Here is a 144,179-nt window from a genome sequence, read left to right as displayed (position 1 = left end):
CCAGTGTATTACGCTCTGTATATTACACGCTGACCGGTATATTATACACTGACCAGTATATTACGCTCTGTATATTACACATTGACCGGTATATTATACACTGACCAGTATATTACGCTCTGTATATCGCCCGCTGACCGGTATATTGCGCTCTGTATATCGCGCGCTGACTGGTATATTGCGCTCTGTATATCGCGCGCTGACTGGTATATTGTGCTCTGTATATTGAGCGCTGACCGGTATATTGCGCTCTGTATATTGAGCGCTGACCGGTATATTGCGCTCTGTATATTGAGCGCTGACCGGTATATTGCGCTCTGTGTATCGCACGCTGACTGGTATATTGCGCTCTGTATATCGCACGCTGACCGGTATATTGCGCTCTGTATATCGCACGCTGACCGGTATATTGCGCTCTGTATATCGCACGCTGACCGGTATATTGCGCTCTGTATATCGCACGCTGACCGGTATATTGCGCTCTGTATATCGCACGCTGACCGGTATATTGCGCTCTGTTTTTTTGCACGCTGACCGGTATATTGCGCTCTGTATATCGCACGCTGACCGGTATATTGCGCTCTGTATATCGCACGCTGACCGGTATATTGCGCTCTGTATATCGCACGCTGACCGGTATATTGCGCTCTGTATATCGCACGCTGACCGGTATATTGCGCTCTGTATATCGCACGCTGACCGGTATATTGCGCTCTGTATATCGCACGCTGACCGGTATATTGCGCTCTGTATATCGCACGCTGACCGGTATATTGCGCTCTGTATATCGCACGCTGACCGGTATATTGCGCTCTGTATATCGCACGCTGACCGGTATATTGCGCTCTGTGTATCGCACGCTGACCGGTATATTGCGCTCTGTGTATCGCACGCTGACCGGTATATTGCGCTCTGTATATCGCACGCTGACCGGTATATTGCGCTCTGTTTTTTTGCACGCTGACCGGTATATTGCGCTCTGTATATCGCACGCTGACCGGTATATTGCGCTCTGTATATCGCACGCTGACCGGTATATTGCGCTCTGTATATCGCACGCTGACCGGTATAATGCGCTCTGTTTTTTTGCACGCTGACCGGTATATTGCGCTCTGTATATCGCACGCTGACCGGTATATTGCGCTCTGTATATCGCACGCTGACCGGTATATTGCGCTCTGTATATCGCACGCTGACCGGTATATTGCGCTCTGTATATCGCACGCTGACCGGTATATTGCGCTCTGTATATCGCACGCTGACCGGTATATTGCGCTCTGTATATCGCACGCTGACCGGTATATTGCGCTCTGTATCTCGCACGCTGACCGGTATATTGCGCTCTGTATCTCGCACGCTGACCGGTATATTGCGCTCTGTATCTCGCACGCTGACCGGTATATTGCGCTCTGTATCTCGCACGCTGACCGGTATATTGCGCTCTGTATCTCGCACGCTGACCGGTATATTGCGCTCTGTATCTCGCACGCTGACTGGTTGCTCCCCGCCTACTTTCTTTCTATTTCCGGTTGGAGGACGGTGAGGTCATCGGTATTAACACTCTTAAAGTAACGGCCGGCATTTCCTTTGCTATTCCATCAGACCGAGTGAGAAGTTTTCTCCAGGAAGAGGAAAAGCGGAGTCAGGGTATGTGGGTGGGGCTAAGACAAGGGGGCGGGGCATGGGATATTTTGGATGAGAACTCAGCCTGTGTCTTCTGCAGAATCCTGGTTTGGTCGCTCTGAGGTGAAACAGAAGTACATTGGAATTACCATACTGACGCTGACACCGAGGTATGGGGGAGGGGCATGCGTGTCTGTGGCGTTGGGGGAGGGGCATGTGTGCCTGTGGCGTTGGGGGAAGGGCAAGTGGGGGATAAGCTGCCAACATGCAGCCACTCCTTCCAGCTATACTGGCCCATCACTTCCGTACCTCAAACCCTGGAAAGACTAGAAGTGGCGTTCCTTCACCCCCCCCCTCCCCCCCGTGTGCATCCAGCAGTCCCTGACACGTAAGACGGACATGACCCCAGAATCCCTCTGTGTCCCCCCATAACTCGTACCTCCGCCGGTGGACGTCCCCCCACCTTCAGGCCGCCCGCCGCCATCTCGCTGGTTCTTGCCGGTTAACATGATGAAGAACTACTGTAGATGTAAAAATACAAACCATTCCGCTGAAAACACGGAAGCGAGAAGGACACAGCGTTACCCTGGGGCTCCGTGGGGGCGGGGCTCCTTTGGGGTCTTCCTGGAGATGGACACAGCGTTACCCTGCGGCTCCGTGGAGGCGGGGCTCCTTTGGGGGTCTTCCTGGAGATGGACACAGCGTTACCCTGCGGCTCCGTGGGGGCGGGGCGCCTTCTTCGGGGGTCGTCCTGGAGATGGACACAGCGTTACCCTGCGGCTCCGTGGAGGCGGGGCTCCTTTGGGGGTCTTCCTGGAGATGGACACAGCGTTACCCTGCGGCTCCGTGGGGGCGGGGCGCCTTCTTCGGGGGTCGTCCTGGAGATGGACACAGCGTTACTCTGCGGCTCTGTGGGGGCGGGGCTCCTTCGGGGGTCTTCCTGGAGATGGACACAGCGTTACTCTGTGGCTTCGTGGGGGCGGGGCTCCTTCTTCGGGGTCGTCCTGGAGATGGACACAGCGTTACTCTGCGGCTCTGTGGGGGCGGGGCTCCTTCGCGGGTCTTCCTGGAGATGGACACAGCGTTACCCTGCTGCTCCGTGGGGGCGGGGCGCCTTCTTCGGGGGTCGTCCTGGAGATGGACACAGTGTTACTCTGCGGCTCTGTGGGGGCGGGGAGCCTTCTTCGGGGGTCGTCCTGGAGATGGACACAGCGTTACTCTGTGGCTCCGTGGGGGCGGGGCTCCTTCTTCGGGGGTCGTCCTGGAGATGGACACAGCGTTATTCTGCGGCTCTGTGGAGGCGGGGCTCCTTCGGGGGTCGTCCTGGAGATGGACACAGCGTTACTCTGCGGCTCCGTGGGGGCGGGGCTCCTTTGCGGGTTGTCGTGGAGATGGGCACAGCATTACCCTGCGGCTCTGTGGGGGCGGGGCTCCTTCTGTAGTTTCTATTGGTCCCATTTTGGAGTAAAGATGAGTTTTTGATCACTTTTATATAATAAATATAATATATACGGAGGGGCTGAATAAGGGTTAAAAAATGTAATTTCTGCATGTCAGACAGTGAGAGGGTGTGAAGACCTCGGCACACTTGTAGGCGGCTCACTTGGCTTCTTGTTTATTGCCTTCTGTTACAATGTGTCATGTCCTCTCCATTACCGCACCCAGGGAGTCGTTAAGATGACCGCTGTATCACCGTCTTCTGTCCTCCTGACCCTTGCACCCTAGAGGTCCCTCGCCCCCAGCATTGCCCTGCTGCACTCATCTGCGGATATCGCCCAAATACAAAGCACAACCTGAACCCGCGTGTGATCTGGAAGACCCTCTCAACCTTCATCTGCCCCTGGAGGTTGCAGGCGGTAGTGCAGGGCTCTGTAGCGGGTAGAGGGAACATTAGGTGTTAGGTCAGAAATAAAAACTACAAGTTCCGAAGGGTAAAGCTGGGGAGCGCAAGAATAATTGTCAAGATGGAACACAAACCAGTAACAGGACCTGCAAGGGAAGCGGGTGTAGAGCCGACAACGGGGTCTGGTGGTGGGATGTCACCAGGTGTAGAGCTGACAACGGGGTCTGGTGGGGGATGTCACCAGGTGTAGAGCCGACAATGGAGTCTGGTGGGGGGATGTCACCAGGTGCAGAGCCGACAACGGGGTCTGGTGGGGGGATGTCACCAGGTGTAGAGCCGACAACGGGGTCTGGTGGGGGATGTCACCATGTGTAGAGCCGACAACGGGGTCTGGTGGGGGATGTCACCAGGTGTAGAGCCGACAATGGAGTCTGGTGGGGGATGTCACCAGGTGTAGAGCTGACAACGGGGTCTGGTGGGGGATGTCACCAGGTGTAGAGCCGACAATGGAGTCTGGTGGGGGGATGTCACCAGGTGTAGAGCCGACAATGGGGTCTGGTGGTGGGATGTCACCAGGTGTAGAGCTGACAACGGGGTCTGGTGGGGAATGTCACCAGGTGTAGAGCCGACAATGGAGTCTGGTGGTGGGATGTCACCAGGTGTAGAGCCGACAATGGGGTCTGGTCGTGGGATGTCTCCAGGTGTAGAGCTGACAACGGGGTCTGGTGGGGGGATGTCACCAGGTGTAGAGCCGACAACAGGGTCTGGTGGGGGGATGTCACCAGGTATAGAGTTGACAATGGGGTCTGGCGGGGGGATGTCACCAGGTGTAGAGCTGACAACGGGGTCTGGTGGTGGGATGTCACCAGGTGTAGAGCTGGCAATGGGGTCTGGTGGGGGATGTCACCAGGTGTAGAGCTGACAAGGTGGGGGGATGTCACCAGGTGTAGAGCTGGCAATGGGGTCTGGTGGGGGGATGTCACCAGGTGTAGAGCTGGCAATGGGGTCTGGTGGGGGATGTCACCAGGTGTAGAGCCGACAATAGAGTCTGGTGGGGGGGATGTCACGAGGTGTAGAGCCGACAATGGGGTCTGGTGGTGGGATGTCACCAGGTGTAGAGCTGACAACGGGGTCTGGTGGGGGATGTCACCAGGTGTAGAGCCGACAATGGAGTCTGGTGGTGGGATGTCACCAGGTGTAGAGCCGACAATGGGGTCTGGTGGGGGGATGTCACCAGGTGTAGAGCCGACAACAGGGTCTGGTGGGGGGATGTCACCAGGTATAGAGTTGACAATGGGGTCTGGCGGGGGGATGTCACCAGCTGTAGAGTTGACAACGGGGTCTGGTGGTGGGATGTCACCAGGTGTAGAGCTGGCAATGGGGTCTGGTGGGGGATGTCACCAGGTGTAGAGCTGACAAGGTGGGGGGATGTCACCAGGTGTAGAGCTGGCAATGGGGTCTGGTGGGGGGATGTCACCAGGTGTAGAGCTGGCAATGGGGTCTGGTGGGGGGATGTCACCAGGTGTAGAGCTGGCAATGGGGTCTGGTGGGGGGATGTCACCAGGTGTAGAGCTGGCAATGGGGTCTGGTGGGGGGATGTCACCAGGTGTAGAGCTGACAAGGGGGTCTGGTGGGGGGATGTCACCAGGTGTAGAGCTGACAAGTGGGTCTGGTGGGGGGATGTCACCAGGTGTAGAGCTGACAACGGTGTCTGGTGGGGGGATGTCACCAGGTGTAGAGCTGACAAGGGGGTCTGGTGGGGGGATGTCACCAGGTGTAGAGCTGACAAGGGGGTCTGGTGGGGGGAGGTCACCAGGTGTAGAGCTGACAAGGGGGTCTGGTGGGGGGATATCACCAGGTGTAGAGCTGACAACGGGGTCTGGTGGTGGGAGGTCACCAGGTGTAGAGCTCACAACGGGGTCTGGTGGGGGATGTCACTAGGTGTAGAGCCGACAGTGGGGTCTGGTGGGGGATGTCACCAGGTGTAGAGCTGACAACGGGCTCTGGTGGGGGATGTCACCAGGTGTAGAGCCGACAATGGGGTCTGGTGGTGGGATGTTACCAGGTGTAGAGCCGGCAATGGGGTCTGGTGGGGGGATGTCACCAGGTGTAGAGCCGACAATGGGGTCTGGTGGGGGGATGTCACCAGGTGTAGAGCTGACAACGGGGTCTGGTGGGGGGATGTCACCAGGTGTAGAGCCGACAACAGGGTCTGGTGGGGGGATGTCACCAGGTGTAGAGTTGACAACGGGGTCTGGTGGGGGGATGTCACCAGGTGTAGAGTTGACAATGGGGTCTGGCGGGGGGATGTCACTAGGTGTAGAGCTGGCAATGGGGTCTGGTGGGGGGATGTCACCAGGTGTAAAGCCGACAACGGGGTCTGGTGGTGTGAGGTCACCAGGTGTAGAGCCGACAATGGGGTCTGGTGGGGGGATGTCACCAGGTGTAGAGCTAGCAATGGGGTCTGGTGGGGGAATGTCACCAGGTGTAGAGCTGACAACAGGGTCTGGTGGGGGGATGTCACCAGGTGTAGAGCTGACAACAGGGTCTGGTGGGGGGATGTCACCAGGTGTAGAGCTGACAACAGGGTCTGGTGGGGGGATGTCACCAGGTGTAGAGCCGACAACGGGGTCTGGTGGGGGGATGTCACCAGGTATAGAGTTGACAATGGGGTCTGGTGGGGGGATGTCACCAGGTGTAGAGCTGACAATGGTGTCTGATGGGTGGATGTCACCAGGTGTAGAGCTGACAACGGGGTCTGGTGGTGGGATGTCACCAGGTGTAGAGCTGGCAATGGGGTCTGGTGGGGGATGTCACCAGGTGTAGAGCTAACAATGGTGTCTGGTGGGGGGATGTCACCAGGTGTGGGGATGTCGCCAGGTGCAGAGCTGACAACGGGGTCTGGTGGTGGGATGTCACCAGGTGCAGAGCTGACAACGGGGTCTGGTGGTGGGATGTCACCAGGTGCAGAGCTGACAACGGGGTCTGGTGGTGGGATGTCACCAGGTGCAGAGCTGACAACGGGGTCTGGTGGTGGGATGTCACCAGGTGCAGAGCTGACAACGGGGTCTGGTGGTGGGATGTCACCAGGTGCAGAGCTGACAACGGGGTCTGGTGGTGGGATGTCACCAGGTGTAGAGCTGACAATGGTGTCTGGTGGGGGGATGTCACCAGGTGTAGAGCTGACAAGGGGTCTGGTGGGGGGATGTCACCAGGTGTAGAGCTGACAAGGGGGTCTGGTGGTGGGATGTCACCAGGTGTAGAGCTGGCAATGGGGTCTGGTGGGGGATGTCACCAGGTGTAGAGCTGGCAATGGGGTCTGGTGGGGGATGTCACCAGGTGTAGAGCTAACAATGGTGTCTGGTGGGGGGATGTCACCAGGTGTGGGGATGTCACCAGGTGCAGAGCTGACAACGGGGTCTGGTGGTGGGATGTCCCCAGGTGCAGAGCTGACAACGGGGTCTGGTGGTGGGATGTCACCAGGTGCAGAGCTGACAACGGGGTCTGGTGGTGGGATGTCACCAGGTGTAGAGCTGACAAGGGGGTCTGGTGGGGGGATGTCACCAGGTGTAGAGCTGACAAGGGGGTCTGGTGGGGGGATGTCACCAGGTGTAGAGCTGACAAGGGGGTCTGGTAGGGGGGGATGTCACCAGGTGTAGAGCTGACAATGGGGTCTGGTGGGGGGATGTCACCAGGTGTAGAGCTGACAACGGGGTCTGGTGGGGGAATGTCACCAGGTGCAGAGCTGACAACGGGGTCTGGTGGGGGGATGTCACCAGGTGCAGAGCTGACAACGGGGTCTGGTGGTGGGAGGTCACCAGGTGTAGAGCTGACAATGGTGTCTGGTGGTGGGATGTCACCAGGTGTAGAGCTGACAATGGGGTCTGGTGGTGGGATGTCACCAGGTGCAGAGCTGACAACGGGGTCTGGTGGTGGGATGTCACCAGGTGCAGAGCTGACAACGGGGTCTGGTGGTGGGATGTCACCAGGTGTAGAGCTGACAATGGTGTCTGGTGGGGGGATGTCACCAGGTGTAGAGCTGACAAGGGGTCTGGTGGGGGGATGTCACCAGGTGTAGAGCTGACAAGGGGGTCTGGTGGTGGGATGTCACCAGGTGTAGAGCTGGCAATGGGGTCTGGTGGGGGATGTCACCAGGTGTAGAGCTGGCAATGGGGTCTGGTGGGGGATGTCACCAGGTGTAGAGCTAACAATGGTGTCTGGTGGGGGGATGTCACCAGGTGTGGGGATGTCACCAGGTGCAGAGCTGACAACGGGGTCTGGTGGTGGGATGTCCCCAGGTGCAGAGCTGACAACGGGGTCTGGTGGTGGGATGTCACCAGGTGCAGAGCTGACAACGGGGTCTGGTGGTGGGATGTCACCAGGTGTAGAGCTGACAAGGGGGTCTGGTGGGGGGATGTCACCAGGTGTAGAGCTGACAAGGGGGTCTGGTGGGGGGATGTCACCAGGTGTAGAGCTGACAAGGGGGTCTGGTAGGGGGGGATGTCACCAGGTGTAGAGCTGACAATGGGGTCTGGTGGGGGGATGTCACCAGGTGTAGAGCTGACAACGGGGTCTGGTGGGGGAATGTCACCAGGTGCAGAGCTGACAACGGGGTCTGGTGGGGGGATGTCACCAGGTGCAGAGCTGACAACGGGGTCTGGTGGTGGGAGGTCACCAGGTGTAGAGCTGACAATGGTGTCTGGTGGTGGGATGTCACCAGGTGTAGAGCTGACAATGGGGTCTGGTGGGGGGATGTCACCAGGTGTAGAGCTGACAACGGGGTCTGGTGGGGGATGTCACCAGGTGTAGAGCCGACGACGGGGTCTGGTGGAGGATGTCACCAGGTGTAGAGCTGACGACGGGCTCTGGTGGGGGGATGTCACCAGGTGTAGAGCTGACGACGGGCTCTGGTGGGGGGATGTCACCAGGTGTAGAGCTGACAAGGGGGTCTGGTGGGGGGATGTCACCAGGTGTAGAGCTGACCAGGGGGTCTGGTGGGGGGATGTCACCAGGTGTAGAGCTGACAAGGGGGTCTGGTAGGGGGGGATGTCACCAGGTGTAGAGCTGACAAGGGGGTCTGGTAGGGGGGGATGTCACCACGTGTAGAGCTGACAAGGGGGTCTGGTGGGGGGATGTCACCAGGTGTAGAGCTGGCAATGGGGTCTGGTGGGGGGATGTCACCAGGTGTAGAACTGGCAATGGGGTCTGGTGGGGGGATGTCACCAGGTGCAGAGCTGACAACGGGGTCTGGTGGGGGGATGTCACCAGGTGCAGAGCTGACAACGGGGTCTGGTGGTGTTAGGTCACCAGGTGTAGAGCTGACAATGGTGTCTGGTGGTGGGATGTCACCAGGTGTAGAGCTGACAATGGGGTCTGGTGGGGGGATGTCACCAGGTGTAGAGCTGACAATGGGGTCTGGTGGGGGGATGTCACCAGGTGTAGAGCTGACAATGGGGTCTGGTGGGGGGATGTCACCAGGTGTAGAGCTGGCAATGGGGTCTGGTGGGGGGATGTCACCAGGTGTAGAACTGGCAATGGGGTCTGGTGGGGGGATGTCACCAGGTGCAGAGCTGACAACGGGGTCTGGTGGTGGGAGGTCACCAGGTGTAGAGCTGACAACGGGGTCTGGTGGGGGATGTCACCAGGTGTAGAGCCGACAATGGAGTCTGGTGGTGGGATGTCACCAGGTGTAGAGCCGACAATGGGGTCTGGTCGTGGGATGTCACCAGGTGTAGAGCTGACAACGGGGTCTGGTGGGATGTCACCAGGTGTAGAGCCGACAACAGGGTCTGGTGGGGGGATGTCACCAGGTATAGAGTTGACAATGGGGTCTGGCGGGTGGATGTCACCAGGTGTAGAGCTGACAACGGGGTCTGGTGGTGGGATGTCACCAGGTGTAGAGCTGGCAATGGGGTCTGGTGGGGGATGTCACCAGGTGTAGAGCTGACAAGGTGGGGGGATGTCACCAGGTGTAGAGCTGGCAATGGGGTCTGGTGGGGGGATGTCACCAGGTGTAGAGCTGACAAGGGGGTCTGGTGGGGGGATGTCACCAGGTGTAGAGCTGACAAGGGGGTCTGGTGGGGGGATGTCACCAGGTGTAGAGCTGACAAGGGGGTCTGGTGGGGGGATGTCACCAGGTGTAGAGCTGACAACGGTGTCTGGTGGGGGGATGTCACCAGGTGTAGAGCTGACAACGGTGTCTGGTGGGGGGATGTCACCAGGTGTAGAGCTGACAACGGTGTCTGGTGGGGGGATGTCACCAGGTGTAGAGCTGACAACGGGGTCTGGTGGGGGGATGTCACCAGGTGTAGAGCTGACAAGGGGGTCTGGTGGGGGGAGGTCACCAGGTGTAGAGCTGACAAGGGGGTCTGGTGGGGGGATGTCACCAGGTGTAGAGCTGACAACGGGGTCTGGTGGTGGGAGGTCACCAGGTGTAGAGCTGACAACGGGGTCTGGTGGGGGATGTCACTAGGTGTAGAGCCGACAGTGGGGTCTGGTGGGGGATGTCACCAGGTGTAGAGCTGACAACGGGCTCTGGTGGGGTATGTCACCAGGTGTAGAGCCGACAATGGGGTCTGGTGGTGGGATGTTACCTGGTGTAGAGCCGGCAATGGGGTCTGGTGGGGGGATGTCACCAGGTGTAGAGCCGACAACGGGGTCTGGTGGGGGGATGTCACCAGGTGTAGAGCCGACAACAGGGTCTGGTGGGGGGATGTCACCAGGTGTAGAGCCGACAACAGGGTCTGGTGGTGGGATGTCACCAGGTATAGAGTTGACAATGGGGTCTGGCGGGGGGATGTCACCAGGTGTAGAGCTGGCAATGGGGTCTGGTGGGGGGATGTCACCAGGTGTAAAGCCGACAACGGGGTCTGGTGGTGTGAGGTCACCAGGTGTAGAGCCGACAATGGGGTCTGGTGGGGGGATGTCACCAGGTGTAGAGCTAGCAATGGGGTCTGGTGGGGGATGTCACCAGGTGTAGAGCTGACAACAGGGTCTGGTGTGGGGATGTCACCAGGTGTAGAGCTGACAACAGGGTCTGGTGGGGGGATGTCACCAGGTGTAGAGCTGACAACAGGGTGTGGTGGGGGGATGTCACCAGGTGTAGAGCCGACAACAGGGTCTGGTGGGGGGATGTCACCAGGTGTAGAGCCGACAACGGGGTCTGGTGGGGGGATGTCACCAGGTGTAGAGCTGGCAATGGGGTCTGGTGGTGGGATGTCACCAGGTGTAGAGCTGACAACGGGGTCTGGTGGTGGGATGTCACCAGGTGTAGAGCTGGCAATGGGGTCTGGTGGGGGATGTCACCAGGTGTAGAGCTAACAATGGTGTCTGGTGGGGGGATGTCACCAGGTGTGGGGATGTCACCAGGTGCAGAGCTGACAACGGGGTCTGGTGGTGGGATGTCACCAGGTGCAGAGCTGACAACGGGGTCTGGTGGTGGGATGTCACCAGGTGCAGAGCTGACAAGGGGGTCTGGTGGGGGGATGTCACCAGGTTTAGAGCTGACAAGGGGGTCTGGTGGTGGGATGTCACCAGGTGTAGAGCTGGCAATGGGGTCTGGTGGGGGATGTCACCAGGTGTAGAGCTAACAATGGTGTCTGGTGGGGGGATGTCACCAGGTGTGGGGATGTCACCAGGTGCAGAGCTGACAACGGGGTCTGGTGGTGGGATGTCACCAGGTGCAGAGCTGACAACGGGGTCTGGTGGTGGGATGTCACCAGGTGCAGAGCTGACAACGGGGTCTGGTGGTGGGATGTCACCAGGTGCAGAGCTGACAACAGGGTCTGGTGGTGGGATGTCACCAGGTGTAGAGCTGACAATGGTGTCTGGTGGGGGGATGTCACCAGGTGTAGAGCTGACAAGGGGGTCTGGTGGGGGGATGTCACCAGGTTTAGAGCTGACAAGGGGGTCTGGTGGTGGGATGTCACCAGGTGTAGAGCTGGCAATGGGGTCTGGTGGGGGATGTCACCAGGTGTAGAGCTAACAATGGTGTCTGGTGGGGGGATGTCACCAGGTGTGGGGATGTCACCAGGTGCAGAGCTGACAACGGGGTCTGGTGGTGGGATGTCACCAGGTGCAGAGCTGACAACGGGGTCTGGTGGTGGGATGTCACCAGGTGCAGAGCTGACAACGGGGTCTGGTGGTGGGATGTCACCAGGTGCAGAGCTGACTACGGGGTCTGGTGGTGGGATGTCACCAGGTGCAGAGCTGACAACGGGGTCTGGTGGTGGGATGTCACCAGGTGTAGAGCTGACAATGGTGTCTGGTGGGGGGATGTCACCAGGTGTAGAGCTGACAAGGGGGTCTGGTGGAGGGATGTCACCAGGTGTAGAGCTGACCAGGGGGTCTGGTGGGGGGATGTCACCAGGTGTAGAGCTGACAAGGGGGTCTGGTAGGGGGGGATGTCACCAGGTGTAGAGCTGACAACGGGGTCTGGTGGGGGGATGTCACCAGGTGCAGAGCTGACAACGGGGTCTGGTGGGGGGATGTCACCAGGTGCAGAGCTGACAACGGGGGGGTCTGGTGGGGGGGATGTCACCAGGTGTAGAGCTGACAACGGGGTCTGGTGGGGCGGGATGTCACCAGGCGTAGAGCTGACAACGAGGTCTGGTGGGGGGGATGTCACTGGGCGTAGAGCTGACAACGGGGTCTGGTGGGGGGGATGTCACCGGGCGTAGAGCTGACAACGGGGTCTGGTGGGGGGGATGTCGCCGGGCGTAGAGCTGACAACGGGGTCTGGTGGGGGGGATGTCGCCGGGCGTAGAGCTGACAACGGGGTCTGGTGGGGGGGATGTCGCCGGGCGTAGAGCTGACAACGGGGTCTGGTGGGGGGGATGTCGCCGGGCGTAGAGCTGACAACGGGGTCTGGTGGGGGGGATGTCGCCGGGCGTAGAGCTGACAACGGGGTCTGGTGGGGGGGATGTCGCCGGGCGTAGAGCTGACAACGGGGTCTGGTGGGGGGGATGTCGCCGGGCGTAGAGCTGACAACGGGGTCTGGTGGGGGGGATGTCGCCGGGAGTAGAGCTGACAACGGGGTCTGGTGGGGGGGATGTCGCCGGGCGTAGAGCTGACAACGGGGTCTGGTGGGGGGGATGTCGCCGGGCGTAGAGCTGACAACGGGGTCTGGTGGGGGGGATGTCGCCGGGCGTAGAGCTGACAACGGGGTCTGGTGGGGGGGATGTCGCCGGGCGTAGAGCTGACAACGGGGTCTGGTGGGGGGGATGTCGCCGGGCGTAGAGCTGACAACGGGGTCTGGTGGGGGGGATGTCGCCGGGCGTAGAGCTGACAACGGGGTCTGGTGGGGGGGATGTCGCCGGGCGTAGAGCTGACAACGGGGTCTGGTGGGGGGGATGTCGCCGGGCGTAGAGCTGACAACGGGGTCTGGTGGGGGGGATGTCGCCGGGCGTGGAGCTGACAACGGGGTCTGGTGGGGGGGATGTCGCCGGGCGTGGAGCTGACAACGGGGTCTGGTGGGGGGGATGTCGCCGGGCGTGGAGCTGACAACGGGGTCTGGTGGGGGGGATGTCAACGGGCGTAGGGCTGACAACGGGGTCTGGTGGGGGGGATGTCTGCGGGCGTAGGGCTGACAACGGGGTCTGGAGGTGGGATGTCAGCGGGCGTAGAGTCGACAACGGGTTTGGCAGGGGGGGGGGGTGTCAGCGGGCGTAGGCCGACCGCGGGGTCTGGCGGCGGGGAGATGTCAGCGGGCGTAGGGCCGACCGCGGGGTCTGGCGGGAGGGGGATGTCAGCGGGCCTAGGGCCGACCGCGGGGTCTGGCGGGGGGGGATGTCGCCAACCAATCAGTATGGACATCGCAGCTTCTGGACCTTCTAGAGTCCCCTGTTGGCCATGTTACTGGTAGATGGAAGCCATCCGGTGTGCACGGTGCCGCCACGTTCAGGGAGACCTCGTAAACTGACAAAACGTGGACAATGAATCCTTGTAGGAGCTGTGAAGACATCACACACATCGTCTGCCCTCGATCAGGGGGTCTCACAGGACATTGGGACATCCATTAGTACCAGAACCAGGGAGCGGCATGTGAAGGGTTACACGGATGAGCGGCGGCACACAACATCCCAGCAGTGACTGCACAGCGGCGCCTGTCATGGCACTGGAATGCATGGACTACCGCCGGTTCGCTCACACTTGTGGTTAGGAATTGAAGGTTTTGCCACTAAGTCTCAGCGTTCCCTGTTTTACCGCGGAGTCTGTGTGTATGAGCGCCACTGATCTCCATGGATGCGTGTGATCCGCGGTGTACGCAATAACATTGGACATGGACTGTGGATCCAAATGCAGGAGCGGGGTGCAAGGAGAGAGGCGGGCGCACTTTCGGATGCCACTCCCTGCTTGTGATCTTCCTTCTGCACGGATGATAACGCTGTCCTTATGCGCACATCAGTGCCGGAAACCCGCATCCATTCATGACCATCTGCTGCTCGTACCACACTCACTCGCACCGTCGTGAATATCCACAATCAAAGTCCAACCCGTTTGTGTGAGTGGAAGCAAGAGCTGTGGACGGCTAAATCCCAGGACACCATCCTCCCATCCGACGGTGGCACTTGGGCGTGGCTGTTGTCTGCAGACGGATCATCCCAACAGAGAGGTTTGGAGGAGGATCTGTTATGGTGTGTGTGTGGGAAAGGGGATTCTGCTGGGAAAGACCAAGGCCATTGGTTATAGTGAAGTCCACCCTCACCACCAGTGGGTACAAAGACATCCCGGACAATGTGGCATCACCTCCCCTGTGGTAATACTCTGGTACCGCTCCGTGTCTCCACCAACATGACAGAGCGCCATGTCATACGGCACACAGTGCGAAGGAGCAGAATGTCTGCAGACACCATTGGCCCAAAGCCCAGATCTCAATCCCATCGAGCGGGCCGAACTAGAACGCCGTATCCGTGCGCCCAACACACCCATCATTTCCCCCATCACTATCTGAAGGTCCTCCTGGAATGGTGGCAAATCCCTCCACACATCTATGGGGGCCTGGTGGAGTCTGAGAGCGACCCAACACCAGATGGAACAATGTGAATAAAATTGTATTTCATCCCCGTCTATGTGCGTCTCAATGCTGCTGTCTATATAGTGGATACAGCCAGGCCAACGCAGAACACAGAGTTAAAGGGGGTCTCCAGAACTTTACAGTTGCTGATAACATGCTTTGCTGAGTTGAGGCTACTTGGGGTCAAGGAGGCCGATCCAGAAGAGCCGTCGTGTTGTGTATTCAGAGGCCGTGGAAGGATCTGATTGGTATTTTACATCTGTGCCCGTCCATCTTGGCTCTTAGGGTTCAGCTGGTTCACCCCCCCCCCCCCCCCCCGTTGCCGGCCACCATCTACCACGTGCGTGCGCTACAGGAAGCAGTCTTGGCATGATGGCTTCTTTGGTCTGGTGGACATCATCTCTTTCTTGAGTGATTGTGAATCCTCAGTCGTTCTTATTCAGGCTTTTAACTGATTTCACAGCATTTTTCCTTCCACCATGACGGCTCATGAACAGATCCTTGACTGTAGCGTTAGTAATATCTGATCTCATGGATAAACTGACCTCGATGAATTGGTGTTACTTCGGCAGCTCAGGGCTCCATGGCCATATTGATGTTGGCACACACCTTTAGTCAGGATGCCCTCTTGCTCTGCCGATACTTTCTGCCAGTTTCTGGGTTTTGAGTTGCTGCCGGATGGGACGTGATCTATGTTGGAGGACCTCTTGAGTCTAAGGCGCTGGTCTACCTCCCGGGGCACGAATGAGGGACGGTCTTAGTCAAGTCTTTCAGATCTGACCGTCTCACAGTGATTATGTAATTGGAGAGCTGGCAGGTCAATGAGGCAATACTGGGGGTAATTAGGTGCCTGGGGGAAGGGGAGATTCATCCTCGTGGACCTTTTGCTGGACTCCATCGGTTGTGGCAGGTATTTTATAACCTCTTGATCTTTCTCTTATATCGGCAGTATCCTGGCAGACATGAAGTTCCGGGATCCTGGATTTCCTGACGTATCTCATGGAATCCTCATCCATAAAATGATCATCGGATCGCCAGCTCACCAGTAAGTGCCCTCATGTATTGAGAAGTAAGTGCGCCCTGCTGGCTACAACCTCTGAGCTGCTTTGTGTCTTCAGGGCTGGTCTGAAGGCTGGAGACATCATCTTAGAGATCAACTCCCGCGTGCCGAAAACTGCGGACGACGTCTTTGAGGCTATAAACTCCCAGGCGAAGCTCAGCATGATGATCCGCCGCGGTTGCGAGACTCTGATGGTGAACGTCATCCCCGAGCCCGTGGAGTGATCGTTATAGGAGACCTCTGTGGTCAGGATGGGGAGGCCACCTCCACACCCACAAGTTGTTCCTCATCAACCGGCCTCCTTGGGGACGTCTTCTCCCAGGCAGTGGCTCTCCAGGAATGGGATCACTAAAGGGACCTCGAGGCACTTGTCCTTCTATTTGGGTTGGAGGACGGAGAAGCTGGAGGGTTGTGATATCCAGGCTCACTAAAATCATTGCTGGATCTTCTCATTGGAGTGTGGTTGGCCTTTACTCTATTGGCAGGATAATGAGGCGCAGGTCCTGATATCGGTGACCACTCCATCATTCCAGGTCAGGAACCTCCGACACCTCAGTTACATGGAGGGGAATGACCTTGTTAATTACTATGGTAATGGCCCATTTACACGGGACAGTTTTCAAACGACTGCAGGAGGGCTGATGTCACTGCTGATGTCACCGCTACGGTCGTTGGCGTTCGGGCAGAGCGTTTAGACAGAGACTTACCGCCTGCTCGCGGGCTTCTCGCTCAGCGGGAGGGTTTACACGGGATGAGAAGCCAGCTAGCTAACAAGGCCACGGACACATTTTGACCGATAATTGTCACGTGTAAATGGGCCTTTAGGCTGAGATCTGCTGTGTGTGACCCGTTATTACTGGGTTACACTCTGCTGCATGAGGTCATATCCTACTGGCTACCCAATTCCTAAATCCTGCCTCCACACTGTGACGGCTGTGATCGGTTCTTGCATGAGCTGCGGTCCAATAGCCAATCACAGCCATCGCTTCCTGGAGGCAGGATTTACGAATCCCGTAACCAGGAAATGATGTATGAGCAGCCGAGGACTGCTGGACTTTGGAGATCAGCGGGAGGGACCCAGACCGCACCTGCTAGGTAATGTACTAGTAATGACTGGGAAATTATAGTACTACGCCCACAGGTGGCCGACGTGCACGCCCCACGCCCACAGTTCGCCGACGTGCACGCCCCACGCCCACAGCTCAACGACGTGCACGCCCCACGCCCACAGGTGGCCGACGTGCACGGCCCACACCCACGGCTCGCCGACGTGCACACCCCACGCCCACAGGTGGCCGACGTGCACGCCCACAGCTCTGCTACGTTGCTTTGGCATATACGCTGCATGTGTTTTACAAACTCCAGCTGGTGCTGAGATGACATCATGGCTTGTCGCTGTCATGTAAGCTCATTAGCTTCATGGCGGCGTTGACCCCTCTATGGTGACATGTTTGCACGACAGCGACGGTTTGTTTCACCACTGGACACCGGTTGACGATTATATGAAGACTGGACTGGTGTTGGCGACATTAGCCCTCAAGATGACATGATATCACGTTCAGGAGATGTGAAGATAGCTGTGAAGGACGATGCCCATTGTTGTTGGTCAGTAGGCACCGCCAGCTATGTATGTGGACATCTATGAGGTGTCATTTATTGGAGTCTCCACACAGGGGTGCAGCTGTCTCACAACCAGCTACAAACTGCCAGCTGAGTACTGCTGTATCCATAGCAACTGAGACCTCAGGGGATTGTGGGGGATGTAGTCTGACCATTATCCCTCAATCAGTGCATAGGAAGGATAAAGGACCTGTGAAGATGTCATTGTCATGTGATCAGGGGGCGGAGCCCAGAGCCGGTAACTGATTATATGATGGTGACAAAGCACCTGGACTGATGGACAAGTGGTCGTTAGCACTTTGATTCCATTTTTTTCTCTGTGTAGCGTAACTAGGGCTTCATTGTGGGGTAGGGCTTCTATTTCAAGCCTCCCCGAAAAACCAGGCTAGGGTTTATTATCGGGGAAGCGCAGTACTAACCATATATGTATAGAAAAGGATTGCTCCGCCCTCCACCATTCTCTGGTGCTCTACAGTTGGACCTTCTTCGGACGCTGCAGGGGGAGATACAGCATAACTCCTGTCCATGTGTATACACTACCTATACAGAATCTTGGTGAGAGATTAGACAGCGGTGTAATAAGAGGAGATATGACGGCCCGTTATTAACCCCTTAGTGACGGAGCTTTTTTCCATTTTCGTTTCTTCCTCTTCCCTTTTATAAAACCGTACTCCTTTATTTCCCCGCCGCCGTCGTCGCCGTCTGCGGGTTGTTTTTTGCAGGACGATTCTAAGTGAAATAAAATGAAAAAAAAAACCTGACATTCCGCCATCTTTGGGTGCGTCCTGTTTCTGCGGCGCACAAACTGAACAACAATGACCTGATACCTTTCTTCTGCGGGTCGGTCCGATTACTGCGATCCTGAACTTGTAGTTTGGTTTTTTTTGCTGTAGTACTTGTATTGTTTTTTTTTTAGATATTTAATTTTTTAATTTATTTCCTGCCGCCATCTTCTGCGCACAATAACTTTTATTTTTCCGCCATCATAGTTGTGTGGGGCTCATTTTGCGCGGTGCGTCCGGTCGTTTCCGTTGGTACCATTTTCGCATACGATTGACTTTTGATCGCTTTTTATTACATTTGTTCTCGGAGACAGGGTGACCAAAAAGTGCATTTCAGGCGTTGTTTAGTTTTTTTTTTGGACCACGTTCACCGTGCGATAAATAATGCAATACTTTGATAGATCGGACTTTTACGGTCGCAGCGATACCAAATATGTATTTTTGGTTTATTTTGATTTTTTTTTTATTGCATATATGGCAAAAGGGGGGGGGGGGGGTGAACTTTTATTACTTTTTTTTTTCTAATAATTACTAAAACTTTATAGTTCTTATTTTTACACTTTCTTTTAGTCCCCCTGGGGGACCACAACCAGCGATGCTTTGATCGCTCCTGCAGTATGACGTAATGCTACGTCATACTGTTGTTTGACAGGCAGTCTATCAAGCCACCCCACGGGCAGAAGGCCCCCGGCTGCCATGACACCTGCACGACTCCCCCAATCTCACCGCAGGGAGGCTGTACCGGACCCCCGAACATCGATTGGGGGATTTAAATGCCGCTGTCAGAACTGACAGCGGCATTTAAAGGGTTGATAGCTGCAATCGGCTGAACATAATAAACAGCTGACGCCCACGCTGTATGGAGGGAAATAGCAGGACGTAAAAACACTATGGGGCCGTCACTAAGGGGTTAAACAGAGTTCACAAATGGTGCAAGGTTTCTCTGATCACCAGCCCCCCTATATTATGTGACGGAGTCGCTGATTTAGCATTAGGCACTAGTGCCCTCTAGTGGCCCAATACTAGTCTGCACATCTCTGTTTCTGGTTATGAGAGGCACTGACGTTACTGTATGGCAGTGATGGCGAACCTTTTAGAGACCGAGTGCCCAAACTGCAACCCAAAACCAACTTATGTATCGCAAAGTGCCAACATGTCAGGGGGCGGGGCTTATCACAACATGATTTTACCCCCATCATTCTAAAATGGGCAGGGCTGCTTCAAAATAGACAGGGTGCAGATTCTGACTGCTTTTTGGATGTGGAAAATTCTGCAGCATTTCCGCATCCTAGAAGTTGTCAAAATCTGCACCCTGCCTATTTTGAAACAGCCCTGCCAGTTTCTGCCGCATGTAAACATACCCCAGTGGTAATAGTGGCCCTCCTAGCGATAATAGTGACCCCCCCCCCCCCCCCCAGTGGTAATAGTGACATACCCCAGCGGTCCCCCAGCAGTAATAATGCTCGCTTCCCCCCCAGCGGTTCTCACAGCAGTCATATTACCCCCCCCCCCCCCCAGTGGTCCCCCAGCAGTCCTAATGCCTCCCCGCCCCCAGCGATTCTCCCAGCAGTCATGCCTCCCCCGCTAGCGATTCTCCCAGCAGTCATAATGCCTCCCCTCCCCCCCCAGCGATTCTCCCAGCAGTCATGCCTCCCCTCCCCCCCAGCAATTCTCCCAGCAGTCATAATGCCTCCCCTCCCCCCCCCCCAGCGATTCTCCCAGCAGTCATAATGCCTCCCCCCCAGCGATTCTCCCAGCAGTCATAATGCTTCCCCTCCCCCCCAGCGATTCTCCCAGCAGTCATGCCTCCCCTCCCTTGCTAGCGATTCTCCCAGCAGTCATAATGCTTCCCCTCCCCCCAGCGATTCTTCCAACAGTCATAATGCTTCCCCTCCCCCCCCCAGCGATTCTCCCAGCAGTCATGCCTCCCCCCCCCCAGCGATTCTCCCAGCAGTCATAATGCCTCCCCTCCCCCCCAGCGATTCTCCCAGCAGTCATAATGCTTCCCCTCCCCCCCCAGCGATTCTCCCAGCAGTCATAATGCTTCCCCTCCCCCCCCCCAGCGATTCTCCCAGCAGTCATAATGCTTCCCCTCCCCCCAGTGATTCTCCCAGCAGTCATAATGCTTCCCCTCCCCCCAGTGATTCTCCCAGCAGTCATAATGCTTCCCCTCCCCCCAGTGATTCTCCCAGCAGTCATGCCTCCCCTCCCTTGCTAGCGATTCTCCCAGCAGTCATAATGCCTCCCCCTCCCCCCCAGCGATTCTCCCAACAGTTATAATGCTTCCCCTCCCCCCAGCGATTCTCCCAACAGTCATAATGCTTCCCCTCCCCCCCAGCGATTCTCCCAACAGTCATAATGCTTCCCCTCCCCCCCAGCGATTCTCCCAACAGTCATAATGCTTCCCCTCCCCCCCCAGCGATTTTCCCAGCAGTCAGAATGCCCACCCTCCACCCCCCCCCAGCGATTTTCCCAGCAGTCAGAATGCCCACCCCTCCACCCCCCCCCCAGCGATTTTCCCAGCAGTCAGAATGCCCACTCCTCCACCCCCCCCCCCCAGCGATTTTCCCAGCAGTCAGAATGCCCCACCCTCCCCCCCTCAGCGATTTTCCCAACAGTTAGGCCTCCTTCCCACGAACGGATTTCCGCCGCGTAATTCGCGGCGAAAATCCGCTGCGTTGCCCCCTGCTATTAGGTTCTATTGAACCTAATAGCACAATGCTCACGATGCGGAATTACGCACCGCGATTTCTCCCGTCCTCAGCCGCAGCATGCTCTATTTTCTGCGGGTGAGGACGGGCTGTACGCACTGACGGCTTCCATTGCAGTCAATGGAAGCCGTCCGTTCACCGCTATCTCTCCGCTGTAACCAGCGGGAGATAGCGTGAAAAAACGCTTTCCCGCCCACCGCCGCGCGTCATATGACGTCATATGACAACGGCCGGCGCCGTTGCACGTGACACGGCTGGTGACAGGGCGGGTGACGCGGCGGCGCTGTGGGCGGGGAAGCGATTTCACGCTATCTCCCGCAGGTAAGTATAGGGGCTCTGGGGGGCGCCGTGACAGGCTTCGCAGCGGAATATTACGCGGCGGAGCCCCGTCACGCTCGTGGGAAGGAGGCCTTATAATGCTTCCCCTCCCCCCCAGCGATTCTCCCAACAGTCATAATGCTTTCCCCTCCACCCCCCCCCTAGCGATTTTCCCAGCAGTCAGAATGCCCCACCCTCCCCCCCCCCCAGCGATTTTCCCAGCAGTCAGAATGCCCACCCCTCCCCCCCCCAGCGATTTTCCCAGCAGTCAGAATCGCCCACCCTCCCCCCCCAGCTGATTTTCCCAGCAGTCAGAATGCCCACCACCTCCCCCCCCCAGCCGATTTTCCCCAGCAGTCAGAATGCCCACCCTCCCCCCCCCAGCGATTCTCCCAACAGTTATAATGCTTCCCCTCCCCCCCCAGCGATTCTCCCAACAGTCATAATGCTTCCCCTCCACCCCCCCCCCTAGCGATTTTCCCAGCAGTCAGAATGCCCACCCTCCCCCCCCAGCGATTTTCCCAGCAGTCAGAATGCCCACCCTCCCCCCCCAGCGATTTTCCCAGCAGTCATAATGCTTCCCCCCCCCCCCCCAGCGATTCTCCCAACAGTTATAATGCTTCCCCTCCCCCCCCAGCGATTCTCCCAACAGTCATAATGCTTCCCCTCCCCCCCCCCAGCGATTTTCCCAGCAGTCAGAATGCCCACCCTCCACCCCCCCCCAGCGATTTTCCCAGCAGTCAGAATGCCTCCCCTCCCCCCCCCAGCGATTTTCCCAGCAGTCAGAATGCCCACCCTCCCCCCCCAGCGATTTTCCCAGCAGTCAGAATGCCTCCCCTCCCCCCCCCAGCGATTTTCCCAGCAGTCATAATGCCTCCCCTCCCCCCCAGCGATTCTCCCAACAGTTATAATGCTTCCCCTCCCCCCCCCCAGCGATTCTCCCAACAGTCATAATGCTTCCCCTCCCCCCCCAGCGATTCTCCCAACAGTCATAATGCTTCCCCTCCCCCCCAGCGATTCTCCCAACAGTCATAATGCTTCCCCTCCCCCCCAGCGATTCTCCCAACAGTCATAATGCTTCCCCTCCCCCCCCAGCGATTCTCCCAACAGTCATAATGCTTCCCCTCCCCCCCAGCGATTCTCCCAACAGTCATAATGCTTCCCCTCCCCCCCCAGCGATTTTCCCAGCAGTCAGAATGCCCACCCTCCACCCCCCCCCACAGCGATTTTCCCAGCAGTCAGAATGCCCGCCCCCTGCCCCACATACTTACCCCTCCTCCTCGCGGGAGCGCCGCTCCTCTCCTGCCTGATCCCAGGTGCATACTGAAGGCAGTGTGCTGCTGTTGGATGCCTTCTCCCCCTGCTCTTGCGGAACCAAAGTAGGAGACGTCGGGGGACGGGGGAGGAGGATCCTAGCTGCACACTGACTCAGTGTGCGCCGGGATCAGCACAGATAGCAGCGCTGAGGGAATGTCAGCAGAGGAGCCGCGGCCCCTGCAGGCATTCACTAAGGTGGTGAGCGGCCGATGGCGACGCGTGCCAGCAGGGAGGGCTCTGCGTGCCGCCTCTGGCACGCGTGCCATAGGTTCGCCACCACTGCTGTATGGTGTAACATATGGCCGGTGATTAGAGAAACCTTTCCACTCTTGGTGGATATATGTAGGACCCGGCCGGTGAGCTCCCATCTCCTCCTATAACCTCCTGTATATGCCCATGAGTTATGTTCTTGTGTCTCCTCGGCCCGCATTGTCTGAAGAAAGTCCTATTCATTGGAGTGGCCAAACAGTAAATGTCCAAGCATGGGGGGATAGTGGAGGCGAAGTAATCCCCCATATGGCCGAGGCCAGGTCTGATCTATAGAGCGGCATTCTCTATGTAGGTGACGGACGTGTAGATCGGCGTCCTTTATAGGTGTGACATATAGAGATAAGGCCATGTCCTCTATGGACGGGCCAAAAGGAGGCGGACACAGACTTTGGTTTTCACACAGTTTGCTCTTCAGTGGTTTTTGTTATTTTTGGATGTTTCTATGGTTACTGAAGTACAATTAGAAGTATTTCATAAGTTTTTACACTTTTATGGACAAATACATGAAGTTTAGGCGAAGACTCGGTATTTACAGTGTTGGCCCTTATTTTCCATGACTTCTGCGCTTCGCCCCGACATGCTGTAGATCAGCTTCCTGGCCAGACCCTGACTGATGACCATTCTTCCTAATCAGTGCTTGGGGTTTATCACAATTTGTGTTTTTGTTTGTCCGGCCACTTTTTGAGGATTGATCACAGGTTCTCAATGGGATGAGATCTGGGGAGTTTCCAGTCATGGACTCAAAAACTCAATGTTTTGTTGAGCAAGCCACTTTGTGACCACTTTTGCCTTGTGACACGGTGCTCCATCATGCTGGAGAAAGCACTGTTCATTACCACAATTGTTCCTAAATGGTCGGGAGAAGTAGCTCCTGGTTGGTTGGGAGGAGTTGCTCCTTGAGGAGGTTTACATGCTGTTCTTCATTCATGGCCGTGTTCTTGGGGTGTGAGTGAATAAAAAATGGGGTCCCACACATGAATGGTCTCGGAATGTGTTACTGTTGGCATGACACCGGACTCATGGTGGCGCGCACATTCCCTTCTTTAGATAATCATTCTTTAAGATGTCCCAAAAAGTCTGAAGGAGCTTCATCCTCGGTCCTCTGCAGGTCAACCACTGTACTCCCTACAGAATCTCAGCCAGTCATTGATGGTTTTCTTGGAGAGAAGCGTTTTCTTTGTTGTCCTTCTTGACTCCAGGCCGCCTCCAGAAGCCTTCGGCTCATGGTGTGTGCAGATGTACCAACACCCGCCCGCTGCCATTCCTGATTCTGTAGCTGAATCCTCTTTAGGAGACGGCTCTGGCACTTGCTGCACTTTCTTGGGTGCCCTGAAGCTTCTTCATAGCAACTGAACCTTTGTCCTTGAAGTTCCAATAAACGGTTAATTGAGGGAGGATCTCACGTGCAGCAATGTTCTTGCCTGTAAAGCTCTTTCAATGTAAAGCAATGAGGAGCGCTCGGCTCCTTGGAGGTAACCCTGGTCATCAGAAGAAGACAAGGATGTCCATCCCCTTCTAAAGCAACCAGTCTGCTCTTATAACTCAGCCAGACAGCGATGTCAGCCGCCTCGTCCTCCGTAACACTTTCTCCTGATGCTAGCAGATCATTTAGTGGCAGAACAGAAATTCAGTGGAAATAGGTTTTTGTGATTAAAGTTACTGTTTATGCAAGGAACGATTTTACGGTTTATTACAATCATCTGGTCGCTCTTCACAACGATCTGGAGTTACTGCAAACTGCCACAATAACAACAGAACAGGCAAACTGTGTGAAGACCTTCTGGCCGTGTCTGTAGGTGTGATGTAGGGAACGGCATCCTGCTGCCACGTGGCGGTATCAGTAATGCACCGTGCCTGTAGGTGTGATGTATGGCACGGCGTCCTGCTGCCACGTGGCGGTGTCAGTAATGCGCTGTGTCTGTAGGTGTGATGTATGGCACGGCGTCCTGTTGCCACGTGGCGGTGTCAGTAATGCGCCGTGCCTGTAGGTGTGATGTATGGCACGGCGTCCTGCTGCCACGTGGCGGTGTTAGTAATGCGCCGTGCCTGTAGGTGTGTGATGTATGGCACGGCGTCCTGCTGCCACGTGGCGGTGTCAGTAATGCGCCGTGCCTGTAGGTGTGATGTAGGGAACGGCATCCTGCTGCCACGTGGCGGTATCAGTAATGCACCGTGTCTGTAGGTGTGATGTATGGCACGGCGTCCTGTTGCCACGTGGCGGTGTCAGTAATGCGCCGTGCCTGTAGGTGTGATGTATGGCACGGCGTCCTGCTGCCACGTGGCGGTGTCAGTAATGCACCGTGCCTGTAGGTGTGTGATGTATGGCACGGCGTCCTGCTGCCACGTGGCGGTGTTAGTAATGCGCCGTGCCTGTAGGTGTGTGATGTATGGCACGGCGTCCTGCTGCCACGTGGCGGTGTCAGTAATGCGCCGTGCCTGTAGGTGTGATGTATGGCACGGCATCCTGCTGCCACGTGGCGGTGTCAGTAATGCACTGTGTCTGTAGGTGTTTGATGTATGGCACGGTGTCCTGCTGCCACGTGGCGGTGTCAGTAATGCGCCGTGCCTGTAGGTGTGATGTATGGCACGGCGTCCTGCTGCCACGTGGCGGTGTCAGTAATGCACCGTGCCTGTAGGTGTGATGTATGGCACGGCGTCCTGCTGCCACGTGATGGTGTCAGTAATGCGCCGTGCCTGTAGGTGTGATGTATGGCACGGCGTCCTGCTGCCACGTGGCGGTGTCAGTAATGCGCCGTGCCTGTAGGTGTGATGTATGGCACGGCGTCCTGCTGCCACGTGATGGTGTCAGTAATGCGCCGTGCCTGTAGGTGTGATGTATGGCACGGCGTCCTGCTGCCACGTGGCGGTGTCAGTAATGCACCGTGCCTGTAGGTGTGATGTATGGCACGGCGTCCTGCTGCCACGTGATGGTGTCAGTAATGCGCCGTGCCTGTAGGTGTGATGTATGGCACGGCGTGCTGCTGCCACGTGGCGGTGTCAGTAATGCGCCGTGCCTGTAGGTGTGATGTATGGCACGGCGTCCTGCTGCCACGTGGCCGTGTCAGTAATGCGCCGTGCCTGTAGGTGTGATGTATGGCACGGCGTCCTGCTGCCACGTGGCGGTGTCAGTAATGCGCCGTGCCTGTAGGTGTGATGTATGGCACGGCGTCCTGTGCCACGTGGCGGTGTCAGTAATGCGCCGTGCCTGTAGGTGTGATGTATGGCACGGCATCCTGCTGCCACGTGGCGGTATCAGTAATGCACCGTGTCTGTAGGTGTGATGTATGGCACGGCATCCTGCTGCCACGTGGCGGTATCAGTAATGCACCGTGTCTGTAGGTGTGATGTATGGCACGGCGTCCTGTGCCACGTGGCGGTGTCAGTAATGCACCGTGTCTGTAGGTGTGATGTATGGCACGGCATCCTGCTGCCACGTGGCGGTATCAGTAATGCGCCGTGTCTGTAGGTGTGATGTATGGCACGGCGTCCTGTTGCCACGTGGCGGTGTCAGTAATGCGCCGTGCCTGTAGGTGTGATGTATGGCACGGCGTCCTGCTGCCACGTGGCGGTGTCAGTAATGCACCGTGCCTGTAGGTGTGTGATGTATGGCACGGCGTCCTGCTGCCACGTGGCGGTGTTAGTAATGCGCCGTGCCTGTAGGTGTGTGATGTATGGCACGGCGTCCTGCTGCCACGTGGCGGTGTCAGTAATGCGCCGTGCCTGTAGGTGTGATGTATGGCACGGCATCCTGCTGCCACGTGGCGGTGTCAGTAATGCGCCGTGTCTGTAGGTGTTTGATGTATGGCACGGTGTCCTGCTGCCACGTGGCGGTGTCAGTAATGCGCCGTGCCTGTAGGTGTGATGTATGGCACGGCGTCCTGCTGCCACGTGGCGGTGTCAGTAATGCACCGTGCCTGTAGGTGTGATGTATGGCACGGCGTCCTGCTGCCACGTGATGGTGTCAGTAATGCGCCGTGCCTGTAGGTGTGATGTATGGCACGGCGTCCTGCTGCCACGTGGCGGTGTCAGTAATGCGCCGTGCCTGTAGGTGTGATGTATGGCACGGCGTCCTGCTGCCACGTGATGGTGTCAGTAATGCGCCGTGCCTGTAGGTGTGATGTATGGCACGGCGTCCTGCTGCCACGTGGCGGTGTCAGTAATGCACCGTGCCTGTAGGTGTGATGTATGGCACGGTGTCCTGCTGCAACGTGATGGTGTCAGTAATGCGCCGTGCCTGTAGGTGTGATGTATGGCACGGCGTCCTGCTGCCACGTGGCGGTGTCAGTAATGCGCCGTGCCTGTAGGTGTGATGTATGGCACGGCGTCCTGCTGCCACGTGGCCGTGTCAGTAATGCGCCGTGCCTGTAGGTGTGATGTATGGCACGGCGTCCTGCTGCCACGTGGCGGTGTCAGTAATGCGCCGTGCCTGTAGGTGTGATGTATGGCACGGCGTCCTGTGCCACGTGGCGGTGTCAGTAATGCGCCGTGCCTGTAGGTGTGATGTATGGCACGGCGTCCTGCTGCCACGTGGCGGTGTCAGTAATGCGCCGTGCCTGTAGGTGTGATGTATGGCACGGCGTCCTGCTGCCACGTGGCGGTGTCAGTAATGCGCCGTGCCTGTAGGTGTGATGTATGGCACGGCGTCCTGCTGCCACGTGGCGGTGTCAGTAATGCGCCGTGCCTGTAGGTGTGATGTATGGCACGGCGTCCTGCTGCCACGTGGCGGTGTCAGTAATGCGCCAGGCTCCAGTTTAATATGGAAGAATTTATAAAAGAAAAACCCACAACTTTTAGTATTAAAAACCCCCTGTATTTGTGAGAGCGCCGCGAGGAGCCGGTCATGTGACACGGTGTAAACAATGTTGTGTTAGCGCCTACTGGAGGCCGCGAGTGCCTGCTGCAGTCTGTGTAGATCTTCAGCTCTAGGGACGGGTTGTAGAGACGCTGAGGTCCCGGTCAGTCCTTGGGCTCCTCACGGGCGTCTCAGGTCAGCGGTGAGAAGAAGCCCCTTCTATACGGGCTGCCGGCTTCACTTTCCATCTTTGCAGCTATGTGAACAGCAGGAGATGAGTCCAGGCGGAGGACCCCCACATCACCCGCAGTGGCCGTATGGTATCCGATCCTCCCGTGAAGTACCGCGTGGGGGATTCTCGGCTGGGATACTTGGAGGATGCTTGCGGGAGGGGAAGGAGCGCTCCGGGTTAAAGGATCTGGTTGTTGAGCTGTCCCCTGTACTGTTCAAACCGCTTGTTGGCCTCCTCACTGAGCGCGTCACCTGAAACGGCACAAGATGCAACATGGCGTCACACGGGTGTTTATGGTATGGGGGCCCGTGGTCCGTGTAACCTCCAGCTCACACAGTCATGTATCGCTGGCGGCCCGGTGATGCAGGAAGTTGTACGGGAAGGTGGAACATCAACAGCTTTGGCTCCAGGGGGCAACATGTTTAACCCCTTCCCACCCCAAGATGTAAATATATTTCTTGGGTGGGAAGTGGTTCCCAAAAATGGCCATACAGTTACACCCTATGGATGGCAGGGAGTCAGAAGCGTACTCCGTGCCATCTGCAGCAGGCGTTGGCTGTGATTGACCGCAGCGATCGGTGAGAACATCACTCCCCGCGGCTGATCGCAGCATGTGACGTCATCAGCTCTCCGCCATTTTTTAATCGTAGAGGGCTGATGGGTTGCCATGGTAGCCAGACAATGGTGTCCGGGTCTGCCGTGGCCTGTGATTGCTGTGAGGAGTACTGCAGTGTATTATGAGTGCGATCATGAGATTACAGGTTCACGTGGCCCACAGAAGCATAAAAAATGGAAAATAAAAATGGTTATTGCGCAGTTTCCTGTCTTTGTTTACATTTTTAAAAATTTGGTATGGAGCGATCAGTCATGAGCTTCAAATAAACTGCACACACTTTTATCCTGTGCGCCAAATGCTATAACAACAGACAGCCAAAATGGGGGTTTTTGGTTTGTTTTTCCTCCCACAAAAATGCAATAAAAGTAATTTTTAAAAAATCCATGTGTACCCAAAATAGTGCCAATAAAACCACCATTCACCATGTGAAATCCCTGGAGCCCCCACCGAGCGCCCGCCACGGGAAATAAAAGAGGGCGGGACTTGGAACGCAGCAATGAAAAAGTAATCCAAAAAAGGTTTTTATTGTGCAAAAGCCTAAAAAATATATAGTTTTGGTATTCTCTAATAGTACAGACCCCCGAAAACATGTATCCCGTCATTTATTGTCATTGTGACAGAGGAAGACCCTGAAGATGGGAATGAGTATCACCGAGGGAATCACTAAAATATAACTTGTATTAAATAAAAGTAAAAATCTCAAGCGTGATCCTTTATGACTTCGCCTCCAATTAAAGGGATGGGCGTTACAGACGGGTGAGTCCTCACGCATACTATTCATGAATGTACAGAGATCGGCTGTATGGCAATACACAAATGAGATGTGCCATCGTCACCATAGGTGGTGCACCATACTTACATCGGGGCAGCTGATCTGTACATTCATAAATAGTATGATCTATATTATGGCAGGCTTCCTCTCCGGAAGTATCAGTACAGCCTCCTGGCTTATGGAGGCGAAAACGGTGTTTTCAGACAAGGAGCTAGATCCACATTTACACATTACATCTCTCAATCAGGCCTTTAAAAATATAACAAAAGCATATAAAGACTTCGTGAAAACGTGGTGGGAAGTCCAGGCACTTACCAACTACCTGCAAAACCAAATTGTACCTCGGGGGCTCCGAATCCATCTTTTACCACCCCCTAAACTCAGAAGTGTTGAGTTCATGAGTAAATGGGAAAGAGAATCCACAGAGAGCTCCCTAAGACTCCTGAATCTGTTACTAGAAGAAGAAAAGAGCGATCTGGAGAAATCTAGTAGGAACTTGGAGGATTTAATAAAAGAAGGGAGGAAATTTTCAGCGGAAGCTGATTGTGAAAAGAGAGAAAATTCCCTAAAATTGACCATGGAAAGGTACACAGGCTTTCTCAAAGAACGCAAACATCACCAGTACCAACGAGATCTACGAGATTTCACAGAAAACCGTGTATATGAAATTGGACCATTAACAGAAACAGAAATGAGTTCGTCGGAAAGCGAACACTCTAAAAGAGGTGGCTACAGTGATAGAAGAAGAGGTAGAGGGGGTCACAGAATGAGGGGCAGAGGTAGAGCTAGGGGTAACACAGGTGATAGCCATTTTTTAGGACAGTCTATAACCCACTACATGACGAGGAATCGGGGGATGACCGAAACCGCACAATTCCAACCAGCCCAAGGACACCCCCGATAATAGAAGCTGGTATGTCCAATGTCGCAGAAACATCTAATAAAGAGGATGAATTACAAATTATCAATCTGTCATCCAGAACTTTGACAGCACAGGAAGAATCCGTTATCAAAAAGGGACTGTCGTTTACCCCCACCAAAAATGTAACTCATTCGAATGGACGAAAGACATCGCTTTATTTCTGCGTAAATTGCGCTGGAAGAAATACTACGCCATACAGGACAGAAAAAAGTGTGTTGAGTTAGGGGTTGATCTGAAAGATCGTGATACAATAGCAGTATTGGAATCACTGGAAAAGGAGGCTATGAGAGACCCTGGTAAGGGCCCGTTCACCAATCTGAGACCCCAAAACACGAGCCTGCCTTCTTCCGGAGATTCTCCATATATTGATATATTCGAATCCATGGTTACCGATGAACTAGAAAAACTGTCAAGAGTTAAGAAATATAAACATCAGAATCTTACTCCGGTGGAAAAGGTAGCCATGGCTGCTCTGGAGAGAGATGAAGATACCATCATTAAGCCCTCTGATAAGGGGGGCAACATCGTCCTGATGAATCGAGACACTTCTAGAGAAATGTGTCTTCGCATCCTCTCTGATAGAAAAAACTATGAAATACTTGCTACAGACCCAACTCATGTCTTCCTTAGTGAATTGAAAAACATCCTCGTACAAGCGAAAGAGGATGAATTAATTGATAATAAAGAATGCCAATTCCTCTATTCTTCACCGCCTCAAGTAGCGACATTTTACGGACTACCAAAGGTCCACAAAGGACTAAGTCCACTAAAAGGCCGACCCATTGTCGCAGGGAATGACAGTCTCACACGGGATTAGTACGTACCTTGATATCTTATTAAGACCGTTTGTGGAGGCCCTCCCAGCGTACATTAAGGACACGACTGACGTCCTTAAACGGCTTGAGGGGATCTCTGTCTCTCCCAATACCATGCTAGCCTGTTTGGACGTAGAGGCTCTGTATAGTTCCATCCCACACGGAGGGGGACTTAAAGCAGTCGAGTTCTATCTTAAACAGAGAGGTACGCACCTTAAGAAACATAACAACATGCTTCTTCAATTTATGTCCTTTGTTCTCACTAAAAACTACTTCCTCTTTGAGGGGAAGCACTTCCACCAACTCAGGGGTACAGCTATGGGGAGCCCGTGTGCCCCCAGTTATGTTAACCTGTACCTGGGCTGGTGGGAGGGGACCATCGTTTTTAGTGAGACTAATGAGAACTGGACCACCCATGTGGATATGTGGGTGCGTTTTATTGATGATATTCTCATATTATGGACAGGAGAGGTTGAGGATTTCCGTAAATTCGTTGACCATCTAAATAAAAACAACCTCGGTCTGTTCTTTACGGCTGACATTGATACTCATAAAATCACATTTTTGGATCTACTTATCACCAAGACAGAAAATGGATCCTTGGAAACATCTATTTTTCGCAAAGAGACAGCTACGAATACTCTACTACATTGGGAGAGTCACCATCCCCTACCGCTCAAGCGTGGGATCCCCAAGGGACAATTCATTTGTGCCCGTCGGAATTGTTGTGATGAAAGTGACTTCTCTGCTAAATCACAAGAGATGAGTCACAGATTTATCAATAGGGGTTACCCGACGGAAGTGGTGGAGAGAGCCAATACGTATGCGAAGAGCTGTGATAGAGACCAAATCTTACAAACCTGTAACAGAACTAGTACGGATGGTAAGATGCGAATAATCGGTACATTTGATGATCAGTCAAGTGAAGTGAGACACATGATCAGTAAATACTGGCACATCCCCCTGAGAGATACTGACCTGGCGACACATCTCCCTGAGAGATACTGACCTGGCGACACATCCCCCTGAGAGATACTGACCTGGCGACACATCTCCCTGAGAGATACTGACCTGGCGACACATCCCCCTGAGAGATACTGACCTGGCGACACATCTCCCTGAGAGATACTGACCTGGCGACACATCTCCCTGAGAGATACTGACCTGGCGACACATCTCCCTGAGAGATACTGACCTGGCGACACATCCCCCTGAGAGATACTGACCTGGCGACACATCTCCCTGAGAGATACTGACCTGGCGACACATCTCCCTGAGAGATACTGACCTGGCGACACATCTCCCTGAGAGATACTGACCTGGCGACACATCCCCCTGAGAGATACTGACCTGGCGACACATCCCCCTGAGAGATACTGACCTGGCGACACATCCCCCTGAGAGATACTGACCTGGCGACACATCTCCCTGAGAGATACTGACCTGGCGACACATCTCCCTGAGAGATACTGACCTGGCGACACATCTCCCTGAGAGATACTGACCTGGCGACACATCTCCCTGAGAGATACTGACCTGGCCACACATCTCCCTGAGAGATACTGACCTGGCGACACATCCCCCTGAGAGATACTGACCTGGCGACACATCCCCCTGAGAGATACTGACCTGGCGACACATCCCCCTGAGAGATACTGACCTGGCGACACATCCCCCTGAGAGATACTGACCTGGCGACACATCCCCCTGAGAGATACTGACCTGGCGACACATCCCCCTGGTAAACCCTTAATCACATGTAAACGCGGACGTAACTTGAGAGATCGACTGGGCCATAGCTTATTCCCACCTAAGTTGTCAGCTAGAACATGGTTGGGTTCTGATCTACCTAAGGGTGGGCTGTAAGGCCTGTAGATTCATTGGGCGTGGAGATACCTTTACTAGTTCCACCACAGGAAAGGTATTCCAAATAAGGGACTTTATAAACTGTCGATCTAGCGGCGTTATCTACAAAGCCACATGCCCGTGTCCATTAGACGATGTCGGGAAAACCATCCGTGAGCTGAGGAGACGAGTCTTGGAACAGGTTGGCAATGTAAATCGTGGTGATAATACCAGCTTGGCCGTTCATATACGTGAAATGCATAACAATGACCCTACGGGTATCAGATTTCAGGGCATCGAGGTCATCAGGGAGAATGGGAGAAGAGGGAACCGAGACCGATTATTGTTGCAGGAGACACGTTGGATCCATCGTCTGGAATGTAGTAGTCCCAAGGGACTACACGATTGTCTCTCCTTTGCGGCATTTATCTAGATACTACAGGTGTATATATATATATTGAGTGTTACATGCGCCTTTTATTGTTCTACAATAGACTATTTTCTATGCAGGTGACTGGCAGCGCTTAAATATCTGGCTTTATGATTCATATATAGCCAGAAGACCTAATATATCCAATATTGCATATCATACAGCTGTATATACTTGCTGAGCTATACCTCCATATTGTGAATGCACTGTGATATATAACAAATAGTCACTATAATGCATTCTATATGGCTTTATGAGTCATATATCGCCATAAGACCTAATATATGTAATATTGCATATCATACAGCTGTATATACCTCCATATTGTGGATGCACTGTGATATATAACAAATAGTCACTATAATGCATTCTATATGGCTTTATGAGTCATATATCGCCATAAGACCTAATATATGTAATATTGCATATCATACAGCTGTATATACCTCCATATTGTGGATGCACTGTGATATAAATATAGTCACTATAATGCATTCTATATGGCTTTATGAGTCATATATCGCCATAAGACCTAATATATGTAATATTGCATATCATACAGCTGTATATACCTCCATATTGTGGATGCACTGTGATATATAACAAATAGTCACTATAATGCATTCTATATGGCTTTATGAGTCATATATCGCCATAAGACCTAATATATGTAATATTGCATATCATACAGCTGTATATACCTCCATATTGTGGATGCACCGTGATATAAATATAGTCACTGTAATGCATTTCATATAGTTTATGCGCATATTGATTACACTCATTAATCCAAAATAGCATTTAGGCTCTTCCTGCGTTGTATCCACCTTAGTCTGACCCGTAGTATCTCCTCTGGTTGCTCTATATCGCCTACCAGCTATTATAGTACGAAGACATATGTGTTGCTCCGTTTGTCCCATGCTTTATTTACACCAGATCTATGCATATCGCCCTCACAATTCACCCAGGGGCCGCGCGCAGCGTTGCCATGGTGCTGGACGCTGTCTTTGCTTTCCAGTTTCCTGGTTGGCAGTGGTTGGCGTCCCGGACCCGCTGGCGGCACGGCGCATGCGCGGGAATCCCGTTTTATCGCGGGATCTCGGCAAGGCTATGTGTTGAACTGAGCTTTGCTGATTGGAGCAGGAGGGACGAGCCCCTAACAGGGAGGCGGGGTCAGCGCTTTATAAGCCTCCTTCTCAAGCTTCATACCATGGCTGCTCATGGTCGGGCTGTTCAGTCCTATACCTCACGTGTACCATCCTGATGAGGCGGTTATACCACCAGTGACCGCTGAAACGCGTCGATGGGGTGATGTTACACTCATGATAGCCTTACTGATCTGATGGACATGTAACATGTGTCCACTCCACCTTATATCAGGCTTCTCATGGATTGATGGTGGTGCTGACTATAACAGTCCCTGATAGTCGGACCTCAGATCACACGGAATTCCCTTCTGTTCAACTGTTTATAGCCGCTTTTGGTTGCACCTATTTGTATGATAGCAGTCAGATTCAGCCTTCATCTGTCGGCTGCATATAGGACTGAGGAGGCCTTTGGGAGGGTCATTGTTCTGACGGACCTTGTCTTTAGATCTACCGCTTCACTAAACAAAGGACCATACTAGCAATGCTCTAATTTTGGTCTCGGGGTGTAATGATATGGGGCTTTAGTGTCCGTCATACTACACATGACATTACCTCTTTACGGATATGGGGCTTTAGTGCCCATCATACCACACATGACATTACCTTTTGCTCCCCAAAATTGCTAAGTGGTATTATCTCTTTACCAGCTCCAACCAATAACAACAATAGGGACTGCTTTATGTGGAGCTGTATACAACTATAGGGCTGACTCATGGCAATACACCAATGAGATGTGCCACTGTCACCATAGGGGGTGCACCATACTTATATGGCTGCCGCTGATCTCTGTACATTCATAAATAGTATCCGTACGGACTCCCTCGTCTGTAACGCCCATCCCTTTAATTGGAGGCGAACAGTAATAAAGGATCACGCTTGAGATATTTAATTTAATAAGTTATGTTTTAGTGATTCCCTCGGTGATATTCATCCCGTCATTTATGCTGCAGATTAACTCGAAGAGGAATAAAACACAAACAGCGCTGGGGGACTGATGTTTTCTCTTCCTCCAAAAATGAGTAAAAGTTCTACAAGGCATTATACGCACCTAAAGAATGGTACCGATCGGAACTACAACTCGTCACGCACAAAACCCTAATCTGGCCGTGGGGACGGAGGAATAAAAAAGTTAAGGGTTTTGAAAAGTAGAGTTGAAAATTCCCCAATATCGTTGTGTCCTTAGGACCAAAATAGCTGCGTCACTAAGGGGTTAATGCTTAGCAGATTTCCTGATATCGGCCGTGTAGCGGCGCCTCATCCAGGGAGGGTTCTGCCTACACCATCATTACAACCAATCACCTCTCTGCGCCCACTTTCCAGGTCGCCCTCGCTCCGCGGGGGTGGGGCATCGGCTCCTCACCTATATGACAGTTGTGGATCCAGATCCGGTGCCCATCGTACTTGCAGTTGCATTTCATGGCGTTGTTGGTGAAGTCGCTCTCCGCCACCTCAAAATTTGGATTAATCGCAACCTTATGGATAAAGAGAGACGTGGATGAGCCTTGTACCATGTGCGGGACACAGACAACCCAGCTCAGGGCCCTCGAGCCCAGGGGCCACTACAGGGAGCTCTCACCTGCAGAATGTAATTCCCCGGTTTTACATCTGTTATGTCGATCCACTGACAGTCAATGTCATGACGGTACAAATCCCAACATCCCACGGTGATGCCCTGCTCTCCGAAGTTGGCACATTCATACCTCTTACTGACCACTGCAATGAGAGAGCATGGTGAGCGCAGGGGGCGGAGCCTAAGACAATCGGGTTATTTTATGTAGACCTACTCTGATGGAGCGCCGTGGTTCTAATGATTGACGTGAAGGGATATACGCCCGGCCGTTCCTGAGAGGTATACAGAGTCCGGGCTCACTACAGTGAGATGTATGGTGGGATAATGCCTCCACGGCGCCACCTACCCTTATTCCATTACTTCTTCCCAGGGAGCATTGCATGGTGTATAAGTCTCTCCACACCCTCGAGGTGCTCTCCATCCGCTCCCCTAGCCTCACTTCTCCTCTGATAGAAGCCTACAAACATTCCAAACTGCAAAAGTCTTGGATTCCGCAGGAACTTCAGTCCTATGTAGTGGCTGACCCGTGGCATCCCTAGCTAAGGGTCTCGTGGCAGCAGGAGTTGGCCGTCAATGTCCAGCCTTAACCTGTTGACGCTTTTGGTCATCCATGTACACCATCCTGTGTCGGGGTTTGTAGGGAGCAGCATTATGAGCTGATCCCACTCCATGCACAGCGGCTACTGGCTGCATTTGACAGCTGACACCGGGCTGCCACAGTTGCAATCAGTGACGGCCGCTGCTGTTGACCCTTTAAATGCCACTCAATTCTGACAGCTGCATCTAAATGCCCTGATCCAACTTCAGGGGTCCCAGACATCCCCCCTGCGATGAGACTGCAAGGTGCCCTATGGTTGTCATGAGAGACTGCCATGTATTTCTGCCTATTAAGATGGGCCTGTGGCCGGCACAAACAACGTATATTGTGATACTGAAGTATTGCAGTGTATGATAGAAGCAATCGATGATTGCAAGTTCGAATCTAGGGGGACTAAAAATAAAGTAAATGGAAAATAAAGATTTATATTATAAAAAAAATTAAGGATACTGAAAGTTAAAAAACAAAAAAAGAAATGTGGGACCCATGTCCACAGGGGTGCGCTCTATGAAAATAACCCAGAATTATAAATCTGGTATCATCGCAATCTGACCAAAAGAATTAAGTTGTCATTTTTGTCGCAGTGCGTCCGCCGCTAAATCACATAGATGGCAGAATTGCGTGTTTTTTCTTCAGTACATTACTTGGTACATGGAGTAGCACCACTGAAAGATACAACCCGTCCCACATAAAACAACGCGCTCAAAGACAGCGGCGCGAACGGAAAAGTAAATGAATTACGATTGAGGAAAATGAGGAGGAAAAAACAAAAAGATAAAGGGTCACATCATTAAGGGGTTAAACTGGCCGTACAAGGGATAAATGTCAGCTGTACCCAATGCTTCCGGTGGGAGCGGCTGACCATCTAATGTGTAAGGGGGGCTCCAATGCATCAATAGACCGTGCGTTACAAAGAAGGCGGCGTTCTACGATGGTCCTCCGGTAGGCATCCATGCAGACTGGATAGAAGGCATCAGTGTCTCAGCTCTGCTGGCCACCGGGCTGAGGTCCTGTGGGCACGGCTTATGATGGCATAGAGCACGGAGCTCTCGGGCAGCTCTAGGACTGGTTGGCACTTACACTCTTGGCACTCAGTGTCCTCCAGGCAGAAGCTTGCTTTGTGCCCATCAGCCACTTTGGTTCCGTTGGGTGTCAGCAGGTCGTAGTGAGTGAAGATGTCCATACTGTGGTAATGCCTGTAGAGACAGAGTCCATGAGAAGAGACCCACAAGGCTTCTGCCATATACTGGAATTTACCAGATTCCCTCTTTTGTAATATCCTACAAGATGGCCACTGCTCACCGAGGTAATGGGGACTCTTCCCAGGGGCCGAATACTTACAGAAGAGCTCAGCAAGACTTACCCGTGGCACTCATGCCACACCCAGGAGTGTCTGCCAGCTTTGGGCCTAAAGTCCGCTCGCCCGTTATTATGTATCTGGGAGGAGAAGCGCAGCAGGCGCCGGTGTCCGTACGGCCAGTTGGCATGGCGGGCCGAGCTGGAGAGGCAGTTCTCTTCAGCTGCACAGTATAACATGTGTAGCGGACGGTCTTCAATATACGCCGTCTCCTGGACAAGAGGTGCGTGTAGGACCAGGTCCGAGGCGGCTGCAGATGACAGAAGGGGCAGTAGGACAACACTGGAAAACTGCGCACAAAACATAAAAGCTGGAAGAGGCGATGCTTACTCTCCGAGCAGATGACTCCCGCTGCATGCCTGTTGCCAGTGTTTTTGCAGCTGATGGCCTTGTGGCGGGAACACTGCTGGAGAGACATTTCTGTGCCACTGCAGCGGACGCCACTCATGGTCATCTCCGTCACGTTGCTGGCTTCCCAATACCAGGTTTCCTGAGTGGAAAAGTGACAGATAACAGCAAGAGAGGAAGAAACACCCAATACAGACCGTATGAATTACCCAACATGTCTGAGGACAACCACTACGTGGGGGACACATGTTATTGAGCAGTGCTGCAAGGAGTTCTACTACGTGGTGAGGACGTGTGTGAGGCAAATGTATGGCTCTGACGTGAAGACGTGTGAGGAGGACATATGGACCGTATACGAGGATGTGTGTGCGGAGGACTTATGTCCCCAACCTGTAGACATGGGGTCCTAATAAGAGGACGTATGGCCTTCACCCGAGGTTGTCTCAGTGGAGGATGTACAGCTCCAACCCAAGAATACGGGCAGGACATACACCCCCAACCCATAGTCGTGTGAGGCGGACATCTGGCTCAGACCTGAGGACATATGTGAGGTGGATACAACAGCTCCGATCTGAGGACATGCCTAAGAAGAATATACAGACTCTACCCAAAGATGTGTGTGGGGAAAGACTTACATCCCTGACCCGTAGACAAATATGAGAAGGACATATTATCCTAACCCGAGCATATGTGAGGAATCAGGATGTATGGCCTTGACCTGAGGTCAAGTGTGAGGAGGAAGTGTGACCTTCATTCGAGGCAATGTCTGAGGAGGACATATGGCCCCAACCCAAGTACCTGCGTGCAGAGGACTTATGTCCCCGACCCATAGACATGTATGAGGAGGACGTATGGTCCCAACCCAAGTACCTGTGTGGGGAGGACGTATGTCCCCGACCCATAGACATGTATGAGGAGGACGTATGGTCCCAACCCAAGTACCTGTGTGGGGAGGACATACCGTCCTGGCATATCATTACAATCTCTATTATTTGTACTGCTCTGAGTTGCTGGAGACTAACATTGTGTAATGTGGACTGCAGTGCTGAGCCTTCAGCATCAGGGGCATTTAGTATTACAGCGTATGCCACCACCTGTCGTTCTTACACTACACCCTGTTTATGAACATTCCTACAGTGTCATCTAGTTGAGACTCTGCTGTACATACCGTCACCGCATGCAGAGAGTACCCCAAGCCAAGCTGCCGACATGCCACCATTGATTCCTTAGTAGTCCAGCCATCACTGCACAGGTAGCCCCAAGTGTTTCCAGCCTTCACCTCCACACGGCCCTCAAACTTTGTTCGCCCCCCGATAATGCGTATCTGATAGGGTCAGCCCAGGAGCAGCAGGCAGTGGCACACAATGACAAGGAGAAGACATGAGACAAAGGTAGAGAACTGGATGCAAGAACGAATCAGTCTGCTCCACGGTGCGGCAATCGTGTAGCGGTGGCAGCAATTTACATAGGTGAGAGCGGACATGAAGATCTCTCGCCTCTAATACAAGACCGGTTTATGGGTTTAAGTCATGCAGTAACATATCGGAAGCCATAAATTATCACCAGGACAAGCGCATGACAGAGTGGAGCACATATAGGGCCGAAGCCAAACCCAGCACACACAGACTCCATGTGACCGAAGCAAGCACAATGTGGCCAATGACAAAGTGGCCTGGCACCAGTGAGAATGGCTTCCATGAGAGGCGTGGAGAATGTGAACATGCACATCTGCTGGGATTATCCTGCCACGAGAGGTGCTCGGTGGATCGGCCAAGTTCCTGGCAGTGGACACCCTACAACTGATAGGGGCGCCCCATCGAAATCATCTCCTTCTGAACCCAATGAATATCTAAGGACAGAGAATAGGGGATGCCATCATAGAGGTGTTGTGCGTACGATAGCAGTCATAGCTGAGGTTAGTAATGGCACAATGGTGGAAACTCAGGTAACGCAAAGCGGTGGAGGCCTCATTTACAATGACACTGCTGGGTATGATCTGTATACCTTCCTCTATATGTCCCCATCACACCATATGGCCCAGGACATAATACATACCTGCAAGGCGCTGCTGACAAATCCTAGACCCAGCTGTTGGCAGACAACTGCGGCCTCTTTGGTTCCCCAACCTTCTCCACAAATAAAGCCCCAGCGCTCTTCTCCATGAGGTTCCCACAAAACCTCCACCCGCCCCTCATGCTGGCTTCGACCCCCTGCCAGGCGGATCTGATATCCAACATAAAACAAACATCAGTTTAGGGAATTTCTGAGGACAATTCATTCCTACTTGGGGGGCGCTATTCTGCATGTAATACCTGATGTGTAGAGGGGACCAGATTGCTGGATTCATCCATAGAATATGGGGGTATAATGCAGACGATAAATCCCCATGTGTCCTAATGGGGGGTCACATATCGAGAAGCCTGACTCTACTGGCGGCTTCACTCAGAACGTGTTATGTCTAGATGGGTGGTAATTATATATGAGCGAGTATACTCTCGCTAAAGGCAATTGCTCGAGGGAGCATTGCCTTTAGCGAGTATCTCCCCCACTTGAGACTGCAGGATCGGGTGCCGGGAGCGGGCAGGGAGCTGCGGGGGAGAGTGGGGCGGAACGGAGGGGAGATCTCCCTCTCTCTCCCCCCCCCCCCCCCCCCCCCCGCTCCCTCCTGCTGACAGCCGCTACTCACCGCTCCCCCGCGCCGGCACCCGAACCTGCAGTCTTGAGCGGGGGAGATACTCGCTAAAGGCAATGCTCGCTCATCTCTAGTGGTAATACATATAAAGTGGCCATACAGGATATGTTGGCTGGACATGGCAAATGTGTAGGCTGGAGGAGGACAGTGAGGTCTGAAAAGCTTAAAGGAAGTCAGAAATATCCGGAGGAGGGACTGAGGAGGACAGAAGGGTCTGAAGAATAAGAGAGGTCTGAAGCATGGTCCAAGGAGTCTGGAGGAGGTCATAAGGGTCTAGAAGATGACACAGAGGTCTGAAGGAGGAACCAGGAGGACAGAAGGGTCTGGAAGGGGACAGAGGATGTTAATGGGGACAGAGGCGTCCAGCAGTGGCCTATCTCCCGTTACCTCTTGGATCCACCTGGATGCTTGGCCATGTGTATGGGGAGTTCATTAGAAGTATATGGCCAGCTATATATTGGTATCCTTACCTCCTCTATATCTACATATGTATGGATGAGGTGCAAGATGCATAGTGACCACACATCTTTAGACTAGAGGCATCCATGTACATTAGACTAAAGTTGATTAAAATGGAGACCTCCAGGCTTCTCCTCTCCGGCTCTACAGTGGAATGCTAAATCTGCCCATGTGAAGCCACTTGAGATGTGAGCGCCCCGCGACGTCCCCAGGGGGCTCGCCCGTCACCAGCCATAGATGTGACATACTGGCAGGGTGGCAGAGGGACTTCCTGACTGCTGGTCCTTTAGTCCTGTAGGCCAAGAGCGGGTCGATCATTTAGGACTGATCTGCGGCAGTGGACTGACATTTCTACCTGCTGACCTCCCAGTAGGGACTTGTTTCTATAATAGACAACCCCATCAACCCCGTTCTGCCCCAGAACATAAACATATGTCCCAACTGAGAAAGGGTTCTCTTAAATGGACATATGCTTACGGCCGGCCTGCCACCACAACAGCTGGGATCGATGAGAGTACTGATCCCCGCTGCTATACCCTTAAATGCCATAACCACAGGGAGGGCGCTGCCTCTTTGATACCATGTAATTGTGGAGGACCAGAAGGTTGCTACAGCAACCAGTCACCAGACTATGGTCCAGGTCTGCCATGGCCTGTCATTGCTATGAGTACTGCAGTGTATTATCAGAGTGATCATAGGATGACAGGTTCAAGTCCCCTACAGGGGCCTAAACAATGTATATATAAATAAAGAATAAACCTTTTTGCACACTTCCTCCACTTTGTTAAAAAAAACACATTCGAAAAAAAATAGTAAAAAGAAAAAATGGCTGAAAAGATAAAAAAGCTCTGGCTTCTGAAAAGTGGAGATGAAAATCCCCAATAATCATCTTATCCTTATGGCCAAGGTAGCCGCGCCAGCAAGGGGTTAAACATGGTGTGAAGCTTCTCTATTCTTCCACATTTAAAGATCTGTTCTCGCAGTTGCTGAATGAAAACATTCTTGCTTGCAGCTGAGGGGCAGGACTCGTTACAGTGTGCCAGCGGGCGCCGATCATCACCTTCCAGTCTCTGGATGGAGACAAGAATACTTCCAGTCACTGACATCAAGCAGAGATCTTGAGTGAAGATGAAGATGTGCTGCCTCCTCCGCTCGTACGTCACCGTAGCTGGATGTTGGCGTCCATCGCCGGCCTCCAGATGACCATGTTGGGGCTCCTCCGCGCCGTCGCTGCTATGTGCCGCCTGAGGTCTCCATCCAGGACAGTCGGCGATGAGGGCGCCCGCTCTGCAAAGGACTTCCAGCCTCTCCCATACAAAGTGAACAGAAGAAGAAACCACCACTGCAGGAATATGATGCGACCCGTGTACCGGGGATGGATGCCAAATACTGCGCCACTTGTGTGGAGGGACAGCGTCAGACCCCAGGGGCAGCCAGAGAGTGACATCACAGCCCTCCTCATCAGTAGCACCATAATGGGGTCTGTCATGCCCTCCAGGCCTCATGTCTCCACTGGTTTGGGGTGCAGACTGGCATCAATGTGTTGTGCCCAGAAGGTGCCAAGGTATATATCATCTACAATAACGAGGTCACCGCGGACCCCAGAGCCCAGAATGGCTGCACATCCTGCACGGACAGTCGCCAATATCGGATCACGGATTGATACAACATGGGGTACAGGGCACCCCAGCAGCGGGACTGTACGGGGCTCAGACAAGGGAGGGACTGTAAAGGACTGAAGTCCCTGGGGGCAATCCTCTACACTGACCACATCGTGCGTCTCATTCGTACAGCGGCCACCATCACCCGTCTCATCCACCCCCCATGCACTCAGAGGGCAGACGCGGCGTACTGACCGTTCTTTCGTAGCCCATGTAAGGACTGTTGCACTTGACGGCGGCGTCCTCGCTGTGCTTGCAGTCCTCTTCTGTGATGTTCTTGTACCGGCAGTCAAGGAGGGACTTCTCGTTCCCAGTGCAGCGGACCTCGTTCATGTGAATGGCCCCCATACCTGTCCGAGAGGAACGAACACCATTAGGAGGAAGCGAAATGTATGAAGTGCCTATATGTGACAGACTGCATGCGGCGCCCACGTGTGGCCTCATGGCTACATAGCCTCTCCGTGAAGACGGCGTGTCCTGTGGAGCTTCTACACATCCTGGTTTCAGTCTGGACATAATTCTACACATGTTCCGTGTTTTCAGTCCTCATCGTGATCCATCGGCGGCGCCCTGTGAGACGTACCTGCGCTCCCTACATATGGAGACTGATGAGGCACTGGAGACCCCAGGGGTGCAGCGTACAGGTGTAGCAATAAGGCCGATCGCTCAGGCATCCCAGTACTGCGGTCCCATAGGGAGATACTTGCATAGCACGGCGTGGATGTGCGACACGATGGTACGGCAGACCCGTGGGACCGCGGCTAGGACTGAAGGAAAGCGTGCTGGAAGCCGCTCCTTCCACTATGATGGGGCGGATCATCCAGGAAGTCATCCGCAGGAGGTTCAGGTACCGATCCTCGCGGAGACTCCCTGGAATGACCACAAGTTTAACGAGGCAATCACGCCAAATTCCAACCCACACATTTACGCTGAGATCTGCATTGCCTTCTGATGGGGCCGCGCTCCAAATAGTTGCATCTGCACTGGAGCGCCACATTGCGGTTCGCTAACATGGTCCTGCAGTGACCGCACCGTGTGTGTCGTAGCAGAAGGAGCTGTTACCCTGTGGCAGTTGGTGGCCCTCCGGGGGCAGCGGTGTGCGGGGTCCTACGGTCGGGGCGTGTCCCCCCAGCTTGTTGTCTGGCTGCCGGGAGCGCAGGTGCCCGGCCAGTGTGGGCAGTGTGGTGCTGGTGGCGCGCGCACCTGTGAGTGCAGCTGCCGTGCACAAGCCCCCTTTTGTTGTCTTCTGTTGGAGTTGGCTGTCTCCCTCTCTCCGCCCCTGGCCGGAGGCTTTTGTTTAAAGGTCGGGCAGAGACGTGCAATCACTGCCAGTTATTGGTTTCCCTCAGTGTGCTAGCTAGTCTGCCTCTGTTGGTCTCCTGCCTCTGTCATCTTGTCTGCTATACTTTGCTATTGTCCGCCAGGTTTTTCCATCTGCCTCAGTTCCGCTTAGTATTGTTCATGTTGGTTATTTACATCTGCCTTTTCTGTCAGTATTCTACCCTTTCCATCCAGGTACGCCAGCGTCCCTTTTTCGGTCCCTAGTGAGAGTAGGGATCGCCGCCCAGTTGCCCGCCTGCGGTTAGCCAGGAGTGGAGGCAAGTAGGCAGGGACAGCGGTTGTGGGTGAGATCTAGGGCACCCGGGCTGCTATATCAAGGGTAGTATACCGTAACAGGAGCCACTTCCAGCGCACGTTCCTTACGTCATCGCAGCGGTCCCACAGGACAGAGACGCGTTTCTCTGGCCGTCCTCCATCTGTGTGTATTACTCTCTGACTCTTACAGGGGCCACAGCACAAATCTAAAGTTCACGTCCCGGGGGCCAGTGCGCCATACAATTGTGTACCGCATCCACACTTCCTGTCTGCTTCTATCTCTCTGTTGCCCAGTAGGGGTCACTCCACAGTTCTGCTAGTGGGACCGCTTTGTCGCCCTTGTGAAGGTACCCTTATCTGCACGTGGTTTCTTGGCAACTGGAGGTACAAGTCTGAGGCAGATTCAGCCGCAGTTCTTGCACGGATTACGATGCGGATTGGCGCTGGACGCAGAGTCTTCTGTCTGACACACCGACTGTTTCCTGTCAGCAGAATCCATGCGTTTAGGCGCAGATTCGCATTCGGTGCTTCCACAAACTGCGCACAGATTAGCCCCAGGCCGGTCTCACATGACTGGATTTGTATTGTGAAATCTGCGCTTGTCGCTGGCACGGATGATCCGCGATATTCCACACACATTAAAATAATGGCCCGTTCACACGTCCGCTCAGGTGAGCATGCTCTGTCTCTGTGCGGACTCCGCACGGATAGTTCTCATTGAAGTCAATGTAAGCCGTCCGACCCGCCGCCCGTCCGACCCGCCGCCCGTCCGACCCGCGGCCTGTCCGACCCGCCGCCGTCCGCAACTGACAAATATTTTCAATAAAAATCTCTACTGTGCCTGACCACCAGCGAGCGTCCGCAGTCATCTGCCGTAAACAGCAGGTTTGTGGGGTCGCCGGCCGGGGTCAGATTCTGCTGCAGGCTCCCGCATGCAGAATCCAACCCGTCCGTGTGCTACCGGCCTAAATCCAATGAGCTACTCCATGTGCGGTAAACGCATCGCGGGGGCCGCATCAACCGCCCGTGTTGCTCCTTTCCTTCCAGCGCAGATTCTGAATCAGCATGTATAGTGGCCCAGCGTTAGTACGGCATTACACCGCCCCTGCTGAGAAGCCTCAAGGAAGGACATTTGGGCTCCCAAAGGCTTCGTCAGGACCAAAGTGGCGCTCCCTGGCTCTCCGGCGCATCGCAGTTCCAGCGAGGAGGATCCATGTCCCATGAACGTGTCGGCACCGCAGCGGCAGTCAGTTGTTTAAGCCATGCACCGTTGGGGAGGACAGCGCATCCGAGGACAGTGGAGCGAGTACTTTCTTGCGAGCTCGTCCCTCACTGCTCGTCTATCAGGATCCATTCCTGGGGGAGCAATGCTACAACTACAGGCTACACCACGGACTCCGAAGTAGAAGAGCCAGCCCTTTCAGGGACTTGGTGTTAGCGAGACTTTATGTATCCCTCGTTTCCAGGACGGTTTTTGAGACTTTAGTTTTTCTTTCCCTTTTATTGCCCAAAAGAACTTCAGTTATTTTATCCCCTGCCCATAAAGGTAATGTAAATGACTGAACTGCCTTATTTATCATGTTTACGGTATTGTGCAGGAGGGCGTTTGCAAAGTAAAGGTTATGGTATTCAAGCAAGTGTGTGTGCATGACATGATTGAGTGAGACAGGAGGTCTAGACACTACTCCCTGCTATCCACTAAATGCACCAGTGTCTGTCTGCCGTCTTATCTGTCGCAGGAGCCGCAGCCTTATTATCATTTTTCTCTAGTCAGCTCCGTTGGGCGTATTAACTGAATGCTACCACCCTTCACAAGATTCAGAGGAGTGATGTTCTTACCACTTTCCTCATATTTTTCAAGGCTACCAGTCACCCTTTTTTATTCGCATGTTTAGTTACAGTGTTGTATCTTTCTTTAGTCTTTGGGGAGAATAATTATGTAAAGGCCCCATAGCAAGATGTTAGTGCAACCTGGATTCTGTCCAGCCTAGCAATACTTTTTCTCAAATGGGTTTGGCCATACCACTTCTTTACACGCTGTCGTGTATTACGGCTTTGCTTCGAAAATGAGATACCAGATAGTCTGAGTACACTGGGATGGGTTAACTCTGAGTAGTAGCCAAAGAGGGAGTTTGTGCAACGGTTCTGCTTACACTATCCTAGACTGTTAGTTCTCAAAGTGATAATGGGTAGAACACTGAGGAATTCCACTCTGGGAATTATTCTGTTTTTAAGAGTCGCTGGGGTCGGCTTTTCTTAAGTAGGGGGGAACTGTGGTGGCCCATACTTAGGGGGGCCCCTCCAGAATGTTCCATGTCTGCCTTGTGTCACTGTCTTGTCAGTGTCTTGTCTGTAGATGCATCAAGATATGTGTATTGGATGTTTGCAGGCATGAAAGAGATAATGGCTTGGTCATGTCTGAAAAATGTAACGTTATGTGTATCGTTTGTGGTCACGTGATAGTGTTATGTATATGTGTTTGCAAAGAATGCAAGGAGGGAGTTGAGTGGAGAAGTTTGGTAGATAGTGAGTAAGCCACACGGACAATGGACAGATCGGTGTGCGGAGCATGGAGGAGGTCAAGCGACTTCCTTGTGCTCAACCTAGGCCCGTTCAAACCCGGAATCCTCGGTGCTTCTGCAGAGTGCTGAGAGAGAGACCACGTTATAGCAAAAAGAAGAGAGAATGTGAGTGGTTGCCAGTGGAGAGAGAGTGAGTACCGGGAGTAATGGAACCTACAGATAACTTGGGCTGTGGATTGTACAAACACCCCATGAGTCCCACCGAGATGTCCTAATTGTGAACTGTGATTTCTACATCTGTTCAGCAACTGTTGTAGAACGCTGAAACCGCCTTTAGTGCCGCCCTCCTCGCAGTGATTGTCCTCTGCATGATGCGGTGGCTCTACAGGCTGTGAAGAGTTGTCCTGTCTCTTCAGTTTGCTGGTTTATGGGACGATATTACAGGTTCTGCCTCTCTCTGGCCTCGTCTGGTCCCCAGCCGGCTGGAGTTTATGACCATGCTGCAGGAGGCTCGTTATCCTGGACTCGGCGTTGACTTCACTTTCACATGTGTAGCTAATTACAGACCGGGATCAGACTCACAGGCGACGGGCCAACGCTGATGACTTCCAGATGTTGCTCGTTGGTCATGTCACATTAATATCCATCCTGTCAGGGAGACAAAACCCCAAGATCCTCTGTGAGCCGCATCTGATGGGGCTCCACAGCTGCTCCTTCTCTATGTGGCACCATTGTCCTCTCCGGAGGCTTGAGGGGACCTCACAGAGTAATCTACAGAACAGCATCAGATCCTTTAGTGGGTCAGTATGGAGGGCCACGGCCCAGACACATCGGGTTTACCAATAGATGGGCAGTTGTACGAGTCCCCTTTAAGGACTTGATGTCAGTTGGGTTTGGTATCCTTCCAGGCGCCATTGTTCTATCACGTCATGCTCTATTACACGGGTCTTTACTCTTAGGCTCTTCAGCTTTTTGGAAACTAAAACCCCCAGCATGCTCTAGCAGCCTCAGGCTGGGAGTTGTAGTTTCCCAATAGTTTGGTGAGAGCTGACCTATCCCATGTTGTGCCATGCGTGTTTTTGGTTGTAGGCAATGCTGCAGTTCCCCATCCACTTTTCTGGTTGGCACTCACCTTGACCCATGCGGGCACCAGTTAAGGCCTCTTTGGCACTTCCAAATCCCAGCTCTCTACAGACCACACTGGCTGCTTGCAGATCCCAGCGGTCATCACACACAGTGCCCCACTGCCCATTCTTCAACACTTCAACACGACCCTCCCCGGGGCGAGAACCTCCTTTCAATCGGACGATCTCCTGCCAGACAAAGCAGAAGACAGCAGTGAGACCCTGAGCTGACACAGTATGGCTCCCGGTGACCCTTCACTTACTGACCTCTCGCTGCTGTTGTTGCACCACTTTCTTCTTCTTTATTGCCGTCTGTGCTGCGTTTTGTGCTGCAAATACTGATCCGAGGGTGCAGCTTACAACCACCGGGCTGCCGTCCTGGCAGGCGGCTGAGCTGTTCAGCTTGTAGAATTCAAAGGGACACAGAGACAAGTGAACCTCGGTGCCCGAGCACTTCACTGAGTGCAGGCGGAACGATGGCTTCTGTCTGTCCAGGTAGAGCCTGTGTGTGAGATCAACCAGGGAGAGGAGTGACCACAAGGACGATAATGCCCTGAGCAGCGCCCAGTAGAACGGAGGCCTCAGCGCCGCACTCACACTGGCATATCACTATTATGCACCAGTAATTGTAAGCACCGATCTTCTGCATTTTGAACCCAACTCCTGACTTTCATTACATATATCAATGCAAGTACCGACCAAAATATGCCACACTGAATGAGGCCTAAGGATGGCCATACTCATTAGATGCAATCCTGCCCAGCATCCCCATTTACACGCACGTTCAGTCAAGTGGAGAAGGAAGAGAAAGCTTCGGCCGGATCCCTCTGCTCCCTCCTCCAGATCTGCCTGGCAGTGGCTTATCACCCCAAGACCATAGTGATTGGGCAGCTTAAGGCCATCTGCTCCATCCTCCATACACGTTAGATGATGGTCCAGCTGCTATAGATCAAATGTATATGACCAGGCTAACTGAGATGTAGGGTCACATAGAGCTGTGAGTAAAGACAAGCAAATCAGTTATCCCATTCAACCGGAGCAAGTTCAGAGAAGAGTTACCAAGATGGTGAGCGGTCTGCAAATCATGTCCTATGAGGAACGGCTAAAGGATCTGGGAATGTTTAGCAGAAGAGAAGGCTGAGAGGAGACTTAAAGGGGTTGTCCCGCGGCAGCAAGTGGGGTTATACACTTCTGTATGGCCATATTAAAGGGGTTGTCCCGCGGCAGCAAGTGGGGTTATACACTTCTGTATGGCCATATTAATGCACTTTGTAATATACATCGTGCATTAAATATGAGCCACACAGAAGTTATTCACTTACCCCCTCCGGTGCTGGCGTCCTCGTCTCCATGGCTCTGTCTAATTTCAGCGTCTAATCGCCCGATTAGACGCACTTGCGCAGAAGGGTCTTCTCCCTTCTGGTCGGTCTGGGCACGAGCGGCATTCTGGCTCCGCCCCCTTCTATGCATCATCGTGTAGCTCCGCCCCGTCACGTGTGCCGATTCCAGCCAATCAGGAGGCTGGAATCGGCAATGGAACGCACAGAGCCCATGGTGCACCATGGGAGAAGACCCGCGGTGCATCATGGGAGAAAACCGCGGTGCATCATTGGGAAAGGACCGGTGGCCATCTTTAAAAGAAGAAAGAGGAGATGCTGCGCGAACTGGGAAGGAGGTAAGCGATCTTTTTTTTTTAAAATTACAAACGGTATTGATTTTAACGGGGCAGAATGCAGGGGTAGGTTGAAAAAAAAATTGCATTTCGCCGTGGGACAACCCCTTTAATAGCTGTCTACAAATATCTGAAGGGCTGTCACAGTGCAGAGGGATCAGCCCTATTCTCATCTGCACGAGGAAAGACTAGAAGCAATGGGATGAAACTGAAAGGGGGGAGACACAGATTAGATATTAGACAGTGAGGGGGATCAATGAGTGGAACAGGTTGCCACAGGAGGTGGGGAGTTCTCCTTCAATGGAAGTGTTCAAACAAAGGCCGGACAGACATCTGTCTGGGATGATCTAGTGATCCGGCACTGAGCAGGGGGTTGGACCTGATGACCCTGGAGGACCCAATGACCCTGGAGGTCCCATCCAACTCTAACATTCTAGGTTTGCAAAATCCTCAAAGTCCATCCAAATATACCACACAATGTGCATTTTGCTTCTGTACTGGAAGAGCTGAGAAGGGCTATCTTGGGAGAGCAGAGAAGGGCTATCCTTGAACATCAGAGAAGGGCTGTACTGAATGAGTGGAGATGGGCTATCCTGGAGGAGCCGAGAAGGGTTATCCCCAAAAACCAGAGAAGAGCTATCCTGAAAGATCAGACAAGGGCTGTACTGGAAAAGTGGAGAAGAGCTATCCTGGCAGCATGGGGAAGTATTAGGACAGAGGAATCAGAAGGGTGAGGATTCTTTTTCCCCTCGAGATAAAAGATGCCCAAAGTGTGGCCAGTGGTGAGAATCAATCTACTGTATACACTCGAAATAGTCGGATTTATAAAATCCCAGCTAACAAATGACATAAAATTGACTAAGTATATAAAGTGCTCCGTTGTTATGGCTGGTTAGACGAGCAGGTAGGTGGACAGCACCATCCATAAGAAGGAAAGGAGACAGACAGGACAGACTAAGGCGGCCTGCACACGGGCAGATTTGCATTGCAAAATCCGGAGCAGGCGTCTGCCGCAGCAAATACCATCCATAGCACGCTATAAGAAAGGGATTCTTCATGCACACCAGAGAAAACCAATTGCAGTTCCCACTCGTGTATGAAAAATCGCAGCATGGTCCATTCTTGGGGGGATTCTGAGCGGATGACTTCCATTGAAGTCCATGGAAGCTGTCCGATCCACGGCCCTTCTGCAATTGAAAAGCAGGAATTTAAAAGAAAAACCTGCACTGCGCATGTACGCCAGCGAGCCGTGGGGGCGCCGCTGCTACCAGGGCCGGAGTCCGCAATCAGCCTTATAGGGAGTTCTGCTTGTGTGTTATACAGTAGAGCGGTCATTAATGATTACTGACCCCTGCACATTATTACAGCCCTCATTACTCTTATAACCAGAACTCCACCGGGACCACCAAAGCCACAACTGATGCTAGCAGATGTGCAGCCTGACCCCACCACACGGCCCGCCGGCCCGTCATCATATATCACATTGAAATGATCTATATCACCTGTGTGAGAAAGTACGTAAATACCCCTCATGACGTTTAGTCAATAGGTGGCGCTTTGGAGACCTAAGTACATCACTCGTTTGCATTGCAAATTGTGAATAGACTTGGCCTCGGTGTCGGGTGGGTTTGCCCCTCTTTAGCCACCCATGATGGAGTCTTTGTGCGCCTGGTACCTGTTGTTGGGCTTCAGGTTCTTCATTTTGGGATCCTTGTTAGGAGAGGATCTGTCAGATAGAGGGTAGGAAATCACATAAAACATGAGGGGACTTCTGCATGGAGTCACTATCACTAGTCTCAAAGCTCAGTAGTCGTGGTTCCCCATAAACCCCTCCAGCCACCACATAGCCCATTGGGTTACTATAGGGACTCTTGGTAGAGAAGGGTCAGGGCAACGACTGAACGGCTGCAGACAGGGAACGGGCTACAAGAACACGGAAGGGTGGCACGATTAGTTTGGGTAGGACCTTAGAAGACTTCTTCCCTGGAGCATTGCTAGGTCTGGACAGATGTTGGGGTGGCAGCAGCATGGTGGCTCAGTGGTTAGCACTCCTGTCTTGCAGCCCTGGCTTCTCAGGTCTCAATTTACATGGAGTCTGCATGTTTTGTGGGTTTCCTCTCACATCGCAGGTTATCCGGCTTCCTATGAGATGGGCCCCAGTGCATAATGTGTGATTGGAGGATTAGATTGTGAGCCCCCGTGGCAGGAGAGATGGATGTGAGTGATGACAGTGTTTGTACAGGGCCGTGGGCTACGCAGGTGCTATGTGAACGGACATCATCTGACGACATCTACAAATCGCAAATGGTACATGAAACCGTAAGCTGATATGAGGATCCACTGATCACCATAGATGGACGGGGGTCCTTGGTGATGGGCATTACTCCTCTGCTTCACTACCGGTGGACACTAAAGCTGGCCATACACAATACCTCTTTTAGCTGACCGGTATACATATATATTCACACACAGATCAGCCAAGTATGTATGTGTTCTCAATAAGGGGGTGTAAGCTGCAACCACATTCATCTGTCCCCCTCTAGACCCCTCTGTCTTCCTCCAGACTCCTCTGTACCCCCTCCTCTTCCCCCCTCCTCTGTCTCCCTCCAAACCCCTCTGTCCCCTTCTATACTCTTCTGCCCCCCTCTAGACCCTTCTGCCCCCCTCCAAACCCCTCTGTCCCCCTCCAAACCCCTCTGTCCCCCTCCAAGCCCCTCTGTCCCCCTCCAGACCCCTCTGTCCCCCCGTCCTCCTCTGTCTTACCCCCCAACCCCTCTGTCCCCCTCTAGACCCCTCTGTCCCCCTCTAAACCCTTCTGCCCCCTCCAAACCCCTCTGTCCCCCTCCAAACCCCTCTGTCCCTCTCCAAACCCCTCTGTCCCCCTCCTCTTCTGTCCTCCTCCTGACCCCTCTGCCCCTCCTCCTCTGTCTCCCTCCAGACCCCTCTGCCCCCTCCTCCATGTTTGTCTTATTCCTTCCTCCCATCCTCTCCTCCAGATCCCTCATGGCGGGTGGCAGGTAAAACAAGGTTCCGGATACAAGGTGGCCCCCGAATGTACAAAATATAGAGGCTTATTTCTTACAACCAATGACGGCTTATACTTAACCCCTTAGTGACCAAGCCTGTTTGCGCCTTAATAACCAGGCCAAATTTTGGAAATCAGACATGTTTCACTTTAACATAGAATAGCTCCGTAAAGGCCTTACATATCCAAGTGATTCTGATATTGTTTTTTCGCCACATGTTGTCCTTCATTTAGGTGGTGAAAATAGTCCAATATAATTTGTGTATATTTATTAAAGGCGCCAAAATTGGGAAAATTTTGAAAAAAATATCGTTTTTTTCACATTTTCAAATGTAATATATTAAATATGTGCAAACATACTGTACAAACTTTTGCTAAGGTATATATTTCCATCTGTTTACTTTATTCTGGACGCACACTTGAAAAACTTTATGTTTTTTTAACCATTTCGGAGACGTACAAATTTAACATTACTTTTCAGCATTTTGAGGAACACTTTGTTTTCCTGCACCAAGCCAAGATTGGAAAGGCTCATAGGTGTCAGAATGATAGATACCCCCCCAAATGACCCTATTTTGAAAACTACACCCCTTAATGTATTCACTGAGGGGGGTCAGGAGGATTTTGACCCCACCAGTTTTTTTTTTCAGGAATTAATTCAATTTAGAGAAGAAAAATTAAAATTTCATTTTTTTGCATATATGTAATTTTAAAGACATATTTTTTTCCTATCGTGCACATGAAAATGAGGATTTACACCCCAAAATGGATACCCCTGTTTCTCCCGTGTTCAAAAATATACCCATTGTGGCCCTAATCTTATATCTGAGTCCACAACGGGGCCCAAAATGAAAGGAGTAATCAGTGGCTTTCAGAACATAGATTTTGCTTGAAGTCCTTTTAGGCCTCATTGCCCACTTGTAGAGTTCTTGAGCGCCCAAAACAATAGAAAACCCCCACAAATGACCCCATTTTGAAAACTAGACCCCTTAACGAATTTATCTAGGAGTGTACTGTGTATTTTGACCCCACAGTTTTTGAATGAATTCAAGCAAAGCAATAGGAAAAAATTAGGATTTTCGTTTTTTTGGCAATTCTGTCATTTTAAAAACAGCTTTTTTTGTACAGCACACATATAAATGAAGACTTGCACCCCAAAATGGATACCCCTGTTTGTGCTGTTTTCAGAGACATACCCATTATGGCCCTAATCTTATGTGTGGATGCACAACGGGGCCCAAAATGAAAGGAGCGACTGGTGGCTTTTAGAACATAAATTTTGCTTGAAGTCCTTTTAGGCCCCATTGCCCACTTGTAGAGTTCTTGAGCGCCCAAAACCACAGAGAACCCCCACAAGTGACCCCATTTTGAAAACTAGACCCCTTAACGAATTTATCTAAGGGTGTACTGTGTATTTTAACCCTACAATTTTTGAATAGATCTAAGCAAAGCAGTAGGAATAAATAACGATTTTCATTTTTTGGGCTGTTGTATTAATTTAAAAACAGTTTTTTTGTACAGCACACATATAAATGAAGGCTTTCACCCCAAAATGGATACCCCTGTTTGTCCCGTATTCAGAAACATACCCCTTGTGGCCCTAATCTACTTACAGGACCCATGGCAAGGCCTATAATGGAGGGAACACCCGATGGATTGCAGGACACAACTGAATACATTCCAGGCCCCATTGCTCACTTGTACGGAATAAAAATTGACTCCCTAAAAATATCCCCCCCCCTCCACCATTTTTGGTATTCCCCAAATCTTAGATAAAAGTAATAATGTGAACTGTGTGGTATTTCCGAAGACGAAGGGGTAATTACGGAGGCTGGTTGGAATGGGCCCATGGGGCCATAAAACCGGTATCCCCCCTCCTCTCATGCTTTTTGGGGGTATTTCGTGACCTCAGTGGCGGGTATGGGGTGTAAAAAGTGTCGCTCTGAGTCTTCGTAAGCTTGAGGAGGTGCAGCGGTCTCACACAGAAGGCGCTCAACAAGCTGCTCCTGGACCTGCAGGAAGGCGAACGTTCCCGGGGCTTCTTGTAAATTACGTATTACAGGTAGCGGTCTGAATAACGCCGGGCTCACACGGCCGGATGTGGAATCTGCTTGTGGAGGCCCGCAGCGGATCCCAGTTGTGAGCCCGGCAGTGACCCTGCGTACGGCCGCGTAATGTACTGCGCATAACTGCGTACTTACACGGGCGGTCATGCGCAGTACTTTTTGTTTGTTTGCATTTCCCGCACCGTCGCTTAGCGATGACCCAGGTACCAGCAGCCCTGTTACGGCACTCTGCCCCCCGAGCGCCAGTTGGGGTGCCCTGATCTCCTGCACCCCACTGTCCCTGCCTACTTGCCTCGGCCCTGGCTAACCCCAGGCGGACAACTGGGCGGCAGTCCCTGCACTGGCTAGGGACCTGGCGACTGCCTAGCTGGAACTACTAACAGGGGACAGAGTGCCGACAGAAGAGGCAGGTGTAACAAACCAACAAAACTTACAAGTACAAGCAGGGCTGGAGATGGAGCTCACAGGCAGATAGACAGGACCCGAATAGCAACTAGTGCTGACTGGGACAGACCAGACTAGGGGCTAACAGGACCAACAGAAACAGGCTGAGAAAGGATAGCAGGGCTGACAGACAACTAGTGACTGGCTGAGGTAAACTGCAGACAGACTGACTAGCTGAAAGCAGAACCAATAACTGGCAGTGAGCTCACATCACTGCCAGTCTCTTAACCACAAGGTTCCGCCCCCGGGCGGAGAGTGGGAGGAGGCAACTCCACCCACTGCTGTATAAGACGAACGGAGGAGTGCGGGCGGCACCCTACGGGTGGACACGCCCATGCCGCCGCCCACCGGCCGTCCCAAGCTGCTGGGATAACCTCGACACAGGGCTCCAGGCTGCTGGAGCCGACGCCGGAGCGACGCGCGCCGACTGCGGGATCCCGTGCCGCGCTGTATGGTAACATTACCCCCCCTCTGACGGGGGACCTCCGGGCCCCCGGAAACTCGACCAGGCTTATCCAGGAGGCGGCTGCGAAAACGCTGTACCAACCCGAGAATGTGACCCACCTGGGCGGTCACCATGGGCTGATCCTCAGGTCCATGACTTCGGTAGTCTGTGGCTGCCCCATTTCCTTCAGGGCCAACCGTTGACATATCGTCATGTTTCAGGTCGTCTTCCGAGTCAATGTCCAACCATTCACCACTGTCTTTTGACCCATCCTCGCTACCAATGACGCTGCCTTCAAAATCTGAGGCATCTCCAACTTTAAAATCACTGTCATCTGAGCTATCATACTCCAAAAAACTCTTCCGGGCCCCCAAATATTGTAAGGTTCCTGTAGCCCGGCGAGAATCCAGGATCTCCTGGGCCTCGTATTCAACTTCATCACGGACCGGGGTGGGCGGCGGGGGACCGGAGGTGGGCATCACCGAAGGGACAACAGGTTTCGACACAGACTTATGGAACCCCCTGCGACCCCTCCTTTTGCGATTTCCAGAGGACCGGTACCCCTTCTGTCCCGCCCTGTACGGCTCAACCACCGACAGACTCTCCTCACAACGCAACTGCATACGAGACCCCACCCCTTTCTTCCGTCCCCCCTGCAGGGCATCGGTGGCGACATCAGCAGCAGGGCAGGCGGACGGGGTGTGAAGGTAAGTGGGACCTCGGGGACTGAGTGCGGTCTCGACTGAGCAGGGAGGATGGGAAGCGCGATGGCTATGGCAGAACGGGCCCCACTGGGTTAGCTCCCCAGTGGCCCAATCGAATTGGGGGTTATGCAACGCCAGCCACGGCATCCCTAGTACCATGTCTACCGACATTTTCTCCATTACCAGGAATGATAGACCTTCCGAATGGCGACCCCCCACAGTGAGTTGTAACACTGGGGTCCTCCATCGTACCAAGCCCGAAGCCAGAGGAGTAGCATCAATGCTAGCAAAACGAATTGGCGTCTTCAGCGCCAAAAATTCCGCCCTCAGGGGCTCAACAAGACGCATGCTTACCAGGTTAGCGGCTGCTCCGGAATCAATAAATGCCTGCCCTAGGCGGGAGAAGTTCCGGAATCTAACCTGGCAGGGTATTAGAAGTCTAGGACGTACCTGTGGTCCTAGGCGACCCTCCCTGCAATCGCCTAGGACTGGGAGTCTTTCTGCCGATTCGGACTGTGGGCGCTGAGGCCTCAGGGGGCAGGTTATCACCCGATGTCCAGCTTTCCCGCAGTAGAGGCAGAGATGATGCAATAACCGAACTCGGCGTCGCTCCTTGGGGTCCAGCGGGTCCAGTTCCATAGGTTCGGGAACAGAGACTGGTACGGAAGAGGAAGGAACCGGACAAACGACCTCCCTGACTCTACTGGTCTGCCTGTCCTGCTTCCCAGCCCTGAGCCTCCTATCTGCCTTCACCGCTAGCTCCATGGCCTCCTTTAAGGACCTGGGAATGGGATGGGAGATCAACAGCTCTTTGACCGCGTCCGAGAGACCCTGCAGAAAAACGTCCTTCAGGGCACTCTCGTTCCATGCAGTGTCGCCCGCATAGCGTCTGAAACTGGAGCAATAATCCTCCACACAAAGCGACCCCTGATGCAGCGCCAGCAACCGTGAAACCGCCAACCCCACTCGGTCCGGCTCATCAAAGATGCCCCCGAGTTCCTGAAAAAAGGAGTCCACCGACTGCAGGGAGGGGGAACCCTCGGGAATAGAAAAGGCCCAAGTCTGGGCAGAGCCCCGCAGCAGGGACATTATAAGCCCGACCCTCTGGGCCTCTGAGCCCGAAGAACGGGGACGCATCCGAAAAAACAGGCGACACGCCTGTTGAAAAACGAAAAACTTGTTCCTCTCCCCAGAGAACACCTCGGGGAGAGGGCACTTGGGTTCGGGACTGGTAAAGGCGTTCTGCCCCTGCGACAACGCCCACTGCTCCTGGGCCACCATGCGAGCTGACAAATCCCGGATCACCGGCACCAGGTCTTGCAGCTGGTTTGCAAGGGCGCTGATCGCCGCCATGAAAAAAAAGGTATTTTAAAGGCCAGTTATTATGTTACGGCACTCTGCCCCCCGAGCGCCAGTTGGGGTGCCCTGATCTCCTGCACCCCACTGTCCCTGCCTACTTGCCTCGGCCCTGGCTAACCCCAGGCGGACAACTGGGCGGCAGTCCCTGCACTGGCTAGGGACCTGGCGACTGCCTAGCTGGAACTACTAACAGGGGACAGAGTGCCGACAGAAGAGGCAGGTGTAACAAACCAACAAAACTTACAAGTACAAGCAGGGCTGGAGATGGAGCTCACAGGCAGATAGACAGGACCCGAATAGCAACTAGTGCTGACTGGGACAGACCAGACTAGGGGCTAACAGGACCAACAGAAACAGGCTGAGAAAGGATAGCAGGGCTGACAGACAACTAGTGACTGGCTGAGGTAAACTGCAGACAGACTGACTAGCTGAAAGCAGAACCAATAACTGGCAGTGAGCTCACATCACTGCCAGTCTCTTAACCACAAGGTTCCGCCCCCGGGCGGAGAGTGGGAGGAGGCAACTCCACCCACTGCTGTATAAGACGAACGGAGGAGTGCGGGCGGCACCCTACGGGTGGACACGCCCATGCCGCCGCCCACCGGCCGTCCCAAGCTGCTGGGATAACCTCGACACAGGGCTCCAGGCTGCTGGAGCCGACGCCGGAGCGACGCGCGCCGACTGCGGGATCCCGTGCCGCGCTGTATGGTAACAAGCCCGTATACAATGTAGTTGGGTATGGGCAGTGGGTATATCCACGACCATGGAACACAATAGGCTCTATGCTGCGGATAGCCGCGGTAAAATAGAACCTGCTGCGTTCTCTTTTCTGCGAGTGGATTATGTAATTCCGACCCGCTAATGTGAGCGGAATTGTGTAATCCAATGCGATTGATCTGCATATTACTGCGGATCAGACGCATGCGGAATCCGTAATTCCTATCTGGTCATGTGAGACCGACCAAAAGTAGATCGCCACCTTTTTATCACGTGACCGGGGACCGCTCAACGAGGCCACCCGTCACTGCTCCAGGCTCTCGGCGACCATTGGTTGCCGAGAGCAAGGAGATTTTAAGTTTCCTGGGCTCCCCGCCTCCTGCGCATGTGTCTGGTGTTTTGCCGGCGGTCGCATGTGCAGAATCCGGGTAAGTTCACGGATGAGGATCGCGTTGGTGTGCAAATACGGAGGCCTCCGGTAAGAAGTTTCATCTCCTCTCACCGATCGCATCGGTGAGGGGAGATGAAACTAACTTTTTTTTTTTAACTTTTACGTGATCGCCATTATCCATTGGATAACGGCGAACACGTGATCAGGAACCGCTCACCGCGGCCCCCCGTGAAATCTCCAGGCTCTCGGCTAAGTTTTGTAGCCAGGAGCAGGGAGATTTTAAGTTATCCTGGCAATCCACGGCTTTTGCGCATGCGTCTGCCGCCTTGGCGACGGGTGCGTGCGCAGAAGCTGGGGTAAGGTCCGCGGATAAATCCGGGGGCCTTAGGTACATAATTTAATCCTCCCTCACGGATATGATCTGTGCGGGGAGATGAAATGTAAGCGTTTTAAACTTTTTTTTTTACTTTTTAAACTTTTTAAAAACTTTTTGACACTTTTTTAAATTACTTTTTTTACACTCTTTTTACTTTAAATGATCACTGCTATCCATTGGCTAACAGTGATCATCTCTGCAGGGACATCCCTCTGCTCCTGGCTACACATGGCAGCCAGGAGCAGAGGGATTTTAAATTTCTCTGGTCCTGAGCCCCTCTGTGCACTCGCCCGATGTCAATCATCGGGCGCGCATGCGCAGAAGGGGACTCAGGTCCCGGAAGACCTGGACACCGCTGAGGACCGGGGGTGAGTATTTTCACCTCCCCTCATGGATCCGATCCATGAGGGGAGGTGAAATTAACTTTATTTTTACTTTTTAAAAAAGTTTTTCGCGATCGCCGCTATCCACTGGAACATCTGGTTCCCGGCTACCGCTCGCCGCAGTCCCCGGGAACATCTCCTGGTTCCCGGCTACCTTCAGGAGCCGGGAACCAGGAGATTTTAAACTCCCCGGGGTTCCCAGTCTTCTGCGCATGCGCGTGACGTCATTTGTGTGGCGCGCTTGCGCAGAAGAGCCGTGCTGGGTCCCGGAGGACCCTTTCGCCACGGCAGACATCGTGGAATCCGGGTGAGTAATTTCAGCTGCCCTGATGGATCGGATCCATCAGGGCAGCTGAATCTTTAGCTTTTTAAACTTTATTGTGATCGGCGCTATCCATTGGATAGTGCCGATCGCAATGCCAGGGGGGACTGCCCGCAGCCCGGGATGACAGCTCCATGCTGTCGGCTACCTGTGGGCACTGACAGCATGGAGCTGTCACGTCCAGAGCCCACGGGGCTTTATTCTCTGTAGGACGCATGTTTTTACGTCCTCAGAGAATAAAGCCCACTTGGGCAGAACGTAAAAAGGCTATGGGCTGGTCGTTAAGGGGTTAAACAAGATTAATGAATAATAGGTAAAAGTTATGTAACCGTTACCATTATATTGCCAGCCTGACTGTCGCTGACAATCACAACACTTAGTCTACAAGTTAAGCAATTTACAATTGGGACATGCAATTACAGTAAAGTATTCCATGCAGTGCACTAATGATGATTCTACAGAAAGTACTAACTCAAAGATGGTGGTGTGTAGTTAACAAGGGATTCGTCTGAGGAGCTTGCACTCAACAGGCAAGCGGGTTTTCAACACAAAGTTTCAACTTGTTTCTAGTCTTGTAACTGTACTTTCACTACATGCAATAGCCAACAGATATGCTAGTGTTTGACTCTACAGCAGGGTATGTCTCTGTCTCTTTCTAGCAGGCCTGCTTACTGTCTGACACTAGTTACTTCTCTGCACACTTGGTTTTAATTATGAACGCACTTATGACCTGTGGCATCCCATGTACTGTGATGGGGTGAAGAGACTTCCACAGCTTGTTGGAGGTCTTTCATCTGAAAAGCTGTGGAATGGTGTGTCACTCTCTGTAGCCTTCCCTCTGGCTGTAGCCGCTGATTTTGCAGTATCATGTGACTGATGCAAAGCATCATGGGCACACGCACGTGCTCACTAGACAGGTGGGGACGCGCCGTTGGAGGAGCCGCTGATTGCGGCAATCCCAGACCAGGTAAAGCTAATTATAGGAGTTGATTGCCATTCTGGACCTGCGTCTCTGATTTGTTGATGTGTATGGGTAATTTGTATATAAATGTGTATGTCTTGCTTTTATGCTTGAAAAAGACTCCTTTGGAGTCAAAACGCATGTAAACTATGGAGGACTAAAGAAATGTTTTAGTTGCACCTTCTATGCTGTCACTGCTACCTATTTTCTGTGGATGAAGTGGACCCTGGGATCAGATCCTTTGGTGACTGGGCATCATAAACCTGTCCTACCATATTATGGTGAGGAAGCTGTGCTGCTGGCAAACTTCTGTTTATTCATCTGATTTTGCAGTATGACCTGCGGCAGCCTTGAACCTTCAGTCCTTCAATCCTTCCTGGGCCCAACGCTAGCTCAGGCAGCCATAAACAGCACGCTCAGTCTCTACCCCTTCACTCAGGCCGCTGCACAATCTGCTCAGCTGCTCCCTACACTGAGTGCCTCTGATGCAGCTCTATTTCTCCCGCTAGAACACAGCAACTCACATAGTTTAGTTCGAGCATCAACAACATTGAAAAATATTTGCACTCCTCTGTCCAGACCCCTCTGTCTTGCTCCTTCACGCTCCTCTGTGCTTCTGCTCTAGACCCCTCGGTTCTCCTGCTCTAGACCCCTCAGTTCTCCTGCTCTAGACCCCTCAATTCTCCATCTCTAGACCCCTCTGTCCTCCTTCTCCAGACCCCTCTGTCCTCCTCCTCCAGACCCATCTGTCCTCCTCCTCCAGACTCCTCTGTCCGCCTCCTCCAGACCCCTCTGCCCTCCTCCTCTAGACCCCCTCTGCCCTCCTCCTCCTCCAGACCCCCTCTGCCCTCCTTCTCCAGACCCCCTCTGCCCTTCTCCTCCTCCAGACCCCCTCTGCCCTCCTCCTCCTCCAGACCCCCTTTGCCCTCCTCCAGACCCCCTCTGCCCTCCTCCTCCTCTAGACCCCCTCTGCCCTCCTCCTCCTCCAGACCCCCTCTGCCCTCCTCCTCCTCTAGACCCCCTCTGCCCTCCTCCTCCTCTAGACCCCCTCTGTCCTCCTCCTCCTCTAGACCCCCTCTGCCCTCCTCCTCTAGACCCCCTCTGCCCCCTCCTCCTCTAGACCCCCTCTGCCCCCCTCCTCCTCTAGACCCCCTCTGCCCTCCTCCTCCTCTAGACCCCCTCTGCCCTCCTCCTCCTCTAGACACCCTCTGCCCTCCTCCTCCTCTAGACCCCCTCTGCCCTCCTCCTCCTCTAGACACCCTCCGTCCTCCTCCTCCTCTAGACCCCCTCTGTCCTCCTCCTTCTCTAGACCATTCTGTCCTCCTCCTCTAGACCCCTCTGTCCTCCTCCTCTAGACCCTTCTGTCCTCCTCCTCTAGACCCCCTCTGTCCTCCTGCTCTTGAGCCCCTCTGTCCTCCTGCTCTTAAGCTCCTCTGTCCTCCTGCTCTTGAGCCCCTCTGTCCTCCTGCTCTTGAGCCCCTCTGTCCTCCTCCTACAGACCCCCTCTGTCCTCCTCCTCCTACAGACCCCCTCTGTCCTCCTCCTACAGACTATTCTGCCCTTCTTCTCTAGACCCCACTGCCCTCCTCCTCCTCTAGACCCCCTCTGTCCTCCTCCACTAGACCCCCTCTGTCCTCCTCCTCCTCCTCTAGATCCCCTCTGTCCTCCTCCTCCTCCACTAGACCCCCTCTGTCCTCCTCCTCTAGACCCACTCTGTCCTCCTCCTCCTCCAGACCCCCTCTGTCCTCCTCCTCCAGACCCCCTCTGTCCTCCTCCAGACCCCTTCTGTCCTCCTCCTGCTCTAGACCCCCTCTGTCCTCCTGCTCTTGAGCCCCTCTGTTCTCTCTTCCATTCTCCTCTCGCGGTTTATCTCTAGTGAGAAGAATCATGTTGGGTATCCTTCTTGATCCTTCCCTCCTCCAGCCTCTGCCATTGGTGGAGATTTTGGGAGGTCCCATACACATCATGGGGTGGGTTCAGTCATCATTAATCTGATGTATATGGCCAACTTAAGTGAACCAGCACTATGCTGGGTGGTGACATGGCATTGGGCAGCACAAACTACCAGGAAATGGTGAGCACTACTGAGTGATCAGGCACTAAGGAAAGGCTGCTCATTCACTAGGGGTTGGGCACTACTCCACTGGCAACAAAGGCCTGAACAATGCACAACAGCACATAAGGCAGTGCCATGTGTGGGCATTAAGAAGCTGATGTAATATACAGGACCTGGCAGTGCCACGGGTTAGTTGTGACCTGTATCAGCCGTAGAATCTCACAGGCCGATGACTGGTATGAGAAAGTTGCCAATCCATGCAGAGAACTGGTGCAGCTACCAGAAGGCTCTTTATTGTGACCATGTGGTTAGGTCTCTATGGGGGCCCTACTGTGGTGACACAAGGGTGGGGTAACTATGAGCAAAGAGTGGTTCAGAATATTCTAAAACCACAGAAGTTTATTCTCCGGGTCCTTACAGTGAAGGAACTGCAGGAAATAAACTCTCAGGATACCTGGGGCCTGGAGCTCCCATCTTGGAGACCCGTTTAGAGGCGGCTTGTTTCTTCACACGTCTGGGGGGAAATAATATTGAGAAGAGTATTATACTATTAGGTGGGGTTAGTAAGGGATGAGTACAGGATTATCAGGAGGGAATCGTGGATGCAGCATGGCGGTCAATGACGACACAGCCATATCCGTGGTCCATGGACAGGATCCTCCAGCTGTCACCCTGCGTCTGTTCAAGGCATATTCCTCTGACGTTAGTGAGGTCTAGATGTTAGGATGAATTGTCAGGGTGGCCCCGGGGGACCTATAGCGCTGCTGCGGATGTGGTTAATGCAGCACATGGGAGCTTATTTTCATGAAATAAACTGCCCGGAGTTACCTTCTGGGGTGTCGCTTCGTCTTGGTGAAACGCTTTTTGTTTGAAGACATTTTAACTTGTCTGAAAAATGTGACATTGAAAGAAGTCAGAGAAAGAAAAGGCTGAGTTGAGACAAGACACCCGATATCCCTGCACCCGACTATAGAGAACCCCCCCAGTGATAGGGCAGACACTTGGCCAGTGGCACATCTCTCTATGTAGAAGTAGACCAGTGCCGGTCCATGCTCATGGTGTGGACCGGTGAAAAGGATGTGAGGACATGACAGGAGAAGCCCCCACCTGAAGCCATGTGAATCCCACTGATCAGTGGCCAAGTGGCTCACTTCATGGGACATCACTACATAGTAACATAGTAACATAGTTCGTAAGGCTGAATGAAGACAATGTCCATCTAGTCCAGCCTGTTTAGCCTCCTGTTTTGTTGATCCAGAGGAAGGCAAAAAAAAACCAAGAGCAGAAGCCAATTAGCCCTTTTGGGGAAAAAATTCCTTCCCGACTCCCTAATGGCAGTCAGACTGTTCCCTGGACCAACCCCTAATAGTTCCTACCTGCCTGTATACCCGGATTAACAATTAACCTAAGATTATATCCTGTAATATCCTTCCGCTGCAGAAAGACATCAAGTCCCCTCTTAAACTCCTCTATGGATCCTGCCATCACCACGTCCTCAGGCAGAGAGTTCCACAGTCTAACTGCTCTTACAGTAATGAACCCCCTTCTGTGTTGGTGATGAAACCTGCTTTCCTCTAATCGTAGCGGATGTCCTCTTGTTACCGTCGCAGTCCTGGGTGTAAACAGATCCTGGCAGAGATCCTTGTATCGTCCCCTCATGTATTTATACAGAGTTATTTGGTCGTCCCTTAGCCGTCTTTTTTCTACAGTAAATAGTCCCAGTTTTGGTGCCTCTCTGGGTATTCCAGTCCCGTCATTCCATGTATTAGTTTAGTTGCCCTTCTTTGAACCCCTCCAGCACTGTAACATCTTTCCTGAGCCCCAGTGACCAGAACTGTGCGCAGTATTCCATGTGAGGCCTGACAAGTGCCTTATATAGTGGGGGTATAATGTTCTCGTCCCTCGCCCCTATACCTCTTTTAATGCACCCCAAGACTTTATTAGCTTTTGCAGCTGCTGATTGGCATTGGTTACTCCAGTTTAGTCTACAGCCCACTAGTACCCCCAGGTCTTTTTCCATATCACTTTTCCCTAGTGGTACCCCATTTAGTGTATATTTGTGACATCCGTTTCTCCTGCCCATGTGCAGAACCTTACGTTTATCCACATTGATCTTCATTTGCCATTTTTCTGCCCAAGCCCCCGGCTTATCTCGGTCCGTTTGTAGCCGCACATTGTCCTCCGTTGTATTAATTATCTTGTAGAATTTTGTATCATCTGCAAATATTGATATATTACTGTGCAGCCCCTCTATCAGGTCATTGATAAATATGTTGTACAGAATGGGGCCTAATACTGACCCCTGTGGCCCCCCCACTAGCGACGGGGGCCCAATCAGAGTATGAGCCATTTATTTCCACCCTCTGCTTTCTATCTCTGAGCCAGTTCCTTACCCAGTCCGAGCTGCCTCATTTTGTATATTAGCCTATTATGTGGCACGGTGTCAAAGGCTTTAGAGAAGTCCAGATATACGAGATCCATAGACTCTCCCAGGTCCAGCCTAGAGCTTACATCATGCTAGAAGCTGATCAGATTGGTCTGACATGAGCGACCCTTCATGAATCCATGCTGGTGAGGAGTTATTCCCTTAATCTCCTTGAGTTGCTCATTGATGGCGTCTCTCAGAATCCCCTCGAAAATTTTTCCCGTTACTGAAGTGAGACTTACTGGCCTGTAGTTACCAGGCTCACTTTTGGTCCCCTTATTGTAAATTGGAACCACGTTGGCAATGTGCCAATCCAATGGTACAACCCCAGTCTTAATAGTATCCACAAATGTTAGATATAGCGGCCTAGCTATCTCGTCACTTAGTTCCCTTAGTATCCTTGGGTGTATTCCATCTGGGCCTGGCGATTTATCGATTTTAGTCTTCTGTAATCGTTTCCGCACTTCCTCCTGCGTTAGGTATGACATATTTTGCGAGGGGTTTATTTTATTCTCCTGCATCTCGTGTGGCATTTCCTTTTCGTTTGTTAATACGCTTGAAAAGAAACTATTTAATAGATTTGCCTTCCCTCCATCATCTTCTATGATTTCTCCTGCATTATTTGTTAAAGGGCCAGCGCTCTCCCTGCAAATCCCTTTGCTGTTAATATAGTTGAAGAATAGTTTCGGGTTGTTTTTGCTCTCTTTGGCGATCAGTCTTTCTGCTTCCTCCTTGGCAGTTTTGATCCTATCTTTGCATATTTTGTTTTTTTCCCTGTATGATTTTAGCGCTTCTTCGCTGCCTTGTTGCTTTAGTAGTTTGAACGCTTTCTTTTTTTCGTTTATTGCCCCTCGTACCATCTTGTGGAGCCACAATGGTTTCCTTTTACTTGAAGTTCTTTTATTTTTAAAGGGAATGAACTGCTCACATGAGGCGATTAGGATCCTTTTAAACTCCTCCCATTTGTCCCCTGTACTGATATTTTTGAGGATGTTGTCCCAATTAATGTTACCGATAGTAGTTCTAAGCTCATCAAATTTTGCTTTACTAAAGTTTAGTTTCTTTGTCTCTCCCTGATAAGGCTTCCTATTGATTGACAGCTGGAAGTTGATTATATTGTGGTCACTGTTCCCCAAGTGCCCCTCAACCTGTACCCCCTTTTATACGTTCCGGTTTGTTAGTTAGTACTAGGTCCAGAATGGCTCTCCCTCTTGTTGGCTCCCGCACAAGTTGGATAAGGTAATTATTTATCTTTAATTACTCTCAAGAACTTATCACCCCTGTGAGATTTGCAGGTTTCCTTCTCCCATGTTATATCCGGGTAATTAAAGTCCCCCATAATAATTACTTCGTTTCGCTTTGACACTTCTTCTATCTGCCTTAATAGTAAGTTTTCAGTTTCTTCTGTTGCTTTTGGTGGTCGATAGAAGACCCCTATCAGGATTTTGTTATTTTTTCCTCCCTGTATTTCTACCCACAGAGATTCCACCTGTTCGTCTCCTGCCCCTATATCCTCCCGTAGTCTCGGATTTAAGTTCGATTTGACGTACAGACATACCCCTCCCCCTTTCTGGTTCCTTCGGTCTCTTCTGAAGAGATTGTACCCCTGTAAATTCGCCACCCAATCGCACTTATCATCAAGCCGTGTTTCCGTTATTCCAACTATATCATAACTTTCGTAAGTCATTCTTGCTTCAAGCTCCCCCACTTTACCAATCAGACTTCTTGCATTCGTGGTCATACAATTGATATCGTTATTTTTGTTTTTTAAATTTGTTTTGTTGCTATTCGTACTGTTGGCTGACCTCACAGTTCTAACTGTACTAACCCCACCCGCCTCTCGACCCCCATTCCCATTTCTTTGACCCCGGTTGCCATGTACACTGGCTACCCTACTATTTCTCATTTTACCCTCCCCCCCCAGTCCCTAGTTTAAACACTCCTCCAGCCTTCTAGCCATCTTCTCCCCCAACACAGCTGCACTCTCCCCATTAAGATGGATCTATCTCTGGTGAATGTCCCTGTTTTGCCCATGGTTCATGTTGGAGCTGTAAATGAGCCATGCTGATTTTGGCTGGACAAACATTAATGATTATTTCAATGGAAAAGGAGACTAAGCGACTGCCAGAACCCTCTGTGCCCTCCAAAACCATCTGATGGCCCCAAGATCCCTCTGTCCCACCCAGAAGCATCTGGTGCCCCCATGACCACTCTGTTCCCTCCAGAACCTTCTGGTGCCCCCAAGATCCCTCTGCCCCCCCCCCCCAGAATCATCTTGTTTCCCCAACACCCCTCTGTCCCCTCCAGAACCATTTGGTGCCCCCAACACCCCTCTGTCCCCTGCAGAACAATCTGGTGCCCCCAAGACAACTCTGTCCCCTCCAGAATCCTCTGGTGCCCACAAGACCCCTCTGCTCCTCCCATAATCATCTGGTGCCCCCAAGACCCCTATGTCACCTTCAGAACCAATCTCGTGCCCCCAACACCTCTCTGTCCCCTCCAGCACCATCTAGTGCCACCAAGACCACTTTGTCCCCTCCAGAACCCTCTAGTGTCCCCTCTACCCCCCCCCCCAGAATCATCTGGTGCCCCCAAGACCCCTTTGTCCCCCCCTCGGCAGAATCATCTGGTGCCCCCAAGACCACTCTGTCCCCTCCAGAACCCTCTGGTGCCCCCAAGACCCCTCTGTTCCTCCCAGGATCATCTGGTGCCCACAAGACCCCTCTGCCCCCCACCCACCCACAGAATCATCTGGTGCCCCCAAGACACCGCTGTCCCCTCCAGAACCATCTGGTGCCCCCAAGACCACTCTGTCCCCTCTACAGACCTCTGGTGCCCCCAAGACCCATCTGTCCCCCCCTAGTATCATCTCGTTTCCCCAAGACCCTCTGTCCCCTCCAGAACCATCTGGTGCCCCCAAGACCACTCTGTCCTCTCTAGAACCCTCTGGTGCACCCAAGACCCCTCTGTTCCCGCCCCCCCCCGCCCCAGAATCAACTAATGCCCACAAGACCCCTCTGTCACCCCCTCCCCCAGAATCATCTGGTGCCCCCAAGACCACTCTTTCCCTCCAGAACCCTCTGGTGCCCCCAACACCTCTCTGTCCCCCCCAGAATCTTCTTGTGCCCACAAGACCCCTCTGCCCCCCCACCCACAGAATCATCTGGTCCCCCCAAGACACTGCTGTCCCCTCCAGAACCAACTGGTGCCCCCAAGACCATTCTGTCCCCTCTGCAGACCTCTGGTGCCCCCAAGACCCCCCCCCCAGAATCACCTGGTGCCCATAAGACCTCACTGTCTTCCCCTCCCCACAGAATCATCTGGTGCCCCCAAGAACCCTCTGTTCCCTCTGCCCTCCCCGAATACTGAGGTGCCCGCAAGACCACTCTGTCCCCTCCAGAACCCTCTGGTGCCCCCAAGAGCACTCTGTCCCCTCCAGAACCATCTGGTGCCCATAAGACCCCTCTGTCCCCTCCAGAACCATCTGGTGCCCCTAAGACTCCTCTGTCCCCTCCAGAACCATCTGGTGCCCCAAGGCCCCTCTGTTCCCTGCTCCAGACTTCTTCGCTCCCTCTACACTATTCTGTCCCTACTCCAGACTCCTCTGTCCTCCTCCAATCCAGACTGTTCTGATCCACCTCCACAACTTTGTTTTCTCTAGATTCCTATGTGCCCTTCCTCCAGACCTCCTTAGTTTACCCCAGACCCTTCTGGTCCCACCAACTCCTTTGTCTCTTCCATAGCCCTCTGCCCCAGTCTCTGCTGTCCTTCTACAGACCCCTCTGGTTCCCCCCACTCCTTTGTCTCATCCCCTTTGTTCCATCCCAAACTTCTCTGGTATCAAGTTATCTCATGTGATAAGAAAAGATCAGACTAAATTCGAACCCAACGTGTCCTGTACCACTTTTCTCCTGACATCCACCATTTGTGGGACGCGTGGGTGCCATCCTCATACACAAGACGAAATCAGTAGTTTCAATCAGTTTGGTGTTTGCCCAGCTTAAGGCTAATTTCACGCAGGTGAGTGCGATATCGGGCCACACACAACTTCAGGGAAATAGCGATCCTCTGGCGCGGCTGTCAATGGAAGACCTCCCATGGTATGTGATGTGTTTACCGGACCCGTTGAAGACAATAGGCGTAGCGTTCCGAGGGAACACCCAAAGACAGGACATGCCACCAGGCACGCTCATGCGAATAACCCCATTTAACAGAATGGGGTTCATATTTGTGCATCTCGCATCGCATGATTTTCTTGGTTGTGTGAAAACAGCCTTAGGCTCCATCGGTCAGGGTAAGCTTGGGCTCCTGGTCTTACAATACACACTTTGCAATCACACACTGGTAATAGACCTGCCTTCAGATACCGGTAATGTCCTGCACCCTACAGTCTGGGGACACGAAGTATATAATACACATATACTGTATATCACATGAACCCTCCACTACTTTGAGGACCAGTACATCCAGAGCGGTAGAGAAGGTGTAATGCACAGTGTGTCCACTAGAGGCACCACAATACCTATGAATAAGGCTTATTATGCCTCTCAGGTATGGCTTCTGTTCAAAACGTGGCCTCCATACGACGGATCTGAACAGCACCTAACAGCCCCCATTGATTAATGAAATCCAATACGGTTCTGTCAACGTCTGACTTGTTTTGACAGCAAGAATATCGCAGCATGCTTAGAACTAACAGAAAACAGCAGGCGAGGAATAAACTCACCATATAACAGACCTGTGATCCTATGGAGTCACTGAGGGCATACATATAACCACTGTACAAAAACCAGAATACCCACCACCATCATTATACATCTCTACACTGAGGATCCTGGAGGTGATCTCCTCTAACTGAGGATCCTGGAGGTGATCTCCTCTAACTGAGGATCCTGGAGGTGATCTCCTCTACACCGAGGATCCTGGAGGTGATCTCCTCTAACTGAGGATCCTGGAGGTGATCTCTTCTACACCGAGGATCCTGGAGGTGATCTCCTCTAACTAAGGATCCTGGAGGTGATCTCCTCTACACCGAGGATCCTGGAGGGGATCTCCTCTACACTGAGGATCCTGGAGGTGATCTTCTCTACACTGAGGATCCTGGAGGTGATCTTCTCTACACTGAGGATCCTAGAGGTGGATCTTCTCTACACTGAGGATCCTGGAGGTGATCTCCTCTACATTGAGGAGCCGGGAGGTGATCTACACTAAGGATCCCAGAGGTGATCTTCTCTATACTGAGGATCCTGGAGGTGATCTCTAACTGAGGATCCTGGAGGTGATCTCCTCTACACTGAGGATCCTGAAAGTGATCTACACTATCCTTGGATGTGATCTTCTCTATGCTGAGGATCCTGAAGGTGATCTCCTCTACAATGAAGTTCCCATAGGTGATCTCCTCTGCACTAAGGATCACGAAGGTGATCTCCTCTACACTGAGAATCCTGGAGGTGCTCTACACTAAAGATCCCAGAGGTACCTGAATGTGATCTTTTTTACACTGAGAATTCTGGAGGTGATCTCCTCTATACTGAGGATCCTGGAGGTGAGCTCCTCTACACTGTGGATCATGGAGGTGATCTTCTCTATATTGAGGATCCTGGAGCTAATTTCCCTTTATAGAACATCACACATCCTCCGAGGTACCGCAGCTTCATCATCAATTTACATACTGCTAGCCCAGGACTTCTGGCGCACCGGTGTACAACTCTATACTGAGGAACCTGGAGGTGATCTTTTCTACACTGAGAATCCTGGACGTGATCTCTTCTACACTGAGGATTCTGGAGGTGATCTCCTTCATACTGAGGAACCTGTAGGGGATCTCCTCTACACTTAGAATCCTGGACATGATCTCTATATGTAGAATCTCCTTTATACTGAAAATCCTAAAGGTGATCTCCTCTATACTAAAAATTTTGGAGGTGATCTCCTCTATACTGAGAATCCTGGAAGTGATCTCCTCTACTTAGGATCCTGGAGGTGATCTCTTCTGCACTGAGGATCTCAAAGGTGATCTCCTGTCTGATGATCCCAGAGGTGATCTCCTCTACACTTAGAATCCTGGAGGTGATTTCCTCTACACTGAGGATCCTGGAGATCATCCCCTCTACACTGCGGATCCCAGAGGTGATCTCCTCTAGACTGAGGATCCCGGAGGTGATCTCTTTTTACAGGACATACATCACACATCCTCTTCTCTTACTTGTAGAAGTTTCTGTTGTACTTCTTTTCGGATGGGAATCCCAGCATTCCACAGACCACATGACTGTTCTTCTGGGTCCAGGCCACGTCACACACTTGCTCCCAGGTATCACGATACTTGATCTCCAGGATGCCCTCATTAATGGGCAGTCTGTTCTTGGCGCTGGCAATGACAGGGCGCAGTCTGATCTCCTCCAGTTGTCTTTGCTCTGTCTGAATGAAGAAAAAGAGCCATCAAGATGACAACATGAGGTGCCCTCGCCATGTGCTGTGCACATAACTGCTGGGTACATCTATTGCTCCCTGATATCAGCCATTACAGAGGATGACTCTAAGATGGAAGATATAGTTTATTACTGCCTGGAATCAGCCATAGCAGGCCAGGGAGAGGCTGGCTTCAGAGGGAGTATACAGTCTCTTACTCTCTGGTATCAGCCATCGCAGGCCAGGTAGAGGCTGGCTCTAGGAAGGAGTATACAGTCTATTACTCTCTGGTATCAGCCATTGCAGGCCAGAGAGGCAGTGCCTCTAAGATGGAGTATACAGTCTATTACTTTCTGGTATCAGCCATCGCAGGCCAGAGAGAGACTGCATCTAGGATGGAGTATACAGTCTATTACTTTCTGGTATCAGCCATCGCAGGCCAGAGAGAGACTGGCTCTAGGATGGAGTATATAGTCTATTACTCTCTGGTATCAGCCATCACAGGGAGAGACTGCCTCTAGGATGGAGTATACAGTCTATTACTTTTTGGTATCAGCCTTTTGCAGGCCAAAGAGAGACTGGCTCTACGATGGAGTATACAGTCTATTAATCTCTGGTATCAGCCATCGCAGGCAAGAGAGAGACTGCCTCTAGGATGAAGTATATAGTCTATTACTCTCTGGTATCAGCCATCACAGGGAGAGACTGTCTCTAGGATGGAGGATACTCTCTACTGCCCTCTATCATTTCTTCCCTCCCAGGTCCTGGTCCGCTCCTCATTACCTCTATGGTGTTGGGCTCCACATAACCGGGAAGCCGCTCGTCCTTACACACCACCCCGGCGTCCTCCTCGTGGGTGCAGTCGCTGTTGCCCCAGCCCCGGGACTTGCAGTCTGTGATGCTCTTCTCACTGCCTGAGCAGATCATATTATCCAGCCAGATACGACCTGTAGGAAACCAAAAGGAGTCCGATACTACAACTCCCAATATCCTCACTACGGAGGAGACAGGAAGCCATTATGTGTGTAATAATCCTTATTTATACCGCGCCAATATATTCCGCAGCGCTGACAGAACAGGGGAAATAAAGAGCGCGGTTACATAGTAATCAGCTGACGGAGACAGTAGGGGTGCGGGGCTCCAGCAAGCTTACACACTATAGATAATGGGGAAGGGGGGTACGAATTAAAGGAGCACTCAGTCTGATTTCGTTAGCGGAGCGAAGGGCCCGTGCTGGGTGTGGATTAAGAAGAGGGAGGCAATGTAAGGGGCGCTGTGGATGAGGGATACAATGTAGGGGGGCGCTGTGCTGTGGATGAGGGATACAATATAGGGTGGAGCGCTGTGCTGTGGATGAGGGATACAATGTAGGGCGGTGCTGTGGATGAGGGATACAATGTAGAGCGGTGCTGTGGGGGAGGGATACAATGTAGGGCGGTGCGGTGCTGTGGATGAGGGATACAATGTAGGGCGGCGCGGTGCTGTGGATGAGGGATACAATGTAGGGTGGAGCGCTGTGCTGTGGATGAGGGATACAATGTAGGGCGGCGCTGTGGATGAGGGATACAATGTAGGGCGGTGCTGTGGATGAGGGATACAATGTAGAGCGGTGCTGTGGGGGAGGGATACAATGTAGGGCGGTGCGGTGCTGTGGATGAGGGATACAATGTAGGGCGGCGCGGTGCTGTGGATGAGGGATACAATGTAGGGCGGCGCGGTGCTGTGGATGAGGGATACAATGTAGGGCGGCGCCGTGCTGTGGATGAGGGATACAATGTAGGGTGGTGCGGTGCTATGGATGAGGGGTACAATGTAGGAGGGCGCTGTGGATGAGGGATACAATGTAGGGGGGCGCTGTGCTGTGGATGAGGGATACAATGTAGGGGGCGCTGTGGATGAGGGATACAATGTAGGGGGGCGCTGTGCTGTGGATGAGGGATACAATGTAGGGCGGCGCTGTGGATGAGGGATACAATGTAGGGCGGTGCTGTGGATGAGGGATACAATGTAGAGCGGTGCTGTGGGGGAGGGATACAATGTAGGGCGGTGCGGTGCTGTGGATGAGGGATACAATGTAGGGCGGCGCGGTGCTGTGGATGAGGGATACAATGTAGGGCGGCGCGGTGCTGTGGATGAGGGATACAATGTAGGGTGGTGCGGTGCTATGGATGAGGGGTACAATGTAGGAGGGCGCTGTGGATGAGGGATACAATGTAGGGGGGCGCTGTGCTGTGGATGAGGGATACAATGTAGGGGGCGCTGTGGATGAGGGATACAATGTAGGGGGGCGCTGTGCTGTGGATGAGGGATACAATGTAGGGCGGCGCTGTGGATGAGGGATACAATGTAGGGCGGTGCTGTGGATGAGGGATACAATGTAGAGCGGTGCTGTGGGGGAGGGATACAATGTAGGGCGGTGCGGTGCTGTGGATGAGGGATACAATGTAGGGCGGCGCGGTGCTGTGGATGAGGGATACAATGTAGGGCGGCGCGGTGCTGTGGATGAGGGATACAATGTAGGGCGGCGCCGTGCTGTGGATGAGGGATACAATGTAGGGTGGTGCGGTGCTATGGATGAGGGGTACAATGTAGGGCGGCGCGGTGCTGTGGATGAGGGATACAATGTAGGGCGGCGCGGTGCTGTGGATGAGGGATACAATGTAGGGCGGCGCCGTGCTGTGGATGAGGGATACAATGTAGGGTGGTGCGGTGCTGTGGATGAGGGATACAATGTAAGGTGAAGCTGTGCTGTGGATGAGGAATACAATGTAGGGCGGCGCTGTGCTGTGGATGAGGGATACAATGTAGGGCAGCGCGGTGCTGTGGATGAGGGATACAATGTAGAGTGGTGCGGTCCTGTGGATGAGGGATACAATGTAGGGCGGCGCGGTGCTGTGGATGAGAGATACAATGTAGGGTGCCGCGGTGCTGTGGATGAGGGATACAATGTAGAGTGCCGCGGTCCTGTGGATGAGGGATACAATGTAGGACGGTGCGGTGCTGTGGATGAGGGATACAATGTAGGGTGGAGCTGTGCTGTGGATGAGGGATACAATGTAGGGCGATGCTGTGGATGAGGTATACAATGTAGGGCGGGGAAGTGCTGTGGATGAGGGATACAATGTAGAGCGGCGTGGTGCTGTGGATGAGGGATACAATGTAGGGCGGGGCAGTGCTGTGGATGAGGGATACAATGTAGGGGGGGCGCGGTGCTGTGGATGAGGGATACAATGTAGGGGGGGCGCGGTGCTGTGGATGAGGGATACAATGTAGGGCGGGGCAGTGCTGTGGATGAGGGATACAATGTAGGGCGGCGCGGTGCTGTGGAGGAGGGATACAATGTAGGGTGGTGCGGTGCTGTGGATGAGGGATACAATGTAGGGTGGTGCGGTGCTGTGGATGAGGGATACAATGTAGGGCAGCGCGGTGCTGTGGATGAGGGATACAATGTAGGGCGGTGCTGTGGATGAGGGATACAATGTAGGGCGGTGCTGTGGATGAGGGATACAATGTAGGGCGGTGCTGTGGATGAGGGATACAATGTAGGGCAGTGTGGTGCTGTGGAGGAGGGATACAATGTAGGGCAGTGCAGTGCTGTGGATGAGGGATACAATGTAGGGTGGGGCTGTGGATGAGGGATACAATGTAGGGTGGGGCTGTGGATGAGGGATACAATGTAGGGTGGAGCTGCGCTGTGGATGAGGGATACAATGTAGGGCGGCGCGGTGCTGTGGGTGAGGGATACAATGTGGGGTGGCGCAGGGCTGTGGATGAGGGATACAATGTAGGGCGGTGCAGTGCTGTGGTGCAGGATACAATGTAGGGCGGCGCAGTGCTGTGGGTGAGGGATACAATGTAGGGTGGCGCAGGGCTGTGGATGAGGGAAACAATGTAGGACGGTGCTGTGGATGAGGGATACAATGTAGGTCAGCACAGTGCTGTGGATGAGGGATACAATGTAGGGTAGTGCGGTCCTGTGGATGAGGGATACAATGTAGGGTGGAGCGCTGTGCTGTGGATGAGGGATACAATGTAGGGCGGTGCTGTGGATGAGCGATACAATGTAGGGCGGGGAAGTGCTGTGGATGAGGGATACAATGTAGAGCGGCGCGGTGCTGTGGATGAGGGATACAATGTAGGGTGGAGCTGTGCTGTGGATGAGGGATACAATGTAGGGTGGTGCGGTGCTGTGGATGAGGGATACAATGTAGGGTGGAGCGCTGTGCTGTGGATGAGGGATACAATGTAGGGCAGCGCGGTGCTGTGGATGAGGGATACAATGTAGGGTGGAGCTGTGCTGTGGATGAGGGATACAATGTAGGGTGGTGCGGTGCTGTGGATGAGGGATAGAATGTAGGGTGGAGCGCTGTGCTGTGGATGAGGGATACAATGTAGGTTGGTGCGGTGCTGTGGATGAGGGATACAATGTAGGGTGGAGCGCTGTGCTGTGGATGAGGGATACAATGTAGGGCAGCGCGGTGCTGTGGATGAGGGATACAATGTAGGGTGGAGCGCTGTGCTGTGGATGAGGGATACAATGTAGGGCGGTGCTGTGGATGAGGAATACAATGTAGGTCGGGGAAGTGCTGTGGATGAGGGATACAATGTCGGGCGGGGCAGTGCTGTGGATGAGGGATACAATGTAGGGCGGCGCGGTGCTGTGGAGGAGGGATACAATGTAGAGTGGTGCGGTGCTGTGGATGAGGGATACAATGTAGGGCAGCGCGGTGCTGTGGATGAGGGATACAATGTAGGGCGGTGCTGTGGATGAGGGATACAATGTAGGGCGGTGCTGTGGATGAGGGATACAATGTAGGGCGGTGCTGTGGATGAGGGATACAATGTAGGGCAGCGTGGTGCTGTGGAGGAGGGATACAATGTAGGGCGGTGCGGTGCTGTGGATGAGGGATACAATGTAGGGTGGGGCTGTGGATGAGGGATACAATGTAGGGTGGGGCTGTGGATGAGGGATACAATGTAGGGTGGAGCTGCGCTGTGGATGAGGGATACAATGTAGGGTGGCGCGGTGCTGTGGGTGAGGGATACAATGTAGGGTGGCGCAGGACTGTGGATGAGGGATACAATGTAGGGCGGTGCAGTGCTGTGGTGCAGGATACAATGTAGGGCGGCGCAGTGCTGTGGGTGAGGGATACAATGTAGGGTGGCGCAGTGCTGTGGATGAGGGATACAATGTAGGGCAGGGTGGTGATGTGGATGAGGGATACAATGTAGGGCAGCGCGGTGCTGTGGATGAGGGATACAATGTAGGGTGGAGCTGCGCTGTGGATGACGGATACAATGTAGGGTGGTGCGGTGCTGTGGATGAGGGATACAATGTAGGGTGGTGTGGTGCTGTGGATGAGGGATACAATGTAGGGTGGCGCAGGGCTGTGGATGAGGGATACAATGTAGGGTGGTGTGGTGCTGTGGATGAGGGATACAATGTAGGGCGGCGCGGTGCTGTGGATGAGGGATACAATGTAGGGTGGTGCGGTGCTGTGGAAGAGGGATACAATGTAGGGCGGCGCTGTGGATGAGGGATACAATGTAGGGCGGCACGGTGCTGTGGATGAGGGATACAATGTAGGGTGGAGCGCTGTGCTGTGGATGAGGGATACAATGTAGGGCGGTGCTGTGGATGAGGGATACAATGGGCAGCGCGGTGCTGTGGATGAGGTATACAATGTAGGGCAGCGTGGTGCTGTGGAGGAGGGATACAATGTAGGGCGGTGTGGTGCTGTGGATGAGGGATACAATGGAGGATGGGGCTGTGGATGAGGGATACAATGTAGGATGGGGCTGTGGATGAGGGATACAATGTAGGGCGGCGCGGTGCTGTGGGTGAGGGATACAATGTAGGGTGGCTCAGGGCTGTGCATGAGGGATACAATGTAGGGCGGTGCAGTGCTGTGGTGCAGGATACAATGTAGGGCGGCGCAGTGCTGTGGATGAGGGATACAATGTAGGGCGGTGCTGTGGGTGAGGGATACAATGTAGGGCAGCGCGGAGCTGTGGATGAGGGATACAATGTAGGGTGGCGCAGGGCTGTGGATGAGGGATACAATGTAGGGTTGCCCTGTGCTGTGGATGAGGAATACAATGTAGGGCAGTGCGGTGCTGTGGGTGAGGGATACAATGTAGGGTGGCGCAGGGCTGTGGATGAGGGATACAATGTAGGGTGGGGCTGTGCTGTGGATGAGGAATACAATGTAGGGCGGTGCGGTGCTGTGGATGAGAGATACAATGTGTGGTGGTGAGGTGCTGTGGATGAGGGACAGAATGTAGGGTGGTGCGGTGCTGTGGAAGAGGGATGCAATGTAGGGCGGCGCTGTGGATGAGGGATACAATGTAGGGCGGCACGGTGCTGTGGATGAGGGATACAATGTAGGGCGGTGCTGTGGATGAGGTGTGCAATGTAGGGCGGTGCTATGGATGAGGAATACAATGTAGGACGGTGCCGTGGATGAGGGATACAATGTAGGGCGGTGCTGTGGATGAGGGATACAATGTAGGGCAGCGTGGTGCTGTGGAGGAGGGATACAATGTAGGGCGGTGCGGTGCTCTGGATGAGGGATACAATGTAGGGTGGGGCTGTGGATGAGGGATACAATGTAGGGTGGCTCGGCGCTGTGGATGAGGGATACAATGTAGGGTGGCGCAGGGCTGTGGATGAGGGATACAATGTAGGTCGGTGCAGTGCTGTGGATGAGGGATACAATGTAGGGTGGTGCTGTGAATGAGGGATACAATGTAGGGCGGTGCGGTGCTGTGGATGAGGGATACAATGTAGGGCAGTGCTGTGGATGAGGGATACAATGTAGGGCGGGGCAGCGCTGTGGATGAGGGATACAATGTAGGGCGGTCCTGTGGATGAGGGATACAGTGTAGGGCGGCGCTGTGGATGAGGAATACAATATAGGGCGGCGTGGTGCTCTGGAGGGCTTTATGCATGAAGGTGGTGAGTGTGAATTGGATTCTATATTTGACGGGTAGCAAAGTAAAGTGGAGGGGAGGCGGCCGAGGACCGAGCCCTGGGGAACCCCAACAGCAAAGGAAAGAGGAGGGGAGGTAAAGCGCGCAAAGCAGACACTGAAGGAGCGGTCGGATAGGTAGGAGCAGAACCAGGAGAGAGCAGTGACCTTTAGATCAATGGAGTGAAGTGTGTACGCTATATGCTGTTACAAGTATAAAAACAGATCCCGTCTCGTATACATAGAGTTTATAGGAAAGCATAGACAAGCATCGATGAGCGCAGGGTATACATTGGGCTGCGCTTCACAGGGGTGCCGTTCATTCAGGTTACACTTTATGTTCTCCTATGGCCCGATGGATTGTATGCTGCCCAATCAGTCACACCCTCTGGAAATTGTGTGCATTATTAAAACTAACAAAGGAAGATCCAGAAACTTGAAGATTCTCCTCTTCTCCATGAAAACGTAGACTTTTTGTAAAAATGGATGCAAACATACACTAATGTATACTTTAAAAAAAAAAGATTAGAGTTGAGCGAACGTACTCTGCCGATGCTCGAGTATTAGTGTACTCGCTGGTGCTCGTTACTCGAACGAGCATCAAGTCGTGTTCGACCCCACCCCAGTTTTTGGCTCCTCCCCGCTGTGACGTGCCTGTTTTGGCCCCTCCCCGCCGCAGTGCGCATCATTTGCAAATTTTTTATCTAGTAGGGGAGAGAGAGAGAGAGAGAAAATACACGAACCAAGAAAAAAAAAAGAAAGCTTGGGACCCGGCGTCCCACATACAAAAATGCTTGAGTCTCCCATTGTAGTCAATGGGCTTCGTTACTGGAGTAGAGCTCTTGAATTTTACGAAAAGCTGGACTGGGACAACGCGGACCCGAGCATTTGGGTGCTCGCTCATCTCTAAAAAAGATAAATTTTTTTAACCCCTTAGTGACGAGGCCTATTTTGGACCTTAGGACGTAATGATTTTTGGGAGAATTTCATCTCCACTTTTAGAAAGCCATAATGTGAAATATAAACGTACATTTACCTCCTGGGGCAATAAGGGGTTAAAGTGTCCACACAACATCTGTCGGTGCAACGATCATTTTTATGACAACTCCCAACACAACCCAATGTACTCAAAGAATGGTCATAAATGGCTGCACTTCCAAGTGGAAGAATGTATCAAGTGGGATACCACAAGGCTCTGTCCAAGGCTCATTGTTGGTCAACATTGTTATAAAGGATCTGGAGGAGGGAATTGTGGGAAACTGAGCAAATGTGCCGACAACACAAAGCTAGGAGGGATAGCGAACACTAGAGAAGAGAGAGGATTCAAAAAGATCTAGAAAAGCTTGTACAGTGGTCGGCGACTAACAGAATGGTATTTAACAAGGAGAAATGCAAAGTCCTACATCTGGGGAAGAAAAATGAAGAAAGCGCATACAGAATGGGAGGAATTGGGCTAAGCAGCAGCACATGTGAAAAAGACTTGGGTATACTAATAGATCATAGACTGAACATGAGTCAACAATGTGATGCAGCAGCCAAAAAGGCAAACATAATTCTGGGATGTAAGAGAAGCATAGAGTCTAGATCATGGTCATTATTCCCCTCTACTCTTCCTTAGTCAGACCTCATCTGGAATACTGGGTCCAGTTCTGGGGACCCCACTTTATACAAGACATCGACAAACTGGAGCAAGTTCAGAGAAGAGTTACCAAGATGGTGAGAGGTCTGCAGATCATGTCCTATGAGGAACGGGTAAAGGATCTGGGAATGTTTAGCAGAAGAGAAGGCTGAGAGGAGACTTAATAGCGGTCTACAAATATCTGAAGGGCCGTCACAGTGCAGAGGGATCAGCCCTATTCTCATCTGCACAAGGAAAGACTAGAAGCAATGGGATGAAACAAAGGGAGGAGACACAGATTAGATATTAGACAGTGAGGGGATCAATGAGTGGAACAGGTTACCACTGGAGGTGGAGAGTTCTCCTTCAATGGGAGTCTTCAAAGGCTTGACAGACATCTGTCTGGGATGATTTAGTGATCCTGCACTGAGCAGGGGGTTGGACTGCAGCATCCCATAGGGAGACCCCAAGTGATGGCTTGTCACAGCGGCACTTACCAACCTCCTTGCCCAGAGGGATACATGCAGTCAAAGCCAGAGTATCACTGCAGGCCACCATAGACACCCCCAGGATAGGGAATACCAATACACAGGGTAATGGGAGTTGTAGTTGTCACGGGTGACGCCACTGTTCCTACACACCAGAATCATCCTCAGCAGGAAATAAACACAGACAGAGACAGTCTCTGTGTACCTCGGGTCCCCCGGAATGGTTAGGGCCCGGCATAAACTTTTACTTGAAAACTTGAACAGACTACACAAGGCAGTACACTTTAAGACATTACAGTACAGGCAAATGACTTTCAAACGTGATAAAGACTATTTTCTTGCAGTACCTCCACCCTGACTCAGAGATGCGTGGGTGTGACAGTTAAAGGGTGTACCTCTACACGGGGATCCTGGCTCTGGATGGACACATAGGAAAATAATACAATTAGAGAGGCAGTACCTCTGCACTGGCCTTGTCTGAAGAAGTGATTACTTACAATTGCTCTGTCTCTCTTGGGGCTCACTCCAATCACATCCACAATACAGTTGCTCCTGTCTCCTCGTCTTCCATCTTCACCACAAGGAAGCTGAAGGTGCTCCCATGTGGCTCTGTGTTAGGTGGTAGCCAAGATGGAAGACTAAGACTGAAGATGGAACTTCTTTCCCCTCTCTCAATCACGCCTATTTATAACCTCACTTGTACCACATGACATGACAGGCTGATACATTTACAGGCAGACTATGATTTTATTAAAGTTAACCTCTCAAGTGCCGCAGCTGTTGAATACACACACCGGTTTTTGAAGAACAAGCTTTGCACAGTGCATCTACATAGGACAAACGTGTATGACATTTATAAAGGGGACCAGGATGGGGTTCTGGGACACTACAGGTCCCGATGACCCTGGAGGACCTGATGACTTTAGAGGACCCAATGACCCTGGTGGACACGATGACTCTGGGGGTCCCTTCCAACTTTACTATTCTATGTTAGGCTCAGTGGAGTCTTCACATGTTTAGGGAGGTAAGCCACTGCCAGACAGCTCTGGGGTGGCTTATCTGCTGGGGTACAAAAAGGACCGGCAGTGAAATTCTACATCCCCGATCCTTTTTTTCCTCAGAACATCATCCGTAATGGGAAAAGATGAACTGCCCCATATACATAAGAGAGTCATTTGGTCCCACGACACAGCTACACACTGCTGTATATGGGGGTCTTTACATTTCCTTAGGACATATATACTGAGTCTGGCCCTCAGTATTATTTACTAGTGATGACCAATCCCCCAGATAGGTCACAATAGTGGATTGGTGAGGGTCTGCCACTCGAAATCCCCACTGATTGATTATTCACCGGGTCCACTGTCAGCAGATCAGAGCTAGAAGCAGACAACTCTAACCCCATTGTAGCGGCCAAGTTGGTATTGCACTGGATTCAATGGAAGCTGCGCCTACAAGCAGGATGGGTCATCAATAGTAAAGTGCATGTGGTGGGGGTGGAGGTGATGCCTCCTGTAAGTTCTTGGGATAGAGCCCTAGACTGGAGTACAGCCAGCGGGACAGGAACTCACCTATGCCTTTCCCATACTTGGCGCTGTGCGTCCACCCAGTTGCCTCAGTAAATCCCAGGTGACGGCACAAGATGTGAGCATTCTCCATTGTAAAGTCGTCATCACAGATGGTGCCCCATTCGTGGTTGTAGAAGACTTCTATCCGACCCTCATTGTGTTTTCGAGGGTATCCGGCCAGGCGGAACTTCAAGCTGCTGCTCTGCCCTGGGGAGCGGCTGGTGGGCTGGGGGGTTTGCTGAGTCCATCCTGGGACTACGGCAGATAGTGTGCAGAACACCCACAGACTGGCAGCTAGATGCACCATGATGCGTGACCCTGAAAACACAAAAACAGAGATGTTACTTATCGGAGTGGATGATGCCAAACCATCATCATACAGAATCAAGCGGACGACGGCAGCCAGAGAATGCCGCTGCTTGCAGCCCAAGTCTTCTGAATGGCTCCTCCAAGAGATTTCTGAGAAAATACAAAGTTCAGGAGGAGAAATGGACCTGTCGAGGAATATTAACGGATATCAGATGGGTCGAGTGATGGCATTCACATAGGGAGGGGACCTGATGGCCCAAGTTATTTTTCTGTAATGAGAATTCTATTTGTCCTAATTCATTTACTACCCTAAACTACCAGAGATGGAAACACTTACCCCTTCACCGCTCTAGACCACCAGGGATAGACACTAATCCCTTCACTGCTCTAGACCACCAGGAATAGACACTAACCCATTCACTGCTCTAGACCACCAGGAATAGACACTAACCCCTTCACTGCTCCAGACCACCAGGAATAGACACTAACCCCTTCACTGGTCTAGACCACCACGGATAGAAACACTAACCCCTTCACTGCTGTAGACCACCAGGTATAGGAACACTAACCCCTTCACTGCTCTAGACCACTAGGAATAGACACTAACCTATTCACTGCTCTAGACCACCAGGAAAAGACACTAACCCCTTCACCACTCTAGACCACCAGAGATAGAAACACTAACCCCTTCACTGCTCTAGACACCCAGTAATAGACACTAACCTCTTCACCACTCTGGACCACCAGGGATAGACACTAACCCCTTCACCACTCTAAACCACCAGAGAGAGAAACACTAAACCCTTCACTGCTGTAGACCACCAGGGATAGAAACACTAACCCCTTCATCGCGCTAGACCACCAGGAATAGACACTAACCCCTTCACTGGTCTAGACCACCAGGGATAGAAACACTAACCCCTTCACTGCTCTAGACAACCAGGGATAGGAACACTAACTCCTTCACTGCTCAAGACCACTAGGAATAGACACTAACCTATTCACTGCCCTAGACCACCAGGAAAAGACACTAACCTCTTCACCACTCTAGACCACCAGGAATAGAAACACTAACCCCTTCACCACTCTAGACCACCAGGGATAGACACTAACCCCTTCACCACTCTAGACCACCAGGGATAGAAACACTAAACCCTTCACTGCTGTAGAGCACCAGGGATAGAAACACTAACCCCTTCACCGCTCTAGACCACCAGGAATAGACACTAACCCCTTCACTGCTCTAGACCACCAGGGATAGAAACACTAACCCCTTCACTGCTCTAGACTACCAGGGATTGAAACAATAACCCCTTCATCGCAGTAGACCACCAGGAATAGACACTAACCCATTCACTGCTCTAGACCACCAGGAATAATCCATTCACCACCAGGAATAATCCCTTCAAACTAATCCCTTCACCGCTGTAGACCACCAGGTAGAGAAACACTAACCAATTCACCGCTCTAGACCACCAGGAATAGACATTAACCCCTTCACCACTCTAGACCACCAGGGATAGAAACACTAACCCCTTTACTGCTTTTGACCACCAGGGATAGACACTAACCCCTTCACCGCTCTAGACCATCAGGGATATACACTAACCCCTTTACCGCTCTAGACCACCAGGGATAGAAATACTAAACCCTTCGCCACTCTAAATCACCAGGGATAGAAACACTAACCCCTTCACCACTCTAGATCATCAGGGAAAGACACTAATCCCTTTACCGCTCTAGACCACCAGGAATAGAAATACTAAACCCTTCACCGCTTTAAACTACCAGGGATAGAAACACTAACCCCTTCACCAGTCTAGACCACCAGGGATAGACACCAACCCCTTTACCACTCTAGGCCAAAAGGGATAGACACTAAGCCCTTCCCTGCCCTGGACCACATGGGATGCAGATGCTAACCCCTTCACTGCAGTATATCACCAAAGACACTTCACTTCTTCACTGCTCCACCTCCTCTTCATTGCTCTGAAATACCAGGGATGCAAGCACTATCTCTTTCCCTACCCTAGACCACCAGAGATACAAGCACTAACATCAGATGCAGGGACATAAGAATGCTGCAGCCATGTCCATATCAGGATGTCATTGCAGCAGTGAAGGACTGTCAAAATGAGAGTGGTGAAGTGACTATGCCCATTTTTATGTTTGCACACCATGTTGTGCCATGTGCATCAGAATTTTGTTTTTCTGGACAACCCTTTAAAACCATTCATGGGCTTAAGCCACTAAGTATTACAGACAATGATCCATTCATTGTCCTGATGCACCAGAGATACTGGCATTAACCCCTTCAGGCTTCTAGACCACCAGGAGCGCTGGCATTAATGCTTCATTGCCCGAGACCACCATGGAGTTTCGGGGATGTGTTATACTTACCTCCGCTGTCGTTCCCCCAGTGTGTGCGCTGGAAACCGCTGCGGCTCTGTGCAGTGAGCAGCGCTGCTAAGCAGTCTGTCCACTATAAAACTAGAATGGGCGGATTAATTAAGGGCAGCATCCAGCGCTGACACCATGGGAATGATGGGGAAGGCGCACCTACGTAGCAGCATCGCTCAAGACATTCAATGGCAGCATCCAGCGCTGACACCAGGGGAACGACGGAGGAGGTAAGTATAAAACGTACATTGCCTGCCTCTACGGCTCACCTATTTTCAATCCATAAGCTTAGCTCATAGGACGAAAGGTAGGCGACGTATTCCCTTTTATTACTGCCTATTATGATGGGCCTGTAGCCTTTTTCTCAGAGAATGCTGGCAGAAATAATATATACTGCAATATTGGAGTATCGCAGTATATGGTATAAGCAATAAAACAAGTTCAAATCCCCTACGGAAAGTGACAAAAGTGTTATCTTTTTAGAAAAAAAATAAGGAATACTAAAACTTCAAAAACCTTTTTCCCGCAGTCATAATTGTGAAGGCTATGAGCCTAAAACTTATACATATATATATATATATATATATATATATAACATCCTGTCTCCTATGAACATCTGTGATATACGCTTCTGAAGGCTATGAGCCTAAAACTTATACATATACATATATTTTTCATCCCGTCTCCTATGAACATCTGTGATATACGCTTATACATTCATATGTTGTTTGCACAGTCAGATTGGATTGTTACAGGAATAGAAATAGAGAATAGCACTCAGCAAACGTATATATAACTTACATTCTTCCTTATCTTCTGTTACATTGTTCAAAGGTCAGTATACAACAGTGTCCAGTAAAGACAATGCCTTAATGATTAACTGCTATGTATGTAAAAGCACATGACTGGCTGAAATGTACGCATAGTGACAATAGACCACCCTCCTTTAAAATACTATATGAAGGAAGATGTTTTGGAATAAAGGTAGATTGCTTTTAGACACGGTCCTGATCTGTGTCCATTGCTTTCTCACGGCGGCCGCCATAACCACCTCTGATTTGGAGCCTCACTGCATATTGACGGAATGATTGAATTTCCCTAACATTAATTGGCGCCCAAGATACGTGGGGCTTGGAGGAACAAGAGGACCACTTACACCTCTAACCCCCCCGGACCCAGATGGGATAAGGAGCCACTCGGAACCACGGATTGACAAAACTGTGCAGTAAGGTAAGGCTTTATCTTGCCACAATCTATCAGTTTACAGAATATGAAACCCTCTTGCCGATCTCTGGAAGGCATGGTATAAGTTGTACCAGGGAAGCCTAAAGTATTTAGGGGATAAAAATACCTCATGGGAGCCTCTAATAGGTAAGAGAAGTAGTAGAAACGAGGGGAAATAAGCAGGGTGAGGAAGTACTGCCACTTTAAAGAATGAACTGACATGTAAAGGTTTTTGTCTTTATGTGTGCCTGTTTATGCATGAGTGAGTGATTGAGAGGAGCTGACCTGATCTACGGAACCTGACCTCCGGGGTGCAAACATAAATCTTTGTGTCCCGTGTTACCAGGAACCCAATCAGTGACGCTGTAAGGAGTCCCTAATAAGGCCACGATTATGGACAGGGCCCCCTGCGGTTCCGTTTGTATATTTCAACGGCCAGGGGATTGTTTTATATGTGTGAAAGAATAAAAATAATAGGCCTCTTGGTATACATAAGACGCCGGCCATTGGCAATACTGCTGGTAGAGGGGATAAGGTGTGGAAGACTGCAGGGAAAAAAGTGAAACAAAGAAGGCATGGATGCAATAAGTAGAGGATGTGATAAATGGTTAACACACGTAGGATATGAAGGAACAGGAGTATTAGACCCCAGCATTGGGATAGATTTGCAGAAAGTCATGCTGGATGGGTAAAAGATAATGGACTACAGGAAATGTTTGAATAGTTGGAAAAATGCAAGTAAAGACATAGAAGAAGGTTTAACAGTGATAATAGTTGCTACCTGAAGTGGTGAATCTAAGTATGTGGGTGGACATGGGCAGAAGTTGTATTGTGTTTGTTGTTGGATAACCGATACTGGACAAAACATGGAAAAACCGCGGTACATAAGAGTTTTTCTTATATATGTGTTTTGTCCGCTGTTGGCAGTCCTATGTACAGTAAATACAATCCCAGTTTCTACTTCACATGATAAACTTATCAGTCCGTATAGGAATGAATAAAACCCCAGTGAGTGTGAATTTGCAGTTTTGTAAGGTGGGGGCAAGTGTATTACACTCTAGGTTAAGTCTAAATAGACCCACAGCCCAGGCTATTTGCACATAATAGAAGATGGTTATAGGCAGTGGGACCTGTTATACAGTTCTACTATTTGTCTGGAGAAGTTTCTGTGTGCTATAGGAGATAAGTTAAATTCCAAAGGGTGTGTGTGTGTGTGTGTGTGTGTGTGTGGGGGGGGGGGGGGGGCGGGGGGGGGGGGGGAGGTACTGTGCTGTAGAAGCCTACTTGTCTCTGCAAAGAAATGTGAATTGAGAATTGGTTATATTTGGCTGCACAGGACGGGCCCGTATGTTGTATTATATGAAATATATACTGTTTGATGCCTGAAAATGAAATGAGAAAAGAATTCAAAGCACAGGTATATTATGCTCCCCCATTGCCAGGTCAGTTCCCCCTTCCACCTCCTTCATCTCAATTCCGACCGTCTGCTCCCCCCCAATCTATGCCAAGCCATCCACTTCAAAGTCAAATATTGGACCGGAGGGATGGACCTGCTGGCATTGTGGACATCAAAACCCGGATTGGAGAGAGAGCTGCCCTGCTTGCGGAGCTCCTCGGCACAAACCGGTTATGCCTATGCTCACTAGATCCAAGGCTAGTGAGTGGAAGCATGGAGAAGAGGACAAGGAGGAGATGCAGGGAGCGAAGGGTGGTATAGGAGCTGATGTAACACAGGGCTAAGGCAGAAAGAGCCAATATAATGCAACATCACAAAAAGTTCAATATAGACCATGGACGCCACAAGAGCATATGTCGCTCATACAGCAATTACCAGACCCCATGACCAGACCTATTAGACAGATAGCACAAATACAAGACACATACTCTGCAACATCAGCTGATCTGGGTCCTCTGATTATGTTGAAAACAGGGGAGGCAGTGGGAACTATAAACTATAATGTGAAAGACTATTGTGGCACAGATTGGGATAAAATTAAACATAGAATTTAGAAGTTATAAGATCTTTTTAATTGGTCTAGAATGTTGGGCAAAAGAAAAATTAAAAGAATCCTCCCTGTCTCTTTCTAATGTCACACAAGAGAAGGATGAAAGTGCAGAGCAATTTTATGCCCTTCGACAACGTTGGTCAGATCTGGGGTATAGGGGTATACAAGAATTGGGTGACCATGTGCTTAGCATGGCCTTTGTAGAAGGTTTATGGAAACCCCTGAAGTCTAAACTCATAGACGATAGGCCAGAGGGGAGACAGTCTGAATCTCAGGCCCTTTTACAGACAGCAAAGGGCATTGAGTTAAACTGAAAGAAATTAAAAAAGGATGCTTGGACCGTCCTGCCACAGGGAGCGCAGAATTCTCCAAACACGTACACCCAGGCACTCCAGTCTGTCTTATAGGCCTGGACTCCACCTGATGGGACTGTGCTGTTGCAATATGTTGATGACCTTCTGCTTTGTGCTGAGGATCTGAAAACATGTCAATCTGTATCCATTTCTCTTCTAAAATTTTTAGCAGAAAATGGCTGCGAGGCTTCAAAGGAAAAATTACAGCTTTGTAAACAACAGGTTGTGTTTCTAGGCCATTGCCTAGCTCAAGGGACCAAACATCTCACAGGAGAACGCAAGGCTGCAGTTCAAGCCATTTCTGTACCTTCTTCTGTTGCCAAACCTGCACCTTTTTGGGACTTGTCTCATACTGCCGTCCTTGGCCGGTCATGCGACGGCAGTATTGACGCAAAAACAGGGAGGACGTCCACGGCCACTTGGGTATTACTCCATGAGATTGGATCCGGTAGCCTGAGGAGCCCCCTCCTATGTCCGTGCGGTGGCAGCAGTACAAGCAATGGTTGACAAGTCTTCTGAGTTGGTCCTGGACTACCCTCTACTGGTTCTCACCCCTCATGACATCCAAAGTATACTCACTCAAGTACAACCTAAACATCTGTCTCTAGCTCGTCAAATAAGGTTGCAATGTGCCCTGCTCCTAACATCTTTTTCCAACGGTGCACTACCTTGAACCCGGCTGCTCTTCTTCTAGTCGAGTATCCTGGTTCAAATGGGGGAGGGGGAGGCATAGGTGATCTAGGTATTACAGTTCAGCTATTTTTTAACATTTTTTGCAATAAGATCGGGATCTATTTGAAATAGAATATCAGCATGATTGTCTAGCATTGATGCAACAAGAAAATTCAGGTTTTAAAACAGTTACTGGAATCCCTGTTGACAATACATATTCTGAGCTTTTTGCAGATGGTCCCAGGGTGAGGATGGGCGACTCCACACCGGATATACAGTGGTCACAGAACAAGATGGCCTAAAAGCAGACATTCTGCCTCCGCATGTCTCAGCACAAGCGGAACTGAAGGCCCTCACTGAGGCATGTAGAGTGGTAGAAGGTAAGACAGCAACCCTTTACACTGACTGCTGGTATGCATTTGGCATAGCTCATGATTATGGCTCAGTGTGGAAGGCCAGACAGTTTTTAACTTCTGTAGGACAACCCATTAAGAATGGTGTAGCAGTACAGAACCTCATGAAAGCCCTACTCCTACCAGACAAAGTAGCAATGCTAAAGGTGAAAGCTCATACCAAAGCCGACACTGCAGAAGCAAAAGGCAATGCACTAGCAGACTTCACAGCAAAGGCAGCAGCCCTCAAGCCGTAGAAGAAAGAAGATGCTGACAGCACAAGTCAGAGACTATGATTTGGACATTGATAAAAATTTGGACATTGATGTACTAAAGACATTATAGTCACAAGCCAGCAAAGAAGAAAAAGATAAATGGACTAATATGGGAGCAGCAGAACAGGACAGCGTATGGTGAACAGTCAGCAGAACTTGCCTACCACGATCCCTGTACCCCATGATGGCCCAACTGATCCATGGAAAGACTCACCTATCAAAGGCAGCTATGCTACTGATGCTTGAGAGAGAAAGGGTGGCTCCTGGGTTCTCTGCAGCTGCTACATCATTTGTCCAGTCTTGCATGATCTGTGCCATAAGCAACTCAGGACAGAAGGTACGTTTGCTACAAAAACACTTGCCGGGGCCACTCTACCCATTTCAGAGGTTGCAATTTGGCTACATTCAGCTCCCACGTGTTGGGAAGAATGAATATGTGCTTGTTGTTGTTGATGTCTTTTCAGGTTGGAGGCCGACCCTGGTACAAAGGTAAACGAGCAGGTAACTGCAAAGAAGCTCATGAATAAGGTAATCTGCAGGTATGGGGTACCAGAGGTAATTGAGTCAGATAGAGGTACACATTTTACAGGTGAAATAATGCAACACATCATGTCTGTCCTGGGTATCTCCCAGGCATTTCACACCCCATATCATCCACAAAGTAGTGGAAAAGTAGAAAGGATGAATGGTACCCTAAAAATTAAAAATACAAAAAGCAATGCAGAAAACGGGCAAACCCTGGACTGAGTGCCTCCCATTGGCCCTTTTCTCAGTAAGATATGTACCTAGCAGAAAGACAGGGTTATCAGCATATGATATTTTGTTTGGGTGTGCACCCAGACTGGGCCTGTATTTCCCACAGCAGTTGCAGACCCAGTATGGTGCGCTAACTGACTATGTTATGTCTCTTAGTGCTCGTCTGAAGGTATTGCACAACCAGGTGTTTTCTTCAATTCCAGATCCTAACTCCCTTGAGGGAACGCATCACCTACAGCCCGGAGAGTGGGTGGTCGTAAAAAGACACATAAGGAGGGCTTTGGAGCCCAGGTTTGATGATCAAGAATGTATGGCTGAATTAGATCATCAATATGGTTATTATAGAGTAATGAAGTCACTAGAATGTAAAAGGAACATAAGAGGCGCCAGTGGCATTAATATACAGTACTATGTATAAATGCTACCAGCATAACAAATCGTACAGTCTGGGGAGACTAACCGTGTTACATATGAGACCGAAAGTACACGATGATAATATGGTACGAATACCACATACCTGTATGAATGTGTCCACAAAGAGCCAGGAAACCATTGTGCATGTTAATATTTCTCTTCCGGCAATGAAGCCCTGCACCAGAGTAAGACGAGAATGGTATGATACCCTATGAGGGGGAATTGGTACGGGTGGAGGGGTACTGGACTCTATAGATTTAGAGGTGATGAAGAATGAATTGGCTGGGGGAGGACAGGATGTTCCTAAATTGGTGAATGTCCAGCCACAATGCATGCCTTCCTTGTTCCTCCCCCGATGTCTTGCATTAGGATATAATAAGGATGTATTAACGCTTTTTAAGCTGAGTTTTGGGGTTCAAAATGATTTGTTTGTAAATTCCTAAACTAGACACAATGTAGCCTGCAATCTGTATATATGATTCACGAGAGGGACAAAGCACAATCAGATCTGATGACAAATAATGAAGAATTGTGGAGAGACCTTCCCCAGAATGTAATTCCAGTAGCATCCTGGATACGGCCCCGGGCTGATGGTGTAGGATGCTCTGATGAGTATAGCACTGGGGAAATGACTTTATGATGTAAAGGACACAAGCCTGATGTGTAAGTTTGTAGGACTACCTGTGGTGTTCGGACCGCCTCTATATGCTTTACAATATTGGTTGCCCAAGTTCACAGGTATGATGATTTATAGTGAAAATAAGACCCATGGCATGGAGAACTGTGAAGAAACACTGGATGGCCTAGTATGCGGACGGAGTACAGCCCCATATGAGCCATGTTTCCTGCAGCCTTCAGTCAGCATATGTGATTGGACGGTGCTACCTGCGTCTTTCCATATGCTGATAGAAGTTGGCCCCCAATATATATGCTTTGTTACCAACCAAACCACCACCACCAGTATGTATAATCTCACCACTCCATTGTCTGGATGTCTACAAATCATATCGGTGATACATTGGTTTACATTGGTGTGCACCTTTCTGCCAGATGCTGAAGCTGCAATAAAGTATTACTGGCACCCAGATGCTATCCCTATGTCAGATCTGACTATATCCGTGGGTAGAATTGTAAGACTAATGATAGATACTGAACACCTTCAAAAGCATTTGGATGTTACTAACCTCTCCCTTATGGAATTAGAAAAACAAACTGTATGGGTGGGAGATAAGTTGGTCAGCATAGGTACTAAGATCCAGGTAGACACAGAGTATCACAGGTATGATATGTTTACTGGACGGTCACCTACAGCAGGAAAGATGATGGGTTTTATGTTTCACCCATTACTAATACTGTTTCCTTTGTTCATTCTTTTGAGTGTTTGCAATTTCTGGACATTCTGTGGGATACGGAGACAAGCAAATTATCTGGAATCGCTCCCTCTACGATATCATTGAAACAGTCATACGTAAAGAGCAACAACAGTGGGGATCTGGCAAAGAAGACAAAGAAAGACCGGCAGGGGCGGCTTAGAACCCTTGAGAGTACCACTACAAAGGCTCTTTTCAAGATGGACTGTTTCAAATGGGGGATTGTGAAGGCTATGGGCCTAAAACGTATATATATATACATATATTTTTCATCCTGTCTCCTATGAACATCTGTGATATACGCTTATACATTCATATGTTGTTTGCACAGTCAGATTGCATTGTTACAGGAATAGAAATAGAGAATAGCACTCAGCAAACGTATATATAACTTACATTCTTCCTTATCTTCTGTTACACTGTTCAAAGGTCAGTATACAACAGTGTCCAGTAAAGACAAAGCCTTAATGAGTAACTGCTATCTATGTAAAAGCACATGACTGGCTGAAATGTACGCATAGTGACAATAGACCACCCTCCTTTAAAATACTATATAAAGGAAGATGTTTTGGAATAAAGGTAGATTGCTTTTAGACACGGTCCTGATCTCTGTGTCCATTGCTTTCTCACGGCGGCCGCCATAACCCCCTCTGATTTGGAGCCTCACAGCATATTGACGGACGATTGAATTTCCCTAACATAATAAAAAAATCTAAATAACGAACCCCAAACATATTTGGTCCGGCCACATAATAAAGGTCTGATCTAAAAAATGACGCATTATTTATCCCACGCAGTGAACGGCAGAAAGGGTTACACAGCGCCGAATGGTGGTTTACCGGCACCGCGTCTCCAAGAAAAGATGTCATAAGGAGCAGCAAATAGTCACCAAAATGGTACCAATAGAAACTACAGGACGTCCCGTAAAAAGGCGAGCCGCGCACAGCTATGGCGCCGGATAAACAGAAACTTATGGCGGTCAGAAGATGGCGGCAGAAAATGTATAGATTTAAAGATATTAAGTAGTAAAGCAAAAACAATGTCTATCCAGATGAAGTTGTGCCGGCAGGATCAGACTGTTTTTGTTGCAGCGGTGACCCGTATGAGCCACACCGGGAGATGGAGACATTTGTCACATTTTACTTCGGACGTTTTTAACGTTTTTTGTTACTCGTCCCGCAAACAAAACGCAGCGAGAAATAAAAGAGTTCTGATTTTTGAAAGTGGGGAGGAAAAGCTGAAAATGAAAACAAAATGCAAAAGCTAGGGCGGTGTCCGTAAGGGGTTAAACACACAATACGGGACGCTATCAGCGGCAGCAGAGGCCTCCTCCATCTACCAGGAGTCCCGCTGATATAATGGTCTCCTTCTCCGGCAGCCGCTGAATGAGGCTCTTGTGCTTCATGCCGTCTGCAGCTCCAGGACCAGGAAAAACAAACAGCGCCGGCTCCGTGGCTGGACAGTCCCTGGTCAGAGGCCTGCAGGCTCCTAGGAAGCTCTCACACATGTTCCTGTGATACCAGATCACCAATCCACCAGAGATCCATTACTGATTCACAGGAGATATATCACTAATCACCAGGAGATCTATCACTGACCACCGAGAGACCCTTCACTGATCACTAGGAGATCCATCACCGATCACTAGGAGATCCATCACTGATCCACAGGAGATATATCGATATATCACTAATCACCAGGAGATCTATCACTGACCAGGCCAGTCCTATAGAACAGTGACGCAGCAGGAAGATCGGTCCGGCCTTATAGAACAGCGTCGCACCAGGAAGATCGGTCCGGCCCTATAGAACAGCGTCGCACCAGGAAGATCGGTCCGGCCCTATAGAACAGCGATGCACCAGGAAGATCGGTCCGGCCCTATAGAAGAGTGACGCGTCAGGAAGATCAGGCCAGCCCTATAGAAGAGTGACGCGTCAGGAAGATCAGGCCGGCCCTATAGAAGAGTGACGCGTCAGGAAGATCAGGCCGGCCCTATAGAAGAGTGACGCGTCAGGAAGATCAGGCCGGCCCTATAGAAGAGTGACGCGTCAGGAAGATCAGGCCGGCCCTATAGAAGAGTGACGCGTCAGGAAGATCAGGCCGGCCTTATAGAACAGTGACGTGTCAGCAAGATCGGGCCGGCCCTATAGAAGAGTGACGCGTCAGGAAGATCAGGCCGGCCTTATAGAACAGTGACGTGTCAGCAAGATCGGGCCGGCCCTATAGAACAGCGACACACCAGGAAGATCGGGCTGGACCTATAGAACAACGATGCTCCAGGAAGATTGGGCCGGCTATGTAAAACAGCGATGCACCAGGAAGATCGGTCCGGCCTTATAGAACAGCGTCGCACCAGGAAGATCGGTCCGGCCCTATAGAACAGCGATGCACCAGGAAGATCGGTCCGGCCCTATAGAACAGCGACGCTCCAGGAAGATCGGTCCGGCCCTATAGAACAGCGACGCTCCAGGATGTTCGGTTCGGCCCTACAGAACAGAAACATACCAGGAAGATCAGTCCAGCCCTATAGAACAGTGACGTGCCAGGAAGATTGGCCCGGCCCTATAGAACAGCGACGCGCCAGGAAGATCGGGCGGCCCTATAGAAGAGTGACGCGTCAGGAAGATCAGGCCAGCCCTATAGAAGAGTGACGCGTCAGGAAGATCAGGCCGGCCTTATAGAACAGCGACGCTCCAGGAAGATCGGGCCAGCCCTATAGAAGAGTGACGCGTCAGGAAGATCAGGCCGGCCTTATAGAACAGTGACGTGTCAGCAAGATCGGGCCGGCCCTATAGAACAGCGACGCTCCAGGAAGATCGGGCCGGCCCTATAAAACATCGACGCGCCAGGAAGATCCGGCTGGACCTATAGAACATCGACGCTCCAGGAAGATTGGGCCGGCTATGTAGAACAGCGATGCATCAGGAAGATCAGGCCGGCCCTATAGAACAGCGATGCATCAGGAAAATCAGGCTGGCCCTACAGAACAGCGACGCACCAGGAAGATCAGGTCGGCCCTATAGAACAGCGACGCACCAGGAAGGTCAGGCTGGCCCTATAGAACAGCGACACGCCAGGAAGATTGGTCCGGCCCTATAGAACACTGATGCATCAGGAAGATCGGGACGGACCTATAGAACAGCAACGCAACAGGAAGATCGGGCCGGCCCTATAGAACAGCGACGCACCAGGAAGATCGGGCCAGCCCTATAGAACAGCAACGCACCAGGAAGATCGGGCCGGCCCTATAGAACAGCGACATGCCAGGAAGATCAGGCCGGCCCTATAGAACAGCGACACACCAGGAAGATCGGGCCGGCCCTATAGAACAGCGACATGCCAGGAAGATCAGGCCGGCCCTATAGAACAGCAATGCGCCAGGAAGATCGCGCCAGCGCTATAGAACAGCGACACGTCAGGAAGATCGGGCCAGCTCTATAGAACAGCAATGCGCCAGGAAGATCGCGCCAGCGCTAAAGAACAGCGACATGCCAGGAAGATCGGGCCGGCCCTATAGAACAGCGACACACCAGGAAGATCGGGCCGGCCCTATAGAACAGCGACATGCCAGGAAGATCAGGCCGGCCCTATAGAACAGCAATGCGCCAGGAAGATCGCGCCAGCGCTATAGAACAGCGACACGTCAGGAAGATCGGGCCAGCTCTATAGAACAGCAATGCGCCAGGAAGATCGCGCCAGCGCTAAAGAACAGCGACATGCCAGGAAGATCGGGCCGGCCCTATAGAGCAGTGACGAGCCAGGATGATCAGTCCGGCCCTATAGAACAGCGACATGCCAGGAAGATCGGGCCGGCCCTATAGAGCAGTGACGAGCCAGGATGATCAGTCCGGCCCGATAGAACAGTGACGCTCCAGGAATATCGGGCCCGCCCTATAGAACAGCGACGCACCAGGAAGATCAGGCTGGCCCTATAGAACAGCGACGCACCAGGAAGATCGCGCCAGCGCTATAGAACAGCAACGCGTCAGGAAGATCAGGCTGGCCCTATAGAACAGCAATGCGCCAGGAAGATCGCGCCAGCGCTATAGAACAGCAACGCGTCAGGAAGATCGGGCCGGCCCTATAGAACAGCGACGCACCAGGAAGATCGGGCCGGCCCTATAGAACAGCGACGCACCAGGAAGATCGGGCCAGCGCTATAGAACAGCAACACGTCAGGAAAATCGGGCCAGCCCTATAGAACAGCGACACGCCAGGAAGATCAGGCCAGCCCAATAGAAGAGTGACGCTCCAGGATGATCAGTCCGGCCCGATAGAACACCGATGCTCCAGGAAGATCGGGCCGGCCCTATAGAACAGCGACACTCCAGGAAGATCGGGCGGCCCTATAGAACAGCGACACACCAGGAAGATCGGGCGGCCCGATAGAACAGTGACGCTCCAGGATGATCAGTCCGGCCCGATAGAACAGCGACACTCCAGGAAGATCGGGCCGGCCCTATAGAACAGCGACACTCCAGGAAGATCGGGCCGGCCCTATAGAACAGCGACACTCCAGGAAGATCGGGCCGGCCCTATAGAACAGCGACGCTCCAGGAAGATCGGGCCGGCCCTATAGAACAGCGACGCTCCAGGAAGATCGGGCCGGCCCTATAGAACAGCGACATGCCAGGAAGATCAGGCCGGCCCTATAGAACAGCGACGCGTCAGGAAGATGGGGACGGTCATAATTTTTCCGCACGCAGCATTAATAGGCGAGAATTTCACTAGTGAAAACAAAAGCATTGATTTTCACGACCGCAAAAAAGGAAAAAATGTCGCCCCTGTGTGTCCGCCCTCAGGGTAGCGCTGTGTGCCCACCCTCAGGGTGGCGCTGTGAGTCAGCTCCTGTGTGTCCGCCCTGAGAGTTGTGCTGTCAGCCCTGTGTGTCTGCCCTCAGGGTGGCGCTGTGTGTCCGCCCTCAGGGTGGCGCTGTGAGTCAGCCCCGTGTGTCCGCCCTGAGAGTTGTGCTGTCAGCCCTGTGTGTCCGCCCTCAGGGTGGCGCTGTGTGTCCGCCCTCAGGGTGGTGCTGTGTGTCAGCCCTGTGTGTCCGCCCTTAGAGTGGCGCTGTGTGTCCGCTCTCAGGGTGGCGCTGTGTTTCAGCCCTGTGTGTCTGCCCTTAGGGTGGCGCTGTGTGTCCGCCCTCAGGGTAGCGCTGTGTGTCAGCCCTGTGTGTCCGCCCTCAGAGTGGCGCTGTGTGTCCGCCCTCAGAGTGGCGTTGTGTGTCAGCCCTGTGTGTCCGCCCTCAGAGGGGCACTGTGTGTCTGCCCTCAGGGTGGCGCTGTGTGTCAGCCCTGTGTGTCTGCCCTTTGGGTGGCGCTGTGTGTCAGCCCTGTGTGTCCGCCCTCAGAGTGGCGTTGTGTGTCAGCCCTCAGAGTGGCACTGTGTGTCTGCCCTGTGTGTCCGCCCTCAGAGTGGCGCTGTGTGTCCATCCTCAGGGTGGCGCTGTGTGTCAGCCCTGTGTGTCCGCCCTCAGAGTGGCGCTGTGTGTCCGCCCTGTGTGTCCACGCTCAGGGTGGCGCTGTGTGTCAGCCCTGTTTGTCCGCCCTCAGGGTGGCGCTGTGTCAGCTATGTGTGTCCGCCCTCACAGTGGCGCTGTGTGCCACCCTCAGGGAGGCACTGTGTGTCTGCCCTGTGTGTCCGCCCTCAGAGTGGCGCTGTGTGTCCATCCTCAGGGTGGCGCTGTGCGTCAGCCCTGTGTGTCCGCCCTCAGGGTGGCGCTGTGTGTCCGCCCTGTGTGTCTGCGCTCAGGGTGGCGCTGTGTGTCCGCCCTGTGTGTCTGCGCTCAGGGTGGCGCTGTGTTTCCGACCTCAGGGTGTCGCTGTGTGTCCGCCCTCAGGATGGCGCTGTATTTCAGCCCTGTTTGTCCGCCCTCAGAGTGGCGCTGTGTGTCCGCCCTCAGGGTGGTGCTGTGTGTCAGCCCTGTGTGTCCGCCCTCAGAGTGGCACTATGTGTCTGCCCTCAGGGTGGCGCTGTGTGTCAGCCCTGTGTGTCCGCCCTCAGAGTGGCACTGTGTCTCCGCCCTCTGGGTGGCGCTGTGTGTCTGCCCTCAGAGTGGCACTATGTGTCTGCCCCTAGGGTGGTGCTGTGTGTCAGCCCTGTGTGTCCGCCCTCAGAGTGGCACTATGTGTCTGCCCTCAGGGTGGCGCTGTGTGTCAGCCCTGTGTGTCCGCCCTCAGAGTGGCACTGTGTCTCCGCCCTCAGGGTGGCGCTGTGTGTCCGCCCTCAGGGTGGCGCTGTGTGTCAGCCCTGTGTGTCTGCCCTTAGGGTGGCGCTGTGTGTCAGCCCTGTGTGTCCGCCCTCAGAGTGGCGCTGTGTGTCTGCCCTCAGGGTGGCGCTGTGTGTCAGCCCTGTGTGTCCGCCCTCAGGGTGGCGCTGTGTGTCAGCCCTGTGTGTCAGCCCTCGGGTGGCGCTGTGTGTCCGACCTCAGGGTTTCGCTGTGTGTCCGCCCTCAGGGTGGCGCTGTATTCCAGCCCTGTTTGTCCGCCCTCAGAGTGGCGCTGTGTGTCAGCCCTGTGTGTCCGCCCTCAGAGTGGCGCTGTGTGTCCGCCCTCAGAGTGGCGCTGTGTGTCAGCCCTGTGTGTCCGCCCTCAGAGTGGCGCTGTGTGTCCGCCCTCAGGGTGGCGCTGTGTGTCCGCCCTGTGTGTCCGCGCTCAGGGTGGCGCTGTGTGTCAGCCCTGTGTGTCCGCCCTCAGAGTGGCACTGTGTGCCCGCCCTCAGGGTGGCGCTGTGTGTCCGCCCTCAGGGTGGCGCTGTGTGTCCGCCCTGTGTGTCCGCGCTCAGGGTGGCGCTGTGTGTCAGCCCTGTGTGTCCGCCCTCAGAGTGGCACTGTGTGCCCGCCCTCAGGGTGGCGCTGTGTGTCCGCCCTGTGTGTCCGCGCTCAGGGTGGCGCTGTGTGTCTGCCCTGTTTGTCTGCCCTCAGGGTGGCGCTGTGTGTCAGCCCTGTGTGTCCGCCCTCAGGGTGGCGCTGTGTGTCCGACCTCAGAGTGGCACTATGTGTCTGCCCCTAGGGTGGCGCTGTGTGTCAGCCCTGTGTCTCCGCCCTCAGGGTAGCGCTGTGTGTCCGCCCTCAGAGTGGCACTATGTGTCTGCCCTTAGGGTGGCGCTGTGTGTCAGCCCTCAGAGTGGCACTATGTGTCTGCCCTCAGGGTGGCGCTGTGTGTCAGCCCTGTGTGTCCGCCCTCAGGGTGGCGCTGTGTCACTTTGAAGCAGCTGGCGGTTGTACAACTATTGGAGAGTCACATGGCAAACCTCTCACTTCCGATGTAACTTTCATTGCAGTCTATGAGGGCCAAGTGGCATCTGCAGGGTGGGCAGCAGGTTAATAGGTCCCAGGGACCGCACTACAAGTCCTTGGGGGGATATAGGAGCCACCCTTCAAAAGGAAAACCAGTTTTTCCCTGCACATAGGGTTAAATCAAATCTACCCAGCAACCGTTCCCTTTGTGATTGGCTGCTTGCAGCTAATTTCAGGGTTGGTCAACCTCTCTATATGAGAGGATTTATGTGACTGGTGGAAACTAGACATGTGACCCAGGACAGAGCCCGGTGATTGGTGGAGTGGGAGGAGTCAAGTGAAGCCTGGGAAAGTGAGTTGGTGGGGGAAGGGCAACGAATCAGCAGAGAGAGGAAGAAGCCCGTATGGAGGAGGGCAGGAGCTGGGAGAGCAGCGGGCCCGCAGCGGGAGAAGGATCTGTTTCACCCCTGCCAGGAGGCACCTGAGCCAGGGAAGATCCCAGCGGCAGTCGGAAGTAGACCGGACAGGAGACGTTCCCACCCTGCGGGAGTTCGTGGTCCCTCAGGGAGGCCTCCATCTTCTCCCCGCCCCTCCCCCCGGGCGTTCAGTACTGAAGGGCTCCTGCACACCGGCGAGGGCGTTATCGGGCGGTGATTCACCCTCACAATCTGAAGGCCCCTGGATGTGAGGCAGCCTGGCATCCCTGTGGCGCTCCCTTCACCCCCGCTGTCACGGTCGCGGCAGGAGATCGCCATCTTCTCCCATTGTTCTCCATGGGGCGGCCGCTGCTTGAAGACAATGGCTGATATCACAAAGAGAACGGACATCGCAGGAATGAAGACGTCGCAGATGAGAATGAGACCATTGAATCCGGTGTTTCCACTTACTTTCGCATCGCCAGTGTGGGGCGCCCTGACGCCTTCCCTACAGCACCAGCTTCCCCTAATAGGAGCCCCCCAGGGTCTCAGCAGGGATCCCTTTTACTCCGGCGACCCAAAGCTCATCCTGCAGTTGGGGAAGTAATGGTGATTGTCCGAGCGGATGGAGGAACATGTGGTGAATCGCATCGCCGGCTGGAACGCCGATCTCTGCACCGTATTCCACTGCCAGGTCTCAGTAAGCCGTCCGCCTTCAGTTTTACCGCGTCACCATATGACTTGTCTCCTTTTTCCGCTAAGGGAATAGATTACAAAAGGGCACTGGCGTCACGAAGAAACAACCCTAACTTCTTTAGCCAAACCCCCTTTGCTGCTGCACAAGCTAACCTTGTAGGCCGAGTAGCCACCACCATGCCCAGGCCAGAGTTGGCGCGCCCACTCAAGCTGCTCCTGCCAACTCCTGCTCCCTGCATATGTTCACATAGGCTTGCTGCAGCGGAGCGTATTTGCGCGTGAATAAGGGTTGTCCGTCGGTCGCACCCGTCCCATTCCTGTTTTTAACCTGCCATAGACTTCTATGGCAGCTTTCTGTCCAACACGCAGAAAGATAAGACAAGTCCTATCTTTTCTCACATGCAGTTCCTGCGCACGAGAACCTCGCTCCTGAGAATGAGCCCAGTGAAATCAATGGTTTGGCTTCTTCCTGTTTTGCTGACTTCCACACACCCAATAAAGTGCCCAAACACATTCGACTGTATAAGCCCGCTATATCCAAGAGTCTTCTCCAATAGTAACTATCTAGCTGGAGCTGCCAGAGAGCGCTGCCTGCAACAGAGAGCGCTGCCTGCAACGGAGAGCGCTGCCTGCAATGGAGAACCCTGCCAGCAACGGAGAGCGCTGCCTGCAACAGAGAACCCTGCCAGCAACGGAGAGCGCTGCCTGCAACGGAGAACCCTGCCAGCAACGGAGAGCGCTGCCTGCAACGGAGAACCCTGCCAGCAACGGAGAGCGCTGCCTGCAACGGAGAACCCTGCCAGCAACGGAGAGCGCTGCCAGCAACGGAGAACGCTGCCGGCAAGGGAGAACACTGCCTGCAACGGAGAGCGCTGCCGGCAACGGAGAACGCTGCCGGCAAGGGAGAGCGCTGCCAGCAACGGAGAACCTTGCCAGCAACGGAGAGCGCTGCCTGCAACGAAGAACCCTGCCGGCAACGGAGAGCGCTGCCTGCAACGGAGAGCGCTGCCTGCAACGGAGAACCCTGCCAGCAATGGAGAGCGCTGCCTGCAACGGAGAGCGCTGCCTGCAACGGAGAACGCTGCCGGCAAGGGAGAACGCTGCCGGCAAGGGAGAACACTGCCGGCAAGAGAGAACACTGCCGGCAAGGGAGAACCCTGCCGGCAACGGAGAGCCCTGCCTGCAACGGAGAACGCAGCCTGCAGCGGAGAACGCAGCCTGCAGCGGAGAACGCTGCCAGCAACGGAGAACGCTGCCTGCAACGGAGAGCGCTGCCAGCAACGGAGAGCGCTGCCTGCAACGGAGAACCCTGCCGGCAACGGAGAACGCTGCCGGCAACGGAGAGCGCTGCCGGCAACGGAGAACCCTGCCGGCAACGGAGAACCCTGCCGGCAATGGAGAACCCTGCCAGCAACGGAGAACCCTGCCAGCAACGGAGAGCGCTGCCTGCAATGGAGAACCCTGCCGGCAACGGAGAGCGCTGCCGGCAACGGAGAACCCTGCCGGCAACGGAGAGCGCTGCCTGCAACGGAGAGCGCTGCCTGCAACGGAGAGCGCTGCCTGCAACAGAGAACCCTGCCAGCAACGGAGAGCGCTGCCTGCAACGGAGAGCGCTGCCTGCAACGGAGAACGCTGCCGGCAAGGAAGAACGCTGCCGGCAACGGGGAACGCTGCCGGCAAGGGAGAACCCTGCCTGCAACGGAGAACGCAGCCTGCAGCGGAGAACGCAGCCTGCAGCGGAGAACCCTGCCTGCAACGGAGAAGGCTGCCTGCAACGGAGAAGGCTGCCTGCAGTGGAGAACCCTGCCTGCAGTGGAGAACCCTGCCTGCAGCGGAGAACCCTGCCTGCAACGGAGAACCCTGCCTGCAACGGAGAACCCTGCCTGCAACGGAGAAGGCTGCCTGCAGCGGAGAAGGCAGCCTGCAGCGGAGAAGGCAGCCTGCAGCGGAGAAGGCTGCCTGCAGCGGAGAAGGCTGCCTGCAGCGGAGAAGGCAGCCTGCAGCGGAGAACGCTGCCTGCAATAGAGAAGGCTGCCTGCAACAGAGAAGGCTGCCTGCAACGGAGAACCTTGCCTGCAACGGAGAGCGCTGCCTGCAACAGAGAACGCTGCCTGCAACGGAGATGGCTGCCTGCAACGGAGAGCGCTGCCTGCAGCAGAGAAGGCTGCCTGCAAGAGAGAACGCTGCCTGCAACGGAGAACATTCTTGTGAAGGAGGGCAAATTGGAAAGTTGAGCTACAAACTCCCCAAGTGGCCTGCAGATTATTTTTCTTATCGCGGTTGACAATGGATGTTGCGGTGCGACCCTGCAATATTCATGTTGAGCAACCGGCGTAAATCAGTGCGCAAATACAGCGGTACGACTATGGCGGCATGAACCAGTAACATCGGCTTTACCAGTAAACGAACAAACTACTCAACGCAAAAAACCGCTTCCACTTCAGGGACATCAGGAGCGACAGAGAGACGACAGCGAGACCCCCCGAGAGTCCTTGTCACTACTGGTATATGACGTGAATACCTTCCAGCATCAGGACCGGAGGAACAGGAGGAGCTGCCAGAGCCCTACAGAATACCCTCCGGCATCTGGACCAACGGGACAGGAGGAGCTGCCAGACCCTACAGAATACTCTCCAGCATCAGGACCGGAGGAACAGGAGGAGCTGCCAGAGCCCTACAGAATACCCTCCAGCATCAGGACCGGAGGAACAGGAGGAGCTACCAGAGCCCTACAGAATACCCTCCAGCATCAGGACCGGAGGGACAGGAGGAGCTACCAGAGCCCTACAGAATACCCTCCAGCATCAGGACCGGAGGAACAGGAGGAGTTACCAGAGCCCTACAGAATACCCTCCTGCATCAGGACCGAAGGAACAGGAGGAGCTACCAGACCCTACAGAATACCATCCAGCATCAGGACTGGAGGAACAGGAGGAGCTACCAGAGCCCTACAGAATACCCCCCAGCATCAGGACCGAAGGAACAGGAGGAGCTACCAGACCCTACAGAATACCCTCCAGCATCAGGACCGGAGGAACAGGAGGAGCTACCAGAGCCCTACAGAATACCCTCCAGCATCAGGACCGAAGGAACAGGAGGAGCTACCAGACCCTACAGAATACCCTCCAGCATCAGGACCGAAGGAACAGGAGGAGCTACCAGACCCCTACAGAATACCCCCCAGCATCAGGACCGGAGGAACAGGAGGGTCTACCAGAGCCCCACAGAATACCCTCCAGCATCAGGACCGGAGGACCAGGAGAAGCTACCAGATCCTACAGAGTAGCCTCTACCATCAGGACCAGAGGAACAGGAGGAGCTACCAGAGCCCTACAGAATACCCTCCAGCATCAGGACCAGAGGAACAGGAGGAGCTACCAGAGCCCTACAGAATACCCTCCAGCATCAGGACCGGAGGGACAGGAGGAGCTGCCAGAGCCCTACAGAATACCCTCCGGCATCAGGACCAACGGGACAGGAGGAGCTAACAGAGCCCTACAGAATGCCCTCCAGCATCAGGACTGGAGGAACAGGAGGAGCTGCCAGAGCCCTACAGAATACCCTCCAGCATCAGGACTGGAGGGGCAGGAGGAGCTACCAGAGCCCTACAGAATACCCTCCAGCATCAGGACTGGAGGGGCAGGAGGAGCTGCCAGACCCTACAGAATACCCTCCAGCATCAGGACTGGAGGGGCAGGAGGAGCTACCAGAGCCCTACAGAATACCCTCCAGCATCAGGACTGGAGGAACAGGAGGAGCTGCCAGAGCCCTACAGAATACCCTCCAGCATCAGGACCGGAGGAACAGGAGGAGCTACCAGAGCCCTACAGAATACCCCCCAGCATCAGGACCGGAGGAACAGGAGGGTCTACCAGAGCCCTACAGAATACCCTCCAGCATCAGGACCGGAGGAACAGGAGGAGCTACCAGAGCCCTACAGAATACCCCCCAGCATCAGGACCGGAGGAACAGGAGGGGCTACCAGAGCCCTACAGAATACCCTCCAGCATCAGGACCGGAGGAACAGGAGGAGCTACCAGAGCCCTACAGAATACCCTCCAGCATCAGGACCGGAGGAACAGGAGGAGCTACCAGAGCCCTTGAGAATACCCGCCAGCATCAGGACCGGAGGGACAGGAGGAGCTATCAGAGCCCTACAGAATACCCGCCAGCATCAGGATCGGAGGAACAGGAGGAGCTACCAGAGCCCTACAGAATACCGTCCAGCATCAGGACCAGAGGAACAGGAGGAGCTACCAGAGCCCTTGAGAATACCCGCCAGCATCAGGACCGGAGGGACAGGAGGAGCTATCAGAGCCACACAGAATACCCTCCAGCATCAGGATTGGAGAAACAGGAGGAGCTACTAGAGCCCTACAGAATACCCCCCAGCATCAGGACCAGAGGAACAGGAGGAGCTACCAGAGCCACACAGAATACCCCCAGCATCAGGACCGCAGGAACAGGAGGAGCTTCCAGAGCCCTACAGAATACCATCCAGCAATAGGACCAGAGAAACAGGAGGAGCTACCAGAGCCACACAGAATACCCTCCAGCATCAGGACCGAAGGAACAGGTGGAGCTACCAGACCCTACAGAATACCCTCCAGCATCAGGACCAGAGGAGCTACCAGAGCCACACAGAATACCTCCAGCATCAGGACCGCAGGAACAGGAGGCACTACCAGACCCTACAGAATGCGCCCCAGCATCAGGACTGGAGGAAGAGGAGGAGCTACCAGACACTACAGAATACCCTCCAGCATCAGGACCAGAGGAGCTACCAGAGCCACACAGAATACCCCCAGCATCAGGACCGCAGGAACAGGAGGCACTACCAGACCCTACAGAATGCGTCCCAGCATCAGGACTGGAGGAAGAGGAGGAGCTACCAGAGCCCTACAGAATACCCTCCAGCAATAGATATACCCCCCAGCACCGGGACCGCAGGAACAGGAGGAACTACCAGAGCCCTACAGACTACCCTCCAGCATCAGGACCGCAGGAACAGGAGGAGCTACCAAAGCCCTACAGAATACCCTCCAGCATCATGACAGGAGGAGCTACCAGAGCCCTACAGAATACCCTCCAGCATCAGGACCGCAGGAACAGGAGGAGCTACCAGAGCGCTACAGAATACCCTCCAGCATCAAGACAGGAGGAGCTACCAGAGCCCTACAGAATACCCTCCAGCATCAGGACCGCAGGAACAGGAGGCACTACCAGACCCTACAGAATGCGCCCCAGCATCAGGACTGGAGGAACAGGAGGAGCTACCAGACTCTACAGAATACCCTCCAGCATCAGGACTGGAGGAACAGGAGGAGCTACCAGACCCTACAGAATACCCTCCAGCATCAGGACCGCAGGAACAGGAGGAGCTACCAGAGCCCTACAGAATACCCTCCAGCATCAGGACCGCAGGAACAGGAGGAACTACCAGACCCTACAGAATACCCTCCAGCATCAGGACCGCAGGAACAGGAGGAGCTACCAGACCCTACAGAATACCCTCCAGCATCAGGACCGCAGGAACAGGAGGAGCTACCAGAGCCCTACAGAATATCCTCCAGCATCAGGACCGGAGGAACAGGAGGAGCTACCAGAGCCCTACAGAATACCCTCCAGCATCAGGACCGGAGGAGCTACCAGAGCCACACAGAATACCCCCAGCACCAGTACCGCAGGAGCAGGAGGCACCACCAGACCCTACAGAATGCGCCCCAGCATCAGGACTGGAGGAACAGGAGGAGCTACCAGAGCCCTACAGAATACCCTCCAGCAATAGATATACCCCCCAGCACCGGGACCGCAGGAATAGGAGGAACTACCAGAGCCCTACAGACTACCCTCCAGCATCAGGACCGGAGGAACAGGAAGAGCTACCAGAGCCGTACAGAATGTCCTCCAGCATCAGGACAGGAGGAGCTACCAGAGCCCTACAGAATACCCTCCAGCATCAGGACCGAAGGAACAGGAGGAGCTACCAGACCCTACAGAATACCCTCCAGCATCAGGACCGGAGGAGCTACCAGAGCCACACAGAATACCCCCAGCATCAGGACTGGAGGAACAGGAGGAGCTACCAGACCCTACAGAATACCCTCCAGCATCAGGACCGCAGGAACAGGAGGAGCTACCAGAGGCCTACAGAATACCCTCCAGCATCAGGACCGCAGGAACAGGAGGAGCTACCAGACCCTACAGAATACCCTCCAGCATCAGGACCGCAGGAACAGGAGGAGCTACCAGAGCCCTACAGAATATCCTCCAGCATCAGGACCGCAGGAATAGGAGGAGCTACCAGAGCCCTACAGAATACCCTCCAGCATCAGGACCGCAGGAACAGGAGGAGCTACCAGACCCTACAGAATACCCTCCAGCATCAGGACCGCAGGAACAGGAGGAGCTACCAGAGCCCTACAGAATATCCTCCAGCATCAGGACCGGAGGAACAGGAGGAGCTACCAGAGCCCTACAGAATATCCTCCAGCATCAGGACCGGAGGAACAGGAGGAGCTACCAGAGCCCTACAGAATACCCTCCAGCATCAGGACCGCAGGAACAGGAGGAGCTACCAGAGCCCTACAGAATATCCTCCAGCATCAGGACCGGAGGAACAGGAGGAGCTACCAGAGCCCTACAGAATATCCTCCAGCATCAGGACAGGAGGAGCTACCAGAGCCCTACAGAATACCCTCCAGCATCAGGACCGGAGGAGCTACCAGAGCCACACAGAATACCCCCAGCATCAGTACCGCAGGAACAGGAGGCACCACCAGACCCTACAGAATGCGCCCCAGCATCAGGACTGGAGGAACAGGAGGAGCTACCAGAGCCTACAGAATACCCTCCAGCATCAGGACCAGAGGAACAGGAGGAGCTACCAGAGCCCTACAGAATACCCTCCAGCAATAGATATACCCCCCAGCACCGGGACCGCAGGAATAGGAGGAACTACCAGAGCCCTACAGACTACCCTTCAGCATCAGGACCGGAGGAACAGGAGTAGCTACCAGAGCCCTACAGAATACCTTCAGCATCAGGACCGGAGGACCAGGAGGAGCTACCAGAGCCCTACAGAATACCCTCCAGCATCAGGACCGCAGGAACAGGAGGAACTACCAGACCCTACAGAATACCCTCCAGCATCAGGACCGCAGGAACAGGAGGAGCTACCAGACCCTACAGAATACCCTCCAGCATCAGGACCGCAGGAACAGGAGGAGCTACCAGAGCCCTACAGAATATCCTCCAGCATCAGGACCGGAGGAACAGGAGGAGCTACCAGAGCCCTACAGAATACCCTCCAGCATCAGGACCGGAGGAGCTACCAGAGCCACACAGAATACCCCCAGCATCAGTACCGCAGGAACAGGAGGCACCACCAGACCCTACAGAATGCGCCCCAGCATCAGGACTGGAGGAACAGGAGGAGCTACCAGAGCCCTACAGAATACCCTCCAGCAATAGATATACCCCCCAGCAACGGGACCGCAGGAATAGGAGGAACTACCAGAGCCCTACAGACTACCCTCCAGCATCAGGACCGGAGGAACAGGAAGAGCTACCAGAGCCGTACAGAATGTCCTCCAGCATCAGGACAGGAGGAGCTACCAGAGCCCTACAGAATACCCTCCAGCATCAGGACCGAAGGAACAGGAGGAGCTACCAGACCCTACAGAATACCCTCCAGCATCAGGACCGGAGGAGCTACCAGAGCCACACAGAATACCCCCAGCATCAGGACTGGAGGAACAGGAGGAGCTACCAGACCCTACAGAATACCCTCCAGCATCAGGACTGGAGGAACAGGAGGAGCTACCAGACCCTACAGAATACCCTCCAGCATCAGGACCGCAGGAACAGGAGGAGCTACCAGAGGCCTACAGAATACCCTCCAGCATCAGGACCGCAGGAACAGGAGGAGCTACCAGACCCTACAGAATACCCTCCAGCATCAGGACCGCAGGAACAGGAGGAGCTACCAGAGCCCTACAGAATATCCTCCAGCATCAGGACCGCAGGAATAGGAGGAGCTACCAGAGCCCTACAGAATACCCTCCAGCATCAGGACCGCAGGAACAGGAGGAGCTACCAGACCCTACAGAATACCCTCCAGCATCAGGACCGCAGGAACAGGAGGAGCTACCAGAGCCCTACAGAATATCCTCCAGCATCAGGACCGGAGGAACAGGAGGAGCTACCAGAGCCCTACAGAATATCCTCCAGCATCAGGACAGGAGGAGCTACCAGAGCCCTACAGAATACCCTCCAGCATCAGGACCGGAGGAGCTACCAGAGCCACACAGAATACCCCCAGCATCAGTACCGCAGGAACAGGAGGCACCACCAGACCCTACAGAATGCGCCCCAGCATCAGGACTGGAGGAACAGGAGGAGCTACCAGAGCCTACAGAATACCCTCCAGCATCAGGACCGGAGGAACAGGAGGAGCTACCAGAGCCCTACAGAATATCCTCCAGCATCAGGACCGGAGGAACAGGAGGAGCTACCAGAGCCCTACAGAATACCCTCCAGCATCAGGACCGCAGGAACAGGAGGAGCTACCAGAGCCCTACAGAATATCCTCCAGCATCAGGACCGGAGGAACAGGAGGAGCTACCAGAGCCCTACAGAATATCCTCCAGCATCAGGACAGGAGGAGCTACCAGAGCCCTACAGAATACCCTCCAGCATCAGGACCGGAGGAGCTACCAGAGCCACACAGAATACCCCCAGCATCAGTACCGCAGGAACAGGAGGCACCACCAGACCCTACAGAATGCGCCCCAGCATCAGGACTGGAGGAACAGGAGGAGCTACCAGAGCCTACAGAATACCCTCCAGCATCAGGACCAGAGGAACAGGAGGAGCTACCAGAGCCCTACAGAATACCCTCCAGCAATAGATATACCCCCCAGCACCGGGACCGCAGGAATAGGAGGAACTACCAGAGCCCTACAGACTACCCTTCAGCATCAGGACCGGAGGAACAGGAGTAGCTACCAGAGCCCTACAGAATACCTTCAGCATCAGGACCGGAGGACCAGGAGGAGCTACCAGAGCCCTACAGAATACCCTCCAGCATCAGGACCGCAGGAACAGGAGGAACTACCAGACCCTACAGAATACCCTCCAGCATCAGGACCGCAGGAACAGGAGGAGCTACCAGACCCTACAGAATACCCTCCAGCATCAGGACCGCAGGAACAGGAGGAGCTACCAGAGCCCTACAGAATATCCTCCAGCATCAGGACCGGAGGAACAGGAGGAGCTACCAGAGCCCTACAGAATACCCTCCAGCATCAGGACCGGAGGAGCTACCAGAGCCACACAGAATACCCCCAGCATCAGTACCGCAGGAACAGGAGGCACCACCAGACCCTACAGAATGCGCCCCAGCATCAGGACTGGAGGAACAGGAGGAGCTACCAGAGCCCTACAGAATACCCTCCAGCAATAGATATACCCCCCAGCAACGGGACCGCAGGAATAGGAGGAACTACCAGAGCCCTACAGACTACCCTCCAGCATCAGGACCGGAGGAACAGGAAGAGCTACCAGAGCCGTACAGAATGTCCTCCAGCATCAGGACAGGAGGAGCTACCAGAGCCCTACAGAATACCCTCCAGCATCAGGACCGAAGGAACAGGAGGAGCTACCAGACCCTACAGAATACCCTCCAGCATCAGGACCGGAGGAGCTACCAGAGCCACACAGAATACCCCCAGCATCAGGACTGGAGGAACAGGAGGAGCTACCAGACCCTACAGAATACCCTCCAGCATCAGGACTGGAGGAACAGGAGGAGCTACCAGACCCTACAGAATACCCTCCAGCATCAGGACCGCAGGAACAGGAGGAGCTACCAGAGGCCTACAGAATACCCTCCAGCATCAGGACCGCAGGAACAGGAGGAGCTACCAGACCCTACAGAATACCCTCCAGCATCAGGACCGCAGGAACAGGAGGAGCTACCAGAGCCCTACAGAATATCCTCCAGCATCAGGACCGCAGGAATAGGAGGAGCTACCAGAGCCCTACAGAATACCCTCCAGCATCAGGACCGCAGGAACAGGAGGAGCTACCAGACCCTACAGAATACCCTCCAGCATCAGGACCGCAGGAACAGGAGGAGCTACCAGAGCCCTACAGAATATCCTCCAGCATCAGGACCGGAGGAACAGGAGGAGCTACCAGAGCCCTACAGAATATCCTCCAGCATCAGGACAGGAGGAGCTACCAGAGCCCTACAGAATACCCTCCAGCATCAGGACCGGAGGAGCTACCAGAGCCACACAGAATACCCCCAGCATCAGTACCGCAGGAACAGGAGGCACCACCAGACCCTACAGAATGCGCCCCAGCATCAGGACTGGAGGAACAGGAGGAGCTACCAGAGCCTACAGAATACCCTCCAGCATCAGGACCAGAGGAACAGGAGGAGCTACCAGAGCCCTACAGAATACCCTCCAGCAATAGATATACCCCCCAGCACCGGGACCGCAGGAATAGGAGGAACTACCAGAGCCCTACAGACTACCCTTCAGCATCAGGACCGGAGGAACAGGAGTAGCTACCAGAGCCCTACAGAATACCTTCAGCATCAGGACCGGAGGACCAGGAGGAGCTACCAGAGCCCTACAGAATACCCTCCAGCATCAGGACCGCAGGAACAGGAGGAACTACCAGACCCTACAGAATACCCTCCAGCATCAGGACCGCAGGAACAGGAGGAGCTACCAGACCCTACAGAATACCCTCCAGCATCAGGACCGCAGGAACAGGAGGAGCTACCAGAGCCCTACAGAATATCCTCCAGCATCAGGAACGGAGGAACAGGAGGAGCTACCAGAGCCCTACAGAATACCCTCCAGCATCAGGACCGGAGGAGCTACCAGAGCCACACAGAATACCCCCAGCATCAGTACCGCAGGAACAGGAGGCACCACCAGACCCTACAGAATGCGCCCCAGCATCAGGACTGGAGGAACAGGAGGAGCTACCAGAGCCCTACAGAATACCCTCCAGCATCAGGACCGGAGGAACAGGAGTAGCTACCAGAGCCCTACAGAATACCTTCAGCATCAGGACCGGAGGACCAGGAGGAGCTACCAGAGCACTACAGAATACCCTCCAGCAACAGGACCAGAGAAACACGAGGAGCTACCAGAGCCACACAGAATACACCCCAGCATCAGGACCGCAGGAACAGGAGGAGCTACCAGAGGCCTACAGAATACACTCCAGCATCAGGACAGGAGGAGCTACCAGAGCCCTACAGAACACTCTCCAGCATCAGAACCAGAGGAACAGGAGGAGCTACCAGAGCTACACAGAATACACTCCAGCATCAGGACCAGAGGAACAAGAGGATCTACCAGAGCCACACAGAATACGCCCCAGCATCAGGACCGGAGGAGCTACCAGAGCCCTACAGAATACACTCCAGCATCAGAACCAGAGGAACAAGAGGAGCTACCAGACCCTACAGAATACCCTCTACCATCAGGACCGGAGGAACAGGAGGAGCTACCAGAGCCCTACAGAATACCCTCCAGCATCAGGACCGGAGGAACAGGAGGAGATACCAGACCCTACAGAATACCCTCTACCATCAGGACTGGAGGAACAGGCGGAGCTACCAGAGCCCTACAGAATACCCTCCAGCAACAGGACCAGAGAAACAGGAGGAGCTACCAGAGCCACACAGAATACCCCCCAGCATCAGGACCGGAGGAACAGGAGGAGCTACCAGAGCCCTACAGAATACCCTCCAGCAACCGGACCAGAGAAACAGGAGGAGCTACCAGAGCCACACAGAATACCCCCCAGCATCAGGACCGCAGGAACAGGAGGAGCTACCAGAGCCCTACAGAATACACTCCAGCATCAGGACAGGAGGAGCTACCAGAGCCCTACAGAATACCCTCCAGCATCAGGACCGGAGGAACAAGAGGAGCTACAAGAGCCCTACAGAATACCGTCCAGCATCAGGACCAGAGGAACAGGAGGACCTACAAGAGCCCTACAGAATACCGTCCAGCATCAGGACCGGAGGAAGAAGAGGATCTACCAGAGCCACACAGAATACCCTCCAGCATCAGGACCGTAGGAGCTACCAGAGCCCCACAGAATACACTCCAGCATCAGAACCAGAGGAACAAGAGGAGCTACCAGAGCCACACAGAATACCCTCCAGCATCAGGACCGGAGGAACAGGAGGAGCTACCAGAGCCCTACAGAATACCCCCCAGCATCAGGACCGGAGGACAGGAGGAGCTACCAGAGCGCTACAGAATACCCTCCAGCATCAGGACCGGAGGAACAGGAGGAACTACCAGAGCCCTACAGAATACCCCCCAGCATCAGGACCGGAGGAACAGGCGGAGCTACCAGAGCCCTACAGAATACCCCCCAGCATCAGGACCGGAGGGACAAGAGGAGCTACCAGCCCCTACAGAATACCCTCCAGCATCAGAACCGGAGGGACAGGAGGAGCTACCAGAGCCCTACAGAATACCCTCCAGCATTAGGACCGGAGGAACAGGCGGAGCTACCAGAGCCCTACAGAATACCCTCCAGCATCAGGACCGGAGGAACAGGAGGAGCTACCAGAGCCACACAGAATACCGCCCAGCATCAGGACCGGAGGGACAGGAGGAGCTACCAGAGCCACACAGAATACCGCCCAGCATCAGGACCGGAGGGACAGGAGGAGCTACCAGAGCGCTACAGAATACCCTTCAGCATCAGGATCGGAGAAACAGGAGGAGCTACCAGAGCCCTACAGAATATCTTCTAGCATCAGGACCGGAGGACCAGGAGGAGCTACCAGACCCCTACAGAATACCCTCCAGCATCAGGACCAGAGGAACAGGAGGAGCTACCAGAGCCCTACAGAATACCCTCCAGCATCAGGACCGGAGGAACAGGAGGAGCTACCAGAACCCTACATAATACCCCCCAGCATCAGGATCGGAGGAACAGGAGGAGCTACTAGAGACCTACAGAATACCCTCCAGCATCAGGACCGGAGGAACAGGAGGAGCTACCAGAACCCTATAGAATACCCTCCAGCATCAGGACCGGAGGGACAGGAGGAGTTACCAGACCCTACAGAATACCCTCCAGCATTAGGACCAGAGGAACAGGAGGAGCTACCAGACCCTACATAATACCCCCCAGCATCAGGATCGGAGGAACAGGAGGAGCTACTAGAGACCTACAGAATACCCTCCAGCATCAGGACCGGAGGAACAGGAGGAGCTACCAGAACCCTATAGAATACCCTCCAGCATCAGGACCGGAGGGACAGGAGGAGTTACCAGACCCTACAGAATACCCTCCAGCATTAGGACCAGAGGAACAGGAGGAGCTACCAGACCCTACAGAATACCCTCCAGCATCAGGACCGGAGGAACAGGAGGAGCTACCAGAGCCCTACAGAATACCGTCCAGCATCAGGACCGGAGGAACAGGAGGAGCTACCAGACCCTACAGAATACCCTCCAGCATCAGGACCAGAGGGACAGGAGGAGCTACCAGAGCCCTACAGAATACCCTCCAGCATCAGGACCGGAGGGACAGGAGGAGCTACCAGACCCTACAGAATACCCTACAGCATCAGGACCGGAGGGACAGGAGGAGCTACCAGACTCTACAGAATACCCCCCAGCATCAGGACCGGAGGAACAGGAGAAGCTACCAGACCCTACAGAATACCCTACAGCATCAGGACCATAGGGACAGGAGGAGCTATCAGAGGCCTACAGAATACCCTGCAGCAACAGGTACAGGAGGAGTTAACAGAGCCCTACAAAATACCCTCCAGCATCAGGGCCAGAGGAACAGGAGGAGCTACCAGAGCCCTACAGAATACCCTACAGCATCAGGACCATAGGGACAGGAGGAGCTACCAGAGCCACACAGAATACCCCCAGCATCAGGACCGCAGGAACAGGAGGAACTACCAGACCCTACAGAATACTCCCCAGCATCAGAACCAGAGGAACAGGAGGAGCTACCAGACCCTACAGAATACCTTCCAGCATCAGGACCGGAGGAGCTACCAGAGCCCCACAGAATACCCTGCAGTATCAGGACCGGAGGAACAGGAGGAGCTACCAGAGCCCCACAAAATACCCTCCAGCAACAGGAACGGAGGAACAGGAGGAGCTACCAGAGCCCTATAGAATACCCTCCAGCTTCAGCACTGGAGGAACAGGAGGAGCTACCAGAGCCACACAGAATGCCCTGTGACTATAGTAACCCTCCATGGCCACTTTCCACCAGATTTCTATAGATAGGAATGGAGGCAAATCCCTAGGCATGAGCTTCAGGTAATGGTGTGTTGGGCGTGCATGGACACAGCATTCCAGTTCATCCTGCTGAGCGAGGGGGACCCGACCGATCCCGCCTCTGCCACGGAGTGACTACTTTGAGCGCTCTGGCTGCTACCAGTTGTCACAGCAGAGCCTCGGTCGATCACTCTGGCGGTATTGTAAGCGCAGAGTCCTTAGAATACAGATGGACCTGTACCCAGCTTTCTCAGGCTCCTGCACGCATGCAGAATGAAAGCTCCAATCCCCCCGGTTGGTCTAACATGTCCAGCACTCTACCATCCCCACACGCTGCCACCACCAGCTTGTATCTGACCGGTAACCTGGACCCGGACTATGAGATATGGACACAATGTGAACGTCATGCCTCGTGTTAGGATGGACAAGGCCTGACTAATGAGCTGACGAGCAGGGCTGAATATATATATATACGGAGAAGGGGGTTACCATGGGGATGAGGGCCACACAATACAGAGGCCAGAGGTGGGATGGACAAGGCCTGACTAATGAGCTGACGAGCAGTGCTGAATATATATATATACAGAGAAGGGGGTTACCATGGGGATGAGGGCCACACAACACAGAGGCCTGAGGTGGGCTGGACAAGGCCTGACTAATGAGCTGACGAGCAGGGCTGAATATATATATATACGGAGAAGGGGGTTACCATGGGGATGAGGGCCACACAACACAGAGGCCTGAGGTGGGATGGACAAGGCCTGACTAATGAGCTGACGAGCAGGGCTAAATATATATATATATACGGAGAAGGGGGTTACCATGGGGATGAGGGCCACACAACACAGAGGCCAGAGGTGGGATGGACAAGGCCTGACTAATGAGCTGACGAGCAGTGCTGAATATATATATACGGAGAAGGGGGTTACCATGGGGATGAGGGCCACACAACACAGAGGCCAGAGGTGGGCTGGACAAGGCCTGACTAATGAACTGACGAGCAGGGCTGAATATATATATATATATACGGAGAAGGGGGTTACCATGGGGATGAGGGCCACACCACACAGAGGCCAGAGGTGGGCTGGACAAGGCCTGACTAATGAGCTGACGAGCAGTGCTGAATATATATATATACGGAGAAGGGGGTTACCATGGGGATGAGGGCCACACAACACAGAGGCCAGAGGTGGGCTGGACAAGGCCTGACTAATGAGCTGACGAGCAGGGCTGTATATATATATATATACGGAGAAGGGGGTTACCATGGGGATGAGGGCCACACAACACAGAGGCCAGAGGTGGGATGGACAAAGCCTGACTAATGAGCTGACGAGCAGTGCTGAATATATATATATATATATATATACGGAGAAAGGGGTTACCATGGGGATGAGGGCCACACAACACAGAGGCCTGAGGTGGGATGGACAAGGCCTGACTAATGAGCTGACGAGCAGTGCTGAATATATATATATATATACGGAGAAGGGGGTTACCATGGGGATGAGGGCCACACAACACAGAGGCCTGAAGTGGGATGGACAAGGCCTGACTAATGAACTGACGAGCAGGGCTGAATATATATATATACGGAGAAGGGGGTTACCATGGGGATGAGGGCCACACAACACAGAGGCCTGAGGTGGGCTGGACAAGGCCTGACTAATGAGCTGACGAGCAGGGCTGAATATATATATATATACGGAGAAGGGGGTTACCATGGGGATGAGGGCCACACAACACAGAGGCCTGAGGTGGGCTGGACAAGGCCTGACTAATGAGCTGACGAGCAGTGCTGAATATATATATATACGGAGAAGGGGGTTACCATGGGGATGAGGGCCACACAACACAGAGGCCAGAGGTGGGCTGGACAAGGCCTGACTAATGAGCTGACGAGCAGGGCTGTATATATATATATATATATATATATATATATATATATATATATATATACGGAGAAGGGGGTTACCATGGGGATGAGGGCCACACAACACAGAGACCTAAGGTGGGCTGGACAAGGCCTGACTAATGAGCTGACGAGCAGGGCTGAATATATATATATATATACAGAGAAGGGGGTTACCATGGGGATGAGGGCCACACAACACAGAGGCCTGAGGTGGGCTGGACAAGGCCTGACTAACGAGCTGACGAGCAGGGCTGAATATATATATATATATACGGAGAAGGGGGTTACCATGGGGATGAGGGCCACACAACACAGAGGCCAGAGGTGGGATGGACAAGGCCTGACTAATGAGCTGACGAGCAGGGCTAAATATATATATATATACGGAGAAGGGGGTTACCATGGGGATGAGGGCCACACAACACAGAGGCCAGAGGTGGGATGGACAAGGCCTGACTAATGAGCTGACGAGCAGTGCTGAATATATATATATGGAGAAGGGGGTTACCATGGGGATGAGGGCCACACAACACAGAGGCCAGAGGTCGGCTGGACAAGGCCTGACTAATGAGCTGACGAGCAGGGCTGAATATATATATATATATATACGGAGAAGGGGGTTACCATGGGGATGAGGGCCACACCACACAGAGGCCAGAGGTGGGCTGGACAAGGCCTGACTAATGAGCTGACGAGCAGTGCTGAATATATATATATACAGAGAAGGGGGTTACCATGGGGATGAGGGCCACACCACACAGAGGCCAGAGGTGGGCTGGACAAGGCCTGACTAATGAGCTCACGAGCAGTGCTGAATATATATATATACGGAGAAGGGGGTTACCATGGGGATGAGGGCCACACAACACAGAGGCCAGAGGTGGGATGGACAAGGCCTGACTAATGAGCTGACGAGCAGTGCTGAATATATATATATACAGAGAAGGGGGTTACCATGGGGATGAGGGCCACACAACACAGAGGCCAGAGGTGAGCTGGACAAGGCCTGACTAATGAGCTGACGAGCAGGGCTGTATATATATATATATATATATATATATATACGGAGAAGGGGGTTACCATGGGGATGAGGGCCACACAACACAGAGGCCTGAGGTGGGCTGGACAAGGCCTGACTAATGAGCTGACGAGCAGGGCTGAATATATATATATACGGAGAAGGGGGTTACCATGGGGATGAGGGCCACACAACACAGAGGCCTGAGGTGGGATGGACAAGGCCTGACTAATGAGCTGACGAGCAGGGCTGAATATATATATATATATACGGAGAAGGGGGTTACCATGGGGATGAGGGCCACACAACACAGAGGCCAGAGGTGGGATGGACAAGGCCTGACTAATGAGCTGACGAGCAGGGCTGAATATATATATATACGGAGAAGGGGGTTACCATGGGGATGAGGGCCACACAACACAGAGGCCTGAGGTGGGCTGGACAAGGCCTGACTAATGAGCTGACGAGCAGGGCTGAATATATATATATATATACGGAGAAGGGGGTTACCATGGGGATGAGGGCCACACAACACAGAGGCCAGAGGTGGGATGGACAAGGCCTGACTAATGAGCTGACGAGCAGGGCTGAATATATATATATATATATATATATATATATATATATATATATACGGAGAAGGGGGTTACCATGGGGATGAGGGCCACACAACACAGAGGCCAGAGGTGGGATGGACAAGGCCTGACTAATGAACTGACAAGCAGGGCTGAATATATATATATACGGAGAAGGGGGTTACCATGGGGATGAGGGCCACACAACACAGAGGCCTGAGGTGGGCTGGACAAGGCCTGACTAATGAGCTGACGAGCAGTGCTGAATATATATATATATATACGGAGAAGGGGGTTACCATGGGGATGAGGGCCACACAACACAGAGGCCAGAGGTGGGATGGACAAGGCCTGACTAATGAGGTGACGAGCAGGGCTGAATATATATATATATATATACAGAGAAGGGGGTTACCATGGGGATGAGGGCCACACAACACAGAGGCCAGAGGTGGGCTGGACAAGGCCTGACTAATGAGCTGACGAGCAGGGCTGAATATATATATATATACACGGAGAAGGGGGTTACCATGGGGATGAGGGCCACACAACACAGAGGCCTGAGGTGGGATGGACAAGGCCTGACTAATGAGCTGACGAGCAGGGCTGAATATATATATATATACAGAGAAGGGGGTTACCATGGGGATGAGGGCCACACAACACAGAGGCCAGAGGTGGGCTGGACAAGGCCTGACTAATGAGCTGACGAGCAGGGCTAAATATATATATATATACGGAGAAGGGGGTTACCCTGGGGATGAGGGCCACACAACACAGAGGCCAGAGGTGGGATGGTCACCAGGGTGCTGATTCGGGTGGAGTCCCTCGGAAAGCCTTACACAGCAGTGGATCTCCTAGGTCTGACAGCCTGGTCACTGTGAGCCCCTGGTTCTTAAAGGTTTCCCCAGAACACGCCTCCCCTTGCACTCTCTGAGGTCATTCAGGGTGAGGTGGGGGTAGAGGCGTAGGTGTCATAATTTCCCATTTTGGCCATATCTCCACACGGGGTCCTCCGAGCAAAAATATCTGCCCCGCATATCTCTAGTCATGATTTTAGCAATCTCAAACATGACACATAAATTATACCCAGGTACATGGATATGCCTTTGGGGGGGGGGGGGGGGGGCGTCTGTCGTGCGGCCCGTCTGCAGTGAGCACTACCGGAGTATCGCTGGATCTGCGTCATCACAGAGCGCCGGCGACTAGAGCGCATGCCTGACGGAGTGCCGGACGGACAGGTACGCAGGGGTCACCAGCCGGGCACTGGGGTTAACTCCGCTGCAGGTACCCCACCTGTGGCGTCCGACCGGCCCATGTCCAGGCGGCCTTACCGGGAGGGCCAGTTCCTGCAGATGACTACGCTGGCTTATTGTTATTTGGTAACCGTTTAAGTAAGCGGACGGAAGCGAACGACACTCTGTGCGTGGACTGCTTTACTCCATCTGAGAGATTCACGGCAGAGGATGGGACGCTGGCGTCACGAGGGACAAACAGGACTACCGGTAACCCCGGGGTACTAATACGTGACCTCCCCCAGCAGTAAGGAGCTCGGGGCGCGGCTACCCCCAGGGAGGAGACAGTAGGGCCTGTGACAAGGCTAACACCTCTACCCCCGGCTCCTCGGCTGGGGCCGGCTCCTCGGACGCTCAACATGCTGCCTATTTTGTTGCGTGACTGAAATGCGCTCCTGTAATCAGACCCATTGATATCAGTGGGTTCTATTCACTGCAGATTGTGTACAAAAATGTTTTGTGCACAAATGCGTTGGTGTGAATCTGACTGATAGCAGCTGATCGCCATCTCTCAGCAGGTTTATGTAATGACCGCCGCCCCCCGGGGACTAGTCCTCACAATGGGTACAGGCTGTAACCACATCTATTCTGATCACATCTGTATGTTAGGCAGCTGTAGCCCCTCTATATTGTGCTGGCTGGGATCTGTGGTGCCGCAGTGTTTCTAGCAGCACAGCCCCACAGGTGTGGTTTGCTCCAGTCAGCCAATCTCACAGGTCTGCTGCTTGTATATACCAGCTCCTTTGTCAGTGTCTGCTGTTTCCCTCTTGCAGTGTGAGTCTTCTTGTGTTCCTGCTTGTCTGTGGAGGCTTCAGTGTGAACTGTGTTGTGTTCCTTCATGTTTTTGCAGTCTTCTGTACCTTCTGTGCATGTGGCTGGACATAAGGTGTCTGTAGTGCTCTCTTCAGTGTGAACAGTATCATGCTCCTGCGTGTCGGCGTGGCTCTCGGTGAATCTGGTGTGAACTGTCTTGCTGTGGATCATTTCTTATCTTAGGCTAGTTTGGTACCAATGTTCCAGTGCAGGGCCGTCCCTATCAGGGCAATCACCCTGCTTGCAGGCAGTTATCCTGGGGTTAGATGTCTCCTTAGAATAGGGACTGTGAGATAACGAGGAGCCTTGAAATTGGACTTGCGGCTTAAATGAACTGGCCAATCCACGAACTAATTCCTCATACTTATTATAGCAGTTCCATCTGTTATTCGGGTGGGTGTGCTGAGCGTTTGTCAGTCAGTGTTTATGTCTGCTGTTCAGTCTGCGTTCACCTGCCAGCGAGTTTCGTGTCCAGTCCGCAGTTCTGCAGGCCACGTACCGGTTAGACTCCGCTGAGGGTTCATGTCCCAGTTTGACATTACACTATGTAGCAAAATCAAGACAGTCCAACATGGAGGATCCGAAGCGAACCATCAACTCTCCAGAAGAGGAGCAGCAGCCATCTGTCAGGGCGGACCCCTCTCCACCTTTGGCATCACGTGTGTCTTATCCATTAGGGACCGGTATGATCGGGGCCGTATCTACAGCCACCTCCAAGCTGAACAACCAGTGGGATATGTGAGACGCATCGAAACGTATTGAAATGCCTCATATAAAACGATGTTCAGGAATGCCACAAGAGAGCTGCTGTCCATGCAGACTGCGGAAACGCATCCGAAGATGAAGGAACGCATGCGCAGATCAGAGAGCGGGCTGTGGGTGGAGCCAGACTCTGTTTTGTAGCATTAGGGTCGGCCCCCCATCCTTCCCTCTGTGGTCTGCGCACCCATTCTACCCTCATAGGATGTGCTTTTATTGAAGCCTACCAAATAAAACTCCATTACTGAGTGTCCCATATGAAATATGTTGCCCCCCCCCCCACAGCGAATGCCCCCAAGGCTGCCCCTCTTTTTCGAGATTGCCCGCTCTCACATGCACTGCTATATGCCCCACCCTTACCTTGGCTTCCTGCTGCAGCATCACAGTCAGGTTGGCATCCTGCGCCCTTCCTGTTCTGGTAGTTGACATCAGGGCATCGCCTCCATGCACCCAGGATCCCCCACTCAGTAATTCCATGATGATCTTACCTTGGCAATGCCAGCCACTAACTGCTTCTTCTTGCTCCAACATTGCAATGACATTGGCAGCCTGCACCCCTCTGCCCCCCGTAGTCCATGCTGGAGCATCACTGAAATGCACATGGATTCCCTCCGCTGGGAGCCAAGAAGTAGGAGGCATCTGCCGGTGGAGGAGACCCAGGGCCCGAGACGTCAGCCCAGCTTGCTACGCACTCCCAACTCCCCATCTCTGCCCTGGGTGCTGGACCTTCAGTGCCCAGTGGTAAATACAGCCCTGAATATGATCTGCTATTTTGTCTAGCTCTCATCATGGACGGCATGACTGTAAAAAGAGCAAAGGAGGAGCAGAAATATGCTGGAGGTGAAGAGGCCAGAACTACCGGTCACATGTCAGAGGTCAATATGAGGTGCACCCATCATCATCATCATGCAACTGCACAAATGGTCTCAGCAGAGCTCCTTCAGAAGGTATCTGGCTCCAGCCAAGGCTGGAACGCTGCCCCCTAGAGAGCGTGGGTTACGTCCGCACCGGAGGGTGATCACTGATCCACAAGGAGCGGTCACGCCATCCTGGGACTCACACAAAGGTCTTCTTGCCTGGATGGAGACTCTCTGTGGATGGCTTAGAGAAGCACCATGGATAAGCCGGGTGGGCTACTGTGTCCCACTGCTGAGTGCGTCATCGATGAAGCAGACGACTTATTTCCATGTGTTCAGGACTTACTGCCAAGACATTCTGACCTAAATTCCATGTGGAAACGGGCAAAATCCCAAGATCAAGACATGTATAATTGTAACGCTGTAGATGAATGCAGCCAGTCTGCGCGGGACTGTTGTGTTCCTTCTGCTGCCGAGAGTTGGAAGCCATTTATTCCAGGAAGAGTGCCCAATGGAAGGATGACCCCGACTCCGGCCAGGAGCTCCGCATATGTAGAGATTGGTTACAACAACCATCGGGTTGTCCTCTCTACATTCCTGCTTCCATAGTTTGTTCCTGACTCCGTCATGAAATCTTTAACGCGAAGCTCTGATCCTGGACGATCCAAGATGGCCGCACCTCTTCTCTACCGGATGTACAATGTGCACCGGTAGTCCAAGACACTGCATGCTGAACTGAGGAAGAGCTGGCCAATTACAGCGGCGTGTCAGTGGCACTGCAGGGGCGTTATACCATCTCCTATTTGCATATCACATTTGCCAGAGGAGCATTACAAGGCCTTTAACCCCTTAGTAACGCGGCCTATTTTGGGCTGCAATGATTTTTGGGGGATTTTCATCTTTTGTCACAATCCATAGCTTTTATTTCCCCGTCCCCACGGCCGGATGCTTTCTGCGTTTCCCTGTCCCCACGGCCGGATGCTTTCTGCGTTTCCCCGTCCCCACGGCCGGATGCTTTCTGCGTTTCCCCGTCCCCACGGCCGGATGCTTTCTGCGTTTCCCCGTCCCCACGGCCGGACGCTTTCTGCGTTTCCCCGTCCCCACGGCCGGATTCTTTCTGCGTTTCCCCGTCCCCACGGCCGGATTCTTTCTGCGTTTCCCCGTCCCCACGGCCGGATGCTTTCTGCGTTTCCCCGTCCCCACGGCCGGATGCTTTCTGCGTTTCCCCGTCCCCACGGCCGGACGCTTTCTGCGTTTCCCCGTCCCCACGGCCGGATTCTTTCTGCGTTTCCCCGTCCCCACGGCCGGATTCTTTCTGCGTTTCCCTGTCCCCACGGCCGGATGCTTTCTGCGTTTCCCTGTCCCCACGGCCGGATGCTTTCTGTGTTTCCCCGTCCCCGCGGCTGGATGCTTTCTGCATTTCCCCGTCCCCACGGCCGGATGCTTTCTGCATTTCCCCGTCCCCACGGCCGGATGCTTTCTGTGTTTCCCTGTCCCCACGGCCGGATGCTTTCTGCGTTTCCCCGTCCCCACGGCCGGATGCTTTCTGTGTTTCCCCGTCCCCACGGCCGGATGCTTTCTGCGTTTCTCCGTCCCCACGGCCGGATGCTTTCTGCGTTTCCCTGTCCCCACGGCCGGATGCTTTCTGCGTTTCCCCGTCCCCACGGCCGGATGCTTTCTGTGTTTCCCTGTCCCCACGGCCGGATGCTTTCTGCGTTTCCCCGTCTCCACGGCCGGATGCTTTCTGCATTTCCCCGTCCCCACGGCTGGAGGCTTTCTGCGTTTCCCCGTCCCCAAGGCCGGATGCTTTCTGCGTTTCCCCGTCCCCACGGCCGGATGCTTTCTGCGTTTCCCCGTCCCCACGGCCGGATGCTTTCTGCGTTTCCCCGTCCCCACGGCCGGATGCTTTCTACGTTTCCCCGTCCCCACGGCCGGATGCTTTCTGCGTTTCCCCGTCCCCACGGCAGGATGCTTTCTGCGTTTCCCTGTCCCCGCGGCCGGATGCTTTCTGCGTTTCCCCGTCCCCGTGGCCGGATGCTTTCTGCGTTTCCCCGTTCCCACGGCCGGATGCTTTCTGCGTTTCCCCGTCCCCACGGCCGGATGCTTTCTGCGTTTCCCCGTCCCCATGGCTGGATGCTTTCTGTGTTTCCCCGTCCCCACGCCGGATGCTTTCTGCGTTTCCCCGTCCCCACGGCCGGATGCTTTCTGCGTTTCCCCGTCCCCATGGCCGGATGCTTTCTGCGTTTCCCCGTCCCCACGGCCGGATGCTTTCTACGTTTCCCCGTCCCCACGGCCGGATGCTTTCTGCGTTTCCCCGTCCCCACGGCCGGATGCTTTCTGCGTTTCCCCGTCCCCATGGCCGGATGCTTTCTGTGTTTCCCCGTCCCCACGCCGGATGCTTTCTGCGTTTCTCCGTCCCCACGGCCGGATGCTTTCTGCGTTTCCCCGTCCCCACGGCTGGATGCTTTCTACGTTTCCCCGTCCCCACGGCCGGATGCTTTCTGCGTTTCCCCGTCCCCACGGCCGGATGCTTTCTGCGTTTCCCCGTCCCCGCGGCCGGATGCTTTCTGCGTTTCCCCGTCCCCGCGGCCGGATGCTTTCTGCGTTTCCCCGTCCCCATGGCCGGATGCTTTCTGCGTTTCCCCGTCCCCACGGCCGGATGCTTTCTGCGTTTCCCCGTCCCCACGGCCGGATGCTTTCTGCGTTTCCCCGTCCCCACGGCCGGATGCTTTCTGTGTTTCCCCGTCCCCACGCCGGATGCTTTCTGCGTTTCCCTGTCCCCATGGCCGGATGCTTTCTGTGTTTCCCCGTCCCCACGGCCGGATGCTTTCTGCGTTGCGAGCTGTAGCTTTTATTGGTACCTTTTTGATTACATATGATGTATTTTAACACTTTTATCGTTTTTTTGCACGGTGGGGAGTAGAAGCGCCTCCGTTCTGCCATTGTTTTTCCAGCGTTAATCATGCGGCATAAATGACAGAGTCCTCGCACTGTTTTATTTTTCCATGGACGGAGCTCCGGCGTGTTTTTTGCGTGATGGACGGTAGTTTTCTTGCTGCCATCTTGGGGACACATGGAACCATTTTTGATCACTTTTGTTACTTTTTTGGGAAGCAAAATGAACAAAAAGTATTTTGGCTCCATGTTTGTTGTTTTTTTAAATAGCGTTTGCCATGCCGGCTAGAGAGGCATTCAGCTTGTGGCGTGGGTCATGACAGATGCAACAAGACCAAACATGGGGATTTCATTTTACACATTTTTTTTAAACAAGTGGGGAAGCGCACAAAAACCTTTTTGGTTTTCTGTTACAATTTTTTTTCTTTTACATTTATTTATAGCCCCGAGGGAAACTTGATCCTCCTATGATTGCTCTGATAGTACACTGCAGCACTTCTGTACTGCAATGCATTATAGCTTCTCATAGTGATAGGCCATGGCAGACCCTGACGCCATTGACTAACATTCGGATGGCATAGCAAACCATCAGCCCTCCATGATTACATGGTGGAGTGCTAATGATGTCACGGAGGGAGAGCCCTCCCCTGTGAACCTTTTACATGCCACGATCAACATTGATTCCTTGCAGCAGGAGGCTGTCTGTCAGTCAGCCGACTCCTACTACGGACGGCATGCATCCATAGGACATAAGCTTGCATCCCGGGAGGGAGGGGTCTACTTGGTGGAGAAACTGTACCTCTCACAGCCAATGTCATAGGTCTCTCACCCACCCAACCAGGACCTACTGTGCTGATAAGGGGCAAAACCCCTGAAAAAGTCGCCTGTAGATGATCTCCTTTACCTTCTGGAGAAGACGCTGGTAAGGGTGGCACTGTACCATCTCCATAGACAATATGTCTCCTCACATCTACTTGTCAGTCTCCACAAGGAGAAACTGTATCCCTCCCATCATGTAGTCAGAGAAGTGCTGTGGACATCTTGGCTTGTCCAGGACTGAAGGGTCACTTTAATTCTAGTATGATCCACCAACCTATGATTTTATGTCTGCTGACCCTGAAGCCTTCACTTTGGTAAATGTTCCACCCTAAATCCTCCCCACCCGGCGGAGGCTTCGTCTTGGTCTGACTCTCTCCGGCAGCTACATGAATGGGCTCCATTCAATGCATGGACACTCTGGGCGGACAAAGAAGAAACTGCTCTCTTTCTTCTGGTACATAGACCCATCTCAGACATCTATACGCCCTCATAGGGACAGGAGTTGTCGTCTTAAGATGGAACAGTGAGAAAACACTGGACGATATCTAAGACGTCTTCTCTTGGTTCCTCTGGAGCAGCTGGTATTAGAAGAGTGAAGCCTAATAGACAAGCCCAAGTATGTATGTCACCGCACACGTCACCATCCGTGGAAGAAGCATGCGTCAGCTTCTTGTGTGTATCTCGGCATGATGACGGCGCCAGCTCGATGTCTGGAGACATCTGAGGGCGCTGCGTGTGATGGGGCCTGTTACACAGATGTGCATTGATTGCCGTCCTCAGACCCTCCGCCTGTCAGCTCATGGCTCCCCAGTTGGGACCTGGTTCATTCCGCCCCCCCGCCACACTTTACACGTCTACAAGGGAATAATCTTGTGGTTCTCGCACAAGATACAAGCCCGATCAGCCATAATACTGTCCTCTCCTGACCCATTGAGTCCTGGACTCCAGAACTCCTGTGAGGAGTCCGGTGGTGTCAGCAGCAGATCCTGGTCGTTGCTCGGTGCGGCCTTCATGGGTCGGACTTGTTTCTCTTCATCAGATGAGATCTGGGAGAAGTCATCCCCTTCATCTCTCTGTCCTGTTCCTGAGCAGTTCCTGCAGTGCCGCACATTAACCTGGTGAGGGTGCTGCCATTAGGGAATTTCATCGCCATGAAGGAGAGGCGTGTCTGTACAATGTTAAGCAGGCGGTATGTGTCACATCCACATTATGCTAGGACCCAGCAGAACATTGCCCATTATACTGCCTTGCCGAATGGTCTTCTTTCCATCCCGGTTCCAACTCCTCCCCTGGTGATGCACTGGCCATCTACATGATGCCGGGACCCAAGGTTATGAATAGTAGATTGGCACCTGTCCATTGTCAGGGATCCCCACCAATCAGCTGTTCGCGGGGCCGGTGTGCTCCTGCACTAAGCTGATTTCTGCAGGAAGCAGGCAGCTCCGTTCTCTCTGCAATGACCAGGCTTGATATTACAGGCAAAGTTCCCATTCACTTCCCATACATTCCTGACGACGAATCAACATCTATTATTGAAGATCTATTATTGAAGTTTACAACTGGACAACCCCTTTAACAACTACAGAGGATCGGCCATTCTGGACTCATCTACACATTACTAGCTTCCACAGCACATGAGAGAGAATGGTAATCATATCTCATTACTGAGTGACACCAGCAACCAAAGCCGGAAACTGAGGTCCTCACACTTCAGCTGTGACTTTGCTTCTTTATCAAGAACGCTACATGACCGTTGAAGGAAGCTTTTGATTGGCTGAGCCGTCATGCGCACAATGAATGGTATGTGAGTGCTGCAGGTTTGCAGGCAGTACTGGATCTCAGGACACCATCATCCCATCGGATGGCGGTCGTCTGGAGAGCGGTTTCTACCTGACGGCATTGTCCCAACAGTGAAGTTTTGAGGAGGATCTCTTATGATTGGGGGGGTTCTGCCAGGAAGGACAAGGGCCATTTGTTGAAGTCCACCCTCACCACCAACGGGCACACAGACATCCCGGAAAATGTGGCATCACCTCACCTGTGGTAATACTCTGTACAGCTCCATGTCTCCACCAACATGACCGAGCGCCATGTCATTCGGCACGTAGGGTGGAGGAGCAGAACGTCTGCAGACTTCATTGGCCCAAAGTCCAGACCTTAATCCTATCGAGTTGGATGAACCAGAACACCGTATCCGTGCACCCAACACATCCGTCATCCCCCCTATCACTATCTGAAGCTCCTTCAGGAATGGAGGCAAATCCGTCCACACATCTATGGGGAGCTGGTGGAAGCGGCCACGGAGGGGGACTGCAGTCATGGAGGCTGAAGGATGGAAAATTATGAAGAAAAGTCTATTCCATCATATTCTATGAGCGTCCAATACTTTAATCAACATAGTGTGGTTCAGAGGGGCGGGAAGGAGCTATTATAGATCTGATGATGAGGGACAATACATAAACAGGATGGAGAGATGACTGAAGTCAATGTAGCAGTAGTAGAGCCCTGGGATACAAGACATCCAATGTACACTCATCATGAAGACACTACGATGGCCTGACACATCAAAGACTGACAGATGAGAAGGTACCACTGTGGGCAAAGGGCTAAATTATATGCCAGTACTGATGACATCTACAAACTGAAGAGCCCAACATGCCAACAGCACCAGACATAACTGTCTGCTCAGCCATATATCATCTAGACCAGAGGACATCACTGTCCAAGAACATGACCTCAAAGCTGAGGAACAAGAAGACCTCAGAAAAAACCAGGGCACCTGGTGGGTGAGGTGCCATCAGATATTATGTCCCGGACCCCTAGGGCTATAAGAAAGTGCCGGCAGGTTCAAATTACACAGAGACAGCTTGTACTCTGCAACCATCAAGACACAAAGTCTTGCATCGGCAGCATTTAATGGGTCAATATCTGGTCAGAGTCGTAAACAGAGCTGAGTGGACGATTCAGGGGGGGGAGAGAATCTGTCTTGTTGAAAACAGACCTGAAGGAAACCCCATAAGATGTACGATAGAACCTTCTCAGCACGGAATCTAATTGAGTTGTGGATATTGTTAGGAGGAGCATTGTAGGGTCCAAGATGAGATACTAACAGTTTAAGTAAAGGGGGCTGTTTTATACCAAAGAGGGGGCGCACCCTAGAAAGTCAGCTGTCACCGAGTCACAATATGAGAGAAGGACGTGGTTGTCCCATGATGGACCGTCTGGTGGTTCACGTTCACAGGTACGGATGGCTCACGTGTCTGTGATATTAGTTATAATATACACCGCAGCGGTGAATATGTTGTATCTATCGGTGACTGGTCGGCGTGCCGGGGGCGGGACGTGCGGTGACCACCAGACAACTAACACGTAGGGTTCCTCAACACATCTCTGACATTAATAATGTGGAAGCCAAACCCAAACTGGGAGCCGCAAAGCACTGTATCTCCTAGCCTAAGCGTGGCCTCACCGGCTCCCGACACTGCGGGACCAAAAGGTTCTCAACCGCGGAGGCGATAGAGAGAGGAAGCGGTTACACAGAAGCCTTATGGGTCTCTGAGCTGCACGCCAGGTTTCCATCTGCTTACATTACAGGAATGACTTATTACACATGAACTGAGGGGGATATGGGGGGGGAGGGGGGTTAACCCTCTCCTCTCTTCTGACACTCACGGTGTTAATGAAGTCATGTGATCTGTATTGCTTGTTTTTTCCTGTACTTGTATGTCATGGCGAAGAGCGTTAACGCTGGAGCCGCGCAGCGCGGTTATCATCACACTACCCCATCATATTTGGGATGAAATAATTAAAAGTTAATTTTTTATAAAGTTGGACAGAAGTATATATCTCCAGAGGTCCATTGGACGTCCATGTGCTCTCTAGCGCTGCACGCTGGCTGCAAACATGAACTGCAGGATCAGGCAAGCAGTCTTTTTCTTATTTTTTTTCAGGTTTACATAAGAGAAATACCTTGGAAAAAGCCAGGAGTCAGACAAGGGGTCACGACTGAAGGAACACAAGAAGATGGGGGGAAGCAGCTGACTCCAAAGACACTGAACATGGATACCAACATTCTCTCCGTTCTACCTGCTACAAAATACAGTCAAGAAAGATTATTTGCCATATACTGGTAGAAGAGGGCGTTCTGTGGTGATAGTCACTTCCACCCACTTGTCACACGTGTCCCAGGACAGAGCCAACAAACCAAGCCAACGGACAGACACAACAGACAGAGCCCATGGACAGAGCCAACGGACAGACACAACAGACAGAGCCCATGGACAGAGCCAACGGACAGACACAACAGACAGAGCCCACGGACAGAGCCAACAAACCGAGCCAATGGACAGACACAACAGACAGAGCCAATGGACAGAGCCTACAAACAGAGTCCACTTACAGAGCCAACGACCAGAGCCCACGGACAGAGCCAACGGACAGAGCCAATGGACAGAGCCCACGGACAGAGCCAATGAATAGAGCCAACAGACAGAGCCAACAGACAGAGCCAATGGACAGAGCCCACGGATAGAGCCAATGAATAGAGCCAACGGAAAGAGCCAATGGACAAAGCCCACAGACAGAGCCCACGATAGAGCCCATGGACAGAGCCAAGTGCGTAGCCCAGCATCGTTTACGCAGCGGTCGTTGACATGAATGGGAGCTACAGAATCCCAGCTCTCCGACAGCACCGTTTGCTCAGCACACACCACCAGGTTTTTCCCTCTTTGACATGAAAAGTTAAGATGGAAATACCCCTGGAAGGCCATTTTATGCGGCCCAATTATCGGATATGAACATTCCCCCAAATGTTCTTTCCTTCGAGCACAGGGCCTCGTAAAAGAGCCAACGGTCAGCAGACGAATCAGTAAACGCTTGTTCGCCGGCTGATCGTTGTTATTCAGTAGCCATATAAATACTGTCAGATTGGATGTAGATCCTCCTGTGTGAACAGGGTAGAGCCGACCAATGGGGATGAAGGATGTACCAGCGATCACTGGTTTCCACAGCAGCGATTCTCTTTTAGGCCGCACTCAGACGGCCATCAGTGTAAAACCCCCGGGGCTCCCGCAGCACTTTACAGCTGTCTGGCGGTGACCCTGCGTGCGGCTACGTATGGCGGCACTGACCCAGTAGTCACACAGCCGCTCATGCGCAGTACACCTCTTTGTCTGGGTTTATATTTCAATGTAGTGCGTATGGGCTGCGGGCATATACGTGACGATAGAGAACAATGGACTCTATCTCGTGTTTGAGCTCGCAGATTACGCAAATCTGACACGCTAATATGAGCGAAACTGCATAAGACAATGTAACTGATGGCCTGCGAGCTACGGCTTATCACTCGGGCGTACAGAGCCCGCAAAATACACAATTCCAATACAATCATGTGAGCCTGGGGTTATTTTGTATAAAGAGAAGGAAACAAGCAACGAGGACACGCTTGCCGAGCAGCATTCGCTTACACTGAAGGAGAATTGGCCAATGTCAAAGGACCTTTACTCATCACCCTATTCTGCATCTCACACACTCTTCCTCCTCGCCCCCTTGTATGACACAAACTCTTCCTTGTCGTCGACTCCTTGTGTCCCACACAAACTCTTCCTAGTCGCCCCCTTGTGTCACACACACTCTGACTCGTTGTCCCCTTGTGTCACACACACTCTTCCTTGTCGTTGCCCCCTTGTGTCCCACACACTCTGACTCGTTTCCCCCCTTATGTCACAAAAACTCTTCCTAGTCGCCCCCTTGTGTCCCACACACTCTTCCTCGTTGCCCCCTTGTGTCCCACACACTCTTCCTCGTTGCCCCCTTGTGTCCCACACACTCTTCCTCGTTGCCCCCTTGTGTCCCACACACTCTTCCTCGTTGTCCCCTTGTGTCCCACAGACTCTTCCTCGTTGCCCCCTTGTGTCCCACACACTCTTCCTCGTTGCCCCCTTGTGTCCCACACACTCTTCCTCGTTGCCCCCTTGTGTCCCACACACTCTTCCTCGTTGCCCCCTTGTGTCACACACACTCTTCCTTGTCGTTGCCCCCTTGTGTCCCACACACTCTGACTCGTTTCCCCCCCTTATGTCACAAAAACTCTTCCTAGTCGCCCCCTTGTGTCCCACATACTCTTTCTCGTCGCCCCCTTGTGTCCCACACACTCTTCCTCGTTGTCCCCTTGTGTCCCACACACTCTTCCTCGTTGCCCCCTTGTGTCCCCCACACTCTTTCTCGTCGCCCCCTTGTGTCCCACACACTCTTCCTCGTTGCCCCCTTGTGTTCCACACACTCTTCCTCGTTGTCCCCTTGTGTCACACACACTCTTCCTCATTGCCCCCTTGTGTCCCACACACTCTTCCTCGTCGACTCCTTGTGTCCCACACACACTTTCTTGTCAACTTCTTGTGTCCCACATACTCTTCCTCGTTGTCCCCTTGTGTTCCACACACTCTTCCTCATCGCCCCCTTGTGTCACACAAACTCTTCCTAATCGCCCCGTTGTGTCACACAAACTCTTCCTAATCGTCCCCTTGTGTCCCACACACTCTTCCTCGTCGCCCCCTTGTGTCACACAAACTCTTCCTCATCGCCCCCTTGTGTCACACATACTCTTCCTCATCGCCCCCTTGTGTCACACACTCTTCCTCGTTGTCCCCTTGTGTCACACACACACTTCTTCGTTGCCCCCTTGTGTCCCACACACTCTTCCTCATCGCCCCCTTGTGTCACACACACTCTTCCTCGTTGTCCCCTTGTGTCACACACACACTTCTTCGTTGCCCCCTTGTGTCCCACACACTCTTCCTCGTTGTCCCCTTGTGTCCCACACACTATTCCTCGTTGTCCCCTTGTGTCACACACACACTTCCTCGTTGCCCCCTTGTGTCCCACACACTCTTCCTCGTTGTCCCCTTTTGTCCCACACACTCTTCTTCGTCGCCTCTTTGTGTCCCACACACACTTCCTCGTTGTCCCCTTGTGTCCCACACACTCTTCCTCGTCGCCCCGTTGTGTCACAAACTCTTCCTCGTCGCCCCGTTGTTTCACACATACTATTCTTCGTTGCCCCCTTGCCTCACACACACTCTTCTTCGTCGCCTCTTTGTGTCACACAAACTCTTCCTCGTTGCCCCCTTGTGTCACACACACTCTTCCTCGTTGCCCCCTTGTGTCACACACACTCTTCCTCGTTGCCCTCTTGTGTCACACACACTCTTCTTCGTCGTCCCTTTGTGTCACACAAACTCTTCCTCGTCGCCCCCTTGTGTCCCACACACTCTTCCTCGTTGCCCCCTTGTGTCCCACACACTCTTCCTCGTTGCCCCGTTGTGTCCCACACACTCTTCCTCGTCGCCCCCTTGTGTCTCACACACTCTTCCTCGTCGCCCCCTTGTGTCCCACACACTCTTCCTCGTCGCCCCCTTTTGTCCCACACACTCTTCCTCGTTGCCCCCTTGTGTCCCACACACTCTTCCTCGTTTTCCCCTTGTGTCACACATACTTTTCCTCGTTGCCCAATCGTGTCCCACACACTCTTCCTTGTCGCCCCCTTGTGTCACACAAACTCGTTCTTGTCGCCCCCTTGTGTTACAGAAACTCTTTCTCGTCGACTCCTTGTGTCCCACACACTCTTCCTCGTCGCCCCCTTGTGTCTCACACACTCTTCCTTGTTGTCCCCTTGTGTCTCACACACTCTTCCTCGTTGTCCCCTTGTGTCCCACACACTCTTCCTCGTTGCCCAATCGTGTCACACAAACTCTTCCTTGTCGCCCCCTTGTGTCCCACACACTCTTCCTCATTTTCCCCTTGTGTCACACATACTTTTCCTCGTTGCCCCCTTGTGTCCCACACACTCTTCCTTGTCGCCCCCTTGTGTCACACAAACTCGTTCTTGTCGCCCCATTGTGTCACACACACTCTTCCTCGTTTCCCCCTTGTGTCACACACACTCTGACTCGTTGCCCCCTTGTGTCACACACACTCTTCCTCTTCACCCCCTTGTGTCCCACACACTCTTCCTCGTTTCCCCCTTGTGTCACACACACTCTTCCTCGTTGCCCTCTTGTGTCACACAAACTCTTCCTCATCGCCCCGTTGTGTAACACAAACTCTTCCTTATCGCCCCCTTGTGTCACACAAACTCTTCCTTATCGCCCCCTTGTGTCACACATACTCTGACTCGTTGCCCCCTTGTGTTCCACACACTCTTCTCGTCGCCCCCTTGTGTCACACACACTCTTCTCGTCGCCCCCTTGTGTCCCACACACTCTTCCTCGTCGCCCCCTTGTGTCACACAAACTCTTCCTTGTCGCCCCCTTGTGTCACACAAACTCTTCCTCATCGTCCACTCCTTGTGTCACACAAACTCTTCCTCGTCGCCCCATTGTGTCACACACACTCTTCCTTGTCGGCCCCTTGTGTCACACACACTCTTCCTAGTCGCCTCCTTGTGTTCCACACACTCTTCCTCGTTGCCCCCTTGTGTCACACACACTCTTCCTCGTCACCCCCTTGTGTCCCACACACTCTTCCTCGTTGCCCTCTTGTGTCACACAAACTCTTCCTCATCGCCCCGTTGTGTCACACAAACTCTTCCTTATCGCCCCCTTGTGTCACACATACTCTGACTCGTTGCCCCCTTGTGTTCCACACACTCTTCTCGTCGCCCCCTTGTGTCCCACACACTCTTTCTCGTCGCCCCCTTGTGTCCCACACACTCTTCCTCGTCGCCCCCTTGTGTCACACAAACTCTTCCTCGTCGCCACCTTGTGTCCCACACACTCTTCCTCGTTTCCTCCCACTGTGTCACACAAACTCTTCCTCGTCGCCCCCTTGTGTCACACAAACTCTTCCTCGTCGCCACCTTGTGTCCCACACACTCTTCCTCGTTTCCCCCCACTGTGTCACACAAACTCTACCTGGTTGCCCCCTTGTGTCACACACATTCTTCCTCGTTGACTCCTTGTGTGACACACACTCTTCCTCGTTGCCCCCTTGTGTCCCACACACTCTTTCTTGTCGCCCCCTTGTGTCACACACACTCTTCCTCGTTGCCCTCTTGTGTCATACAAACTCCTCCTCGTCCCCCCTTGTGTCCCACACACTCTTCCTCGTTGCCCCCTTGTGTCCCACACACTCTTCCTCATCGCCCACTTGTGTCCCACACGCTTTTCCTCATTGCCCCCTTGTGTCCCACACACTCTTCCTCGTCGCCCCCTTGTGTCCCACACACTCTTCCTCATTGCCCCCTTGTGTCACACAAACTCTTCCTCATCGCCCCGTTGTGTCACACAAACTCTTCCTTATCGCCCCCTTGTGTCACACAAACTCTTCCTTATCGCCACCTTGTGTCACACATACTCTGACTCGTTGCCCCCTTGTGTCGCACACACTCTTCCTCGTTGCCCTCTTGTGTCATACAAACTCTTCCTCGTCGCCCCCTTGTGTCACACAAACTCTTCCTCGTCGCCCCCTTGTGTCACACATACTCTGACTCGTTGCCCCCCCTGTGTTCCACACACTCTTCCTCGTCGCCCCCTTGTGTCCCACACACTCTTCCTCATTGCCCCCTTGTGTCACACAAACTCTTCCTCATCGCCCCGTTGTGTCACACAAACTCTTCCTTATCGCCCCCTTGTGTCACACAAACTCTTCCTTATCGCCACCTTGTGTCACACAAACTCTTCCTTATCGCCCCCTTGTGTCGCACACACTCTTCCTCGTTGCCCTCTTGTGTCACACAAACGCTTCCTCGTCGCCCCCTTGTTTCACACAAACGCTTCCTCATCGCCCCCTTGTGTCACACATATTCTTCCTCGCTGACTCCTTGTGTGACACACACTCTTTCTTGTCGCCCCCTTGTGTCACACAAACTCTTCCTGGTTGCCCCCTTGTGTCACACAAACTCTTCCTGGTTGACTCCTTGTGACACACACTTCCTCGTCACCCCTTTGTGTCCCACACACTCTTCCTCGTTGCCCTCTTGTGTCATACAAACTCTTCCTCGTCGTCCCCTTGTCTCCCACACACTCTTCCTCGTTTCCCCTTGTGTCCCACACACTCTTCCTCATCGCCCCCTTGTGTCCCACACACTCTTTCTCTTCGCCCCCTTGTGTCACACACACACTCTTCCTCGTCGCCCCCTTGTGTCCCACACACTCTTCCTCATCGCCCCGTTGTGTCACACAAACTCTTCCTCATCGCCCCCTTGTGTCACACATACTCTGACTCGTTGCCCCCTGGTGTCACACACACTCTTCCTTGTCGCCCCCTTGTGTCACACAAACTATTCCCCGTCGCCCCCTTGTGTCACAGAAACTTTTCCTCGTTACCCCATTGTGTCACACAAACTCTCCCTTGTCGCCCCCCTGTGTCACACAAACTCTTCCTTGTCGCCCCCTTGTGTCCCACACACTCTTCCTCGTCGCCCCCTTGTGTCACACAAACTCTTCCTCGTCGCCCCCTTGTGTCACACAAACTCTTCCTCGTCGCCCCCTTGTGTCACACAAACTCTGACTCATTGCCCCCTTGTGTCACACACACTCTACCTCGTCGCGTCCTTGTGTCACACAAGCTCTTCCTTGTTGCCCCCTTGTGTCACACAAACTCTCCCTTGTCGCCCCCTTGTGTCACACAAACTCTTCCTCGTTGCCCCCTTGTGTCACACAAACTCTTACTCGTCGCCCCCTTGTGTCATACAAACTCTTCCTCGTCGCCCCCTTGTGTTCCACACACTCTTTCTCGTCGCCCCCTTGTGTTCCACACACTCTTCCTCGTCGCCCCCTTGTGTCACACAAACTCTTCCTCGTCGCCCCCTTGTGTCACACAAACTGTGACTCGTTGCCCCCTTGTGTCACACACACTCTTCCTCGTCGCCCCCTTGTGTTCCACACACTCTTCCTCGTCGCCCCCTTGTGTCACACAAACTCTTCCTCGTCGCCCCCTTGTGTCACACACACTCTTCCTCGTCGCGCCCTTGTGTCACACAAGCTCTTCCTCGTTGCCCCCTTGTGTCACACAAACTCTTCCTCGTTGCCCCATTGTGTCACACAAACTCTTCCTCGTCGCCCGCTTGTGTCACACAAACTCTTCCTCGTTGCCCCGTTGTGTCACACAAACTCTTCCTCGTTGCCCCGTTGTGTCACACAAACTCTTTCTTGTTGCCCCCTTGTCTCACACACATTCTTCCTAGTCGCCCCCTTGTGTCCCACACACTCTTCCTCGTTGCCCCCTTGTGTCCCACACACTCTTCCTCGTCACCCCCTTGTGTGCCACATACTCTTCCTTGTCGCCCCCTTGTGTCACACAAACTCTTCCTAGTCGCCCCCTTGTGTCCCACACACTCTTCCTCGTTGCCCCGTTGTGTCACACAAACTCTTTCTTGTTGCCCCCTTGTCTCACACACATTCTTCCTAGTTGCCCCCTTGTGTCCCACACACTCTTCCTCGTTGCCCCCTTGTGTCCCACACACTCTTCCTCGTCACCCCCTTGTGTGCCACACACTCTTCCTTGTCGCCCCCTTGTGTCACACAAACTCTTCCTAGTCGCCCCCTTGTGTCCCACACACTCTTCCTCGTTGCCCTCTTGTGTGACACACACTCTTCCTCGTTGCCCCCTTGTGTCCCACACACTCTTCCTTGTCGCCCCCTTGTGTCACACAAACTCTTCCTAGTCACCCCCTTGTGTCACACAAACTCTTCCTCGTCGCCCCCTTGTGTCCCACACACTCTTCCTTGTTGCCCCCTTGTGTCACACATACTCTTCCTCGTCGCCCCCTTGTGTCACACATACTCTTCCTCGTCGCCCCCTTGTGTCACACAAACTCTTCCTCGTTGCCGCATTGTGTCACACAAACTCTTCCTAGTCGCCCCCTTGTGTCGCACACATTCTTCCTAGTCGCCCCCTTGTGTCCCACACACTCTTCTATGTTGCCCCCTTGTTTTACAAATACTCTTCCTCGTCGCCCCCCTTGTGTCATACTGGACTGTATCACTCCCTCCTGTATCACCCTCTGCTGTGTCACACTTTTCCTCTGCTACTTCTCCTGTATCACCCTCTCCTGTGTCACCCCCTACTGTGTCACACTCTTCCTCTGCTCCTTCTCCTCTATGGCCTCCTCTTGTATCACCCCTCATATAACACCCTCTTTCTGTGTTCCTTCTCCTGTATCACCCCCTACTGTGTCAAACTCTTCCTCTGCTCCTTCTCCTGTATCCCTCTCCTGTATCACCCTCTGCTGCATCACCCCCTCCTGTATCACCCTCTGCTGTCACCCCCTCCTGTATTACCCTGTGTCACACTCTTCCTCTGCACCTTCTCCTCTATCACCCAGTCCTGTATCACCCTCTCCTCTATCACCCCTCCTGTATCACCCCTCCTGTATCGCCCTCTGCTGTATCACTCCTCCTGCACCGCCCTCTGCTGTATCACCCTTCCTGTATCGCTCTTTGCTGAATCATTCCTCTTGTATCACCCTCTGCTGTATTAACCCTCCTGTATCGCCCTCTGCTGTATCAACCCTCCTGTATAACCCTGTGCTGTGTCACCCCTCCTGTATCACCCCCTCCTATATCGCCCTTTGCTGTATCACTCCTCCTGTATCACCCCTCCTCTATCACCCTCTGCTGTATCACCCTTCCTGTATCGCTCTCTGCTGTATCATCCCCCCTGTATCACTCCTGCTGTATCACCCCTCCTGTATCGCCCTCTGCAGTATCACCCCTCCTGTATCGCCCTCTGCTGTATCACCCTTCCTGTATTGCTCTCTGCTGTATCATCCCTCCTGTATCACCCCTCCTGTATCGCCCTCTGCTGTATCATCCCTCCGGTATCACCCCTCCTGTATCACCCACTGCTGTATCACCCATCCTGTATCAGCCGTCCTGTATCACCCTCTGCTGTTTCATCTCTCCTGTATCACCCTCTGCTGTATCGCCCTCTGCTGTATCACCCCTCCTGTATCGCCATCTGCTGTATCACCCTCTGCTGTATCACCCCTGCTGTATCAGCCTTCCTGTATCGCCCTCTGCTGTATCATCTCTCCTGTATCACCCTCTGCTGTATCACCCTCGGCTGTATCACCCCCCTGTATTACCCCTCCTGTATCACCCTCTGCTGTATCACCCCTCCTGTATCACCCTTCTTGTATCGCTCTCTGCTATATCATCCCTCCTGTATCACCCCCTGCTGTATTACCCCTCCTGTATCACCCCTCTTGTATCACCCTCTGCTGTATCACCCTTCTTGTATCGCTCTCTGCTGTATTACCCCTCCTGTATCACCCCTCTTGTATCACCCTCTGCTGTATCGCTCTGTGCTGTATTATTCCTCCTGTATCACCCTCTGCTTTATCACCCTCTGCTGTATCGCCCACTGCTGTATCACCCCCTGCTGTATTACCCCACCTATATCACCCCTTCTCTATCACCATCTGCTCTATCGCCCTCTGCTGTATCACCCCTCCTGTATCGCCATCTGCTGTATCACCCCTCCTGTATCACTACCTGCTGTATTACCCTTTGCTGTATCACCCCTCCTGCATCGCCCTCTGCTGTATCACCCTCTGCTGTATCACCCCTGCTGTATCAGCCTTCCTGTATCGCCCTCTGCTGTATCACCCTTCCTGTATCGCTCTTTGCTGAATCATTCCTCTTGTATCACCCTCTGCTGTATTAACCCTCCTGTATCGCCCTCTGCTGTATCAACCCTCCTGTATAACCCTGTGCTGTGTCACCCCTCCTGTATCACCCCCTCCTATATCGCCCTTTGCTGTATCACTCCTCCTGTATCACCCCTCCTCTATCACCCTCTGCTGTATCACCCTTCCTGTATCGCTCTCTGCTGTATCATCCCCCCTGTATCACTCCTGCTGTATCACCCCTCCTGTATCGCCCTCTGCAGTATCACCCCTCCTGTATCGCCCTCTGCTGTATCACCCTTCCTGTATCGCTCTCTGCTGTATCATCCCTCCTGTATCACCCCTCCTGTATCGCCCTCTGCTGTATCATCCCTCCGGTATCACCCCTCCTGTATCACCCACTGCTGTATCACCCATCCTGTATCAGCCGTCCTGTATCACCCTCTGCTGTTTCATCTCTCCTGTATCACCCTCTGCTGTATCGCCCTCTGCTGTATCACCCCTCCTGTATCGCCATCTGCTGTATCACCCCTCCTGTATCACTACCTGCTGTATTACCCTTTGCTGTATCACCCCTCCTGCATCGCCCTCTGCTGTATCACCCTCTGCTGTATCACCCCTGCTGTATCAGCCTTCCTGTATCGCCCTCTGCTGTATCATCTCTCCTGTATCACCCTCTGCTGTATCACCCTCGGCTGTATCACCCCCCTGTATTACCCCTCCTGTATCACCCTCTGCTGTATCACCCCTCCTGTATCACCCTTCTTGTATCGCTCTCTGCTATATCATCCCTCCTGTATCACCCCCTGCTGTATTACCCCTCCTGTATCACCCCTCTTGTATCACCCTCTGCTGTATCACCCTTCTTGTATCGCTCTCTGCTGTATTACCCCTCCTGTATCACCCCTCTTGTATCACCCTCTGCTGTATCGCTCTGTGCTGTATTATTCCTCCTGTATCACCCTCTGCTTTATCACCCTCTGCTGTATCGCCCACTGCTGTATCACCCCCTGCTGTATTACCCCACCTATATCACCCCTTCTCTATCACCATCTGCTCTATCGCCCTCTGCTGTATCACCCCTCCTGTATCGCCATCTGCTGTATCACCCCTCCTGTATCACTACCTGCTGTATTACCCTTTGCTGTATCACCCCTCCTGCATCGCCCTCTGCTGTATCACCCTCTGCTGTATCACCCCTGCTGTATCAGCCTTCCTGTATCGCCCTCTGCTGTATCATCTCTCCTGTATCACCCTCTGCTGTATCACCCTCGGCTGTATCACCCCCCTGTATTACCCCTCCTGTATCACCCTCTGCTGTATCACCCCTCCTGTATCACCCTTCTTGTATCGCTCTCTGCTATATCATCCCTCCTGTATCACCCCCTGCTGTATTACCCCTCCTGTATCACCCCTCTTGTATCACCCTCTGCTGTATCACCCTTCTTGTATCGCTCTCTGCTGTATTACCCCTCCTGTATCACCCCTCTTGTATCACCCTCTGCTGTATCGCTCTGTGCTGTATTATTCCTCCTGTATCACCCTCTGCTTTATCACCCTCTGCTGTATCGCCCACTGCTGTATCACCCCCTGCTGTATTACCCCACCTATATCACCCCTTCTCTATCACCATCTGCTCTATCGCCCTCTGCTGTATCACCCCTCCTGTATCGGCCTCTGCCATATCACCCTCTGCTGTATCACCCCTCCTGTATCGCCCTCTGCTGTATCGCCCTTTGCTGTATCACCCCTCCTGTATCACTGTTCCTGTATTACCCCCTGCTACATCACCCCTCCTGTATCACCCTCTGCTGTATTAGCCCTCCTGTATTACCCCCTGCTATATTAACCCCTGCTGTATCACCCCTCCTGTATCACCCCCTGCTGTATTAACCCCTGCTGTATCACCCCCTGCTGTACCACCCCTCCTGTATCACCATCTGCTGTATTACCCCCTGCTGTATCACCCTCTGCTGTATCACCCCTCCTGTATCACCCCCTGCTGTATCACCCCTCCTGTATCCTGCGTCCCACTGTACTTTCCATCCCTCCAGCACACTTCTCTCATCAGATTACTTTCTAGCGGTCTCGCTTACCTTCAGACTTTTCCTTGCTTGCACGTAGCCTCTTCCCGATATCCTTCTTCCTGCTCCTCCTCTCTCTCTTCTCCTCCTTCACTCTCTTCTCCCTGCTGTCTATGAGACTGCCTCAGAGCTCTCCCCCCACTGTCTCTCTCGTCCTGACTGTCTCACTGTTCAGACTTGTTCCCCCTCTCTCTCCCAAAGGATTTTAAGCAAACAAGGACCAAGTGAAGGGGGGAGCGGTGCCACATAGACAGGCAGCCCGGCATGCACATGTATGTGAGCGCACACCAATACCACACGTGTGCCGCCTGCATGCCAACACTTTATCACCATGTAACTGTAACTCACTGTTCTGTGGAGCCGGGGAGGTGGTCTGCAAGACTCTGCATCCCCCCGCTGCACAATGCAACAAATGTACTGCCTGGTGGAAACCGCTGCACCGCCTGGATCTCACAGGGGCACCGCAGCGTTATAAGAGGAGCCGCTGATATCACATATATGTTGTCTCTGGGGGTTATATCAGTACTGGAGTGTTATAAGAGGATCGGCTGATATCACATATATGATGTCTCTGGGGGTTATATCAGTAGTGAAGCGTTATAAGAGGAGGGCTGATATCACATATATGTTGTCTCTGGAGGTTATATCAGTGCTGGAGCATTATAAGAGGAGTGGCTGATATCACATACAAGTCATCTCTGGAGGTTATATCAGTACTGGAGCGTTAGAAGAAGAGCGTCTGATATCACATACATGTCATCTCTGGAGGTTATATCAGTAGTGGAGCGTTATAAGAGGAGCGGCTGATATATCATATATGTCATCTCTGGAGGTTATATCAGTACTGCAGCGTTATAAGAGGAGCGGCTGATATTACATATATGATGTCTCTGGAGGTTATATCAGTAGTGGAGCGTTATAAGAGGAGCGGCTGATATCAGCCACATACATGTTATCCCAGGACATTATATCAGTACTGGAGTGTTATAAGAGGAGCTGCTGATATCACATATATGTCATCTCTGGAGGTTATGTCAGTAATGGAGCGTTATAAGAGGAGCGGCTGATATCACATACAGGTCATCTCTGGAGGTTATATCAGTACTGCAGCGTTATAAGAGGAGCGGCTGATATCACATATATGATGTCTCTGGAGGGTATATCAGTACTGGAGCGTTATAAGAGCAGCGGCTGATATCACATATATGATGTCTCTGGAGGTTATATCAGTAGTGGAGCGTTAGAAGAGGAGCGGCTGATATCAGCCACATATATGTCATCTCTGGAGGTTATATCAGTATGGGAGCGTTACAAGAGGAGGGGCTGATATCACATATATGTTGTCTCTGGAGGGTCTATCAGTACTGGAGCGTTATAAGAGCAGCGGCTGATATCACATATATGATGTCTCTGGAGGTTACATCAGTACTGGAGCGTTAGAAGAGGAGCGGCTGATATCAGCCACATATATGTTATCTCTGGAGGTTATATCAGTACTGGAGCGTTATAAGAGGAGGGGCTGGTATCACATATATGTTGTCTCTGGAGGCTATATTAGTACTGTAGCGTTATAAGAGGAGCAAACGATATCACATATATGTCGTCTCTAGAGCCTATATCAGTAGTGGAGCGTTAAAAGAGGAGCCGCTGATATCACATATATGTTGTCTCTAGGAGTTATATCAGTAATGGAGTATTATAAGAGGAGAGGCTGATATCACATGCATGTCATCTCTGGAGGTTATATCAGTACTGGAGCGTTATAAGAGGAGCAGCTGATATCAGCCACATATATGTTATCTCTGGAGGTTATATCAGTACTGGAGCGTTATAAGAGGAGGGGCTGATATCACATATATGTTGTCTCTGGAGGTTATATCAGTACTGGAGCGTTATAAGAGGAGGGGCTGATATCACATATATGTTGTCTCTGGAGGTTATATCAGTAGTGAAACGTTATAAGAGGAGGGGCTGATATGACATGTATGTTGTCTCTGGAGGTTATATCAGTACTGGAGCGTTACAAGAGGAGCGGCTGATATCAGCTACATATATGTTATCTCTGGAGGTTATATCAGTACTGGTGCGTTATAAGAGTTGGGGCTGATATCAGCTACATATATGTTATCTCTGGAGGTTATATCAGTACTGGAGCGTTATAAGAGTTGGGGCTGATATCACATATATGTCGTCTCTGAAGGTTATATCAGTACTGCAGCATTATAAGAGGAGGGGCCGATATC

At 52.8% G+C, this 144,179-nt stretch overlaps 2 protein-coding genes across 7 annotated transcripts in view; one reads left to right on the top strand and one right to left on the bottom strand.

Moving 5' to 3' along the window:
• HTRA2 (HtrA serine peptidase 2) overlaps positions 1–15,992 on the top strand; it is a 20,896-nt gene extending 4,904 nt beyond the window's left edge. The window contains exons 5-8 of one of the 2 annotated variants that reach the window (XM_066572796.1): positions 1,530–1,647; positions 1,724–1,793; positions 15,430–15,525; positions 15,599–15,992. In XM_066572796.1, the coding sequence (XP_066428893.1) occupies positions 1,530–1,647; positions 1,724–1,793; positions 15,430–15,525; positions 15,599–15,764 (450 nt within the window). In that variant the 3' untranslated portion in view covers positions 15,765–15,992. The remainder of the gene's footprint in view (positions 1–1,529; positions 1,648–1,723; positions 1,794–15,429; positions 15,526–15,598) is intronic. The other variant, XM_066572797.1, reaches the window with a different exon arrangement.
• Positions 15,993–27,308: 11,316 nt separating this feature from the next.
• On the bottom strand, positions 27,309–142,139 carry LOXL3 (lysyl oxidase like 3). Of its 5 annotated transcripts, none has more exons than XM_066572787.1 (17): positions 141,949–142,139; positions 82,460–82,774; positions 72,595–72,758; positions 71,609–71,820; positions 63,807–63,866; positions 63,433–63,492; positions 51,405–51,455; positions 48,325–48,559; positions 48,066–48,246; positions 43,011–43,165; positions 40,059–40,226; positions 37,986–38,145; positions 37,662–37,905; positions 37,379–37,494; positions 35,707–35,843; positions 35,491–35,602; positions 27,309–27,833 (listed from the first exon to the last, which is right to left on the bottom strand). In XM_066572787.1, exons 2-17 carry the CDS (start codon positions 82,761–82,763, stop codon positions 27,760–27,762), a joined length of 2,433 nt encoding a protein of 810 aa, XP_066428884.1. In that variant the 5' UTR covers positions 82,764–82,774; positions 141,949–142,139; the 3' UTR covers positions 27,309–27,759. The 5 variants fall into 5 exon arrangements, with proteins under 5 accessions (XP_066428884.1, XP_066428885.1, XP_066428886.1 ...); XM_066572788.1 differs by lacking the exon at positions 40,059–40,226 and adding an exon at positions 39,172–39,327; XM_066572789.1 differs by lacking the exon at positions 63,433–63,492.
• Between the last annotated feature and the right edge of the window lie 2,040 nt (positions 142,140–144,179).

Source organism: Eleutherodactylus coqui, chromosome 7 (genome assembly GCF_035609145.1).
Source record: "Eleutherodactylus coqui strain aEleCoq1 chromosome 7, aEleCoq1.hap1, whole genome shotgun sequence".
NCBI classification, from domain to species: domain Eukaryota; kingdom Metazoa; phylum Chordata; class Amphibia; order Anura; family Eleutherodactylidae; genus Eleutherodactylus; species Eleutherodactylus coqui.
Note: the sequence above shows the minus strand (reverse complement) of the source record. Positions and strands in the feature narration are given on the sequence as shown.

Excerpts from the sequence above, each read along its gene's own strand:
- LOXL3 (XM_066572787.1), bottom strand. The coding sequence starts at position 82,763 with ATGGTGCATCTAGCTGCCAGTCTGTGGGTGTTCTGCACACTATCTGCC. Across the intron at positions 38,146-40,058 it reads TTGTCAGCAGCGCCTTGCAG|GAAACCTGGTATTGGGAAGC; the intron begins GTATGTATTATG and ends TTTTCCACTCAG. Across the intron at positions 37,495-37,661 it reads GTGTGGCATGAGTGCCACGG|GCATTACCACAGTATGGACA; the intron begins GTAAGTCTTGCT and ends CTGTCTCTACAG.